The sequence below is a fragment of the Pongo pygmaeus genome, chromosome 10 (genome assembly GCF_028885625.2).
Source record: "Pongo pygmaeus isolate AG05252 chromosome 10, NHGRI_mPonPyg2-v2.0_pri, whole genome shotgun sequence".
Taxonomy (NCBI): domain Eukaryota; kingdom Metazoa; phylum Chordata; class Mammalia; order Primates; family Hominidae; genus Pongo; species Pongo pygmaeus.
The window spans coordinates 56,544,612-56,688,790 of NC_072383.2; the positions used below are offsets into that span (position 1 = coordinate 56,544,612).

Here is a 144,179-nt window from a genome sequence, read left to right on the forward strand (position 1 = left end):
GTGAGTGAATTCTCATCAGATCTGATGGTTTTGTAAGCATCTGGCATTTCCCCTGCTTGCACTTCTCTCTCCTGCCACCATGTGAGGAAGGTGCTTGCTTCCACTTCACCTTCCACTATGATTGCAAGTTTCCTGAGGCCTCCCCAGCCATGTGGAACTTTGAGTCAATTAAAACTCTCTCCTTTATAAATTATCCAGTCTCTTGTATTTCTTTATAGCAAATGTGAAAATGGACTAATACAATACCCAAAGGAATATAAATCACTGTATTATAAAGACACATGAACATATATGTTCATCACAGTACTATTCACAATAGCAAAGACATGGAATCATCCTAAATGCCCATCAACAGTAGACTGGATAAAGAAAATGTGGTACATATATACCATGGAATACTATGCAGCCATAAAAAAAGAATGAGATCATATCTTTCGCAGGAACATGGATGGAGCTGGGGGCCATTAACCTTAGCAAACTAATGCAGGAACAGAAAACTAAGTACTGCAAGTTCTTACTTTAGGTGGAGCTAAACAATGAGAACATATGGACACAAAGAGGGGAATAACAGACACTGGCACCTATTTAAGGATGGAGTGTGAGAGGAATAAAGGCTCAGAAAAAAATACGTAGTGGGTACTATGCTTATTACCTGGGTAATGAAATGATTTGTACACAAAACCCCTATGACATGCAGTTTACCTATAGAACAAAATTGTACATGTACTCCTGAACCTAAAATAGAAGTTAAAAATAAAAACTATTTTGTGAAACTCTAAGAAAAAGTTTCTCAGAGTCTGAATTTGCTGATTGCATCCCATGGCATTCTTGAACATAATTGAAATACATCAAAGACAATTAAGTCTATGCATTCATGATGATAACACAAAATACTTTATTATTACCTTTGGAGGAAAAAAAGGAAATCAACTCACTAAATTGAAGGCTGGCAAATGCAGGGAAATAATTAGCATTTATCTTGAATTTTCTATTCAAACTATACCTTAGAAAAACAAAACAAAACAATTTATGAGGGTAAGTTTATCTTTATAAATATGTTTGAGCTAATAAATGAAGAAATGAGAGAATTAGAATATTACCATTTTGCAATCTTTTATGAATTAATGGTTTCTAACATACCAAAAAGAGAGCCAACCAGAATTATGTACTTCCTGGTAGAAGTACGTACAAAGTAATCTTTCTATTTTAAAAAAGTCAAACTTGAATCTGATTGAGCCTTTAAAATGAACTTATAAATACCTATGGTAATATATAAAGCACATAAAGGAGACTAAAATTTTAATTAGCAAAATATGATGAAAATCATGTATGGAGAATAGAGAAAACATATGAAAGAATGAAAAGTCCTCAGCTTCTCTGATTAAAGGCCATAGATAACATCAAACTATACAAACCATGACTCATTTATCATTTAGAAGCATTGAGAGGAACATTATCCACTAAATGTGTTTAAAGAGCTTGCCCATGTGATGAGGTAAATCATGAAGAGGTAAGAGTATTGTGGAGTTTTTGTTCGTTTTTTGTTTCTGTTATTTGGCTTTATAGCACTATTTTTTTTTGTACCATATATTACTTGAAAACATTTTTTCTTTTTTTTATTTTTTATTTTATGGGTACATAATAGTTGTACATACTATGGGGTACATGTGATATTTTGAAACAAGCATACAATGTGTAATTACCAAATCTGGGTAATTGGGATATCCATCACCTCAAACATTTATCATTGCTTTGTGTTGGAAACATTCCAAATCTTCTTTTAGCTATTTTGAAATATACAATAAATTATTGGTTACTATAGTTGTGCTATTGAACACTGGATCTTATTTCTTCTACCTAACTGTAGTTTTGTACCCATTAACCAAGTCTCTTCATCTCTTCCTCTCCACTACCCTTCCCAGCCTCTGGTAATGACCATTCTACTCACTACCTCTGTGAGATCGTGTATTTTAGCTCCAACATATGAGTGCAAACATGATCATTGTCTGTGACTGGCTTACTCTACTTAATAAAACATCTTCCACTTCCATTCATGTTGTTGTAAGTATCAGGACTTAATTCTTTCTTATGGCTGAATAATATTTCGTTGTGTATATATGCCATATTTATTTTCTTTATTCATATATCCACTGATGAACACTTAGGTTGATTGCATGTCTTGGCTATCATAAATAATGCTGCAATAAACATGGGAGTGCAGAAATCTCTTCAATATACTGTTTTTCTTTCTTTGGAATAAGTCCCAGCAGTGGAATTTCTGGATCATATGGTAGTCCTATTTTTAATTTTTTGAGGAACCGCCATACTGTTTTCCAAAGTGGCTGTACTAATTTACATTTTCATCAACACCGATGAACTTTCCCCTTTCTATACATTTTTGCCAAATTTTGTTTTTTGTTTGTTTACTTGATAGTAGCTCTTTTAATTGTGGTGAGGAGATATCTTGTTATAATTTTTATTTGCATATTACTAATGAGTAGTGATGTTGAGCATTTTTTCATATACCTGTTGGTCATTTGTATGTCTTATTTTGAAAAATGTCTATTTAGATCTTTTACTTATTTTTAAAATCAAATTTTTTTTCTGCTGTTGAGTTGTTTGAGATCCTCAAATATTCTGGTTATTATTCTCTTGTCAGATGAATAGTTTGCAAATATTTTCTCCCATTCTGTAGCTTGTCTCTTCACTTTGTTTATTGTTTCCTTTTGCTGTGCAGAAGCTTTTTAGCTTGATGTAATCCCATTTGTCCATTTCTGCTTTGGTTGCTTGTGCTTTGAGTTCTTACTCAAGAAATCTTTGCCCAGGACAGTGACCTGAAGCATTTCTCCAATGTTTTCTTCTAGTAGTTTTATAGTTTCAGGTCTTACATTTAAGTCTTTAATACATTTGATTTTTTTTATAAGTGAGAGAGTGGGGACTAGTTTTATTTTTCTGCATATGGATATTGAGTTTTCCCAGCACTATTTATTGAAGAGGCACAGGATAGAGAACTCAGAAATAAATCCATGCATTTACAACCAACTTATTTTCAACAAATGAGCCAAGAACATTGGGAAAAAGGCAGTCTCTTCAATACATGAAAACAAATTAAAAATTTTTAAAAAATCTAAATTGCATGTCTTCTCCCAACTGAGTCAACAGCTATTACTTACTATTTATTCTACATAGATTTTATGTGTATTGTTGTTGTTATTTGATAGAAATATTCTTTATGTTTTTGGACGTTTCCAACCATTTGCCTGTAGGGAAGTTCGTCTCCCCATGGTGTTCTATCACTCAGCAGCCCCCTTCACTATCAAGAGTGTTCTGGCTTGGACAATGAATTTTAGAGCCACTCTATAAATAGCTACCACATTTTTTGCAACTTGAAAATTTTCCAAACTTCTCCAGTCCCTCAGACATTTCAGAAAAGAATTGAAAGAAAGCTCTTGACCATCAGTTATTGGAGAGAGTTCATAAGTTATTGAAGAGAAGGTATCTCCATTAAGCTTTTAACTCAAACTGATTAGCATGGAGGTGGTAGAGTGAGAGAAGGTTTCTCTAAGCAAAGATCATATTTCATATCTGATCTTCCCACGCTAGCAGAAAAGCAAACTGGTCATGAAGGTATAAACTATAGATTTATATCTTTCCCTGTTACTTCCTTGTGTCTTCTTTGTAATTAGCAGAAACTCTTGGAAATCAAGTTATTATTTCACACCAATTCCTTTTCAATTGACTTTTTTTTTTTGAGATGGGAGTCTTGCTCTGTCGCCCAGGCTGGAGTGCAGTGGCGTGATCTCGGCTCACTGCAAGCTCCGCCTCCTGGGTTCATGCCATTCTCCTGCCTCAGCTTCCCGAGTAGCTGGGACTACAGGCACCCGCCACCACACCCGGTTAATTTTTGTATTTTTAGTAGAGACGGGGTTTCACTGTGTTAGCCAGGAAGGTCTCGATCTCCTGACCTTGTGATCCACCTGCCTCGGCCTCCCAAAGTGCTGGGATTACAGGCGTGAGCCACCGCACCTGGCCTTCAATTGACTTTTGAATCTCAGAATTACAGTAAATATTTATCTACATAAAGCTGAAATGAATACTCACTTAATAACAAAGCAACTAACAACTCCCTTCATTTTTCTTTTCTTTTCTTTTCTTTTTTTTTTTTGAGACAGAGTCTTGCTCTGTCACCCAGGCTGGAGTACAGTGGCACCATCTCGGCTCACTGTGACCTCTGCCTCCCAGGTACAAGTGATTCTCCTGCTTCAGCCTCCTGAGTAGCTAGGATTACAGGCACATGCCACCACGCCCAGCTAATTTTTGTATTTTTAGCAGAGATGCGGTTTCACCATGTTGGTCAGGCTGGTCTTAAACTCTTGACCTCATGATCCACCTGCCTCGGCCTCCCAAAGTGCTGGGATTACAGGCCTGAGCCACTGCACCCAGCTGCCATTTTTCTTATAGTGATTCCCCTTTTTTCTTTCTAAGCTATAAGACAATAGAACAGTCCCTTTTACTCCCCTAAAAACAGACAATTCTATCAAATAAGAACATGTATAAAAGGTCTTCTGAAACTTGGGAGGCTATAGAGAAATGTTATCATTTCTTTATTCTAAAAATGTTATTATTGTATTATTTCACCTCAAGCATGTATAGTAGATGAGAAGAGAAAAGGCTGATAATTCATTATACATGTGCCATGACCTACACCAAAGGGTTGTAGAAAATTCAGGGAAATCTGCATACTGAAACATTTATTAAAGATTAGACAGTATTTAATCATTTGCTGATATTAATTTTACATTACTTATATAATTTTATATTTTTGATATATTTGAAAAAAACAGTAGAAAAAGATCATTGTCCAAAATGGGGAAAGAAAATATATGTTAATCATAGGCAATGTCATAAATTAATGAGTTAACTTAGTGGAAGTTTGATAAACAGCAGGGTTTTTAGTAGACTATGATTTCAAGAGCATTATTATGATCAAATAGTCAATAACAGTAGTGATAAATACATGGAATGCTTTTACTTGAGTTTCTCTCTTTCTCCCCTCACCCCCACCTGTCTTTATTTCTACCTCCACTCCTTTTGTTGTCATCATGCATATGTCAATTTATTTTCACATACATGGTTTCTACTTACTAGTCACTTAAGAAGCTGAGGGGTAGATTCCGTTCCAAGACGGCCGAATAAAAAGAGCTCCGGTCTGCAGCTCCCAGCATGATCGATGCAGAAGATGGGTGATTTCTGCATTTCCAACTGAGATACCTGGTTCATCTCATTGGGATGGGTTGGACAGTGGGTGCAGCCCACAGAGGGTGAGACAAAGCAGGGCAGGGCATTGCCTCACCCGGGAAGCACAAGGGGTCGAGGCATTTCCCTTTCCTAGCCAAGGGAAGCCATGACAGACTGTACCTGGAAAAATGGTACATTTCCACCCAAATACTGCACTTTTCCAACAATCTTAGCAAATGGCACACCAGGAGATTATATCCTGCTCCTGGCTTGGTGGGTCCCAGACCTATGGAGCCTTGCTCACTGCTAGTACAGCAGTCTGAGATCGATCCGTGAGGCAGCAGGCAGGGGGAGCGGCATCCACCATTGCTGGGGCTTGAGTAGGTAAACAAAGCAGCCAGGGAAGCTCGAACTGGGCAGAGCCCACTGCAGCTCAGCAAGGCCTGCTGCCTCTGTAGATTCCACCTCTGGGGGCAGGGCATAGCTGAACAAAAGACAGCAGAAACTTGTGTGGACTTAAACATTCCTGTATGATGGCTCTGAAGGGAGCAGTGGTTCTCCTAGCATGGCGTTTGAGTTCTGAGAGTGGACAGACTGCCTCCTCAAGTGGGTTGCTGACCCCCGTGTAGCCTAACTGGGAGACACCTCCCAGTAGGGGCCGCCTGACACCTTATACAGGCGGGAGCCCCTCTGGGACTGAAGCTTCCAGAGGAAGGATCAGGCAGTAATATTTGCTGTTCTGCAGCCTCCACTGGTGATACCCAGGCAAACAGGGTCTGGAGTGGACCTCCAGCAAACTCCAACAGACCTGCAGCTGAGGGACCTGACTGTTAGAAGGAAAACTAACAAACAGAAAGGAATAACATGAACATCAACAAAAAGGACATCAACACCAAAACCCCATCTGTAGGTCACCATCATCAAAGACCAAAGGTAGATACAACCACAAAGATGAGGAGAAACCAGAGCAGAAAAGCTGAAAACTCTAAAAACCAGAGCGCCTCTTCTCCTCCAAAGGATCGCAGCTCTGCACCAGCAATGGGACAAAGCAGGACAGAGAATGACTTTGATGAGTTGACAGAAGTAGGCTTCAGAAGGTCGGTAATAACAAACTTCTCTGAGCTAAAGGAAGATGTTTGAACCCATCACAAGGAAACTAAAAACCTTGAAAAAAGATTAGATGAATGGCTAACTACAATAAACAGTGTAGAGAAGATCTTAAATGACCTGATGGAGCTGAAAACCATGGCACGAGAACTATGTGATGCATGCACAAGCTTCAATAGCCGATTCAATCAAGTGGAAGAAAGAGTATTAGTGATTGAAGATCAAATTAATGAAATCAAGCAGAAAGATAAGTTTAGAGTAAAAAGAGACAAAGAAGGCCTCCAAGAAATATGGGACTATGTGAAAAGACCAAATCTACATTTGATTGGTGTACCTGAAAGTGGCGGGGAGAATGGAACCAAGTTGGAAAACGCTCTTCAGGATATTATCCACAAGAACTTCCCCAACCTAGCAAGGCAGGCTAACATTCAAATTCAGGGAATACAGAGATCACCACAAAGACACTCCTCCAGAAGAACAACCCCAAGACACATAATTGTCAGATTCACCAAGGTTGAAATGAAGGAAAAAATGCTAAGGGCAGCCAGAGAGAAAGGTTGGGTTATCCTGTAGCTCCACATAGTTACAAATTATTAATTTCTTTGTATTACATTAATATGTTTAATATTTTATAAGGTGGAATATATGTTACACATACATTAGAAGTTTATGTTCTCCCTGGGAGCAATCCTGAAATATACATAATCACACCCCTATATGCATATTAAAAATACATTTGATTTTCAGCCTTTTTTTTCACCCATCTTGAGAACTTAAACAGGATGTAAAAAATTGACATAGAAAGAATAGACAAAATATGTCTTCATAGTCTGAAGTCAACTACATAATTCTATATTTTTATAATCCCATGAGCATGAAAAGCTCAGCAGCTGTGCATTAGGAAGTTCAAACATCATAGTTTCAGGTTTTAACCTTATAGTGTCTATAAACACACAATATGTGGCCAGTGGAAGTTGTTTATTAAAAAATTCACAACAGTAATATTTAAAATATTTTTAAATATGCTTTTTAAACTGTAATTTGTTTATATTTATAGACCATAAAATTCACTGATCTCATGTAAAATATACTTTGAAGTGACAGAGTCCGAGATATTGATCTGTTTAAGCAAATGTCCTAATAGAAACTATTAGGAAATAACATTTTTTTTTCTCTCTAGCAAGATTCTTCATTCCTCCAACTCTTGCTTCCACTCTTTTTCCTTTTTCTTCTTCCCTCTCATAGAATGTTTTTTTTTTTCTTATTTTTGCTCCATCTTTAACATTAATTTCTTTGCCTCCTCTTCTTTTTTTCCTCCTTGCCATTTCTTCTCTTCTTTGTGCTTCAGGGGTTTGCTTACTTCCCTAACCTTCTTTTCTGGCTGTTTCTCTCTTTCCTATGGTTACATTAAAACTCCTTTTGGCAAAATCTCTCCTTCAGATACATCAGGGCCCTTGAATGAAATGCCTGGAAAATTAATTCCATGTACATTTTATGAAATCTTGCTCACAGCTGCATTTTTCCATTAGAGATGGTTTTAAAAGGCTGCATTTAAGACACACACACACACACACACACACACACACACACAGCCAAATGAGGCAAAGTTTAAGTGAGAAAACATGTGTGGAGCATTAAGCCAAGTGACAGGAGGAGGGTTGCATTTTCAGAGAAGCAGGGAAGTTCTATAAATGCCTTGCAAATAAAACAAGAACACTTTTGAACTTTAAAAATAAAAATCAGATTGCCAACATGGAATTGACTAAAATAAAATTTGCATTTAGATTGAAAGACAATTAAAGCTCAGCTTTTTTAAATTTTATTTTTGGTTTTATTTTTTTAATTGTACGTTAAGTTCTAGGGTACATGTGCACAACGTGCAGGTTTGTTACATATGTATACATGTGCCAGGTTGGTTTGCTGCACCCATTAACTCGTCATTTACATTAGGTATTTCTCCCAATGCTATCCCTCTCCCATTGCCCCACCCCATGACAAGCCCCAGTATGTGATGTTTCCCACCCTGTGTCCAAGCGTTCTCATTGTTCAGTTCCCACCTGTGAGTGAGAACATGCAGTGTTTGGTTTTCTATCCTTGCGATAGTTTGCTCAGAATGATGGTTTCCAGCTTCATCCATGTCGCTACAAAGGACATGAACTCTTCCTTTTTTATGGCTGCATAGTATTTCATGGTGTATATGTGCCACATTTTCTTAATCCATTCTATCACTGATGGACGTTTGGGTTGGTTCCAAGTCTGCTATTGTGAATAGTGCTGCAATAAACATACGTGTGCATGTGTCTTTATAGTAGAATGATTTATAATCATCTGGGTATTTACCCAGTAATGGGATGGCTGGGTCAAATGGTATTTCTAATTCTAGATCCTTGAGGAATCACCACACTGTCTTACACAATGGTTGAACTAGTTTATATTCTCACCAACAGTGTAAAAGCATTTCTGTTACTCCACATCCTCTCCAGCACCTGTTGTTTCCTGACTTTAAAGATCACCATTCTAACTGGTGTGAGATGGTATCTCATTGTGGTTTTGATTTGCATTTCTCTGATAACCAATGATGAGCATTTTTTCATGTGTCTGTTGGCTGCATAAATGTCTTCTTTTGAAAAGTGTCCATTCAAATCCTTTGCCCACTTTTTGATGGGGTTGTTTGATTTTTTTCTCATAAATTTGTTTAAGTTTTTTGTAGATTCTGGATATTAGCCCTTTGTCAGATGGGTAGATTGCAAAAATTTTCTCCCATTCTGTAAGTTGCCTGTTCACTCTGATGGTAGTTTCTTTTTCTGTGTAGAAGCTCTTTAGTTTAATTAGATCCCATTTGTCTATTTAGGCTTTTGTTGCCACTGCTTTTGGTGTTTTAGTCCTGAAGTCCTTACCAATGCCTATGGCCTGAATGGTATTGCCTAGGTTTTCTCCTAGGGTTTTCATGGTTTTAGGTCTAACATTTAAGTCTTTAATCCATCTTGAATTAATTTTTGTATAAGGTGTGAGGAAGGGATCCAGTCTCATCTTTCTACATATGGCTAGCCAGTTTTCCCAGCACCATTTATTAAATAGGGAATCCTTTCCCCATTTCTTGTTTTTCTCAGGTTTGTCAAAGATCAGCTGGTTGTAGATGTGTGGTGTTATTTCTGAGGCCTCTGTTCTGTTCCATTGGTCTAGTTATCTGTTTTGGTACCAGTACCATGCTGTTTTGGTTACTGTCGCCTTGTAGTATAGTTTGAAGTCAGGTAGCATGATGCCTCCAGCTTTGTTCTTTTGGCTTAGGATTATCTTGGCAATGAAGGCTTTTTTTTTTTTTTGGTTCCATATGAACTTTAAAGTAGGTTTTTTCCAATTCTGTGAAGAAAGTCATTGGTAGCTTGATGGGGATGGCATTGAATCTATAAATTACCTTGGGCAGTATGGCCATTTTCACAATATTGATTCTTCCTATCCATGAGCATGGAATGTTCTTCCATTTGTTTGTGTTCTCTTTTATTTTGTTGACCAGTGGTTTGTAGTTCTCCTTGAAGAGGTCCTTCACATCCCTTGTAAGTTGGATTCCTAGGTATTTTGTTCTCTTTGTAGCAATTGTGAATGGGAGTTCACTCATGATTTGGCTCTCTGTTTGTCTGTTATTGGTGTATAAGAAGGCTTGAGATTTTTGCATATTGATTTTACATCCTGAGACTTTGCTGAAGTTGCTTATCAGCTTACGGAGATTTTGGGCTGAGACGATGGGGTTTTCTAAATATACAATCATGTCATCTGCAAACAGGGACAATTTGACTTCCCCTTTTCCTAATTGAATATCCTTTATTTCTTTCTCTTGCCTAATTGCCCTGGCCAGAACTTCCAACACTGTGTTGAATAGAAGTGGTGAGAGAGGGCATCCCTGTCTTGTGCCAGTTTTCAAAAAGAATCCTTCCTGTTTTTGCCCATTCAGTATGATGCTGGCTGTGGGTTTGTCATAAATAGCTCTTATTATTTTGAGATATGTTCCATCAATACCCAGTTTTTTGAGAGTTTTTAACATGATGGGCTGTTAAATTTTGTTGAAGGCCTTTTCTGCGAGATAATCCTGTGGTTTTTGTCATTGGTTCTGTTTATGTGATGGATTACATTTACTGATTTGCATATGTTGAACCAGCTTTGCATCGCAGGGTAAAGCTGACTTGATCTTGGTGGATAAGCTTTTTGATGTGTTGCTGGATTTGGTTCACCAGTATTTTACTGAGGATTTTCACATAGATGTCCATCAGGGATATTGGTCTAAAATTCTCTTTTTTTGTTGTGTCTCTGCTAGGCTTTGGTATCAGGATGATGCTGGCCTCATAAAATGAGTTAGGGAGGATTCCCTCTTCTTCTATTGATTGGAATAGTTTCAGAAGGAATGGTACCAGCTCCTGTTTGTACCTCTGGTAGAATTAGGCTGTGAATCCATCTGGTCCGGGACGTTTTTTGGTTGGTAGGCTATTAATTATTGCCTCAATTTCAGAGCCTGTTATTGGTCTATTCAGGGATTCAACTTCTTCCTGGTTTAGTCTTGGGAAGGTGTAGGTGTGCAGGAATTTATCCATTTTTTCTAGATTTTCTAGTTTATTTGCATAGAGGTGTTTATAGTATTCTCTGATGGTACTTTGTATTTCTGTGGGATCGGTGGTGATATCCTCTTTATCATTTTTTATTGCATCTATTTGATTCTTCTCTCTTTTCTTATTAGTCTTGAGAGCCATCTATCAATTTTGTTGACCATTTCAGAAAACCAGCTCCTGGATTCATTAATTTTTTGAAGGGTTTTTTGTGTCTCTATCTCCTTCAGTTCTGCTCTGATCTTAATTATTTCTTGCCTTCTGCTAGCTTTTGAATTTGTTTCTTCTTGCTTCTCTAGTTCTTTTAATTGTGATGTTAGGGTGTTCATTTTAGATCTTTCCTACTTTCTCTTGTGGGCGTTTAGTGCTATAAATTTCCCTCTACATACTGCTTTGAATGTGTCAGAGAGATTCTGGTACATTGTGTCTTTGTTCTCATTGGTTTCAAAGAACATCTTTATTTCTGCCTTCATTTCGTTATTTACCCAGTAGTCATTCAGGAGCAGGTTGTTCAGTTTCCATGTAGTTTGCGGTTTTGAGTGAGTTTCTTAATCTTGAGTTCTAATTTGATTGCACTGTGGTCTGAGAGACAGTTTGTTATGATTTCTATTCTTTTACATTTGCTGAAGAGTGCTTTACTTCCATCTATGTGGTCAATTTTGGAATAAGTGTGATGTGGTGCTGAGAAGAATGTATTTTCTGTTGATTTGGGGTGGAGAGTTCTGTAGATGTCTATCAGGTCTCTTTGGTGCAGAGCTGAGTTCAAGTCCTGGATATCCTTGTTAATCTGCTGTCTCATTGATCTGTCTAATATTGATAGTGGGGTGTTAAAATCTCCCATTATTATTGTGTGGGAGTCTAAGTCTCTTTGTAGGTCTCTCAGGACTTGCTTTATGAATCTGAGTGCTCCTGTATTGGGTGCAAATATATTTAGTATAGTTAGCTCTTCTTGCTGAATTGATCCCTTTACCATTATGTAATGGCCTTCTTTGTCTCTTTTGATCTTTGTTGGTTTGAAGTCTATTTTATCAGAGAGGAGGATGGCAACCCCTGCTTTTTTTTTTTTGCTTTCCGTTTGCTTGGTAGATCTTCCTCCATCCCTTTATTTTGAGCCTATGTGTGTCTCTGCAAGTGAGATGGGTCTCCTGAATACAGCACACTGATGGGTCTTGATTCTTTATCCAATTTGCCAGTCTGTGTCTTTTAATTGGGGCATTTAGCCCTTTTACGTTTAAGGTTAATATTGTTATGTGTGAAGTTGATCCTGTTATTATGATATTTTGCCCATTAGTTGATGCAGTTTCTTCTTAGCCTTGATGGTCTTTACAATTTGGCATGTTTTTGCAGTGGCTGGTACCAGTTGTTCCTTTCCATGTTTAGTGCTTCCTTCAGGAGCTCTTGTAAGGCAGGCCTGGTGGTGACAAAATCTCTCAGTGTTTGCTTGTCTGTAAAGTATTTTATTTATCCTTCACTTATGAAGCTTAGTTTGGCTGGATATGAAATTCTGGGTTGAAAATTCTTTTCTTTAAGAATGTTGAATACTGGCCCCCACTGTCTTCTGGCTTGTAGGGTTTCTGCCGAGAGATCCACTGTTAGTCTGATGGGATTCCCTTTGTGGGTAACCTAACCTTTCTCTCTGGCTGCCCTTAGCATTTTTTCCTAATTTCAACCTTGGTGAATCTGACATTTATGTGTCTTGGGGTTGCTCTTCTCAGGGAGTATGTTTGAGGTGATCTCTGTATTTCCTGAATTTGAATATTGGCCTGCCTTGCTAGGTTGGGGAAGGTGTCCTGGATAATATCCTGAAGAGTGTTTTCCAACTTGGTTCCATTCTCCCTGTCACTTTCAGGTACACCAATCAAACATAGATTTGTTCTTTTCACATATTCCCATATTTCTTGGAGGCTTTGTTCATTTCTTTTCACTCTTTTTTCTCTAAATTTTTCTTCTCACTTCATTTCATTAATCTGATCTTCAATCACTGATATCCTTTTTTCCACTTGATCGAATTGGCTACTGAAGATTGTGCATGCATCACATAGTTCTTTTGCCATGGTTTTCAGCTCCATCACATCATTTAAGGTCTTCTCTACACTGTTTATTCTAGTTAGCCATTCATCTAATCTTTTTTCAAGTTTTTTAGCTTCCTTGTGATGGGTTCAAACATCTTCCTTTAGCTCGGAGAAGTTTGTTATTACCGACTTTCTGAGGCCTACTTCTGTCAACTCATCAAAGTCATTCTCTGTCCTGCTTTGTTCCATTGCTGGCAGGGAGCTGCGATCCTTTGGAGGAGAAGGGGCATTCTGGTTTTTAGAGTTTTCAGCTTTTCTGCTCTAGTTTCTCCCCATCTTTGTTGTTGTATCTACCTTTGGACTTTGATGATTGTGACCTACAGATGGGTTTTGTTGTGGATATCCTTTTTGTTGATGTTGATACTATTCCTTTCTGTTTGTTAGTTTTCCTTCTAACAGTCAGGTCCCTCAGCTGCAGGTCTGTTGGAGTTTGCTGGAGGTCCACTCTAGACCCTGTTTTCCTGGGTATCACCAGTGGAAGCTGTAGAACAGCAAATATTGCAGAACAGCAAATATTACTGCCTGATCCTTCCTCTGGAAGCTTTTTCTCAGAGGGACACCTGGCTATATGAGGTGTCAGTTGGCCCCTACTGTGAGGTACCTCCAAGTTAGGCTACATGGGGGTCAAGGACCCACTTGAGGAGGCAGTCTGTCCATTCTCAGAGCTCAAACAGCATGCTGGGAGACCTGCTGCTCTCTTCAGAGCTGTCAGACAGGGAGGTTTAAGTCTGCAGAAGTTTCTGCTGCCTTTTGTTCAGCTATGCCCTGCCCCCAGAGGTGGAGACTGCAGAGGTAGGTGGGCCTCATTGAGCTGTGGTGGGCTCCACCCAATTTGAGGTTCTCTGGCTGCTTTGTTTACCTACGCATGCGTCAGCAATGGCAGACACCCCTCCCCCAGCCAGGCTTGCTGCCTTGCAGTTTGATCTCAGACTAGCAGTGCAAAAGGCTCCACAGACATGGGACCTGCTGAGCCAGGCATGGGATATAATCTCTTGGTGTGCCATTTGCTAAGACTGTTGGAAAACTGCAGTGTTTAAGTGGCAGTGTCCTGATTTTTCTGGTACAGTCTGTCACGGCTTCCCTTGGCTAGGAAAGGGAAATCCCCCAACTCCTTGCACTTTCCAATGCCCCGCCCTGCTTTGGCTCACCTTCCATGGGCTGCACCCACTTTCCGACCAGTCTCAGTGAGATGAACCAGGTACCTCAGTTGGAAATGCAGAAATCAACTGTCTTCTGCGTCGATCAAGCTTGAAGCTACAGATGAGAACTGTTCCTATTTGGCCATCTTGGGAAAGCAATCAATACAGCAGTATATTAATGTCAAATGTAAAACTATGGTTCTATTATATATGCATGGCAGGTTCAACATATCTTTAATAAATCTAATATAATTAAGTTACCATAAAGTGTTATATCTCATCACTACATACAGTTTGAAAAAATTTAGAGATTCTGAAATCGGTATGATGATTTCATATAAAACAATAGGCTGAAATATAACATTTCCTCTACTTTCTCTCTTCTGGTTTGCTACCTATCATGTGCTTGAAACTTAACTCTGTTTTCATTTATTCCTTTTGTCTGTGGTTCCTGCTTTTGTTTGTTAGTTTTATTTGGTTATTTGTTTAGAAAACTGTAGTTTTTCTATGGCAAAGTAATCTATATAATTTTATCAAAATGTGTGAAATATTCATGGATGTGACTGAACTTTCTGCAGAATAATATCTGATACTACTGGAACAATTTGTACTGGAGCCTTAGAAAACACCGATGAACTGCAGACTATGTATGGTTAAAAAAATATTTTTACTTGGTACAGAGTGTCAGTGTTAGGGCAGTCATTTCACCACTGTTCTTTATGGCCCTTGGAATCATAAAACTGATTTGTCAGAGATTCTGGATATCTTCAGACAATGTGAGATAATGGAAGAAACTCTTAGCTCAAAGACAGAAGATAAGGCTTTTATCCTACTTCTGCCATGTTAGTTAGTTATTTGTAAGCAAACCAAGAATAGGAGGAGTTGATTACCTTTAAAAATAGTGCACTTATTAAGAAAAAAGAAAATAGAAAAAGTGCTGCTCTTATTAGAATCATATTTAATTTTCACTAGCCATTGGCAAGATGGATGATGGTAAAATGCACTTTTTAATTGCAAAAAGATAATATCTAATATTAAAACAATATTTGAATGCTGACTATAAGCTCTCCTCTGAGCACCATCTGAATTTCTTTATGTAGTAGTTACCGCAAGACATGGTAGAAACTTCATTTATTAACTCATTCAATCATTAACACATTCTCTCATTTAATTTAAAGTCCTTACATTGGCCTATGAGGTTACACATGACCTGTCCCTTATCTCTTCTACTTCTCTCTCCCTTGCTCACTCTGATCCAGGCCCAGGAGGTTATTTGCTGTCATTCAGATGTGCCAGGCACACTCCTGACTTACTTCTTTTGTGCTAGTTGTTTTCTCTTCCTGGGGTTTTTCTCCCCCGAGTGTCTTTTAGGCTGACTTCCTCACCTTCTTTGAGTCCTTGCTCAAATGTCACCTTCTCAAGGACATCTATTCTGGCACTTGAATTAATACTGCTGATTTCCTTCTTTCATCACCCACCTTCTTGATTTTCCCTATTTTCCGTTACTCTGCTCTGCTTTTATCCCCTGTAGTGTATCAGCTTTTAGCACACTGTGCAGTTTATTTCATTATTATCTTTAGATTGTCTTTCCCTCTCTCTTCCAAACTTTGTGAAACACGGATATTTTCGTCTATTTTCTTCCTTGATACAAGCGCCTAGGATAATGTATGATCCATATAAGACACTCACATATTTGTGAAATGATTCAATTTAGCAAATAGGTATTAAGTGTCTGCTCTGTTTCAGGATTTGTGCTTACTACTGGGAATAAAATGAAGAACAAGACACAATCTCTAACCCACAAAAGTTTATGTGGTATAATTCCCAGGACACTCACCACAGATTCTGATTCATTTGATCTTGGATGGAATCTAGTCGTTTGCAACTCTGCCAGACACACCAGAGGTTTCAGATGTACCCTGTCCTCACCACGTCCTCCCAGCAAGCAGGGGAGCTGTCTTGTCATGGGATCTTTGATACTTAATACAAAGCCTGAAACATACTGGGCATTGAATAAATCAAATGAATTGAAGGTACTTTCTATCTTCCAGAAACACATAAAAACATTGACAAAATTTGTACCAGATAATTATTTATTTATTTTTCTAAAAGCACTTCTAACATAACAGAAATGAATTTTCTATACAGAGAACAGTTAACTGAGAAAAGAAAGACATGTGCATATGGAGATTCAGAGGAGGGAACAAACCTTCAAAATATTCCACTAAGATTTCCACTGCTCTGATCTTGAAAGCTATATCTTGAGAGTAATATCAATGTTATCTTTAGGTATTACTTAAAATTCAATAAATGTAATGATTAGTACATGTGGAAAAAATGATGGCTTTTTTGGTAGCATTTCACATTTATGAGGGGGCTGGGGCAGTGCTGGTGATACTGGATTTGCAAGTGATCAATGGGCAAGCTATTGTTATAAAATTCACAGAATACATACATGTCACGACCAGATTCACATCTCTCCAAGATAAATCTGCATATGAAAAACTCACATGGATTGACTGACAGTGAATGCTTAAATTATCATCAGCTGAGTACCCAAAATTTTCTCTCTTGTCATTTGATACCTGGGCCGGGAATTGCATTGATTGGCTCCAAAGGGACTTGGACTACAGTTTGGAAAGGGAAAGGTTTCATGCACCACAATAAAGTTTGAGCATAACACAACTTGTCATAGGATGTAATTCAGAATAAAGCCTGTGTTTATTATTGGGAGTAGCAAAAAAGCCTTGTCATAGAGTGCAGATTCTTTTATAATATGGTTGATAAACATAGTATGCTTCCTGCTAAAGGCCAAGATTCCAGAAGAATGATATTATAAGCCAGACTCTGAGACATATAACCATTCTCAAATAGAGAGTTGAAATAAGTAAAGCCTATTTTTTTGGACCCGACTCTTTTCTTTTTGTATATATATCCTCCTCTATTTATTCTTTTTGTACCTCAGCCATCCAGTACTCTCATTTCGCTCTCCTTTTCTTTTAATAAATCCTTATTTTCTGGAAAGAGGTTTATATCAATAAATTATGCCTGAGAATAAGTTTGTTAATGGTTGCTTATCCCAAGCATAATCTACTTCAAGTGCATTTGACTTGTACTTATCTCTAATTGTGAAATCAGTGTTTTCAAACAAAAATTTCAAGATCGGGGGTTGAGAATGTTGTGTTTTGAAGAGTATGGAGGAGTTGATTATTAAATACCTATCATGTGTCAGGCCTTGTGCTAGATATTTGGTCTTCATTATCCAATTTAATTATCTTGAAGAATTCTATGAGGTGGGTAGGGTAATATGCTTTTTTCTTTTTTCTTTTTTTTTTTAACAGATGAGGAAACTGAGAGTTAAGGAGGTCAATGTACTTGCCAAAGTTCATGGGTTTTAACCCATGAACTGATTTCAGAGACATCTGAGCTCCTGCCTTTCTATATTCCACACCACTACAGAGACACAAATATGTGGGTAGTGTATATTGATAAGACTTGGAAAAGAAAGCAAGAATTAAAGAGGAAAGTAAAAATAAGGAAAGGTGTTACTCAACTGTACCCATCTTAACTAAAGTTATGAAGTCAGTTTTTAGATCATTTGAAAATATTTGCTCTCCATAACACAGTCAAAAGGGTGTCTAGAATTTATGGTGGGAAAATAAATATTTATCATGTATTGAGTGCCAACTCTAAATATTTACCATGTATTAAGTATATGATAGAGCCTGAGTTGGCCCTATCATATACTATCTCTAATCCTGATAACAAGAATTACATTATTATCTCCATTTTGTCATTCCAACTCACTGATTCCTTCTTCAGCTATATCCATCTTACTCTTTACCCCAGCTGTTGTGGACTTTATTTCAACCATTGTATGTGGGATAACTAACATTTCCTCTTTGTTCATTTTTATAGTCACTTGCTTTTCTCATATCGCTAATACTTTCTTTTATTTCTTTCAATACACTTGTTTTTGTTGTTTTAAAGTTTTGGTTGGTTTGTTCCAATACTTGTGTTTCAGATGATATATGCTATTGAGCTGTTGGATTTCCTTCAGGTAATTTTCTTCCTTAGGTGCCATTTACTTTAGTTTATTCCTAGGTTTTTATGCTTCAGCTGTTGAGTTATTATTTAATTCCTTAGGCAAAAATGCATAAAAATACCTGAGGTTCTCAGTTATTGTAGCAGGTAAGGTGTATTGGGGAAGGGCCAAGATTAAGTTCCAAGTCAAGAGTCTCAGTCACTTTTGGTAACTCATATGTACAGTGATAGTTGTTATAGAAAAATTTTGATTAAAACAAAAGCTACCACTACAAAGATATAATTCCTAAAATTAAAACACAAAGCAAAACAAAAATATGACAACACCAAGTGCTGGTAAAAATGCAGGGAATAGGAAATTTTCATAGATTCCTGGATGAAATAAAAGTGGGATAGCCACTTTGTAAAATAGTTTGGCAGTATCTTATCGAGTTAAACATACACTTAACAAATGACCTAATAATCTTACTTTTAGGAATTTACCCAAGAGAACTGAAAATGTATTTCACACAAAAATATGTGTGCAAATAGTTATAGGAGCTTTCTTAATAATTTTCACCAAGCTAGAAATAACCCAGACAACTTTCAACTAGAAAATGGATAAACAAACTCTGTATGTGAATACAAGGGAATGTTACTAAACAGTACAAAGGAATATACTACTGAGACAACATGGACTAACCACAAATAAATTATACCATGTGAAAGAAGCTATATACAAAAGCTACATACTATGTCATTGCATGTATATTTCATTTTTTTGTTTAAAAAAAGGTTAAAGTATGGTGGTTTCCAGGGGTTGAAGGAGGGAGAAGGGGTGGACTACAAAGGGCAGCCTGAGAGAGACGCCAGGTTGATGAAACTGCTCTGGATCTTATCTGTGTTGATAAATACATGAATCTTTGCATTTTTCAAAGTTCGTAGAAATATACATCAAAAAGAGTGAATTTTTCTGTATATAAGTTAAAAATATAATTTTTTAAAAAAGTAAAATCTAACCTTTTTGATTCTTTTTTATGCTCACTTTTGAGACAAAAAGTAAGTGGTTTAAAAATATCATGAAATAGTGTGTGTTTTAAATTTAAGAAACAGTCTTGTGGTTCAGTCACAAAGTCACACCTGAACTAGTTTCCTTTTTTTTAAACTATACTTTAAGTTTTAGGGTACAAGTGCACAACGTGCAGGTTTGTTACGTATGTATACGTGTGCCATGTTGGTGTGCTGCACCCATTAACTCGTCATTTACATTAGGTATATCTCCTAATGCTATCCCTCCTCCCTCCCCCCATCCCACGGCAGGACCTGAACTATTTTCATTAGATTTATTTAAAATATTTAATAAGCAGTGGAGTTTGAAGAAAAATGTTTTCAGCTTTATTATTTTTATGTTGTGCCAAACTTTGCTTCCACCCGGGTGTGTATGTGTTTTAAGATCACTTTGTTTTCTTAACAAGGTCTTTTGGAGGAGAAAAATTTTTAGTTCCATTAATGGATTGCCCCCTTCTCTTAGCTTATTAAACTTGATGGAGATAAATGAGTTCAAATGCAGGTGGCCACCCAAAAAAAAAAAAGAAAAAAAAACACCCACTAAATTGTGAGGTCAATTCCCACCCAGGGTTTACAGGCCCTTTATTCTAAATTATAAGTGGAAAATGCTCAGGTGATCTCATGCTCATAAAGTTGGACCAGTGTTCCCTAACAGGTGTTAAAAAAGAATTCAGACTATCGGAGAACTGATGGAACCACATCTGTTCCCGTTTAGTATGCACAGCTGTTTGAAACTATATTGAGACTCTCAGGCCCCCTTTGCAATAACTTGCTTGAAATGATGGATGTACAAACCAGATTCAGAATTTTGAGTTCTAATAAATGTGTTGGAGTGGCCACTCAAATGCACAAAGCTGATCCCTCCCTCATCTCTGTTGTCCTGGTACTTGCCTAGTTGTTGATAATTATTAGGTGTCAGTAAATAATTGAGAAGCAAATAAAGCTCTCTGGATCTAATAAATACGTGAGTTTTCATGACCTTCTTGTGCATCTTCTGTAGTATAGGTATAATACCTTACATTCCTATTATATCACAGAACATTGAGAGTAAAAAATAAATTAGTTGTCAATATAAAAATGCAATGAAATAATATGGAAGTTTTATAATACTGAATCTGTAGTGAGAATTCTAACATTATAACTGACTCAGTTCTGGGTTGTCTCATTCTCTGAGTCTTCCATTTTACTTAAATGTATTTTCATAGGTTTGCATAAAGGTGTCCTTACTTTGGATTTCAATGCATCCCACAGGAAAATTGTATAGGATCTGTTTGCAGAGCCATATTGTTTTTCAAAGAAAGTGAAATAAAGCATCATCAGATTTGGGGCGCTTTATTTCATAATACTCAAACTTTGCTTGGCAATAGAGTCCTTATTTCAACTTGGGTGGGAGGTAAAGAGAGAGAAAAGTGGTAAACCTAGGAGAATAATTACTTAGAAATGTCTAAGTCAAAGCATTTCTCCTTGTGGTGACTATTTCTCAACATCCTGATCCACCCACTGTCTATCCACTATTTGATTTTTCGTTTTGAGGGTAAATTAGCTTACTGCTTCAAATATCCCTAATGCTACAGGCTTAAAAATAAAAATTAAAACAGCAACCACGGTGTACCTTTGGATGAATCCACTTCAGAGCCATGCTCACAAGATGTGGTTTGTCATGACTTTGTCCTAGGCTAGTATAGATTCTTGGGTGGGAGTGATGGAAGGAGCTGCTACTTATTATTTACAACCTTCAAGTCGTTAGTAAATGCTGTTGCAGCTCTCTTGTTTGCATAATCTTACCTGAAAAATTAGAAAACCAAGAATTTCTAGATTCAGCTGGGAATAATTGGGACTGGCAATTGGAATATTGTCCTTGAAGGTGATGACAATGACAAAAATGATGATGAGGATGATAGAAATAGTAATAATTGTCATAGCTTTCTTGAATACTTATTATATGCCAGGCATTTGCTATTGTAATCTACACACTAGATAATTTACAGCCCAAATCTGTGCGAGTCAGGTATTAGAATAATTCTCTCCAAACTCCATAATGCTAGCTTTAACCAGATCACAGTCACTGTCACCATGGCAGCTATAGGCATTTTTCTCCCCAACTCCACTGCACCCATCCAACCTATACAAATTTAATGTGCCAAGGAACCTATAGCCTCAAAAGCTGAAGCAAACTGGCATGGGAGCCTTCTTTGGGGAGTCATTCATGCTATGGAGACCACGGAAGCATCCAGGTGGTGCTTAGACACTATAGTTATCCAAAATAATTCTGAAAGATTTGTCAGATAAACCACCTGAACCCCTCTACGCTTCACTCCTCCTGATTCCTCCAGCTCCCTCCTTCCAGACAGGGGAAATTCTAGAAAGGAGCCTGATGGAGCCACAGGTTTGTCATTCAATACATATGCTATGTTCTACTTCCTCTGTGTCCTCACTAGGTACACATCAGCAGTGGGGGTACTTATTATTCTACAAGGCAGGTGCCGACCTTCATGTCAGATCTCTCTAGCCCCATAGCAGCCTGTTTTTTCAATCCCCTCTCTTGATGTGAAGCCTAAAGAGACTAAAAGAATATCCAGAATAGGAGAAGGGTTAGGAACTTAGGAAAGAAAAGCAGTGATCATGTTCAAAGTCATTATATTTCTTTAAAATAATGTTCTCTAAAGTAGGAATTCTTACTCTTTTTTATTCTTAGTGTCCGATGAACACTAACGACCTTATTACGTGTTTGTTGAATAAAAGGTGACAGCTCTAAATTAATGGGCCAGTTCTGAAGGTTGTGGGTTTTCTGGATATTGACTTTTTTAAGTTGCCAACTTATAGTTATTGTTCCATTATTTAGTGTCACTCATTGAGTCAAAAAAAAAAAGAGTATTAATCTAACCGGTTTAGGAAATTAATAAAAAATATATTTTCCTACATTATTTGTCTGCTTTGTATTTTGAGGGAAAGAATACACAAATTAATACAGAATTTTTGCTTCAAGTTTTCATTTTCAGAAATACTGCCTTATGTTTGGTCCAAAAAACATTTTTTTAAGTCAGTGCTTAATGTCATGGTCTGGCAAACAAAGAGGAATAGGCCATGGTTTCACCTTCTGTAGGGGTAACTAATCTGATATTGAGTGGGCACCAGTTTGACAGCCGTTTCTGCCCATCTGCCATATTTACACATTTCCTATATCCCTCTTTTAACAAGATGAAAACATGTTGGCCAGGCTGGTCTCGAACTCCTGCCCTCATGGTCAGCCCCCATTGGCCTCCCAAAGTGCTGGGATTACAGGCGTGAACTATCGCACCTGGCCCCAAATTGGGATTATTAACTGGCCTTTCTACCTTTAATTTTGAAGCCAGAGTCATTTTTCTAAAGCAAAAAATAACTTTATTTTGTCTTAGTTAAAACTTTTCAAGTCTTAACTACCATCCTTCAAACCTCTAAGCCTTCAGGGTAAATGTTCTAATAGATTCTAGTCCCTTAAGGAACCTCTGTCTTGGCATCTACCGAAATTTATTATTTGTTTGCCTTTCTGTGCAGATAATACCTTATTGAAGGAAGGAATTACACTTTTTATCTTTGTATTCTCAGCACCTAACTGGCATTTAGAAGGTATTTAATATATGTTTGTTGAATGAGAGATGGAATTAATTAAAAAAAAAACAGATAACATTGTGGACTATGAAAAGTCAGCCAAAGTAGAATACTATTGATATGAGCAGACAATATTGATATATATAAGTGGTAATAGATAAGGCCAAAGTACTTTTATTTTGACAAGCTTTTTGGAAAATATTTGGTAGGATGTAGGACAGTTTGTGAAGACTGTTTTACATACTGAGTTGAAATATCAGTCATCAGGGAATAGACAAATAGTCTGTGGTTAGACTGAGTATATTCATAGGCTATTCAAAATGCATTGTAAGGCACATGTTGTGTTTATTTTCCTTGAAATAAATTCTAGCATTTTTGAGGCAAGAGTATTGATGGCAAGAGTATTGCTGGCAAATCTTAAGTAGGTTATGTCAGTTGCGTTTTGGAAAGTTTTAGCTCATAAACTATTTTACCAAATTTTAAATATATCTTTAAAATAGAATGTATTTTAAAATTTTTCAATTGTTTTAAAACTAACGAACAAATCAAGGAATAGAATGTTACATAAATAGTATGACTTATTAGTTGCTTAAATTGTGACTTTTCAAATGTTTGATTTTATAAAAATTTACTTATCTGTTACTAGACAATATTCATACAACTATTATTATTTCAATGTAATCAAAAGCTCAAAATTCAAATTTAAAAGGATACAAAGAATGTTGAATAAACATTTGTGCTTTTTTTTTTTTTTTTAGTCTTGCAGAAAATTGGAGAAAATCTGTAGTTGTTTGCAAGGTAGTTGTAAAACCAGCAGCTGGTTCAAAGTTATTCTGAATTTTTTAAAGAGTTGGATTAGGGTACTTTTACCACTGAAAACCAACATCAATATACTAAAGCTTACAAAACAAAGAAAATCTAATGAAAAGAGTCATGTTTCAATGCCCAATTTGTGTCACTAAGAATCAGACACTGGTTCTAAAGTAATGGGTCAAAATCATGTCAGTTTGCTATCTTTCAACCATTTTCTCTGATTTATCCAAATGAAATACTCCAGAAGATTTTACTAACTGTAACATAAATTTATGGAGAATTTTCTGGTGAAGATATTTAGTGGAATTTTTCAACTCTGGAAACATTCGAAAGCTGCTAAAAGAAACACAGTATCAAAGTTTCTGAAATTTACAGTGAATCGGAATTTTTATGAATCCCTGCCAAATGTATTATTTCCCATCCATCACTGTCCATTGGTCTCTCTTATGAGTTCAGATCCAATCTTCCCAGAAATAAAAAAGCAGCCCAAGAAAAATTCTTTTATTTTAACTTTATCATCTTCAGTACTGACATAACTTTTTCATTTTGCACATTTGTTCAGTGTGAAACATTCAGAGTGTTACTAGGAGGAAGGAATTTCAGAAGCTGGCTTGAATTGGAAGAAGGCATGCCTCCTGGGGCAAGAAAAAAAGATGTCTATGGTCCTCCTCACTTGGACCTCACTTGGTAAATAAGCTAACGATATTCACTAGGAAGAAGAGTTCCTATCAGCAGGATGTCTCTGGCTAAAAGATTACTTATGATAAATAAACCCCATGTGGATTTAATCCATGAGGCATGACTCCCTAGAGAATTTCACCTAAGCTATATAACACACTCTGGGGTATAACATGGAAATATTATATAGTTAAATGGTCTTTGCAGTGTGAGGAATCCTACCAAACCTCATGGGGACCTCATCTGTTGTGCTTGTGTCCATTGTGGAAAAGCTGGACCCATGGAGACCATAAGAGGTTGCACCCCTCTCTTCTCCAACTGAGCCTCTTGATTGTCTGTATCCTTAAGGCTGTAAAGGTCGATGCTGAGTAAGATCTCTGACTCTTGAGAGTAGAATTTGAAAATTCAATCCCATGCATAAGCTGAGCTGTCAAATAATTCCAACATATTTTGCTCTTTAAATATCCATTACTATTTTTTCTTTGATGTCATTTTTCCAGAAAATGAGTTTTGGAGATAAATATGCAATTAATTCCCCTTCAAAAAGAATAACATATTAAATTTAACAAAATGTTCCTTCAGAATTGGGTTACAATTTGAGAGTGATTCCAGCAACTCCAAAAATTTCCTTTGTTTGTTGATGGCATATTCTCTCTGTGACCACAGAAGAAAAGGTTTCATGTAACTGAAAACATAATTATGTCAAAAAGATGATGTAAAATGTCTCCCCATTTTCCCACTCTTTATTCATTTCCGCATGCTACATTTTATCAACAATTTTTATTGGAGTTTTAGTACCATTGCTGATGTCTTCCATTTTTCTAAGTAGGAAAAATGTTCAGATGTCTCATGTTCAGAGATTTGAGGATTTAATTTTCACTATGTTTTAAGGCTAGTTATAAAGCTGGCTGTTTCACTTTTTGTCTCATTATCTGCAAATGGTCTGCAGCAGAAAGCAAAGCAAACACGTTTTTGATTTTGAAGAAAGCAATTTCTTAACTTTTTGTCTCCTTTTGTTTTGGTAAAGACTTATAAAACCACAACGTTGTCACATGTTGACTATCTCCTCTGCTATTTTTTTCCTTCTCATTGAACTGTAGTGTAAAAAGGTTCACCTTTAATCTGAAGAGGTTTATATCCTCTCTTAATCCAATTAACTCTCAAATCATCTGGAACCAGTACTGGCCATGAAGCAATATCAGAATAAATGAAAAATATCATTGTCTCTTCTGCTTCAAATTCTTGGTCTCAGTCTTTACTATATCTATCTATCTATCTATCTATCTATCTATTATCTATCTATCTATCTATCTATCTATCTATCTATCTATCTATATCTATCCTCATTATCTATCATTATCTATCTTTATCATTGTCATCTGTCTATCATCTATCTATCCTGTTAATGTTGGTTTTTACTCGCATTTTCTTTCTCTTCATTACTGTCAGTGCTTACAGATAATGTTTCAACATTTTCTTTCACTCCTGTGCTATCTGAATTTTGTGTTGTTTCTAGTATAGGTACTTGTGTTTTTTCTAGTATAGATACCCATGCACATTTGCATTTCTAAAGAATGGTTGTTTACTATACCGTATTAGTCAGGGTTCACCAGAGGGACAGAACTAATAGGATAGATGTATATGTGAAAGAGTTTATTAAGGAGAATTGACTCCCATGATCACAAGGTGAAGTCCCATGATAGGCTGTCTGCAAGTTGAGGAGCAAGGAAGCCAGTATGGCTTAGTCTGAGTCCTGAAACCTCAAAAGTAGGGAAGCCAACAGCACAGTCTTCAGTCTGTGGCCAAAGGCCTGAAAGCCCCTGGTAAATCACTGGTGTTAAGTCCAAGAGTCTGAAAGCAGAAGAACCTGGAGTCTGATGTTAACGGGCAAGAAGCATCTAGCATGGGAGAAAGATGAAGGCTGGAAGACTCAGCAAGGCAGCTTATTCCACACTCATCCACCCGCTTTTTCTAGCCATGCTGGCAGCTGATTGGATGGTGCCCACCCAGACTGAAGGTGGGTCTGCCTCTCCCAGTCCACTGACTCAAATGTTAATATCCTTTGGCAACACCCTCACAGTCACATCCAGAAACAATACTTTGTATCCTTCAATCCAATCAAGTTGACACTTAATATTAACCATCACGTATACACAATGCTGAAGGATATAATTATGTTGCAACTATGGTCAGTATTCTCATTGGCATTTAGAAAAATAATAAACAATTCCAAGTTCTTATTTTATTTTATAAATAATCATTCTCTAAATTTCTGCAGAAGTCATTCTAGTGGAAACATTTCTTCAGGTGTGTCATTTTTTAGAACTTTAAGGAAAAATTATTTATTCTTTTTAGGCTCATCTCATTCACTGGAAAATGCTGCAGAATGAAGACATAAGAGTGGAAAGACTTTCCCAGACAAGCTAAAATGCTCATCAGAGAGCTGTGCATGCAGTACAGACACATTTTAAAAGTTAATACCAACTTTGGAAGTACTGTGTGATCTAATAGGAAATATGGATTCAAAAAGATCAGCTTATGTATTACTCTCTGATGAATAGGATTTTTCTTTTATGAGTCCTCTTTTTTATTGTTTGGAATTTTAGATGAAGTTAATCCATCACAAACATCCAGGATCAGACTTGGACAATACACAATGAAATGCCAAGCTTTAGAGTGATTTCTTAAAGATCAGCACCTGGACATCGGGAAGTCATCGATGCAATAAGCAAATGTAAGAAAATGAATGTTTAAATAGAAAAATGAAATCAAATGTGAAAAACAATGCCAGGAAAAATGACAAAAGAGAATGGTCTTTCTTTGTCAGAAGAAATCAAAAGGGCGGCATTTGAATGCCTCAATTGTTTTCACTAAGAATTGGACGCTCATTTCTAAAGCAATAATCACATAATGTGAATGTTCATATGTTTTAACTATTTTCTCTAATTTTTACAGAAAAAATTTTGGAAATAAAACTTCAAAAGATTTTACTAAATATCATAGAAATTTATGACAAATGTGGTCATAAAGATATTTAGCAGGAATTTTTTGAATGTGGAGATATTTGAAAGCTGGTAGGTAGAACTGAAACTTCTGAAGTATACAGTGAAATGGGATTTTTATGGATGGATGCCAAAGTTATCACTATGCTTCAGGCTTTTCCTAAGTCTTAATTGGAAATAAATTTTTAAATTTTGGAATTAATAAAAAGTCTTCTTTGACCACCTATGAGCAAAGAAAGATTGACAAATCTGGCTATGCTTTCTATTAAAAATGAAAATATGATGAGAACTAATGTTGATGAAGTTCTTAACAAATGTGCAGAAATCAAGTCTCTAAAACACAAAAAAGGAAAACGTAACATTCCTATAATGGACCAATAGAAGATTCCCCCCCAATTAAAAAAAATCTATCAGTGTAGTTAAGGAGTATTAATCCATTACTTTTCTGTTTCTTGTAATGTTATTTTTACTTTGTGTTTTTTATTTTATTTCACTAGCATAATAATATATATGAAATTCAACGAAATAAAATTTTCACTATCTGCCTTTTCTGGCCATTAGTTTTCTTTATTTTATTTCATGATTGATTATTATTACTAAAGTTAGGTTTATCAAGTAGAGAGTTAAATAATGTTAAAATAGAATCTGTTCCAAATGTTAAATATGCTAAGTATGACACTGATTTTTAGTTCTTGATCTATTTGAAATTAGATGACACTGTGTGAAGGAAGTGTTGAGATAAGGGTAAGTAAATTTCATCTGATACGAACATAAAGAAAAAAGTAATGAACTCCCCAAAGTGAAGAACTTTGTTGTTGCTGAGTTTTTTCTCCCTTGTATCCCCACTGTCTATACCAAATTCAGACATGATTTTTAAGTATTTGTTGAATGAAGAAACATGGTAGAGTATACTAAATAATTTTAGAGAGAAGAAGTAGCCCAGCTAAAATAGATAATCATGAGATTTTATGCCATGGTGAAAAGTTTAGGATTTGTTCAGAATATTATTGTGCATGAGAGTGTATATACTATAAGCTTATAAAACCAGATGATATCAAATTTGCATTTTAGGGAGCTCACTCTGGTCATGATGTGGTGAAGGAAGTTGATATTAGAGTCAGGTTGCTCAATTAGTAGACCACTAAAATAGCCAGGTAGTAGAGGGCATATATAAAAGAAGGGAGGGAATGGATCTGAGAAATATAGGGGAGCCAGACTCAACTGAACTTAGATGTGGAAAATGAAGGAAGGATCTCTGACAACTCCCACTTCTGACTTGGATGCCCGGATGAATCTTAGACTAATTGTTTTAGTTGGGTACTGAGTATGCAAGCAAGTCAAAGGAGCTACTTGGCCTGTGAGGCTTTTCAGTGGAGTAGTACTCTAGGCAGATAGACCTAAAGTCCTGGAACTTAGGAGAGAGGACCAGGATATTGTTCTGGATAGTGGATCATTGTTGAAAAGAGGAATCTGAAGCTATAAAAATGTATGAATTATTGAGCAGTGAGAAGAACTGGGACATGTGTGAGACCTGAGGAGGGACAACATTTATAGGCTGAGAGGAGCAAGCCATGCAAATAAAGAAGATGTTGAATCAAACACCAAAGGAGGAAGTGATCAAAACTGATCAGGTGTCATAGGCAGGACAGAGAAGGTCACTGGGAAAGTAAATGGGAGATGAGGAGGTGGGGACATAAAGTGGTCACCACTCTTTCAAGAGCTTAGCTTCAAAAAGAGAGAATAATAATTAGGAAGAAACAGAGATTTGGCCAAGGGTAGGTTTGATTATTTTAATAAAAATAACTTTATCCTATTTATTTACTTATTATAAAAGAAAATGTTTATTTTAAGTAATCCCAAAATGCCTACATTAAAATGTGAAAGCCACAGATCAACACCTAGTAAAAAATGTTACAAGGACTAGAAACCACATCTGTCCTCTTAGTTTTCGTTTCTGGTAGCTCTTTGAGATAGCTAGGGTAACTTAATAAGGAGGCAGAAACAAATTTGTTCAAGAGAAGACTTTAACATGGCATCTGTCATATCAGATCTCATGCAGCCTAACTTAAGAGAGGAGAACTTTACAAAGCTTTGCATGCCACTTCTCCATAACTGCTTCCTTCTATCACCCTAAAATTCATAAGTGGGGCAATAGAAAACATTGTCCAGAAGTCTGGTCTCACCCTTTGGATATTCAAAACTTAAGTCTGGATTTGTATTGGAATTTGTTTCTACTTGAAAGATGTAAGAAATTATAATAGAAACCTCAAAACCTCTTTTGTTAGGGCAAAAAGCACACGAAGCCAACGAACAGAAACTGAGAGAACTTCCAATACAACACAACCTGAATTTAATTATGAGGAAACACCAAACCCATATTGAGAAACATTCTACAAAATAACTGAGCAGTACCCTTCAAAAATGTCCATGTCAGCAAAGATTCTGGAACTGTTTAAAATAAAAGAGGCTAAAGGTACATGCCATCTAACTCATAGTGCCATGCAAGGTTTTCTTAGGTGTTAAAGAACATGACTGGGACAAATAGGGACATCTGGTCTGTAGATGAAATAATAAATAGCATACCAATGTTCGTTTTCTGATTTTGATAATTATACTGTGTTTATGCAGGAGGTTCTATTTATGGTTTGCTGTGACCACTCTGCAGGTGCAAAATGTACCCTCACCTAGAATTTGGTTCCCATGTTCAGATTTATGATGCCACACACACCTGAAGAGGGTATGAAAATATTTATTGCTTACATAATTGATGCATCTTGGGAGAGCAGGTCAGGTTTACTGAGGAGGTCCAAGAGAGGAAGGATAGAAGATGGGCTTGAGGTATTCACTCTGGTATGGTTAAGGGATGGGGCCAGACTAGCGCCCTTCATACAGGCAGAGTTGTGCATGGTTTGAATTTCCCAGTGGCACCAAAGGAAAGAACATTGGGCTTTCTTATTAGCTTGTTCAGATGTGGGGCAGAGGAAAAGAGGGATGGGAGAAGTTTAAAAGCTATCAGCTGTCAAACTTCAGAAAATGGAGTCAGATTCCTTATTTCAGGGTTAAAGGAGTATTACATCAGCAACATAGTCTCAAACAGATTAGAAAAAAAATACGTCTATATGGGGGGAAAGGGGGTTGAAAAGATAGAGGAAATGTAAAATGTTAACTACTGGGAAATCTGAATGGAGACAATATGCAGTTCTTTGAACTGTTTCTGCAAATTTTTTAAAGGGAATTATGTACACAAAGAGTTTTTTTTTCCCTGGTTGGGAGGTCTGTTTTTCTTAAGAAATGGAAAAATAAGCCATTTAAAACTTTCTTCTTGAGGAGAAAAATGTCAGATTTCTAATAAAGAGGTGAAACCCTGTATCTGTTAAAAAAAAATACAAAAATTAGCTGAGCATGGTGGTGGGCACCTGTAATCCCAGCTACTCGGGATGCTGAGGCAGGAGAATTGCTTGAACCTGGCAGGCAGAGGTTGCAGTGAGCCAAAATTGTGCCATTGCACTCTAGCCTGAGGAACAACAGCAAAACTTTGTCTCAAAAAAACAAAAACAAAAAAAAGAATTATCATCATCAAGGCAAAGGAAGTAGTCTAGGAAGTTTTCTTTCCTCTCATAAAATTTTCAATTCTATTTTAATGATAGACCTCTTAATGGACATAAATACCATAGTAGTAACCATTGATGGCAATTTAGTATATATCCATCTAGATATTTTCTATGGCCCTATGCACATGTATGTGACATGTAAAATTTGTATATTATTTGACTCAATACCACATATATAAAATTACCACAGTACAAATAATGAGTATTTAAACATATATTACCATGATGTTTATTATAACATTGCTTATAGTAGCAAGGGAAAATGAAAAAGCATAGACATAATCCAAATGTCCTTATAAGAGAAATATAATTAGTTTCTCTGTCTGCATATGAGCTACTAGAAAGTAGGGATTGCAATTAAAATACGTGTACATTTTTAGAATACAGCATGAACTGAGGTGCTCAGTACCTACTTTAGAGGAAGTGAACTCTCTCTCACACACACACGCACACACTTATTTTTAGAGCACATTCATCCAATACTATGGTACCTTAAGAAGAACATCTATCTGTTTTCTTTCCTAGATCACTGAGGAGCCTTTCATTTTGACTTAAAAAAAAAGACTGGGTCATCATTTTTCCTTTGATTTTGTGAGATACCCCATGCTATTTAATAATTCATGTATTTATGTTTTTATTTCTGCTTAGTCACTGTCCATTTCTGTGGATTGCAAACAAAGAAAGCTAACTGATACAGATAATAAACAAGTGAATGAATGAGAACAAACACACCAAAGAGGGGCACAGCTAAATTATTAAAAAGTATGTGATATATTCCAATGTAGTCATAGAGGCAAGCTAAAAGACTAGATAGAGAAAAAAGTGAATTCAGAAATAATAATTTCTAGCCGATAACATTTTTTTTTCCAATCTCTTGACTTGATGAAGTGCTTTTAAAGTTCTTTGGGTTTTATGGAGTTAGAATGAGATTTTTCTGGCAGAAGCTCATTTGCCAATTTAATTAGTAATTAGTAATCCCAAAGGTTAATGTAGAGTTCCTATCAATTTTATTTTAAGCTTAATATTCTTATCTAAAGGACAAAGCCAATTAATATATTCAGAGAGCAACCATTAGCTTAATATTCTGGCCAAGTGAAATATTAAATAACTATAGCATTTTAAAACTTGAAATAATATTTAGATTCTCACATTTATATTATTCTATTCATATTTTATTTCCTCTAAGCAATATGAAATACCCACTTTAAAGATGCCTAAACTTCCTGTAGTCACTAGATTTCCACAAGTGCAATTAAAGCACAATATTTGATGTTCAGAGGAAGAATTGCAAAAACCAGGCAATTGCAGTTGAGGTCCACTCTCATCAATGGGACTTCTTTTGCACACTACGAGTGGCCTATTTTCCTATTTTTTTAATGGTTTGAAGGTAGAGAATCTTCATTGAAAGACTTACATTATATCCAGGTTTACATTAGAATCACAACTTTAAAGAATGTCAGAGCAAAGCGTTTAGAGATAAAATGTATAGGCCAAACACATTCGTGGTGAGCAAATTACTAGTTGGACGTGTGGGCAGAGTAATGGTATCTAACATGCGACATCCTCTAATTATTACATAATTCCTGGTTGGAAGTGTATGGGAAAAGAGGTCCAGATTCAACTGAAGAGACTTGTCATGAGCTGTAATGAGTGATGAAGGAAAAGACCAGTGTGGCACACTGTCCTGTGGGCACCTTCCGAACATGAATAGCAACTTGCTCTTGTCTTCTCTTCATGGCATGTCAGCAGAGGAGTCTCATTTTCACAGTAATTTTTTTTAAGTTAATTTCTTATTTATTTATTTATTTATTATTATTATACTTTAGGTTTTATGGTACATGTGCACAATATGCAGGTTAGTTACATATGTATACATGTGCCATGCTGGTGCACTGCACCCACTAACTCGTCATCTAGCATTAGGTATATCTCCCAATGCGATCCCTCCCCCCTCCCCACACCCCACAACAGTCCCCAAAGTGTGATGTTCCCCTTCCTATGTCCATGTGTTCTCATTGTTCAGTTCCCACCTATGAGTGAGAATATGCGGTGTTTGGTTTTTTGTTCTTGAGATAGTTTACTGAGAATGATGATTTCCAATTTCATCCATGTCCCTACAAAGGACATGAACTCATCATTTTTTATGGCTGCATAGTATTCCATGGTGTATATGTGCCACATTTTCTTAATCCAGTCTATCATTGTTGGACATTTGGGTTGGTTCCAAGTCTTTGCTATTGTGAATAATGCCGCAATAAACATACGTGTGCATGTGTCTTTATAGCAGCATGATTTATAGTCCTTTGGGTATATACCCAGTAATGGGATGGCTGGATCGAATGGAATTTCTAGTTCTAGATCCCTGAGGAATCGCCACACTGACTTCCACAAGGGTTGAACTAGTTTACAGTCCCACCAACAGTGTAAAAGTGTTCCTATTTCTCCACATCCTCTCCAGCACCTGTTGTTTCCTGACTTTTTAATGATTGCCATTCTAACTGGTGTGAGATGGCATCTCATTGTGGTTTTGATTTGCATTTCTCTGATGGCCAGTGATGGTGAGCATTTTTTCATGTGGTTTTTGGCTGCATAAATGTCTTCTTTTGAGAAGTGTCTGTTCATGTCCTTCGCCCACTTTTTGATGGGGTTGTTTGTTTGTTTCTTGTAAATTTGTTTGAGTTCATTGTAGATTCTGGATATTAGCCCTTTGTCAGATGAGTAGGTTGTGAAAATTTTCTCCCATTTTGTAGGTTGCCTGTTCACTCTGATGGTAGTTTCTTTTGCTGTGCAGAAGCTCTTTAGTTTAATTAGATCCCATTTGTCAATTTTGGCTTTTGTTGCCATTGCTTTTGGTGTTTTAGACATGAAGTCCTTGCCCATGCCTATGTCCTGAATGATAATGCCTAGGTTTTCTTCTAGGGTTTTTTTGGTTTTAGGTCTAACGTTTAAGTCTTTAATACATCTTGAATTGATTTTTGTATAAGGTATAAGGAAAGGATCCAGTTTCAGCTTTCTACGTATGGCTAGCCAGTTTTCCCAGCACCATTTATTAAATAGGGAATCCTTTCCCCATTGCTTGTTTTTCTCAGGTTTGTCAAAGATCAGAGACAGTCATTTTTTACTACACTGGCTGCATTTCAACAAGCCCTAGAAAAACAATCCAAGAGTCAAATATCTTGCCTCTTGTAGCTCTAGGCTTCCACTGAGAATTTTCCTAGGAACAAAGTCATTTATTCAGAAGATCAAAATATATTTTGGTGACTACATTCTGCTATCTAATATATTCCAGTTATTACAAAAGCCCAAACTCTTGACTGAAAAAGAATATATACATTTTCTTATTGCTTTGAGTAAGTAAACTTACTTTTTCAGTCTCAAATGATCTTGGATGGCCATATTTATAGTGTGAGCTATGAGGTAGATTTTGAAGAAGGAATTGTCACATGTAATGTGGGAAAAGGCTTTTGTAAGTTCAATTTTAAAAGGTGACTCTCTTGTATTTGGCGTCATTAGTTCTGGTCATAATTTAATTCTTATCAGCCATGGTAAGTGTCTATCTGTCTATCAGATGATTGTGTGAGTGGTGCATGCATGTAATACCATAAGCAGAACACAGATTGGAGAAATTGCCTGATTTTCATTAAAAATACCTTATGGCTATAATTTATTGAATCTTGTTGAGAATATGCTATCTAATTTGATACTCATTTGATATTTACTTTCATCCTGCCCTCTGAGACTTGAGACTGGCACATTTGAGATTCCATGGATTTGTTCTATGATTAGAAAGCTCTATGACTCACTCCAAATATGCTGCTGTCTCTCTATAGACTCCTGACTATCCCTCATAGTCATGATTCTTTGAGTGTAACATTAAGGGATGAAGAAAAAAATCTTAGCAGTATACCAGCGCCTTCAAAATTCACCTGGCTGGGATTTTCAAAGTTCTGTTCATATTTTCCTATATTCCAAGAAGTTAAGGAGAAATTATTACTCCCATAAACTTGTAGTTTTTTAAAAAGTTAAATAAATAAAAAATTAGCACCTTCTCATACTACTAATCTATATATCTTTTAATTTGTTGCCTGTATTCACCAATGCCATCTTAACCCTTACTTATATATATTCACTATTCATTTTCATCTCATATCATTTATTCTTGTGCTGAACACATATTTACTGAGTGCCTACTATGTTTCTAGCACTGCTGTAGATGGAGGGAATTTTTCAGTGAAAAACGAACAGATGAAAAATGATTGTCTTTATGTAGTTTTCATGTGTCGCTTGCCACTTAGCTGAAGAATGCCTAGAAAAGTAAATTTTAATTAAGACCATTCTTAAAGATGTAGTTGGTCTGCAAGTGATAAACAAGTCATTAAGTATATTATGAAAGTTTATCTTTAGATGATAATCAGAATTCATTTTCCCACAAGTGATATTCCCAGATGCATGCCTACACAAACATGTACATACACAATGTAAAATAATAAAAGATGATTCTATTACAATATAATCTATTAAAATGGAAATGGTAAGAAAATTTAATAAGAAAATGTATTTTTCATATATGCATATATTGGATGAAGACATTCCCAAAGTAGGTAAAAAGAGTTACCATCAGGCTGGGAGTGGTGGCTCACACCTGTAATCCCAGTGCTTTGGGAGGATGAGGTGGGAGGATTGCTTGACCCAGGAGTTTGAGACCAGCCTGAGCAATATAAAGAGACTACATCTCTACAAAAAATGAAATAACTAGCCAGGTGTGGTGGCACGTGCCTGTAGTCTTAGCTACTTGGGAGGCTAAGGAGAGAGGATCACTTAAGCCCAGGAAATCAAGGCTGCAGTGAGCCATGTTCATAGCACTGCACTCCAACAGAGTGAGACCTTGTCTCAAACAACAACAAAAAACAGCTACTATCTCATCCCTGTCAGAATGGCTATTTATTAAAAAGTCAAAAAATATCAGATATTGGCAAGGATGTGGAGAAATAGGAACACTTATACAGTGTTGGTGGGAATGTTAAGTAGTACAACCTTTACAGAAAGCAGTATGGAGATTTCTGAAGGAACTAAAAATAGAACTACCATTCAATCCAGCAATCCCACTACTGGGTATGTAACCAAAGGAAAATGACACCTGCACTTGTTTATTTAAGGCAGCATTATTCACAATAAGAAAGATATAGAACCAACTTAAGTGTCCATCAACAGAGGATGAAATACAGAATATACACACACATACCTATATATAAACATACACCTATATATATATACACACCTATATATAAATGTATCTATATATTATATATATTATACAGATGAAAGATATAGATACACACATCCACACACACCATGAAATACTACTCAGCCATGAAAAACAAAATCATGTCTTTTGCAGCAACATGGATGGAACTGGAGGCCATTATTGTAAGTTAAATAACTCAGCAATAGAAAGTCAAATATCACATATCCTCACTTATAAGTGGGAGCTAAATAATGGGTACACATGGGCATACAGAGTGGAATAATAGACATTTGAGAGTACAAAAGGTGGGAGGGTGGGAGACAAGTGAGGGTTGAAAAATTTCCTACTGGAGGCAATGTTCACTGCTTGGGTGATGGGTACACTAAAAGCCCAGATTTCACTGCCACATGATATATGTATGTAAGAAATCTACACATATATTCCCTAAATATATAAAAATATTTAAAAAATTAGAAGTGAGTTATAGGAATCAAAAGGCAGATGACAGTATTTTAATGATTTGAACAAGACTTAGATGCTTATAAGCATGAAAGGCCAAGGAAGCTGGTTTTTCATCATATCCAAGTTCACTTTAAAACATATGTCTCTCTCTTCTTTAGTACTTAAATTGGTTAAGTGACTTTTATCTCACTTCTGGAAAGAGAGGAAGACAAATGAAGGTCGGAAGTAATAAATCATGATAAATAAAAAGCCAATTGGGAGAGTAGATGAAGAAATGCATACATAATGATCTAGAGGGAATGGAAAATGACATGATTCATTAAGTTATGCTCAACACCAGCGAAAGGTAAGCATTATTGGCCAAAAACCCAGGGGCAGGTTATTGTAGTGGGACGGGATTAAGCAGCCTAGAACAGTACCTGAAACATAGTGGGTCCTCAGTAAATATTTGTTGAATATGCAAATGAATGAATTAATTTTTCACTTATTTATTTATTAAATATTTATTGAATACCTAGTATGTGCCAAACACCCTTCTAGACACTGGAGGTATTGAACAAAACAAACAAAAATTCCTGACTTCACAGGGCTTACATCTAGTAAAGAGAAATAGACAATAAAAGTTAATCTTAAAGGATATTAGATGGTTATAAGTTAAGGAAGTTTTATGGGGAGGGTTTGCAATTTTAAGAAGGTCAGGAAAGGTTCATCAGAAGAACTTCAAGGAAGCCAGAGTGGCTAAAGCTGAGTGAACCACAGCAAGAGATGAAGTGGGAGATGAAGTTGGAGAGAGGCCAGATCATGAGGCCCTTAAGCCATTAAACTGACTTTTACTGAGTGAGCTAGGATGCCCTGGGGGGGTCTGAGCATGAATCTTACACTTAGGTGTAACAGGATTATTCTGATTGCTGCATTGGGAATAAACACAAAGGGCTAGAAAAGGTGGAAGTATGAACAGCACCAATAAGGAGGCTTGTCAGAGTGATAGCAGGAGAAGTATAAGTCCTGGTTATATTTTTGAAGCAGAGATCAGAGTATTTGCTGACCTATTGAATATGAAATATGAGAAAAGAATAACTCCAGATTTTTGGTCTGTAAGAATAGGGATGGAGTTGCCATATACTGAATAGGTTTGGTTGGTTAGAAATCAGGGGTTTTGTTCTGGACATGCTAGGTTGGAGATGCTCATTAGACATCTAAGTGGAAATGAACAGTAGGCGGTTGGGTATAAATAACTGGGGTTTTGAGGAGAGGTCTGGGCTGAAGTTACACATTTGTGAGTCTTTAGTAGCGTGTAAAGCCATGAAACACTGATTGAGGTCCTCAAAGACTTGAGTATTAATAGGAGAGAAGAGATCTAGGTAAGGACTGAGTCTTGGGACACTTGAAACAAGAAATCTGGATGATGAGGTGGAATGAGCAAAGGCAAAATAGAAGGGACAGCCAATGAGGTAGGAAAAACCCCGAGAGACTGTGGTGTCCTGAAGGCCAAGTAAAACTCTGATTTTCATTCACTCATTGGGTGTTTGTAGAAGTTGTAAACTTGTAATTTATTCATTTCTCCAACAAACAATTATGAGTAGTTATTTTGGCCAGGGACTGTGCTCGGCACTGGGGATACAGAAAAAATAAGACTTGATCCCCGGTCCCCAGTCAATGAGGAAAAATAAAAATCAACAGTTACAGTGTATGTAAAAAATCCTGTGCTAGAAAAATGCATATACTGCTTTTGGAAATTAGAGGAGGGAAATCTAAATCATATGGGGTGGAACTGAGGCCTTGACTCAAGAGAAAATATCAGCTGAATGAATAAAGTAGAAACAGAAGTTTCTAAACTAAGCACCCCCACTCCCATTGTCTTTCTCTCATTTGTTTCTCACTTGAATATATGTTATTTTACTGGGATTATTTTCTTTTCTTTAATTTGTGATGATTTTCTTCTCCAAAATTTAATGTTTGGCTTTTATTTTGATTATTCTGTTCAAACTTCTTACACAATTTTTTTAATTTCATAACTATGACACGTTCCTTATTTTCACCAAGTTTTATACCTAAAAAATATTTTCGTGTTCTCTTTCCAAACTCACTTTTTTGAATTGCTTCTTCCTCAGAAGCTCCCTTGTAATGTACTCCATTTCAATGGCACAAATAAAAGATAATTCTAAGGTTAAAACTTTGAGGTAATCCCAAGGAATATGAATATGTTAAGGAACCAAATTATAAAAGTTTGGAAATAAAAGCAATGCCAGTGGAGAAAATATCAAATATAGCAGTGTTCTCTTGTCATATTTATTTTCTTAAAATCAACCAGAATCCACTTGCTAGATCTGTAGTGCAGATAAATCAATCAGTTCTATATTTGGTGACTATGTCTCACTCAATCCTAAATTGCTCTGTGATTTTATTTGTTTTTGCTTTTTTAAATATACACTTTGCAAAGAAACCTCCTACAAATAGGTGGCATTTGTGTTCTAGAAAAAAACAAATACAACTTGATTCAGGAAACAGTATGCTGAGTCTTTGAATTTCCACATTTTAATGGAATCTGCCAAGACATTATCTAATATATGACTGTTGCTGCTACTGTTTTTCTTATCAGTCTGCTATGCATTAACATATTTTGCAACAAGAATAAAAAAGGATGCGGTAAATATTGTTTTATCAGCTCCTTCTACTAATAACTAACTTATTCACAATCCTTTTCTAAACAATGTCATTCTCAACAGGGAGCTGGAAAAGAATAACCTAACATTTAGAATTAAAAATAAAAAACAAGCTATTTGAATATGATCTAGGGTGAAGCAATTGAAGAGATCTTCTACTCAACTATAAAAAAGAATAGAGCACTCTAAAAAACCTAAAGTTACTGTATGACCAACTTTGCTCATATATTGAAATTCTCACCAAAAATAGATAATAACTTTTTTGTGAAGTTATCTGTGTTTTACCAGTATTAAAGAAAAATAATGGTATTACAGAGAGTTACAACACTGGTATTTAGAAATGACTGGGAAAACTAAAGAAGATAAATGCAGCTGAGAGTGGCAGTTCATATGGGTAAAAATTAGGTTAGTAAATCAATACTGCACTAATGTTCTTTAAGCAATGCAACCATAAAAATATAAAAATATATAATATAAAAATATAAATTTACTCACTATAACATTTTGCAGGGAACAACAAAATAGTAATGGTTAGCCAATCGAACTGTTTCTTTGATTTGTTTTTGTTTGTTTAACAGAAATATTTTACTGCTTGGAAAAGGCAGTCGATTTATTGTAAAATTATTGAATAAATTGAGGAGTAGATTTTAAGCAACCTCCTTCCATACACTAAAATGTTGCTCTGAGTTAATTTACCAACATCCATATAAACTAAGTGTTTGGAGATGTTTTTGGGGTGACAAATCATCTCTGGCCTTTGACAGGAGAGATTCCAATTCATTTCGCTTTTCCTGTGGGAAAGGCTGGTCACAAAAAGACTTAACTACATTACCTTTTTATATTGTATTATTATCATTACTGAATGTAATATACTGTTTCACAGTTTACAGACTGTTATAAAACATTAATAGTAGGAGGTAGAATTCACTAATAGAACAGGCAACCTTGACATGAGTTTAGATCAATTTGTGTCCCCAGAATATAACTCTTCTGTATTAGCGAGGCCTCCTTTGGTTGCATATAATGAAGATAACTCTAGGTCATTTAATTCAAAGAAAAATTGATTAGAATCAGAACTTATCTGAACTCTACATGCCATACAAATATGGATATGTCTGTTTTATTTTCTAATTAAGCTTTCAGCCCACCTGCTTTTCATGTTAATAGGAAATCCAATCTCTCCTTGAAAGAGTTCTCTACTTCATGAATTGGGCTTCCTCCATCCCAAGGGATCAGACCTGTTTCCAAATCCACCACCGTCTATCATAAAGGTCCTGGTTATCTTAAACCTGAAAAGGGAAGAGACTGTAATCAACCTCTCTCTCATGAGGTGCCTTGCCCCTCAGCCTGCTTCTAGATAGCACTTACCTCTGCATATTAGGATATTAGGAGACAGCCTCTAGAAGGGACAGCATTAATTGGACCACAGGATGCTCTGTATCCTTCTCTAGGGCCTTGGGTGCCTTGTCAATTTTATATTTTCATAACTTAGAAGCAGTACTCAAGTGTTTTGAAAAAAATCAGAAAAAAACTGCTCCTGAGTGACTTTCTGTGTCTACTAGACAAAGGAGGGGTGGCTGGCAGTTTTTCTTATTTAAAAAAAAACAAAAAAGTGTACGTGTTTGCACACATGTGCACGTGTGTGTATGTCTATCTGTTTCTCCAGGTACCCCTCTACCAATGAATGGAAGGTTGGCCTATGAGACCCAGAGTCAGAGATGCAGCCAGGCCCCTGGTATGGCCTGGAACTAGGCACTAGGATGACATCAGACTCTTCACATTTTCCCCACACTCTGCTGTACAGGCTTTTTTGTTTGCTCTTTCTATTCATTCTGTGAAACACGGTAACTGACATCTGGTTTTTAATGTTTCTGGTTCACCTACCGCAAAAGAAAATTCTGTCTTGGTCCTAATGTTACATTTCTATGTGAGGGGCTGTGATTAGCCTGCCTCAGGTCAGTTGTGCATCTGAGTTCCAATCAATTTTGTTCAAGCGGGCAAGAACACATTATATAAAATGTTTCCCTGTCGTTTGCAACTTTTAATTAAGAGGCAGATTCCAATTCATGGAGCCGTTATGTTCAATCGTATAGGTTGCACACTACACCAGAACGTCACATCAGATCACTGTTCACATCACAGATATCTTCTTCATACTGTAACATGTCAGTATTTTTACTATACCTGTTGACTTCAAAGGTGAACTATTTACAATTTATGTTGACAATTTTCTGATAGTGAGGGAGTCTTATTCTAGAAAAATGAACATATTATGGGAATTTTCTGACTAATGGTGGTAAAGTATGTTATCTAAGACGTATTTTATATATATATACATATATACACACATATATACATATATATACACACATGCGCACACACACACATAAAATTCCATACCACATTAACTTATGAAAGAGGAGCAAGTTTGATAATTGAGCAACCTTGTTGATTTGATCATATCTAAAAACACTTTGCCTCCAAATAAGATGCTCTTTTTATGGCTGATATACTTAGTGATTAGTAAATATTTATGGTTTTAATTTCATATTAATATTAGTACATGGGTAAATTAGACATTCTATATTTTAATTCATTTTATCTGCCATTTGTTTACTGTACTGAATGGTATTTCTGAATTATTAGTTTAACTGTACAAATATTTTATTGTGAGATATGAATCACTATGCAAAAACCAATATCTGTAAGTCATTGCTAATCTCCAAAGTACTGCATACATATAAATTATAGATTATAATGTAATAATCCACAAATTAAATAACTATTATTTCTTGTTACAAAAAATTTTGCCAATTGTAATACAAAAAATTAATTTCTAATAAAATTTAGCAAGATAGTACATGAATATATTTAAATTTGATTTAAACAATAAAATGCTAAACAAGTTTAAGATATCAGAAAAGGTTTTTTGCAATGGGTTGCTGTCAGAAAACAATTTTAAAAGAAAATACAGCTATTGTCATCATTGAATAAAGTTTCAGAGAAAATAGATAAAAAGTTAGAAAAAATTAGAAGTACTTTGGAGGTCCAAGCATAGGTAGGATGTAATCACAGTTAGAGTTCAGATGAAGCATGGGTAAATTAACTGTAAATCTACATGAAAACCACTATTAAAAAATTAAAAAAAAAGAAGAAAATCACAAAAGACTTATATAAAACATATTGTCTGCTGATTTAAGTATATAGCCTGGATAAGTAAAAAAATTTAGTTTTTCAAATGACAATACTAATATAAAATTTTCAGAATTTATTTAACATAAATTATTCAAAGTAATTAATATTAACCCATTATATACTGGTCAGTTTATTTTCTTCAGTGCTTTTGTACTTTTTTATTTTGCAAACTTTTGAGGGATTAAAAATCAACAGAAGATGGCAAGTGAGTGTACAAATGGAAGCATTTATAGCACTTTAGCAAAAAGAACAAAGTGAAATACTCATTAACAGTAGTATTGTTTATAAACTGAAAAATTTCATAGATGGAATTAGAAATGTTAAAAAATTATACAATAGTGATAAAAATATTGACATACTGTTTTTGAACTTATAATACATGATTCAGTTTTTGGCAGGTTGAAGTCTACCACCCAGAAAGTCATCCAAGAAGCTTTATGTGTGTGATAATGGACATTTAGAAGAAAACCAAAGCCAAATTTGAGAGCATTGTGGCAGAACTTGTATGCAAAATACAAACATTGAAAATAAGTATATTGCAATACCGCACATTATTTAGGGAATGAAATGCAAAGCCAAATCCTGAGGAAGGATTATGTATATATCGGTTGGTTTATAAAACTATATATAAATAATAAATCTAGACCAAAAAAATTTTTGAAGCCTGGAATCCTAAGGTAACTGAATTTGAAAACATGGAAAACATAATGATTGCTACAAAAGATTCTTGAAAAATATTCGAAGGCATTCTAAATTTCTTGTTCTATATATTCTTTAAACTTGGTAGCAAAAAATGAAGCATAAATCTCTTTTACTATCAGTTTTTCTTTTCTGACATTATTGAAAGGCTGTATAATTACTACTCATTGGCTTCAATGAAATATTGAAATGTTTTGAAAAAATATTTACTAAATGCAAATTTGAACCATTACAGAATACACAATGAGAAAGTCCAGTCATTGCCATTATACCATTAAAACTCAATTAGATGCAGTGTGTGCTCATATAGAAACTGTCGGTGATATTAATAAAGATGTAAATTACAGAATACAAGCCAAAACTATTTCAAAGCTGTATTTATTGAAATGTATTTTCTAAGTTCTAATGTGCCTCCATGTTTTAAGTGAAATGATGTATTAATCAAAATTCTCTATAGGTAATGTTCTTGAAAGCAGCAAAATAATTCAGAATATTAAAAAGATAGACATGATAATATTTATGAAGTCTATATCGTTGATGCCCAAAAACTTGTATTTTTACAATGATGTGAATTTCTCCAGCATGGAAAATCTTAGAAAAGGGAAGACATTTTGGTGTCAAACTCCATTATTTACAATCTAAAACTAAATTTTAAAATAATTTTTTGTACACAACAATATCATCTTAAATAAACAGGTGTATGATCATAAAAAATGTGTGGTCTTTTTAATATCCTTGATGACATTTAACTTAAGAATTATGATTAAACTCAACTAGTAAAACACAATGACATGGAGACTGAACAAGTGCTCTGCCATGGTTTCTGTCTAAGAGGACAGAGAAAATCTGATTTAACTCAGAGACGGCAGGTCTGCAGGAAGATGTGTTTGGATTAACTGTTAAAGAATAACTCCAAACTTAGAAATTACTTAACATTGAGGGTTTATTTATGCAGAAGAAAACGCAAAGACAAGGGCAGAACTCACAAGAGCAAAAGCCAGAAATTTTCACAAGGAAAAATGATTGGTTGGTTAAACGAAATCTTGACATGTGAGTTCTGAATTGGTTGGTTTTAGTGGAGCTTGATGAAGGCCAGTTATTGAACTCCAAATCTCTTTGTACGTTTTGCAAGAAGAATGCCATGAAAGAAGACCTTCAAATGAAATATTTTTTACTGTACATAAAGAGCACAAGTCAGCATTGAAGCAGTCATAAAGAATTTTGTTTCCTATGAAAGTAAGAGTTATAACTATTTTATCATATATCTTGTAATTCTGAGTTCCTAATTATTGTGACTAAAAGTTTCATTATGTGAACATTTTGTGATTTTATGTTTACTATTTTGGTTTGTATAATTTAAAAATTTACAAAAATGATTTTATATTTATTTTACTTCTTATAGATATATTAAACATACACTAACTTTAAAAACTCTTAAGTTTGAGAAAGCCTTCTCCAATTCACATTTAAAGCTTATTTGAGCCTGATGCCGTATCCTCCATAGAAAACAGACTGCATATTTAAAATAGCCAAACTTATACTCAGAGAGTAAAATGGTGTTGGCCAGGGGCAGGGGAAGTGGGAAATGGGAAGTAGCTGTTCAATGGGAGTTTCAGTTATGTCTTAATGGAATAAAGGATAAAAATCAAACAATTATCTCAAAAGATACAAAAAATGCATTTGGCAAAACTCAACACCCTTTCAGTATAGACAAGTTACATATAGAAGGAACTTATTTCAACACAGTAAAGGCTGTATTTAAAAAGCCCACAATTAACACAGCAGTGAAAATCTAAAATCTTTTCTTCTAAGATCTGGAAAAAGGAAAGGATGTTCACTCTTGACATTTCTGTTAAATATTGTACTGGAAGTCCTAGCTAGAGCAATTAAGAAAGAAGAAATAAATAAATGTCTTCTAAATAAAAACAGAAGAATAAAATCATCTCTGTTTGCAGATGACGTGATCTTATATATAGAAAACCCTAAATATTTTACAAAAAAAGGTTAAAAATAATAAACAAATTCAGTAAAGTTGCAGGATACAAAATCAACATACAAAAATCAGTTGCATTTCTAGACACAGCACACTATCTAAAAAGGAAATTAAGAAATGTTACCTTTTACAATAGCATCAAAAAGAATAAAAATCTTAGGAATAAGCTTACTCAGTGAGGTGCACTGAAAACTTGTACATTGAAAGCTGTACAGTACTCATGAAAGAAATTAAAGCAGACACAAATAAATGGAAATAAATCAATGTTCATAGATTAGAAGAATTAATGTTGTTAAAATGTTTATATTACCCAATGTGATTTACAGATTCAGTGCAATCCCTATTAAAAGTTGAATGGCATTTTAAAAAATTTATATTTTTTATTAATTTTAATTTGAAGTTCCAGAATATATGTGCAGGACGTCCAGGTTTGTTACATAGGTAAACATGTGCCATGGTGGTTTGCTGCACCTATCAACCTATCACCTAGGTATAGAGCCCAGCATGCATTAGCTATTTTTCCCAATGCTCTCCCTCCCCCCCCACCACTCTCCAAGAGGTCCCAATGTGTGTTGTTCCCCTCCCTGTGCTGTCCACATGTTCTCATTGTTCAGCTCCCACTTGTAAGTGAGAACATGTTTTCTGTTCCTGCATTAGCTTGCTGAGGATGATTGCTTCCAGCTCCATCCATGTGCCTGCAAAGGACATGATCTCATTCCTTTTCATGGCTACATAGTATTCCATGGTGTATATGTACATTTTCTTTTTTCAGTCTATCATTGATGAGCATTTGGGTTGATTCCATGTCTTTGCTATTGTGAATAGTGTGCTGCAATGAACATATGTGTGCATGTATCTTTGTAGTAGAATTATTTATATTCCTTAGGGTATATACCCAATAATGAGATTGCTGGGTCAAGTGGTACTTCTGGTTCTAGATCTTTGAGGAATTGCCACACTGTCTACCACAATGGTTGAGCTAATTTACATTCCCACCCACCAACAGTGTAAAAGCGTTCCTATTCTACTCAACCTCGCCAGCATCTGCTGTTTCTTGACTTTTTAATAATCGCCATTCAGACTGACGTGAGATGGTATCTCATTGTGGTTTTGATTTGCATTTCTCTAATGTTCAGTGATGCTGAGCTTCTTTTCATGTTTGTTGGCCACATGAACGTCTTTTGAGAAGTGTCTGTTCATATCTTTTGCCCACTTTTTAATGAGGTTGCATGTTTTTATCTTGTAAATTTGTTTAAGTTCCTTGTAGATTCTGGATATTACACCTTTGTCAGATAGGTAGACTGCAAAAATTTTCTTCTGTTCTGTAGGTTGCCTGTTCATTCTGATGATAATTTCTTTTGCCGCACAGAAGCTCCTCAGTTTAATTAGATCCCTTTTGTCAATTTTTATTTTTATTGCAATTGCTTTTGGCAATTTCATCATGAAATTTTTGTCTGTGCCTATGTCCTGAATGGTATCACCTAGATTTTCGTCTAGGGTTTTTATAGCTTTGAGTTTTACCTTTAAGTCTTTAATCCATCTTGAGTTAATTTTTGTACAAGGTGTAAGGAAGGGGTCCAGTTTAAATTTTCTGCATATGGCTAGCCAGTTCTCCCAGCACCATTTATTATATGGGAATCTAAAATTTATGTGGAACCACAAAAGACCCTGAATCACCAAAGCAATTTTGAGCAAGAAGAAATCTGGAGGCCAGGCTCTATGTCTCAGGCCTATAATCCCAGCAATTTTTGTGGCTGAGATGGTATAATTGCTTGAGTCCAGGAGTTCACAACCAGCCTGGGCAAAATAATGAGGTCCTGTCTCTACAAAAATAAAACATAAAAAATATGCTGGGTGTGGTGGTACACACCTATAGTCCCAGCTGAGGCGGGAGGATCACTTGAGCCCAGGGGTGGAGGCTGCAGTGAGCTAAGATCATGCCACTCTACTCCAGCCTGGGTGACAGAACAGGACTCTGTTTCTAAAAGAAAAAAAATCTGGAGACAGTATGTTTGCTTATATAAAAATATGTTACAAAGCTAGACTAATCAAAACAGTATGTGATATGGTTTGGTTGTGTCCTGACCCAAATCTCATCTTGAATTGTTCCCATAATCCCCATATATCATGGGAGAGACCTGGTGGGAGGTAACTTAATCATGGGTGCAGTTACCCTTATGCTGTTCTCATGATAGTGAGTGAGTTATCATGAGATCTGATGGTTTTATAAGGGGCATTCCCCCGGCTTCTTCTGCACTTCTCTTTGGTGCCACCATGTGAAGAAGGACATATTTGCATCCTCTTCTGCTATGATTTTAAGTTTGCTGAGGCCTGTCAGCCCTGCAGAACTGTGAGTCAATTAAACATCTTTCCTTTATAAATTATGCAGTCTTGGGTATTTCTTCACAGCAGCATGAGAATAGACTAATACAGTGAATTGCTACCACAGAGAGTGGGGCACTGCCATAAAGCTACCCAAAAATATGGAAGGGACTTTGGAACTGGGTAACAGGCAGAGGTTGGAACAGTTTGGAGAGCTCAGAATAATACAGGAAAATGTGGGAAAGTTTGGAACGTCCTAGATACCCGTTGAATGGCTTTGGCCAAAATGCTGATAGTGATATGGACAATAAAGTCTAGGCTGAGGTGATATCAGATGGAGATGAGGAACTTGTTGGAAACAAGTCCCACAGAACTATGAGTTAATTAAACTTCTTTCCTTTACAAATTACCCTGTCTTGGGTATTTCTTCATAGCAGCATGAGAATGGATTAATACAGTATGGTACTGTCATAAAAACAGACATATAGACCACTGAAACAGAATAAAGAGCCCAGGAATAATTCCGTTCATATATGATCAAACCTTGTATATTGTTGGTGGGTATGTAAGTTTGTGTAGCCCTTATGGAGGGCAGTATGGAACTTCCTCAAAAAATTAAAAGTGAAACTACAATATGATCCAGGCATCCCATTTTTAGGTATATATCCAAAGGCATCGAAATCAGAATCTCAAAGAGATATCTGCACCTCCATGTTCACCTTCATGCATCATCTTCATGCATCTGCACCTTCATGCAGCATTATTCATAATAGTGAAAGCATAGTAGCAACCTAAATATTCGTAAATGGATGAAATGATAAAGAAAATGTGGTATATACATACAACGAAATATTATTCAGTCTTAAGAAAAGGGAAATCCTGCCATTTGCTACAACATGGTGCACCTGGAAGAATTATACTAAGTAAAATAAGCCAGATACAGAAGGACAAACACCACATGATACCACTTATATCAAGAATCAAAAATAGACAAACTCACAGAAGCAGAGAGCAGGATGGTGATTACCAAGGCTTGAGAGAAGATGAAATGGGGGGATTAGTCAAAGTGTGCAAGATTTCAGTTATGCAAGTCCTAGAGATCTCCTGCCCAGCATAGTGCCTAGAGTTAACAATGCTGTATTGTACACATAAAAATTTGCTAAGAGTGTAGATCTTAAGTGTGGACACACATGAATAATAATAATAATTAACAAAAAGTGTGGGAGGAAAATTTTGGAGGTTAGGGATATGTTTATGGCATATATTGTTAGGATAATGTCATGGGTGTATAAGTATCTGCAAACTCATCAAGTTGTGTGCATTAACTATGCACAGATTTCTGAATGTTAATCATGCCTAAAGTGGTTTAAGAAAAGGAAGTTCATAAGAGCAAGTAAGTTTACAAGAAAACATTTTAACTCTTAAACTTTATTTCGCTTAAAAACAGTGCATTAAACGAGTCGCAATAGCATTTTAAACATCTTGACGTGAATAATAATAGATATTATGAAATTAATTTCCAATTGCCTTTAACCCTAAGACACTACTGTTGCCTTAGTTACTGTGGTGGTCATAAAGATGAGAAGAGAAAAAAATTTCAAAGGCTCATGGGTTGTCATAGAGAGAAGTCTTGGTCCCTTTCATGTGTGTGTTCTATTAGGCTTATTGCCTACAAAGCTCATTCAAATGTCTTTTCACAGTGCTTTGAGTTGTGTTGGAATTATTTTCTCCACCCTTTTTGTTAAAGAAAAACAAAACAAAAATATAAATGATTTTGGTCAAAGTCCAACTGCATATCTTCCTAATATTGTAGCAAATCATCTAGCAACTAACAGCCGTGTGCCTAGCACAGGGTAGGTACTCAATAAATATTTGTTGCATAAATTCAACAATAAAATTTTATTCATGGAGAGAGATCAGTATTTACTGTGACATCCTTAAGTTTCAAAGGTTAGACCAAAAACATTGTTGCTTGAAACAAAAAATATTTGTTTCATGTTTGCAAATATTTTGATACTTTTCTGCTTTATTGGAAGATGCAATTGACTCCTTGAGATTAACTTGCCTTGTGTCCAAAAGATAAAACCTAGTGTCTGAAAATGTCAGTTACTCAATGTCATTTACTTCTTCAATCAAACATTTTGTGACATTAGAAACTTTTTTCATCTGTGAGGATAAAATCTGAAAAATCAGGTGGAATGAAAAGTCATTCCAAAGTTTTAATGAGACATATCAAGGGTGAATTATTTCATTTCTTCTATTCACTTTTATTCCTGTTAACATGCAAGTAATTTTGCAGCTGTTCTGTGTTTTCTCTGATGCAAGTTGGGACTGAGTTTGCATCTGGGGTGGTAGCCCTAGAATGCTGGGATGCATTCTGGGAACAGCTGCGTTAAGCACAGGTATGCGGGAACAGTTCTGGTTCTATTTCCCTGCTGGGCTATGTCACCTGTGACAAACACTCCTGTGGGCAAGTCTTTGCTGCTTGTCCCTGCAACTACCCCAACAAAGGGCTGCTCTCCACCTCCCATCCCTCCTCTGCCAGATGTGGCTGCTTCAGCCCTTTGCCAACCCAGGGCTTCTTTTAGCCCTAATCATTCAGAGTACATGGAGTTCACAGCTTCTGATTTAGAGGAGATCTCATGTGACACTAATCGTTGCTGAAACCACCATGTCTGCTTCCAATACTTTATTCTTCAAAAGCAAAGTGAGAGAGAAAAAAAGAGAAATGGAAAGGGAGGGAGATGAAAGAAAGGAAGAAGGAGAAGAAAGAGTGAGATTCGTCTCTTCACTTTCTAGCTAAAGCAGAGAAACAGCATAAGCTCCATCAAACCTAGTGAAAAACAACAGGAGTGACTCACTAAATCTCAGTGTGCTTCACTTTTGTACAAGGAGAATTCACCACAGGGGAAGGATTACTCTAGGTCTTTGTGATTGCTATGGCTCTGACACAATTGTTCCCACATAGCAATTGTCAAATATTTGCGGATTAGCCAGCAGGCAGGTAGAGCAGCTCTCCTCCAAATCAGCATTCATAGGAATCGCAGTTCCATTCGCACTTCTCATGTTTACTAAATACACATTTCAATAGAGTATTGTACTCAGAGCTGATTTTATAGTGTGGTTTTCAGATAATTTTAATCTTTTTTGATTCAGGATACTAAAATGCATACCCAGAAAGCAATGTTGGAAAATATGGGAGATAAATTCGTGAGTATGGAGTGAAAGGAAGGGAAGGTGGGTGCACCTGGAAAATACCATTGGATCTCATGGCAAGAAGAAGTCTAATTCTAGCTGTCAGTTTCATGTTCATGTTCACCCATCACCAGTTTCAATAGCTTAGAAAAATTAAGGCTCTTTAAATGAGCAGTCGGAAAAAATCACTTTGAAAGGAGATGGCAAAAATTTTTGATAAACTTTTTTTATCATATGAAAGTTTGTATCTCCTATGTAAATGCTCAAAGGCAGGTGGTAGTTTATCAAAATTGCAAGCGTTAATTTATATTGTCTAAGATAATCTGCTTTATCATTTCTTTATCTAAAGGAAACAATAGTGATTTAAGTTTTGCTTTTAAGTCATCAGTGTTGGCAAAAGCCTAGTAAGACACAGATCTAACCCCTTTTCTTCTTGCTTCCACCCCACACACATATCCCCAGGCAGAATTTGGCAGAAGCAGGCTGGAAACTCTATCTAAAAATTCAATTCTAAGGTCTAAAGCATTCCAACTAACTCGAACACACACACACACACACACACACACACACAGTCTAAATTAGAGGTCTGCATTTGTATCTAAAGTGTTTTAAGTGTTAGAAAAATGGAAAAATACTTCTCTTTCTACATCTCTGAAGTTATCAAAGAATTAATTCTTGCAGTTTCCTTGATTACTTGAGCACACTGTCCCTGCCTTAGGGTTCTGTTCTAGAGTGACTCATTCATTCATTCACTCATTCATTGCCTTTGTCTTTTCTCTCAGTTCTTCCAGAAAGCAGAGACCAAGATAAGAATTTATGTGCAGATAAGTTGTTTGGAAAGTGAGCTCAGGAAACAGAACAGGAAGACCAGGAAGGAGGCAAAGCCAATACAAGAGTGTCTTCTCAGATGGTTCACCACTGTGGGAAACTGGACTCAACCCCACAGGGTCTTTCTGATAAGCCACATAGAGTGTGCCCCAGAATTGTCCACTGGAGAAAGGGATCACTTATTTACCAGCTCCGTCTCTCATTGGTCCAGGGCTGTCCTTTTGAGTACTGACTGTCCTGTGTTTTCATATTGTTCATGAGTGAATAGAAGACAGAGTCCCACATCACAGTATTATAGAAGCCCAGAGGCTGATATCAAGAGACACATAATATAACAGAAGCAAGTTGCTGCCAGGTTATACCTGTGCAAAAATGGCTGCCACAGAAATGGTCAGAGTAAATGGTGAGCTGAAAGATGTCCAATACATTCATTTAGTATCTATTGAGAGCGACACTACAAAGAAACTATGGGGAAACTAAACACAAATAGATCATTCCGATAATAAGTAATGTGTTAGGGACACAACAGGGATAAGAGAGGAAACAACCTTCGGCATACGATTGTGTCTGCCATGTATGCTGTTGGACTTTGGGTAATTACCAGGGTAATGATGGGAAGGAATTAGAGAGGAGCACAAACCAGTGGGAAGAATGTTTGCTGACAGCAAATAGAGTACCCAGTGGAGAAGCCTGGAATAGATCTGCAAAGAGGGAAGATGAGACCACAGCAGCAGGGCTGGGTTTGAATCACTGATGGGAGTCAGGAGAGGAAATTAGAAGCAGTCCACATTCATAGGAGATATTAAAGAAAAACATGGGGAAAAGGGATTTTAAGAGATTCTGCTGTATATTAATTGAAATCACATTTGGTGTTTTCAAGAAACCATGGGAGAGATACCATTTGGGTTTATTTTTATTCAGTTTTAATTTCACAACTTTTTTTGGAGTGATTTTTTTTTATTATACCTTAAGTTCTGGGGTTCATGTGCACAACGTGCAGGTTTGTTACGTAGGTATACATGTGCCATGTTGGTTTGCTGCACCCATCAACTCGTCATTTACATTAGATATTTATCCTAATGCTATCCCTCCCCCAGCCCCCCACCCCCCAACAGGCCCCTCCCTGTGTCCATGTGTTCTCATTGTTCAACTCCCACTTATGAGTGAGAACATGCAGTGTTTGGTTTTCTGTTCCTGTGTAAGTTTGCTGAGAATGATGGTTTCCAGCTTCATCCATGTCCCTGCAAAGGACATGAACTCATCCTTTTTTATGGCTGCAGAGTATTCCATGGTGTATATGTGCCATATTTTCTTTATCCAGTCTATTATTGATGGACATTTGGGTTGGTTCCAAGTCTTTGCTGTTGTGAATAGTGCCACAATAAACATACATGTGCATGTGTCTTTATAGTAGCATGATTTATAATCCTCTGGGTATACACCCAGTAATGGGATTGCTGGGTCAAATGGTATTTCTAGTTCTAGATTCTTGAGGAATTGCCACGCTGTCTTCCACAATGATTGAACTAATTTACACTTCCACCAACAGTGTAAAAGCATTCCTATTTCCCCACATCCTCTCCAGCATCTGTTTCCTGACTTTTTAATGATTGCCACTCAAACTGGTGTGAGATGGTGTCTCATTGTGGTTTTGATTTGCATTTCTCTAATGACCAGTGATGATGAGCATTTTTTCATATGCCTGTTGACTGCATAAATGTCTTCTTTTGAGAAGTGTCTGTTCATATTCTTTGCCCACTTTTTGATGGGGTTGTTTTTTTCTTGCAAATTTGTTTAAGTTCTTTGTAGATTCTGGATATTAGCCCTTTGTCAGATGGGTAGATTGCAAAAATTTTCTCCCATTCTGTAGGTTGCCTGTTTACTCTGCTGATAGTTTCTTTTGCTCTGCAGAAGCTCTTTTTGTATAAATTTCTTTTTCCCATAATAATGCTGTACAAGGAAGAGTCTTAAATTAAGGATAGGAAGAATGGGAGTGAAATAATTAGAAAAAGTCACCATTGTCATATTCTACATTTGTCTCCTTTAAAAGTGTTGTATTGACAACTGCAGTGGATGCTGTGCTGCATTGTCCAAATCCTCCTCTGGAAATGGAGCTTTTATTCCCCTAGGTGTCTGGATTGCTGTCAGAAGGTGGCCCTCAGCCCTCAGCTCCTTCTAGGGACTGGCTTGGCTCAGGGAGCCACCTCACACAGTCACAATTCATGGTCACAATGGCCTACATCCAGTGATTTTCAATGTGGGATATAAAGTCCCAGGCCCATCACCCAACTAGGAACAATTCTCAAGGGTCATCCAGCTTCCAAACTCTGTAGGATTGGCTGAGTCCTCAGAGGAGATGGCATCACAACTCCACTTCTTCCACTGTTCATAACATCATAATTTGCTATTTGTAGTACTAATGCATAAAATACATATTAATCTTCCTTAAAAATATTTTTTGATATTCTGCCTCAATGTGCTAAAATAAATGTTCATTTTTTGTAAAAGAAATAAAACTTTCTTCCTGTCTATCTTCCTTTCTATTTAGAATCACTTCATAGCTGAATGGATCTTCATTTGCTTTCAAAAGAGGCCCTACTTCAACAAGTCTTCCACTTCACTACCTCCCATGCAGGCCACACTCACCGCTGCTTTCAAGCTCTTGTCCACTCAGTGCCTTTCCTTCAACCCAAATTTCATTCTCAGTTTATTGAAATTCTGTTCATTCTTTATGGCTCACTTCACTTTCATTCCCCTTTGTAATTCCTTTTCTGACATCTATTTTCTTTGCTCTTTCTCTTCTCTGAAATTATAAGTAGCCATTTCCTATGGTGTGCAATAAGACTTCCTCAACGTGTTTTTGGATTTTACTTTCTTATGTGTATATCGGCCTATTCAAATAGACGGCAAAGTCTTGGAGCAGAAGCCAAGGTTGGTTCTTCTTTGTACTCACTATGGTATGCCACCATAGTACTGGGTAGTAACTATCATCTATCATTTATTAAGCATTTAGTTTTTGCCAGATACAGCGCTTAGCACTCTCCACATATTAACCCATTTAATTTTTACAAATACCTAGTGAGACATATGCTATTATTATCCTTGTTTGGCAGTTGAGAAAACTGAGTCTTAGAGAGATCAAGAAATTGTTTAAGATGACAGAGATGGAAATGGCAAAGATTGGTCTATCTCACTGCCAAGCCATGGTTCTGAATTACTCTACCACATGCTCCCTATGCATTCAATAAGGTGTCATGAATCAACTGATCTAAGCCTAAATCACAAAGCATGGGATTTGTTTGTGAGGGTCTAAAGAATAAGATAAACCTTTAGTCCCATGGGGTATATCATTTATTTTTTCAATGTTTAGTAGCACCAAAATCAGCTGTGAACAGCATAATAGCTAATACATGACTTCTCGCAATTGCTTCTTTGTACTAAAGTTGGCATCAAGTCATTCATTTACTCCCCAGATGTAATTTGGCATCACTACGTAGAGTTTAGTCATCATGGAGACATCAAAATATTAGTCATGTCCCCCAAGAAGCTCACATTATAAATAAAGACACGATGGAGCTCACAGGCATCTGTGCTCTGCGGTGCTAAGATTTCCTAGGAGAGACATGATACTGAAATCATGACTCATGCATTTAGAAATCACAAATGTAATTAAATTAATCAGCACTCTTTCACATTTGCTGTTTTTGAGTATCAAACAGAGCTTACCAGAGAAGAAAATACAACAATCTGAAAAGAGAATTCAGAAACACATCATGCTCAAATTTTCATACATCAGTGGATCACATGTGATCATGGGATTTGTGTCACTTCAGCCTATAAAACAGATCTTGCCCAGATCTTGCCCCAGCTTAAAGTAGCTATGGCCAGAAAAGATCAAGATCTCCATTTTATCATAAACATTTATGTGAATTTGGCTCTCTCTGCATATTTTATTTTTAAAAAATTTAAATTATTACCAAAACCAAATAAATAGTCCCTAAAGTGAAATCATGCTCATGTCATTGTCTAATGGGTAATTTACTGTACTAAAGGTTTAGAGGGGGAAAAAAAAACAACAACAACTAAAGAATTGAAGACAGCTCATGCTGCTTATCAGGTTCAATGTCCATGCAAATATTCTCTTTACCATGGTGTCACAATATTTTTAAATACATATGGATGTAAGTAGCAACATGCTTTCTGGTTTCTAAAAAAATTTTTCTTCTTGTTATCCATGCCAACTATCAATGAAGAGAGAGTCCAAGGGTTTCACAAATAAGTGGTAAGGTACAATACATAGGACTACTCTGTGGAACTTTTGAAAATTGTGTCTGTTTGCTAGAAGGTCACATCTCTTGTCCAAATCAAGAATTGAAAGAATAGCTGGTCCACTGATCTATCTTTTGCTGTATCAGGGAAATATTCTTTAAATAACTACTTTAGTGAAGAAAGATGTCTGATATTTTTGTCCTTCACTTTATCTCTAACACTGTAATTTTCATCATAAGTAAATGAATTGAGAATTTCAGATAACTTATGGCTTCCACAATCAAGTCTTTTCAGCTGACTCGCTTGTTTCATTTACCTCACCATGATCCTGTCATGACTGTGAAAACATTTTCAATTTTGCCTTCCAGTTGTTGATTGAGAGTGTTACACCTTGGGGGGAAAATGCCAAATAATACAACTTTGTGAACTAACCTTTATTATTAGCATAAACAATATATCACACATCCAGATTTTTGGCCCTTTTCTTGGTGTCATATCATGGAGAAGGCTAGGATAGTTCTCTCAGCTAATGCAGTAAACATGTCTACTCTGGAGTAAACTTCCAAAATCATTTCTGTTTTAGTTTACATTTATCACAGGAGATATAGACAACTGTTTGATTGTTTTATGTTACCTTCTTCCCATTAATTTACCATTTACCAACCTGTTTAATGCAAGAGCTCAGACTTGACTGATGCAAATCAATGACTTTTTAAAAACTTTGTCCCTCTGGTGTTTTGTGTGTAGTGGAGCAGGAGTATTAGGATATTTCCATATTGAAGAATCAAAAACTATGTTACCTTTCTAATCAAATAAAAGAAAAGTGTACTTTTAGAATAAAAAATAGTTAACTTTTTTTAAAGAATGAAAGAAAAAATGCATACTTGCACCCTATTTAATGTTTATCCCCAACAGAATTGCCTTCACAGACAGGTATTTTGATGCTTCGAGACAGTCTTGTTACTGGAAGCTGACTCTACCAAAAAGGCATGTATTTGACATTATGGAAGACTCACCCAGATTAAAAAGACTAAAGAATCAGATTTGGAGAAGTTCCAAAAAAGCCTTGGTAGCAGCAATTGATAAACTGATTAACACTCTCAGACACTGCAGTGAATTAGCTCTAACCATTTTTTGGTTGTGTTATCACCATGCATGCCTCAGAGAGGGAGAGTCTAATTGGTTTATCTTAGGTTAACTTGCGTTCACCCCCTTGATGTGGCAGAGGGTAAAAACTTTCCCCAAACATGTATTTTGTCTCTCTTCCTTTCTAAAACAGAACTCCAGAGGTTTAGCTGTATACAGGCTCTGCACCTAGAGACTATATTTCCTTTGCAACCAGGTGTGAGCATGTGACTTAGTTCTAGTCAATAGGATGTGAACAAAAAAATGTTCACAACTGTCAGGTTCTCATAAACATAAAGTCACCTTCCCAGGACTTGTTTTTCCCTGTCCCACATACAGAAACATGAACATGTGGAACAGATTAGCAGTGTCCAGTGTTGTTACAGCAAGTGAAAACAGTAGCCTGGGGATGGCAGAGCAACAATATGGAAGGATCAGGATCCTAGAATGACTTTCTGTAGCAAAGCTGATCTGCCAACTTGAAATGGCAAGTACTATGAGAGAGAGAAATTAACTCCTACCTCATTTACTTTGAAGTTTCTTTGTTACATCTGGTTACCTTAACTACTATACCCCACATAAGGAGGATAAGGACACCAGATTTGCTGACTGTTCTTAACAGGAGACAATCATTTCTTCAAAAGAATTAGAAACCAAGAACCACTCCCTAAAATGGAATTCACTTTGGGCAACTGAAACAATGAATCCAGTACAGCTTTCACAGGGTAATAAATATATTGTGCAGTTTTCATAGAAATAGGCAAGTCAAACCGATGACTGTGTTTGCCTGCAGATTATTTTGAGGACTTTATCCATGACACCACTCACTTTTCCCTAAAGTGACCCTTACAACATTTTGTTTGCAATGAAATGCTCAGAGAAGTTTTTATTCACCTGAGAAAGTGATCTGATTTTGATTTTGACCAAAAAACTATGTGCATGAAAATGTTTCCCTGTTCATTTTGTACCAAGAAGTTTAGAGTTGAATTTACAGTTCAGGTAACTCTTATATTGTTTCTTATGGTATGCAAAGTAGTGTCCTTTTTAAGTTTTGGTCTTGGATTCTTAACCTAATTTTTATTATTCTGGATTTTGACTTTTAAACTTTTATATTTTAGCATTTTATTTTATATGCTTTTATTGCCCCCAGATTCAACTACTAAAAAAGATTGTTGGACTATAAATAAATGAGAAAATAATTCAACAAACAGAATGTTCATAATTTTAAAAGATATACATTCAACTTTTTCTAATTTTTCATGGAACTTATGTGTATTTTATTAATCACTACCAAGTTCCCATTCTCCTTCCAAAGTTTCTATATGTTTTCTTGATTCTCCTCTCCCTCAATCTTTAATTACAGTCATTTAGCGTTATGTTAGGAGCAAAGTGGGATCCAGGTTTTGTGGGGCCTAAAGCTTATACAATGTTGGAGACTCTACTAAATGCACAACTAGGACTAAGTGAATATTTATGTAGAATGAGATATGAAATTATAACCACAAATAAGTTAAAAAGAAATTAAAAAGAAATTAAAAAGAAACCGCAACCAGGGGAGGAGCCAAGATGGCCGAATAGGAACAGCTCCGGTCTACAGCTCCCAGCGCGAGCGACGCAGAAGACGGGTGATTTCTGCATTTCCATCTGAGGTACCGTGTTCATCTCACTAGGGAGTGCCAGACAGTGGGCGCAGGTCAGTGGGTGAGTGCACCGTGCGCCAGCCGAAGCAGGGGCGAGGCATTGCCTCACTCGGGAAGCGCAAGGGGTCAGGGAGTTCCCTTTCCAGGGGTGACAGACGGCACCTGGAAAATCGGGCCACTCCCACCCGAATACTGTGCTTTTCCGACGGGCTTAGGAAACGGTGCCCCAGGAGAGTATAGCCCGCAGCTGGCTCAGAGGGTCCTACGCCCACAGAGTCTCGCTGATTGCTAGCACAGCAGTCTGAGATCAAACAGCAAGTCGGCAGCGAGGCTGGGGGAGGGGCGCCCGCCATTGCCCAGGCTCGCTTAGGTAAACAAAGCAGCCTGGAAGCTTGAACTGGGTGGAGCCCACCACAGCTCAAGGAGGCCTGCCTGCCTCTGTAGGCTCCACCTCTGGGGGCAGGGCACAGACAAACAAAAAGACAGCAGTAACCTCTGCAGACTTAAATGTCCCTGTCTGACAGCTGTGAGGAGAGCAGTGGTTCTCCCAGCATGCAGCTGGAGATCTGAGAAAGGGCAGACTGCCTCCTCAAGTGGGTCCCTGACCCCTGACCCCCGAGCAGCCTAACTGGGAGGCACCCCCCAGCAGGGGCAGACTGACACCTCACACGGCCGGCCAGGTACTCCAACAGACCTGCAGCTGAGGGTTCTGTTAGAAGGAAAACTAACAGAAAGGACATCCACACCAAAAACCCATCTGTACATCACCATCATCAAAGACCAAAAGTAGATAAAACCACAAAGATGGGGAAAAAACAGAGCAGAAAAACTGGAAACTCTAAAAAGCAGAGTACCTCTCCTCCTCCAAAGGAACGCAGTTCCTCACCAGCAACGGAACAAAGCTGGACGGAGAATGACTTTGACGAGCTGAGAGAAGAAGGCTTCAGACGATCAAATTACTCTGAGCTACGGGAGGATATTCAAACCAAAGGCAAAGAAGTTGAAAACTTTGAAAAAAATTTAGAAGAATGTATAACTAGAATAACCAATACAGAGAAGTGCTTAAAGGAGCTGATGGAGCTGAAAACCAAGGCTCGAGAACTACGTGAAGAATGCAGAAGCCTCAGGAGCCGATGCGATCAAATGGAAGAAAGGGTATCAGCCCTGGAAGATGAAATGAATGAAATGAAGTGAGAAGGGAAGTTTAGAGAAAAAAGAATAAAAAGAAATGAGCAAAGCCTCCAAGAAATATGGGACTATGTGAAAAGACCAAATCTACGTCTGATTGGTGTACCTGAAAGTGACGGGGAGAATGGAAACAAGTTGGAAAACACTCTGCAGGATATTATCCAGGAGAACTTCCCCAATCTAGCAAGGCAGGCCAACATTCAGATTCAGGAAATACAGAGAACGCCACAAAGATACTCCTCGAGAAGAGCAACTCCAAGACACATAATTGTCAGATTCACCAAAGTTGAAATGAAGGAAAAAATGTTAAGGGCAGCCAGAGAGAAAGGTCAGGTTACCATCAAAGGGAAGCCCATCAGACTAACAGCGGATCTCTTGGCAGAAACCCTACAAGCCAGAAGAGAGTGGGGGCCAATATTCAACATTCTTAAAGAAAAGAATTTTCAACCCAGAATTTCATATCCTGCCAAACTAAGCTTCATAAGTGAAGGAGAAATAAAATACTTTATGGACAAGCAAATGCTGAGAGATTTTGTCACCACCAGGCCTGCCCTAAAAGAGCTCCTGAAGGAAGCGCTAAACATGGAAAGGCACAACCAGTACCAGCCACTGCAAAATCATACCGAAATGTAAAGACCATCGAGACTAGGAAGAGACTGCATCAACTAACGAGCAAAATAACCAGCTAACATCATAATGACAGGATCAGATTCACACATAACAATATTAACTTTAAATGTAAATGGACTAAATGCTCCAATTAAAAGACACAGACTGGCAAATTGGATAAAGACTCAAGACCCATCAGTGTGCTGTATTCAGGAAACCCATCTCATGTGCAGAGACACACATAGGCTCAAAATAAAAGGATGGAGGAAGATCTACCAAGCAAATGGAAAACAAAAAAAGGCAAGGGTTGCAATCCTAGTCTCTGATAAAACAGACTTTAAACCAACAAAGATCAAAAGAGACAAAGAAGGCCATTACATAATGGTAAAGGGATTAATTCAACAAGAAGAGCTAACTATCCTAAATACATATGCACCCAATACAGGAGCACCCAGATTCATAAAGCAAGTCCTGAGTGACCCACAAAGAGACTTAGACTCCCACACATTAATAATGGGAGACTTTAACACCCCACTGTCAACATTAGACAGATCAACGAGACAGAAAGTCAACAAGGATACCCAGGAATTGAACTCAGCTCTGCACCAAGCGGACCTAATAGACATCTACAGAACTCTCCACCCCAAATCAACAGAATATACATTTTTTTCAGCACCACACCACACCTATTCCAAAATTGACCATATACTTGGAAGTAAAGCTCTCCTCAATAAATGTAAAAGAACAGAAATTGTAACAAACTGTCTCTCAGATCACAGTGCAATCAAGCTAGAACTCAGGATTAAGAATCTCACTCAAAACCGCTCAACTACATGGAAACTGAACAACCTGCTCCTGAATGACTACTGGGTACATAACGAAATGAAGGCAGAAATAAAGATGTTCTTTGAAACCAACGAGAACCAAGACACAACATACCAGAATCTCTGGGATGCATTCAAAGCAGTGTGTAGAGGGAAATTTATAGCACTAAATGCCCACAAGAGAAAGCAGGAAAGATCCAAAATTGACACCCTAACATCACAATTAAAAGAACTAGAAAAGCAAGAGCAAACACATTCAAAAGCTAGCAGAAGGCAAGAAATAACTAAAATCAGAGCAGAACTGAAGGAAATAGAGACACAAAAAACCCTTCAAAAAATGAATGAATCCAGGAGCTGGTTTTTTGAAAGGATCAACAAAATTGATAGACCGCTAGCAAGATTAATAAAGAAAAAAAGAGAGAAGAATCAAATAGATGCAATAAAAAATGATAAAGGGGATATCACCACCGATCCCACAGAAATACAAACTACCATCAGAGAATATTACAAACACCTCTATGCAAATAAACTAGAAAATCTAGAAGAAATGGATAAATTCCTCAACACATACACCCTCCCAAGACTAAACCAGGAAGAAGTTGAATCTCTGAATAGACCAATAACAGGAGCTGAAATTGTGGCAATAATCAATAGCTTACCAACCAAAAAAAGTCCAGGACCAGATGGGTTCACAGCCGAATTCTACCAGAGGTACAAGGAGGAGCTGGTACCATTCCTTCTGAAACTATTCCAATCAATAGAAAAAGAGGGAATCCTCCCTAACTCATTTTATGAGGCCAGCATCATCCTGATACCAAAGCCTGGCAGAGACACAACAAAAAAAGAGAATTTTAGACCAATATCCTTGATGAACATTGATGCAAAAATCCTCAATAAAATACTGGCAAACAGAATCCAGCAGCACATCAAAAAGCTTATCCACCATGATCAAGTGGGCTTCATCCCTGGGATGCAAGGCTGGTTCAATATATGCAAATCAATAAATGTAATCCAGCATATAAACAGAACCAAAGACAAAAACCACATGATTATCTCAATAGATGCAGAAAAGGCCTTTGGCAAAATTCAACAACCCTTCATGCTAAAAACTCTCAATAAATTAGGAATTGATGGGATGTATCTCAAAATAATAAGAGCTATTTATGACAAACCCACAGCCAATATCATACTGAATGGGCAAAAACTGGAAGCATTCCCTTTGAAAACTGGCACAAGACAGGGATGCCCTCTCTCACCACTTCTATTCAACATAGTGTTGGAAGTTCTGGCCAGGGCAATTAGGCAGGAGAAGGAAATCAAGGGTATTCAATTAGGAAAAGAGGAAGTCAAATTGTCCCTGTTTGCAGATGACATGATTGTATATCTAGAAAACCCCATTGTCTCAGCCCAAAATCTCCTTAAGCTGATAAGCAACTTCAGCAAAGTCTGAGGATACAAAATCAATGTGCAAAAATCACAAGCATTCTTATACATCAATAACAGACAGACAGAGAGCCAAATCATGAGTGAACTCCCATTCACAATTGCTTCAAAGAGAATAAAATACCTAGGAATCCAACTTACAAGGGATATGAAAGACCTTTTCAAGGAGAACTACAAACCACTGCTCAAGGAAATAAAAGAGGATACAAACAAATGGAAGAACATTCCATGCTCATGGGTAGGAAGAATCAATATCATGAAAATGGCCATCCTTCCCAAGGTAATTTACAGATTCAATGCCATCCCCATCAAGCTACCAATGACTTTCTTCACAGAATTGGAAAAAACTACTTTAAAGTTCATATGGAACCAAAAAAGAGCCCGCATCGCCAAGTCAATCCTAAGCCAAAAGAACAAAGCTGGAGGCATCACACTACCTGACTTCAAACTACACTACAAGGCTACAGTAACCAAAACAGCATGGTACTGGTACCAAAACAGAGATATAGATCAATGGAACAGAACAGAGCCGTCAGAAATAATGTCACATATCTAGAACTATCTGATCTTTGACAAACCTGAGAAAAACAAGAAATGGGGAAAGGATTCCCTATTTAATAAATGGTGCTGGGAAAACTGACTAGCCATATGTAGAAAGCTGAAACTGGATCCCTTCCTTACACCTTATACAAAAATCAATTCAAGATGGATTAAAGACTTAAATGTTAGACCTGAAACCATAAAAACCCTAGAAGAAAACCTAGGCATTACCATTCAGGACATAGGCATGGGCAAGGACTTCATGTCTAAAACACCAAAAGCAATGGCAACAAAAGCCAAAATTGACAAATGGGATCTAACTAAACTCAAGAGCTGCTGCACAGCAAAAGAAACTACCATCAGAGTGAACAGGCAACCTACAAAATGGGAGAAAATTTTCGCAACCTACTCATCTGACAAAGGGCTAATATCCAGAATCTACAATGAACTCCAACAAATTTACAAGAAAAAAACAAACAACCCCATCAAAAAGTGGGCGAAGGACATGAACAGACACTTCTCAAAAGAAGACATTTATGCAGCCAAAAAACACATGAAAAAATGCTCACCATCACTGGCCATCAGAGAAATGCAAATCAAAACCACAATGAGATACCATCTCACACCAGTTAGAATGGCAATCATTAAAAAGTCAGGAAACAACAGGTGCTGGAGAGGATGTGGAGAAATAGGAACACTTTTACACTGTTGGTGGGACTGTAAACTAGTTCAACCCTTGTGGAAGTCAGTGTGGCGATTCCTCAGGGATCTAGAACTAGAAATTCCATTTGACCCAGCCATCCCATTACTGGGTATATACCCAAAGGACTATAAATCATGCTGCTATAAAGACACATGCACACGTATGTTTATTGCCGCATTATTCACAATAGCAAAGACTTGGAACCAACCCAAATGTCCAACAATGATAGACTGGATTAAGAAAATGTGGCACATATACACCATGGAATACTATGCAGCCATAAAAAATGATGAGTTCATGTCCTTTGTAGGGACATGGATGAAATTGGAAATCATCATTCTCAGTAAACTATCGCAAGAACAAAAAACCAAACACCGCATATTCTCACTCATAGGTGGGAATTGAACAATGAGAACACATGGACACAGGAAGGGGAACATCACACTTCGGGGACTGTTGTGGGGTGGGGGGAGGGGGGAGGGATAGCATTGAGAGATATACCTAATGCTAGATGACGAGTTGGTGGGTGCAGCGCACTAGCATGGCCCATGTATACATATGTAACTTACCTGCACATTGCGCACATGTACCATAAAACCTAAAGTATAATAATAATAATAATAATAATAATAAAAAAAAGAAACCGCAACCACAAACACAATGAAATCTGCAGAAAATATTATTAAACTGCCTACACTATGTTCATGCAAGTATATTTTCAAATTGTTGATAGCTATAAACAATATTGTGCTTGTTTTTTTCTCATTTAATACTCCATCATTATTTTCCTATGACATTTAGGATTTATTTTTAAATAGAAATAATTTACTCTTAAAAGATTTGAAATAAAAACTCCCAAAACAAAACAGATGCTTGCAAGGATAAGGGGAAAAGAAAACGCTTGTACACTGTTGGTGGGAATGTAAATCAGTATGACCTCTAAGGAAAATGATATGAAAAGCTTTCAAAGAACTAAAAATAGAGCTACCATAGGATGCAGCAATCCCACTACTGGGTATCTATTCAAAGAAAAAGAAATCAATTTATCAAAGGAATACCTGCATTCACATGTTTATTGCAACATTATTCACAATAGCAAAGATATGGAATTAAGTGCCCAGCAACAGACTAATAGATAAAGAAAATGTGGTACATATACAAAATTGAATACTCTTTGGTCATAAAAAGGAATAAAATCATGTTATTTGCAGCAATGTGGATGAAACTGGAAGCCATTATGTTAAGTGAAATAAGCCAGCCACAGAAAGACAAATACCTCATGTTCTCGTAAGTGGGAGCGAAAAAACTTGATCTCAGGGACATAAAGAAAGAATAATAGATAACAAAGACTGAGAATCATGGATGGGTGGGAGTGGGAACTGAAAAGATGCTGGTCATGGGTACAAACATACAGTTAAATAGAAGAAATAAGTTCTAATGTTTGATAGCAGACTAGGGCACCTATAGTTAGCAACAATATTATGTATATTTCTCAAAGTAACTAAAAAAGACCACTTTGAAATGATGCTAACACATAAAAATGATAAATACTCAAGTTGATGGATACCCCAATTACCCAATTACATGCAAAGAATGTGTGATTGACTATCAGACACTCACATGCATTCCATAAATATGTAAATTATTATATGCCAATAAAAGAAAAAAGATTTGAAAATAAAATACAATTTTTATTTGTTTAAAAATGAAATTCAATTTAAAAACTCATTAAAATTGAAAACAAACTGAAATGAATACATCTGTGGATCAAATTTGTGATATAACTACATGCTAAAGACAAGTAGAGCTATTGCAATCCCTACTAAATGGAACCAGAATTCCTTGAGAAAATGGCTAATTCTAGGTCTGGGGCAGAAAACATACAACATGAGTCTAGGATGTGCCCCAAAAGAGAAAAATTTCAAGGACTGATGGAGTTGTATCAATTGGTCATGGAAGCAAACATATAGGATCTGCATTGATCAAAGATGAGAAAAATTGAATAAAAATTAATGGAAGTAATTGAAAGCAATTAAATAAAGCAAATTTTCTATGTTCATAATGATGGAGAGAGGAAGAGAGAAATGGAGAGAGAGAAAGGTCAAAATTTAAAACTCAGTAAACATCATTGGAAATAACTAGAGTACCAAGTACTAGTTACAGAATGGATAATTTAACATAAAGAACTGACCATTTATTTTGCCTTGAATATAAACTATATTTCAAGAAAAATAGTCATAGTTGATGAAAGAATGATATTCTTTATAAAGTAATTCCATCTAAAAAAATTTAAGAAGTATAATAGAATTAGAAAATTACCCCCAATGAAGAAATTAAATTGGGAAGCTATCATAAAGGACTATAAACATCATATCAAAGATTGATATAAAATATTAAAATACAGGGACCAGATTGTCACCACCCGAAATCACTGATCAATCTCAGCATCACTAAACTGGGAACAACCAAATATTTCAGGCCTTTGATGTGATACCAGTTGAAGCATACAACACCACCTCTAAACATTCTTGGCAAAAATGTTGAGCCTAAATCTAATAAAAACTCTGGAAGTAATTTCCATTTAGAGAAAATATGGGAGGTGGAGGCACATATTAACTCCACGAGGAATCAAGCAGACAAATTCAGAGTGTGGAACATTCTACAGGGCAACTATTTTGTTTCTGTAACAAGTAAATTGTACAAAAGAGGAAAAAAAAGATGAGTGGAAAGTGGGCTAAATTTAAGTTGGTGTAAGGGCTGCGTCAAATGTAATATGTAATCTTATTTGGATACTGTTTCAAGCAAACTAACTGTTAAAAAGGCACTTTTTATAATTGAGAAAATTTACTTATGGACATTATGTTATCTCAAATAATTATTTTTACTTTCCTATAAATGATCATTGCATTGTCATTGTATAAGAATGCAACTTTTTTACTTGTATAATGGTTGATGTAGGGATAAAAGAACATGATGTATAGAATTCGCTTTTAAATACTTCAGTAGAGAAGAAAAGGAGACTAGATGAAGCAAATTAATTGTTAAATTTGGTTGATAAGTATATGAAAGTTCATTGATTATATATGAAAAATTTATATGTTATAAGTCTGGCTTAAAATGCCATGAGACCAAATGTTTTAAAATAAATGGTTATTTTGATATTCAAACAATACATTTTTACTGTATATAATATTAAAGTAAAAATAAAATTTAAATCACCTGAAATCTGTTCATGGAGAAATTACTGTTGTTGACAACTGGATTTAATATTTACATAAATAAAATATTACAAAATAAAAATAAAATGAAGTTTTTAATTTGCTAGTATCCATTAAATCAATATCATCGTATATATACAATATGAAATTATCACCCCAAAAAGAACTATTAAGAAAAAGCTTATTTAAAATGCTGAATTACCATTACATATATATTATGCTATGATAATTTCTATTGTTATGGTTTCTTTCTAATTGGTCTTGAAGCCTAGAGAGGCCTAAAGGCAAGATAAACATTTGCGAGGAGAGCCCTGACAGAGGAAAGTTAAGTTCAAGTGTGTGTTTCAGGTGACGCACAATGAAGAAGTAAAACCAAAATGCATGAAACAGATCAAATCTCTTACTCACTGGCCCCAGAGTAATTCAGTGTGCCAACAAGAGGCTGACTGGGAGATTTGGAGGTGGCAGGGAGCTGGAGCTGTGGAAGTAGAGGAAGACATGTTGAGAGAGAGAGAGAGACCTGGGAACTATGCCTTTATTAAGGTCCAGGGTGTTACCCCTTAGGCTTTCCCATGGGAATTGCGGATTGGCTAGTTTAAGGAAAATATTTATTTATTTATTTTTGAGATAGCATCTTGCTCTGTTGCCCAGGCTGGAGTGCAGTGGCGCGATCTCAGTTCACCGTGACCTCCATCTCCTGGGTTCAAGTGATTCTCCTACCTCAGCCTCCCGCGTAGCTGGGATTACAAGCGCGCGCCACCGCACCCTGCTAATTTTTGTATTTTTAGTAGAGACAGGGTTTCACCATGTTGGCCAGGCTGGTCTCGAAGTCCTGACCTCAGATGATCCGCCTGCCTCAGCCTCCCAAAGTGTTGGGATTACAGGTGTGAGCCACTGTATGCTGCCGGGGAGAACTTATCGACATGACTCTAGAGTTGACCATTAGGTTTTATCGTGGTCAGGAGCTGTGAAATGTTTTCGGTTTTGGATCACTGAGATGAGGAACAATGGGCTATATCACAAACAGCTGCACAGGAAGGAAGAAGTTTTAACTAAGCCAAAGGCGACAGGGCACAACTGGGTTCAAACAACTTAGATCAACCCTAAAAATAGATACTGAGGCAGCAAGTATATGAAACAACAAATTTATGACACATCACTTAGTGGTTAATAGAATAAACCCTCTCTGCAATGTCTGTTTTTGAATTTATCTTTAGCATATACTTTAGTTTGCCTTACTCATATGTTCTTGATTATTTTTCTTTGTCCACTATTGTAACTTTTGATAGAAATGGCTTTCAAATAAAAATGAATTCAATAAACATTTATTGAACGCTTACTGTGTGCCAGGTATAAGGGTGGCAGGATGCACTGATAAATTAGATATGGTTGCAGTCCACAAGGAGTGAGAGTCTATTAAAGCATGTGGATATAATGAGTTTAAAATCTACGATAAAATATGACATGAGCTCTAGCAGATGTTTACTGAAGGTGATACAGGGCATAGAAGAGGGAGCAATTGACTTTCCTTGGCAAAGTAAAACAAAAACAAAATCCTTCAATTTCTAGGGATGTTTTATGCTGCATTTTAAAAGATGATTGAGGTTTGGGGTGGGAATCATAGTGAAATGTCGCCCAAATCAAAGTGAAGACGGTAGAGGCAACAAAGGTAGGTTGACATAAAGTCAAGTTGCAAGGTAAGCACAGCGCCAGGCAGTTCATGATGACTGTAGGGTAGTGAAGGGAATGAGGGGAGTGGGCTCGGAAAAGGAGGTTATGGGACATTTATAGAAGCAAGACTAGCAGATAGGCACAGCCAGATCTAGAATAGAACACAAAGGTTAGACTAAAACTTTTTATTGTTACAAGTTTACACATGATAGTAAGACACAAAAAGGCTAACTCACTATTTTCTCAGGCTCTTCATGTATATTTTATTTTTTCCCATCTTTAAAATTTAGACACTAGAGGATTTTACTTTCAATCCTCAGTAAGAAGGCAGTAATAGATTTAAAAAGGCATTCAAGTAAAGGGAGTACATTTGGACAACCCAGTAAACGCATGCATGAGATTGCCTGTATGAACATGTAATGAGAGTTCTGGAGGCTTTCAGGGCTGTGTCTGTTGGCAGCAACTAAGGAAATAGTAGCACTGTTACAAGCAAAGCAAGCTTGAAGGAACTCACTTCTAAGTCTCATGACCATTTTGGACATGTTGATTTTGATATAAAACTGAATAGTTTTATTACTTTTTCAAAATATTTTTAAGTTCAGGGGTACATATGGAGGTTTGCTATATAGGTAAATTTCAGGTCATGGGTAAATTGCATGTCATGTTTAGTGTACAGATTATTTTGTCACCCAGGTAATAAGCATAATATCTGATAGGCAGTTTTTCCATCCTCCCCCTCCCCCCACCTGCCACCCTCAAGTAGGCCCCAGTGTCTGTTTTTCCCTTCTTTATGTCTGTGTGTACCCATTGTGTAGCTCCCACTTATAAGTGAGAACAAGCAATATTTGATATTCTTTTTCTGCCTAATTTCACTTAGGATAGTGGCCCTCAGCTCCTTCTATGGTGCTACAGAGAATGTAATTTTATTTTTTTTATGGCTGCCTGCTTAGTATTCCATGGACAGGCACACACACACACACACACACCCCATGGAATATGTGTGTGTGTGTGTGTGTGTGTGTGTGTGTGTGTATAATCTAATTGGTCTTGAGGTATCTCTATTGAGAGAAGACTAAAGCCAAGATAAACACACACACACCACAGAATACTAAGCAGCCATAACATGTGGCTTTATTTTCTTTATCCAACCAATTTGTTGATGGCCACTAGGTCGGTTCTATGACTTTGTTATTATGAATAATGCTGCTCTAAACATACTAGTGGAGATGTCTTTTTGACAGATGTCTCTATTTTTAGTGGGGGTAAATACCCAGTAGTGAGGCTGCTGGGGTGAAGGGTAGTTCTATTTTTAGTTCTTTGAAAAATCTCCATACTGTTTTCCATGTGGTTTGAACTAATTTAATTCCCACCAACAGTGTATATGCATTCCCTTTTCTCTGCCACCTTGCTAGCATCTGTATATTTTGACTTTTTAATAATAGCCATTCTGACTGGTGGGAGTTGGTATCTCATTGTGGTTTTGATTTGCATTTCTCTAATGATCAGTGATGTTGAGCTTTTTTGCATATGCTTGTTGACCATGTGTACGTCTTCTTTTGAGAAGTGTCTGTTAATGTCCTTTGCCAGTTTTTAATGGGGTTGTTTGCTTTTGCTTGTAAATTTGTTTAAACGCCTTATAGATTCTGGATGTTAGACCTTTGTCAGATGCATAGTTTGCAAATATTTGCTCCCATTATGTAGGTTGTCTATTTACTCTGTTGATAGTTTCTTTTGCTGTGCAGAAGCTTTTTAGCTTAATTAGGTCCCAATTGTCAATTTTTGTTTTTGTAAAACTGTTACTCTAACAGTCTAAAATCAGTTATTTGAAGAAAGAATTAGAGTACATCAAAAAGTATAATTCACTTGACAAGTCCAAAATTACAAAATGTTTGCCTTTTATTTTATTGTTTATTGTTTCTACACTGTTTTCTTCTTTGACAAATGAGATGGTCTATTATTTACTTGGTAAAGCATTCCAAAGGCTCAAAGATGCACACTGGGCATTAGATCAACTTCAATTTCTCTTTATGTTTCTAAAAGGTCAATTTCTTAGTCTCATAACAAATCATCTCAGTGAATCCTGGCATTTTCTCTACCTCCATTTTTGGAATTAGGGGTGGTATGTTAAACATCTAGAAATTTTGTTTATTTAGCACATAATTTTTTACTGTTTCAACTTTATAGAATATTTTCTATCTGTCACTCTTTGAAAGAAGAAATATTTTTGTTCCAAGTTGATAAAATGTTAGCTCTAGTTTTTCCTTTGTTTCAGCTTATGAAAAATATCAACAAATTTCATAGGTCATCCATTTTGATGACATATAGATGTCTCATTGCTAGAGATGGAACAAAATTCCCGTAAAACTAAAGCATATATTATAGAAAAAATGTAAGGCAAAGTTTCTTGGCCTCAAATACTTAGAAGTATAGCTTTACGTTGGAACTGCTCCATGCTTTTAGATGTGTATGATTATGCTGTCACATAAACAATCCATATGGATTCTTTTGTACCAGCAATTGCAAAATAAATTGTCAAATATTTTCATATGCCCTCTTAATATGAAAAATAATCAGAGATCACATATTTCTGAAATGGTAACATTGGAGAAGGTAAGCTATGTGAAGGAAAACAAGTGGAAAAATATACTAAAAAGCAATTTTCATAGAGCAAAGAAGTCTTCAACTATATTCAGTTATATATATGAGTGAAATTTCTCCCTTATAGAAGTTTCATAGGAGTTTCCAAAGTTCTAGAACTTTAAGTATAGAAAATGCTTTTTTTAACCTTTAAAGACAGTTGAATCTGCAGGCAAGACTGAACATTATGAAAAAACCAAGGACAATTGAAATTTTTAGACTATCCTTTTGTGAACCTGGCACTCAGAAAATAGAGAAATTTGTCAAACCTTCAGCACACTATTTGAAGAGGCACCTATACAATAATTAGAAATAAACACAAGAATGAGTGGCAGCTGTGACAGACACTCTGAAACTTTGTCTCACAAAATATATCTCAAAGTCTGAGTACAGCATCTATCTGGAAAATCATAACATTTTAAATAAAGACAACGATATTGATGCTGTGTCCTTTGTGACATGCACATGTTCATGTGTACACATGCCTGTGTGCACAGACACATAAAGATGTTCTCCTTACCATTTCTCATGCTGCTTTTCTGTACCAGCCAGTGAGCTTGGCTCAACATTATGGGAAGCATTCCAAAGGAAAACTCTAAGAACTGATGCATGAAAAGGAAAACCCACCTGTTACTAGGATACCAAAGTTCTTTAACTTCTGACATTCAACAGTAAATTGGAGCAAGTCAAAGACTCACTCATAATGCAAGAAAGCAGCCTGAAAGACAAGCTGCTTCCATAGACATTTTATTACACACTGGCTTAAAGAACATTGCCCACATTTAATGCATTGGTAGACCTTGCCATAAAGTAAGAGAGTCACTAAGACCCGGATTAGAAACAATAGAGAAATTTAATTTGAAAGAACTGCATAAGGATTGTGTCATACTGCCAAAGCAAAATAGATCTGTGCCTGCACTTACACGGTGCAAGGCTTAAGCTGAGTTAAATGAGAAAAATATTTGAATATGTTCAAAAGTTTGGAAGTGATTTTCATACTTTACATGTGCACTGTTACTGTACCTATCAGGAGGAGACATACTATAGGAATATAGTTATTCAATTACCCTTCAGACTTGTCTTCCCTGTCCTAAATAATACTATTTCCTTTAACATTCCCACAGTTCTCATTTTCCCCCATTTCTGAATACTTTATTTTTATTTCCTAGACTTTTCCATCTTCTCTACCTCGACTTGCTGCATTGAAATAATTTGGTCAAATGGCTTTGTAACATAGCAATTGGTATTTAAATTTGTGGAAGTTGTACAGATCTGTCATACCAATTTTCATATAATGTATTGACATATACATACATTTTAATATTTTCTACTGATGGTAGCATTTATGTGAGGCATCTAGAGAATTTCTATATGATTAATTAGAGCCTCCGTATAGTTATTTGAGATTCACTGAGACTTAGATTTAGTAGTTGTCTTGTTACTGTAGTAAGGTGTTATAATATGTAAGAGCAATTTAAGTATACATTTTCTGCAATACTTCAAAGATAGTTATCACATGCACTGAAACTGAATCACTTAGTGTTCTTTTCTTTTCAGAGAAATAAGAAAATCCATTGTCGGTGATTTTAGCCATAAGAGTATATTCAGTTATCTTTGCACAGCAGCTTTCTCTCTGTTCCCAGCCTCATGCTCTGAGCAGTGTAGTACCAACAGACTGACATTTAAAAGAACTCTTGAGACTAGGTCATTTATGCCAGCAGGGTATTTTGTGAAATTAATACATTGTGCTCATCAAAGGGCCATTGTAATAGAAATCTGTTCTTCTGCAGTTGAATCCAGAGACCACAGATCATTTGGCATACCCGGATACATGTTTTTAAGAAAGAAGCCAAGAGATGATTTTAGGTTGTTAGGGAGGTGACATTGCTGACAAAGACAAGCTAAAATATATGAAACAGAACCATAGTCAAACTTATCTTACTTCTAAAATGTGATGGCTACAATCATTAAAAAGAGACTGTGATAAAAGGAATTTTTTAAAAAATCCTCTAAGATCTTGACTTTTTCATACTCTTTGCCTCAGAACATTTTGAAGAATAAGCCATAGGACTTTGGATCTTACAGGAAGAATCTTTTGGTGTCTGGGGTCTTTTCCAGCAGCTATGATGCAGTGTTATGAAAAGAGCCCTTTTCCAGGAGACCTATGTTTGAGTCCAGTTAGGCCACTAGTTGACCATGTAACAACTTGGCCACTTAATCATTACAAGTTTCAAGTTCTTTATTTGTAAAATGAAGGGATTAGACCAATATTTCCATCATACCATAAGAAATCTGTTCTGTTACATAATTTGCTGGTTTCTACTCATTATTGTTAGAATGTATTTAGATTAGTTCAAGAGAATAAAAAGGTACACATCTCACATCCTGTGAGACAAAATAGGGAGTTGCCCACGCATCTGAGAGATTCCCCGTATCACAGGTCTTGTATAAACTTCATGAGCACCTTCTCAACCTGATTCAAGAATGTGACACCCTGGACTGTTAACAAGTAAGCAAGTGATCCTGCTTTATTTCCACAAACTCAGTTTGTAAAAACTCTAAAAATTAAATGCATTTTCCATTACTTGTAGCGGGAGAGGTAATATTTTGAGGCATATTTCATCAACAACCCTTTGTGAATTAGCCATTATTATGTCTGTATTTAGGAAAAATAAACATATTTAACATATCAGGTAAAATATAGACAACATTATCAGGCAAGGGTAGTTACTGCAATCTGCATTCTTATGAATTTACATCACTGAGTGATGGTCAGCTTAGGTGGATAAAAAGGAACTCAACTATGCTTTGCCCTCATACAATCTACACACAACATTGCTTGTTCCCATTATTGCCAGTTATCAGACCTCATAAGTGAAGGAATAATGGATGTTGTAATTTATAAGCAATATAGATTAATTATGAGAAGTCAATTGTTGTTATTAACTAATAATAATGTTAGGCTTACTCAAAAGTTGTCTATGAACAGCAGACAGTTTGAATTGGGTTGTGCAAAAAGGCACATGTGGATAACTTTGGAAGACTACAGTTTGTGTCTTACAAAGGTGGCTTTTATGTAGGGCTTTGCCCTCTTCATTCCTGTCTCTGCTTAATCATTATCCCAGGATAACAACCAAAGGACAATTGCCAGCTTATTCTAGTCTATTCACCTAGGCAGCTTAATCTATTTTTCTTACTATAAATTAGTATCTTATTTTTCTGATTATTAATACATTCCTATAAAACAGTCAAATAATGTAGAAATGAATAAAACATCAGTTGTAAGTCTCCCATAATTGGCAGGAAGGTTAGGATGAGTTGAAATTCAGGGATGTCTGTTGCATGCATATTACTTATACTGTGTCCAACAAAAGAATGAAACATTTTGTTAAAAAGAAAATTGAAACTAGGAGGAAGAGTTTGTACTGTGTCTATTTTCCATATATGGTCATTCAAACAGTAAAGAAGCATTTCTGAAATATAAAGACAACCATGAAAAGATTGAGCCATAGTACATCAAATATTTTGTGAATGATCCTAGTTTTCCATTTCATTTTGTAACAGAACACAATATTTAACCTGTCCTTTCGTGGTCAAAACAACAGAATGCAACACAGCGAGACAGTCTGTCTAGTACTCTGAAACCAGATTTAATAATCAATAGAAGCAATAGAACATGAATCAAACATGCATGTGAATAAGACAAAGACATAACTAAAGACTGATTTTTCTTTGGGAGGCAAAGGTGGGAGGATAGCCTGAGGCCAGGAGGTCAAGACCAGCCTGGTCAGTGTAGCAAGATCCTGTCTCTACAAAAGAAAAAAAAAATTAGCCAGGCATGACACAGAACTGTAGTCTCAGGTACTCAGGAGGCTGAAGTGGAAGAATCCCTTGAGCCCAGGAAGTTGAAGCTGCAGTGAACCATGATCACACCACTGCACTCCAGCTTGGGTAACAGAGCAAGACCCTGTCACATACACACACAAAGACAGACTTTTTAGCACTTTTACATGAAAGAAGTGTGAATAATTGATGACAACAATGTCTTTTTTTCTTCTAAAATAAATGATCTTATAAGCAGAGAATGAAAAGTTGAAGTAAATATCATAATTAATCGTGAAACACTAGAGGCACTATTATTGCAATCTCTTAAATAATAAAACAAAGATCAGGCTGCTGAATAGGAAGTAAGAATATAAAGTAAACACTAAATTCATGTTAATCCTGGCTTCTTTTATCTTCATTCAGTAACAATCAACATTTAAGAAATATTTATTAGGCTCCATTGATGTGCCAGGAAATTGGTGAGGCCTTGAGAATTTTAGTGATGAGTAAGCATGGTTGTTATATTTAAGGAGTTCCTATTCTAGAGGGGATATAGATAAATAGACAAGCAATATTAGATGGTTATGACACCTACAGTGATAAAGGTAAAGAACTGGTTGCTAGGGAACCATTTAAGAAGGGAACACACTGCAAGAAGGAGTGGCCTCTCTACTAAATCTTAACAAGCTAGTAGGAATCACACAGGAGAGTAGATTGAAGAGGAGGTGCAGCCTATAAATAAAAGGAGAGGGACGTGTAAAACACTGGCATACAAGGCAGCAAAATATATTTAAAGAACTGCAAATATTTAGGGTAATTTTCAAGAAAGTAATTTCAGCAGTTCCTAATAAGTCAAGTTCCACTAACTTTTGGATTTTTATATATTTTGAAAACCAAAATATTATATTATTGCATCTCCTACAGATATGAGTTGGCATTAATTATTATTGCAGGAAAGCCTTTCTTTATCACTAATTTGACTTGATTCCTAGTTGTAGGAGAGACTTCATATATGCCAATTTGCGAATTGTTCATTGCTTTTATAATTCATTTACTCAAACATCAATGTCTAATCTCTGAGTTTATATTTAATATCTGCCCCAAGAAAGTCCATAATAGTCCCAGGTTTCTCAAAACCATGGGGCTAGCCACATAGGATTGTATTGGGAAACCTTAGACAATTCATTATTTGTAGAAGAAGTACTTATTTAGGTCATGGCTGGAAGCCAGATAAGACTCACATCAATCTGGAAATTATCTTCATAAAGTTGTAACTTTTTCCCACATTTTTACATCTTTCAAGTCTTTAAAACTCTTAGGAATTTTCTATGTGTTCTACTAAGATGAAACCTTGTGTCTATAAATAAGTTCTCACATTTCATTTCAGAAAGATATCTTTGTTGACCTTTGGAATGAGCTTCATCTTTTGTTTGCAGTTTGAAATCCATTTTCAGTGAGAGTAGAGTTTCCATTGCAGCTGGAAAGCTTGCAATCTTTGTCTATTGACTTTAGCAACTAACCCCTGTAGCCTGGCAACTATGTCTAGGACACATTGAGCAGTCAATAAATACACACTAAATAAATAAAGGAATGTTCATGGATCTGCATTCACACTCTGACTAGGTAGTCTTTAAAGGCCACTTTAGCTCTAAATTTTTAGGATTCTATAGAAAAAGAACAATATGTAAGGAAGAACATATCTTCTTAGAAATGTTCAGAAGAGGAAGAATAAGAAAGAGGAGGTGGCAGAGGCAGGGAAAGAGAAGGTGGGGAGGATGAGAGAAAACATGCAGGTGGGAAATATAACACAGAGTGTGGAGTCTTTTCAGATGGTCTGGAGGGTCCATGTCATGCAGATTCAGTCAGCACTGTTCAAATCATCTGCTCCCTCAGGCAGGAATTTGATCCATAACAAGTAGAGTAATGTTAAAGTCTGTTTAATCCATTTGGAGTACACATCCCTGGGAATACAAGTATCTTGAGCAGCCGAAAAGAGGTTTTGAAAATTCCAAAGCTGCTTTATTTAGTTGAGCAACAGTATATACCATTGGCAGAAGCAGCTTGGGAAATTCATTAAAAGGTAAATATTTCTTTTAATGAAATACAGTAGCTTGGCAGTTAAACAAAAATTGATATACACCTTGGGAACTTTTACTTCCTTGGTATGCCCTTCATAGCACATGCACAGAGAACAGTGATGCTAGTTTCCCAAGAAACATCATAAAACTGAGATCATGCCTATATTTAAACAGAGTTGCTATTGTTCCACTGAGGTTGTACTCAAAGTTTAGGTGGGTGACATAACGAAGGATGCAATAATTAAAGCCCTAAACTGATAGAGCCAGAGGAAATGTCTAATAGCATTATACCGGTGAGAGAAAGGCACTCATGGTCTCCAAATTAAGGTGGCTTTTTTTGTCCTTAGGAACCAATTTGAAATGACTTACCCCCTCTGAAAACATTGCATTATAAAACCATACTCTCCATATTACAGTAGAGCAGAGGCAAAAAATAAGAACATCTAATTAATAAAATAATTCTTAGATTAGAGAAGGGAGGGGAGAGAGGAGAGGGAAAGAAAGAAGGAACAAGACAACTCCATTCATTCATTCATTCATGTCAAGAATTTGGGTGCTTACTATGTGCCAACTGCTGTTCTAGGCCCTTAGAATAGAGCAGTGAGTGAGACAGACAAACTTTCCCTGCCCACTTTGATTTTACATTCTAGTAGAAGATAGTAAAAATAAGTAAAAAGAAATATGAATAAAACAAACTGTCAGAACATGATAAATGTTATATGTAAATTAATCAGAAAAGAAATGATTGGAATTGGAGAGTTGGAAGAAAAGGGCAGATGTTACAATTTTAAATGGTCAGGTTTGGAAAGGGCTCCCTGAGATTAATTTAAGCAAAATCTGAAGCAGGTGCAAGAAAGCAAGCATTAAGGATAACTGGGGAAGAAATGCTGGCAGATGAAGAACCTCTTTTCTATGTAACAAGAAATTGGCTTCAATATTTTATTTAGCATATTGAAGAAAAGCCAATGTTCTTTAGAAATATACATGGTGAGGACTCTCGGGCCTAAACTCTGAGCGGTTTCAGAAACAACTGGTTGAGAAAGACTACTATGAACTTAGAGGAGCGTGGAGCCCATGCATCATGCAGGCAGTTTCTTGTAAAAGGTGACGTGGAATGAATTCCTTTAGTTGCATCTGGCTCAGAACTTCATCATGCTTTTGTGGAGGGATTGTAAGTTAATATCAAAAAGACCTGCTAAAGAATTTGTAGTTGGGACTAATATTTACTGAATGTTCCTTATGTGTCATTCGATATACAACACACATTCCAAGCAGTTTCTCATTTAATCCTCACAATAATCTTAAATGATAGGTAGGATTATTATCCTTATTTTATAAACAAATAAAAGTTTAGAGTGGTTAAATAATTTGGCCACACAGCTAGTAAGTTGTGGAGCCAAAACTTGAATCCAGGCAATTTGTTTTCTAAGTTAACTAGAGAAAAATGTATTTATGTTTAACTATATAAAAATAACACATGATTCTCATTCTTTCTATTGCTTTTAATTACATATTTTTAAAAATTTTTAAAAATTTAAATGATTAAACAATTGTTTAAAGAAGCACATGAAGAAAAATAATTTAAGGTGTCTTCAGACATTAGTACAAATATAGATAAACAGGGTGGAAGCCCCAACTATCATCTCTTATGAAGATAAACATCCTCCTCCTCATAGGAAGCTGTCCCTGAACACAGCATGTTCTTGCATGTGCTTCCCAGTACATTTGAACGTGGATGCTTAACCCTGACGAAGAAAACTGAGTGGGGAAGGGGAAGCTGCAGGATGGCAACATACAAAGTAATTACATGTAAAACAAATAAGATTAATGACTTTTGAAGAAGGGGCAGTAGGCTTTGGTTAACTTACCATGAATTTTCAGGAAGCAAGTTGCTCTTTTCTGTTTTCCATTTGCTTGGTCGATTTTTCTCCATCCCTTTATTTTGAGCCTATAAGCAGATGTTGCAATCCTAGTTTGTAACAAAACAGGCTTCAAATCAACAAAGATCCAAAAAGGCAAAAAAGGACATTATATAATGGTAAAGGGTTCAATTTAACAAGCAGAGAGAACTTTTCTAAATATATATGCACCCAACACTGTTGTACCCAGATTCATAAAGCAAGTTCTTACAGAGGTTGAAAGAAACTTACACTCCCACACAATAATCGTTGGAGACTTTAACACTCCACTGACAATATTAGAAAGATCATCAAGACAGAAAATTAACAAAGATATTCAGGACCTAAACTCAGCACTGGAGCAAATGGACCTGATAGATATCTACAGAACTCTCCACCCAAAAACAACAGAATGTACATTCTTATCACTACACAGCACATATTCTAAAATCAATCATAAAATCAGAAGTAAAACACTCCTCAGCAAATGCAAAAAACCTGAAATCATAACAGAGTCTCTTGAACCATAGCACAATCAAATTCAAAATCAAGACTAAAAAATTCACTCAAACCCTACAATTACATAAAAATGAAATAACCTGCTCCTCAATGTCTTCTGAGTAAATAATGAAATTGAAGCAGAAATCAAGAAGTTCTTTGAAACTAATGAGAACAAAGACATAACATACCAGAATCTTTGGAACACAGCTAAGGCAATGTTAAGAGGGAAATTCATAGCACTAAATGCTCACATCAAAAAGTTAGAAAGATCTCAAGTTAATAATCTAACATCACAACTAAAAGAACTAGAGAACCAAGAGCAAAGAAATCCCAAAGCTATCAGAAAACAAACAAACAAAAAAACAAAATCAGAGCCAAATTGAAGGAAATTCACACACACACACACACACAAACACAAATTCAAAAGATCAATGAAACTAGGAGCTGTTTTTTTTTTTTGAATTAATAAAATAGATAGATCACTAGCTAGAGTAATAAAGAAGAAAAGAGAGAAGATTCAGGTAAACCCAAGTGGAAATGACAAGGGGGCTATTACCACTGACCCCATAGAAATACAAACACTTTTAAAGAATATTATGAATGCTTCTATGCAGATAAATAGAAAATCTAGAAGAAATGGATAAATTCCTGGACACATAAAACCTCTCAAGATTGAACACGGAAGAAACTGGATTCCTGAACAGACCAATAATGAGCTCTGAAATTGAGGCAGTAATAGCCTACCAACCCAAAAAACCCCAGGACCAGACAGATTCACAGCTGAATTCTATGAGATGTACAAAGAAGAGCTGGTACCATTCCTACTGAAACTGTTCCAAAAAATTGAGGAGGAGGAATTCCTCCCTAACTCATTCTGTCAAGCCAGCATAATCCTGATACCAAAACCAGGCAGAGATATAACAAAAAAGAAAACTTTAGGCCAATATCCTTGATGAACATTAATGCAAAAATCTTCAACAAAATACTGGCAAACTGAATCCAGCAACATATCAAAAAGCTTATCCACTATGTCAAGTAGACTTTATCCCTGGGATGCAAGGTTGGTTTGACATACATAAATCAATAAATGTGATTCATCACATAAACAGAACTAAAGACAAAACCAAAAGGCTTTCGATAAAATTCAACATCTATTTATGTTAAAAACTCTCAATAAACTAGGTATTGAAGGAACATACCTCAAAATATAAGAGTTGTTTATGACAAACCCAATGCCAACATCATACTGAATGAGAAAAAGCTGAAAGCATTCCCCTTGAAGACTGACACAAGACAAGGATGCCCTCTCTCTGCACTTCTATTCAACACAGTACTTGAATTCTTAGGGCAATCATGCAAGAAAAAGAAAAAAGGGCATCCAAATAGGAAGAGAGGAAGTCAAACTATCACTGTTTGCAGGTGACATGATCCTATATCTAGAAAACCAACAGCCTCAGCCCAATAGCTTCTTAAACTGGTAATCCTCAGCAGTCTCAGGATACAAAATTAATGTGAAAAATCATGAACATTTCTATACACCAACAACAGTTAAGCAGAGAGCCAAATCAGAAGCAAACTCCCATTCGCAATTGCAACAATAACAAAAATACCTAGGAATACTAGGGAGGTGAAAGATCTCTACGAAGAGAACTACAAACCACTGCTCAAAGAAATAGAGATGACACAAACAAATGGAAAAACATTTCATGCTCATGGATAGGGAGACTCAATATTAAAATGGCCATACTGCTCAAAGCAATTTGTTGAAATAATCTGTACAACAAACCCCCATGAAAGAAACATTGAATAAATTCAATACTATTTCTATTAAACTACCATTGGCATTCTTCACAGAATTAGAAAAAACTATTTTAAAATTCATATAGAACCAAAAAAAAGTCCAAATAGCCAAGCAATCCTCAGCAAAAAGAACAAAGCTGGAGGCATCACCTCACCAGACTTCAAACTATGCCACGGGGTATAGTAACCAAAATAGCATGCTACTGGCACAAAAAGAGACACACAGACCAATGGAACAGAATAGAGAGCCCAGAAATAAAACCACACACCTATGACTATCTGGTTTTCAAGAGACCTGACAAAACAACTCCATTAAAAAGTGGACAAAGGACATGAACAGACACTTTTCAAAAGAAGACATACATGTGGCCAACAATCATATGAAAAAAAATTCAAAATCACTGATTGTTAGAGAAATGCAAATCAAAACAACAATGGATTACCATTTCACACCAGTCAAAATGACTATTATTAAAATTAAAAAGTCAAAAAATAATGGATACTGGTGAGGTTGCAGAGAAAAATGAACACTTACACACTGTTGGTGGGGATGTAAATTAGTTCAGCCATTGTGGAAGATGGTGTGGCAATTCCTCAAAGACCAAAAGACAGAATTACTATTCAACCCAGCAATCCCATTACAGGGTATATACCCAAAGGAATATAAATTGGTCTATTATAAAGACACATGAACATGTATGTTTATTGCAGCACTATTCACAATAGCAAAGACATATAATCTTCAATCTAAATGCCCGTCAATGATAGACTGGATAAAGAAAATGTGATATCTATCTATCTAGCTATCATCTATCATCTATCTATATAAAGGAAATGTTCTATGCATACAGACACACACACACACCATGGAATACTACGCAGCTATAAAAAAGAACGAGATCCTGTCCTTTGCAGGGACATGAATGGAGCTAGAGGCCATTATCTTTACCAAACTAAAGCAGAAACAACAAACCAAATACCAAATGTTTTCACTTACAAGTGGAAGCTAAATGATGAGAACACATGGACACATAGAAAGGAACAACACACACTGAGACCTTTTGGAGGGTTGAGGGTGGGAGGAAGGAGAGGATCAGGAAAAATAACTAATGGGTATGAGGCTTAACACTTGGGTGATGAAATAATCTGTGCAACAAACTCTCATGACACAAGTTTACCTATGTAACAAACCTGCATATGTACTCCTGTACTTAAAAGGTTTTTTTTTTAAAAGAAAGCGCATGCAAACACAGCTATTTACCAGTGCCATACTCCTTTAATAAGCTTCATCTGATTTTTCTTCTCACCTTTATCCTCTTTGATGCACCATTATTTTCAGAAAAACAACTGAATAAAATCTGGAAACAATGCTGAGACTTTGAAAGAATAAAAACAATTTTCTCATCTCACTGAAAGTCTAACAAAAGTGCTTTCTTTTCCAAAGAGATATAAATGGTAAAAGATAACTTTTTTAGAAACTATTTTTCAAGTATTAATATAAGATCATTAGACTATTTGCTAGGAAAATCTTTATATAAAGGTCATTTTGTTATTAACAAATAATAAAATTAATGTCATTATTTTTTGTCTTTGTATTTCTTCCAAAGCTGTCATAATGCACTTTTTAAACTAATTCACCATGTACATGTTTTCTCCTGAATTACCTTGTCAGTTGTCTCTAATTTTTATCTTAATCTACAAAATAAAGGTTTGGTACTTTAGTTACTTCAATATGTACACATTTATTAAAGCTACTAATTGTTTGATTTTGTTTATTGTTTTTATACTTAATTAGTGAATCTTAGTTATTTAGGTCAACTAACTAGGTATTTTCTCACAGGCATAATATCTATATCTATATCTATGAATCTTAACTGGCAGTTGTCTCAGCAAAAATCATAGTTTTGAAATGGCTTTGATGTTTGCATCCCTTACCATTTCCAGGAAGCTAACCCTTCTGGGTAAGAGAATACCAAAAAGAAAAAGATCCAGCATTTTCAGGCTAAAGCTTACCTCTCTTTAGTGACAGGATAAAATCACTAAGGTACACAAATGCTATGATATGAATGTCCCCTTTAAAACTCATGTTGAAATTTAATTGCCATTGTAATAGTATTAAGAATTGGCACCATTAAGAGGTGATTATGCCATGAAGGCTTTGCTTTTGTGAATGAATTAATGCAAAGTGAATTAGTTATCATGGGAGTGGACTCCTGATAGAAAGAATGAGTTTCTCTCAATTTTCTTTCCTCGTCTTGTGTGCTCTCTTGCCATGTGATGCCTTCTGCCATGTTATAACACAGCATGAAGGCGCTTACCAGATACAACCTTTTCGATCTTCCCAGCCTCCAGAACTCCAGGAAATAAATCTCTTTTATTAAGTTGCTCAGTCTGTGGTATTCTGCTATAGCAGCAGAAAACAGACTAAAACAAGAACCTTCAATTCCTTACTCAAGTTGACTCTTTCAAATGACTTAAGTGTATCAACCTCTGGTTCTTCAGAATCATCACTGATTTTATGGAAAATAGCATGAAAGCAGGTATATACAAGGGTTATAAAGATGTAACCTTATAGATGGAGCTCTGTCTTTTTTCAGAATGAGAAGCTACATGCAGTTGCCCTTCTTAACACACTGTATTATGAGATTTCATTTTTGTACCATAATTAAATAATTTAGACTGGTCCCTCTGATGAACTGTTTTAACAGCATATTTTTATGTTCCTGAGGCACGTGTCAATGGTTCTTTGTATTTACTGGAATACTGAGTGATGACCTAGTATTCAATTTTTAAGTATATTTGCATAGCAGTTTTCCAGCTATAATATTCAGAAATTCAAATGTCCTAAGTTCACCATTACAATTACATTGTTAATCTTTTCTTTTATGATGAAAAGGTGCATTTGACTGATGACAAAAGAGCTTATTAATTTTTCTGCATGTGAAAGCTTTGACTTCCTATTAGAAAGCTTAATATCTTGGCTCTTCCAAACTTGTTGGTAGTCATCATCCTTGTTCAGGCTTATTTTTGGAGTTGGATAAGATATGCTTCATTACAAACTGTAGCAGCAATGTCTGCCTTTTAACTTCAAGAAAATTGCAACCAACATCATTCCAACAGTTAAACCCAAACTTATCTTTTTGCTGTTTGTTTAACTTTGTTGTCGAAGGCAACATTTGCTCAAATTGGCAGGAATTCTGTTCAACTCATTTTTCTTGGCCAAATATGTCAGCAGTTCTCCATTTTGTCCTTCAATTATTCTCCATACTTGAAAGAGATAAAGCCAACTGGCAGTTGTGTGTCTGGTTATTTTCCCACTGCAAGGCTTAGTAGCCTCTCACAAAAATAGAAACCCAGACAGCAACTTTTAACATCTCATTCATATGTCAGTATGGAAACTGAAGGTTTTACCTTAAACTACCAGAAAGCAAGCACTATGGTTATATTTACACATGTAATACTCAAACACCAGGTTGATTTTTGAAAATTTGATCAACTAGTCAGTTATTTAGTTTATACCCTGTCAGACAGATAATCATTACAAATGTTATTTATCCAACTAATTGAACTCTAAATTGACTACATAGACAGGTTCTTTTCATAATATAGATAGCCAGAATATTGTATTAAACTGACAATAGAATACTACAATGTAAGAATAGTAAAGATAGGCTAACTGATATAAAAAACAATTCCAAAATCTCAGTGACTTAGCACAGTGAAAATATTTCACTCAGTCATATTTCAATGAGAGTGGATTGTTGGAGAAAGGAGAGTCACATGTCGCTCCATTCAGTTATTGGGGGACCTGGGCTCCTTTCCTCTTGGGCCCTCCCTTTTTCTGGATCCATGGAGCCCTCTCTGTTAAGCTAAAGATAGGAAAAAAGCTCAAGAGTTATAAAGGGGAGTATTTTTAAGTTCAGATCTGAATTGCATTACATCACTTTCGCACACATTCTATTGTTCAGAATTTGGCCACATGGATCTCCTAATTGCCAGGCAAGCTGGAAACTGTGGTTTTAGCTATGTGCCCAAGAAGAATGAAAACTAGTTTGGTAAATGCTTAGCACTATTTGCTACAAATGGCACCATATAAAGATGGGACTTTCTTAAATATTATTTGTTTACATTGTTGGGATGGTGGTAGAAATAATGGTAGTGAAAATGACCAGTGCCAAGAAAGTCTATCAGGTTGGAATATGAAGAAAATGATACCCACACTTCAGATTCACTGACAAACTATTGAGAAAAGTGTATTAAACCAATTAATTTATTTGGCTTATAATATACCCTCATCTGTCTGGAATCTTGTTCTCTAAGTTTTTAGCATAGTTGCTAAAAACCTTATTTCTCCTTCTCAGCTTTTAATGCATTTCTTTCTTTTGTAGCACAAACGAGTATTATCTACAATATATTATCTGCAATAATGCTTCATGTGTATATAGCATTTTAACCTTCACATTTTCTAAAATCTATATAAAATTTGGGAAATAGATATCATCATCCTTGTTTAAAGGAAGATTCAATCACAGATCAGCATTACAGAATCTAACAGAGTAGGAAGACAAGCTTGGAACTCACTAAGGTACAGTTTCTAGAATTGTTTGTCTTTTTTTTTTTTTTTAAATATGGCTCCTCTTATCAGTGTTTATACTGTAAGAACAGGGAAATAAAAGGAAGTAAACATCAAATTCACTAGTCCATTATACCCCTATTTTCTATATCTAGTAAGTAAACATGAGGAATTTTTATTGGCTAAATTAAGATTGGAGGCTTATTTGTATTTTTTTCCTTCTGTAAACAGTCTTATAACGGTAGTGATACAGTGATTATAAGATGACACTATTCCCCTCAAAATCTTCTTGTTCAAGGTATGCAAAAAGAAGGTAATTTTCCAGAAGCATAAAGGAAAAAATCATTTTAAATATTTTGTTCAATTCAGTCTTTAAGACCCCCAAAACCTAAGTAAATAGTTTGGATCAGCATTTACATTTAATATTCCACTTTACTCCTTTGAGGATCACCTAGTTATGGTTTGGAAGAGAACACTTAAGGAGCATTCAATTCTAATACTGCATGAAACATTTTCTGAAAGTAAGTCTACTCACCAGATCTCTCACGGAAACGTAACATTTTTGTAGATGTAAAAGTATTTATCATTTTAATTTTGGGGGGACCAAATTCTCATCTTGCAACAAAAGACTTGCAAATCAATTCTTACTTGGGTGGAAATAAAGATGCTTACCATCAATAGGGGAATTAGATTAGAAAGGATATAGGGAGAAATTGTCTTCAGGCCTACTCAATGTGAAATGGGTTTCAGCTGCACCCAACAGCAGTAGTCTACAACCAACATGATAAGAAACAGAAAAAGGAAGGAAAACTTGGACTACATTACTGCCCACACACGGAACTGCAATGGAAAGAATCACCAGACTCATTGGCATCTGACAGCTGGGAATCAGCAAATGCTTTCTTGTTCATGTTTTCTTTAAAGACTGTTTTTCTTATCCCACATTCTAAAATTATGAACATATTAATCAAAAGAATTTGTGTTATTTGCATTCATAAAGAGATAGTATGGAAAGAAATAAAAGCAGTAAATAAACATTAGAAGGAAGGTTACATTTCTTTTGTCATTGTTATTAAAAATTATGTATAGTGTATTATAAAATAAAAGCTATAATGCAGGAAATCTTTTTTATCAATTAGTAATATGTCATATCTGTTTCTTCTTTAAGTAAAATGGGAATCTGATTTATTCACTTATCTATAATAATAAATTTTATATGTTTAAATATTGGTGACTGATAACTACAGTGATTAATAATGTAATGGAATTTTTTGTATTAAATTGCAAATATAGATTTCTTCTGCTTTGTATTTCTCCCAGAAAATAGCATTGAACATTTCACATAGCAAAACTCAATACATAGTTGTTATAATCAATAATAATCAACATAAGAATAATAACAGTGACTGTGCCTTGGACAATCATTCTCTTTTCAATCTAATGGTTTCAAGGCCAATTCATCATTTGGAGACTCGTATAGATCAAGATGTTATATCTAAAAGTTTAAAACTCATTTGGATTCTATTAACTGTCAAAAGCTTTGTTTTTAGGAAATTTTTAATTTCAACAAATATTTGTCTTAGAAAAAAATAAATAAAAATACAATTTTATTATAAAAATATTGGTTATGTTAATATATACTACTGACTATAACTTGTTTCAGTCAAAAACCCCTGGAAAACAAGAAGAAGAATGCCATCTCAAGAAATGCTGCTACATGTCATTGAGAATGGCAGAGTAAGGACATACAAAAACATCTTCATAAAAGCAACAAGAACTCTGACAAAAACAGTTAAATTTTACTCTTTCAGAACTCTAGAAATTAACCAAAGGCTTCCAACAATCTCAAGATCATTTACTCAAGTAAAACAGCTAAGTCTCAGTAAGAACAGTGAACTCTGTGGTATTTATTTTGTCCTAGTCCCATCCCAGTTCCCCAGTCCTTTGAGAGCCTTAAAAACCAAGCCCCCTGCAGTCATGGTGAAAGCCCGCAGCCTTGTAGACATGGGACAGTAAAAAAAAAAAAAAAAAAAAGGGGCTGGAAGGTGTTCTTCTTCCCAGAAAACTGTCATTTCATCTATTGGTAGTTCCCTGAATAATCCCACTCAAAATCTTGTCTTTTTTTGTCCTTTTATATAATTAACGCACAAGCACGGAAATATTCAAAAGTCTTATCTTTATTTGACCCAACTCAGAACTCTACCAGTGTGAACAGCCTTTTTCCTGCGGCATTTGTCAAAAACAATCAGTAGCAGTAGTTTAACATTATAACTACTTGAAGTTTTGATAACACATGGGGCAAAACAAAGAAAACCTGGAGAATGAAATGTCCATGGGAGGTTTTAAACAGTTCTGAAATATTTCCCAGAATCCAGAAAGCCACTTATAAATTGGTTTACGTACATGCCCAGGAAAGACCTGAGAAGGCCCTATGTTCTCACTTCTGGGTGAGTTTGAGGCCTTGTGTAATCAGGAAGTTGGAACTAAGCGAGTTGTAAACTGCCTGCCTGACATTGAAGGCAAGCCCCACCACACACACTGAGTCCCTCAGCAAAGACTAGGAGACTTATTGGTTTCAGGCATTTAAGTAAATCTCCATCTAATTATTAGTTGATCACTAATGAGTAAAGATTTTAGTGGCCACACATGACAAAGAATACAGATTTTACAGAATTAGTTCAGAAATGAATTAAACAAATAAAACATAGAACAACAGCAACAGAAACAAACCCTAGGGATAGGAGAAATCTGATTTCCAGAGATTCCACATTATACCATCTCAAATGTCCAGTTCTCAATAATTATTACAGGACATGCTAAGAAACAAGAAAATATAGGCTATATACAAGAGTGAAATGATAAGATAGAAACTCTATGTGAAGAATATCAGATGTTGGATATACTAGAAACGATGTTGTCTATAAATAGCTATTTTAAATATTTTCAGAAAACTACCTGAAAAAAACAACGTCTCATCAAATAGAAATTATCAATAGAGAGACAGGATTTTTAAAAAAGAAACAGAGAAAGTTCTGAGTTGGAGAATACAATAACTGAAATGAAAAGTTTAGTAGGGGGACTCAATAGAAGGTTCAACTGGCAGAAGGATCAGTAAACTTGAAGGGAGATTAATCAAGATTATCCAGCCTGAAGAACAGGAAGAAAGAAGAGTGAAGAAAAATTAATAGAGCTTCAGAGTCCTATGGAACACTATCAAATATATCAATATATGTACAATGAGAGTCATAACAGAGACGTGATAGAGAAAAGACATAAATAAAATTTGAAAAATTAAGCCAAGTCTTCCACATTTGATGCCAAACATTAGTCTACACATCCAAGAAGCACAGGTAAATCAAAGTAGAATAAACTCCAAGAGATCTACACTTAAAAATCTCAGAAGCAAACTGCCAAAAGCCAAAGCCAAAGCAATAATCTTGAAAGCAACAAGAGAGAAAAAGCTCAACACATACAAATAATCCTCAATAGTGTTGCTATGATTTGAAAGTTTGTGTCCACTCCAAAATTCATACTCGAACTTAATCTCCAGTGCAACAGTATTAAAAGATGAAGTAAAAGGTGGAGTCTTTTAGGAGGTGATATTGGCCATTAAGGCTTTGTCCTCATTGTGGAATTAGTGCCTTATGTAAAAACTGGAGGCAACTAGCTTGTCCTTTTATGCCCTTTCATTTTTTTCACCAGATGAGGATGTAGCAACAAGCCCTCACCAGACATCAAATGCCAGCACTTTGATCTTGGACTTCTCAGCCTCCAGAGCTGTAAGAAATACATTTCTATTTTTTACAAATTACCCAATATCAGATATCTTATTAGAGCAGCATTAGCAGAGTAAGATAAGATAATTAAAATGAGAAATTAAGTTAATTTCTGATAAAAAAAATCATGGAGGCCTAAAGGTAATGAAATGACATTCTCAAAGTGAATAAAGAAAAAACTGTCAACCAAGTATTCTCCATATGGTAATACTGTCCTTCAAAAAAAGAGGGAAAAATTAAGACATTCCCATATAATCAAACACTGAGAGACTTTGTCATTAGAAGACATACCCTATAAGAAATACTAAAGGTAGTTCTTTTTTTGTTTTTATATACTTTAAGTTCTAGGGTACATGTGCAGAATGTGCAGTTTTGTTACATAGGTATACACGTGCTATGGTGGTTTGCTGCACCCATCAACCCATCACCTACTTTAGGTATTTCCCCTAATGCTATCCCTCCCCTAGTCCCCCAGCCTCCCACAGGCCCAGTGTGTGATGTTCCCCTCCCTGTGTCCATGTGTTCTCATTGTTCAACTCCCACTTGTGAGTGAGAACATGCAGTGTTTGGTTTTCTGTTATTGTGTTAGTTTGCTGAGAATGATGGTTTCCAGCTTCATCCATGTACTTGCAAAGGACATGAACTTATCCTTTTTTATAGCTGCACAGTATTCCATGGTGTATGTGTGCCACATTTTCTTTATCTAGTCTATCAATGCTTTTACACTGTTGGTGGGAGTGTAAATTAGTTCAACCATTGTGGAAGACAGTATGGTGATTCCTCAAGGATCTAGAACTAGAAATACCATTTGACCCAGCAACCCTCTTACAGGGTATATATCCAAAGGAATAAAAATAATTCTACTACAAAGACACATGCACATGTATGTTTATTGTGGCACTATTCACAATAGCAAAGACTTGGAACCAACCTAAAAGTAGTTCTTAAGGCTAAAATGAAATTCTTCTAAGAAGTAACTCATATCCATATGCAGAGATAAAGAGAACCAAACAGATTGCATAAGTAGGTATAAAAGACAGTATAGATGAATTTTTTGTTTCTAATATTTTTCCTGTTTGATTTAAAAGACAATGGTATAAAAAAGCAATAATTATAAACCTGTGCTGATGGGCATACTGTGTATAAAGATACAATTTGCACAGCAATAATAGATAAAGAAAGAAGAGGAAATGGGACTGTATAAGAGAAAAGTCTTTATAAAATATTGAGATTAAGTAGACATTAAACTAGGTTATTATAAATTTAGGTATTAATAATCCTACAAAAATAGATAGCAAAAGAAACTACACAGGAATTAAAATAGTACATTAGAAAAATCCTATTTAACACAAAAGAAAGCAGTAATAGAGTAATAAATGAACAGAAATTACATAAGACATATATAAAAAATTAAAAAATAGCAGCCATATATCCTACTTTATCAGTAATTACATTAAGTTTAAATAGATTAAACCTCTACTTACAAGCAGAGACCATTAGAATGAATAAAAAACATGATTCAACTACATGCTGACTACAACAGACATATTTTAAAATTCAAAGACAGAGTAGATTGAAAGTAAAAGGATAGAAAAAGATATATCATACAAGCAGTAACTAAAAAAGAACTGGAATAACTATACTACTATCAGATAAAATAGACTTAAAACTATTATTTTAGAAAGGATTAATTAAATAATTATAATTTAACTTTAATAATTAAAAATTATTTACAAAAAGAATATTTTATGAAAAAAGGGTCAATCCATAAAGAAGATGTGATTATTATAAATATGTATGCAATCATAAAGATCAAGAGCCTCAAAATACATGAAGCAAAACTGATAGAACTGAAGGAGAAATATACAATTCAACAATAATAGGTGAAGACTCCAATACCTCATTTTCAATAATGAATAGAACAACTAGACATAATATTAATGAAACAGAAGACTTGAACAACACTATAAATCAGATGCACCTAAATTATATTTATAGAACACTCCACAGAACAACAGCAGAATATACATTCTTCACAAGTCCTATGGACCAGGTTCACCATGAGCCATTTACCAATTCCAGAGAACTCCTACTATATGGAGAATAACAAAGATCATCACAATGCCAACCACCAGAACTAAAAGTTGAAACACTTCTGTACACTACATCTTGGGCTGCAATTTTTACCACTTGCAGAAGTCCAGTGAGATAGAACACTCATAAAAATTAAGAAAAGCAATTCAGTTACTCACAGGTATGTAGCAAGGGACAGCAGAAGCTATGAATTATGGCAAGCCAGTCCCTACATCTTGGAAAAGCTGCCCAGGGTAGTGGACTGAGTCTCTGCAAGTGCCTAACATCTCACTGCAACTGAGGAACCCCAAAAGCACTCTGCTCTGTGTTTTATACTACAGAGACAACTTAGATTACTGTGCTAAAACATTGTAGGACATCCTGTTCTAGGAGGAACAGAAATAGAGCCCAGATTGTTCCGAACAGTTTCTCCTTATCTCAGGGTGCTGTGTTCTCGGCACATTCTATAGCTATTCTGGAAATTGCAAGTGAGATGGCAGAAAGAGCTGAGCCAGCCAAGGTTACCCAGAGCCCTGTCCTACAAATCAACATGAGGCATTCTCCAGGACAGACTACATATTAGTCCACAAAACCAATCTCAATAACTTTAAAATAACTGAAATTAAACGAAGTATGTTTTATGACCACAATGGAATGAAATTAGAAATTAATAGTAGAAGGAAAGTAAGCAAATTCATTAACAAGCAAAAATGAAACAACGTAATCCTAAACAACCAATTGATCAGAGAAGACACCACAAGGGAAATTAGAATGTACATTGAGATTAAAAACTAGTATGCACACAAGATACCAAAGTGTATGGAATGCAACCAAAGCAGTGTTTAGAAGGAAATTTATAGTTCTAGACCCTTGAGGAATCACCACACTGTCTTCCACAATGGTTGAACTAGTTTACGGTCCCACCAACAGTGTAAAAGTGTTCCTATTTCTCCACATCCTCTCCAGCACCTGTTGTTTCCTGACTTTTTAATGATCGCCATTCTAACTGGTGTGAGATGGTATCTCACTGTGGTTTTGATTTGCATTTCTCTGATGGCCAGTGATGTGAGAACTTAAAGTATAATAAAAAAGAAGGAAATTTATCACTATAAACATATATTTTTAAAATACAAAACCCCAAATTAACAACCTATTAACATATGCAAGTCAATAAACGTGATACACCACGTAAACAGAATTAAAAACAAAAAATCACATGATCATCTCCATAGACACAGAAAAAGCATTTGACAAAATCCAGGATCCCTTTATGATTAAAACCCTCAGCAAAACTGGCATAGAAGGTGTGATGGTTAATACTGAATGTCAACTTGATGGGATTGAAGGATGCAAAGTATTGATCCTGGGTGTGTCTGTGAGAGTGTTGCCAAAGGAGATGAACATTTGAGTCAGTGGACTGGGAGAGACAGGTCTACCCTCAACCTGTGTGGGCACCATCTAATCAGCTGCTATCACAGCTAGAATAAGGGAGGCAAAAGGATGTGGAAGGACTAGACTTGCTGAGTCTTCCGGTCTTCATCTTTCTCCCATGCTGGATGCTCCCTGCCCTCGAACATCAGACTCCAAGTTCTTCGGCTTTTGGACTCATGGACTTACACCAGTGGCTTGCCAGGGACTCTTGGGCCTGTGGCCACAGACTGAAGCCTGAACTGTCAACTTCTCTACTTTTGAGGTTTTGGGACTTGGACTGATCCACCACTAGCTTCCTTGCTCCTCGTCTTGCAGATGGCCTATCATGGGACTTCACCTTGTGATTGTGTGAGTCAATTCTCCTTAATAAACTCCTTTTCCTATATATATTAATCTATTGCTTAATGCTGGAATTTGCTTTCACCTGGCTCCTGGGTCCATAAAACTGAAAGAAGCTTTTGTTCCGGGTTCTCTCAATATTGAGATCATCTTGACATCTGTGCAGATCCATCTGACAACTGACCAGTGCCATTCGGTGGGAGGAAATAAACTGGGGCTAGGTAAGGGGGTCAGGAATCAGTGCTTTCTCTGGTTTAGTGTCTTGATCAATACTATTGCAGTAAGTGATTAAAGGCTTAACTATTAATATTACATTTATTTTGCCTATTGTCTTAATTGGCTACTCTAGCAGCTCACTTCTCTGCAGCTCATCTGTGTTCCTAAGAAAAAGCACATCAAAACTGAAAACACTTTAGCTAGACTGACCAAGAAAAAAAAGAGAGTACTCAGTTTATTAAAATCAGGTATGAAAGAGGGACCATTACTACCGACATTATACAATTTTTTTAAAAGGATGATAGTAGAATACAATCAATAATTGTATATCAACAAATTGGATAACCTAGGTGAAATGGACAAATTCCTGGAAAGGTACAAGCTACTAAAAATGACTCAAGAAGAAATTAAAAATATGAACAGACCTATAACAAATAAGAAATTAAATCCACAATAAAAAAATTTCCCACAAAGAAAAGCTCAGAATCAGAAGGCTTCACCAGTGAATTCTACCTAAAATGTTTAAAGGAGAATTAACAGCAATATTTCACAAAATCTTCCAAAAAACGTAAGAGGAAAGAACACTTTCCAACTCCTTTCACAAGGCCCGTATTAAACTGATATCAAAAACAAAGACATCATAGGAAAAGCAAACTGCAGACAACATTCTTTATGAATATAGACACAAACTCTCAACAAAATAATAGAAAATGAATCTACCAACACATGAAAAGGATTATACAATATGACTAAGTAGGATTTATCCCAGGAATGCAAGTTTGGTTCAACATATGAAAATCAATCAATGTAATATACCAATTAGTAGATTGTTATAATCATAATATATACCTTAAAAAGCATTTGACAGGATTCAACTCCAATTTATAATAAAAAATAGTCAACACACTAGAAATAGAAGGAAATTTTCTCAACCTGATAAAGAAATTGTATAAACCTATAGCAAAATGTCATATTTAACGGTGAAATAGTGAATACTTTCTCCTAGGATTAAAAACAAGGCAAAGATATCCACTCTCACCACTTCTATTTAGTATTTTACTGGAAGTTTTAGCCAGGGTAATTAATCAAGAAAAAGGAAAGGAAGTCTTCCATAGTGGAAAGGAAGAAGTAAAAGTACAGATTGGGCATCTCTAAGGCAAAAATCCAAAATCCAAATGCACTAAAATCCAAAACTTTTTCAGTAGCAACACGATGCCACAAGTGGAAGTATTCACACCTGATCTCCTGTGATGGATCACAGTCAAGATGCAGGCACATAACACACTGTTTATTTAGCATCCCCAAGGGACGCTCCCAGCCCTCTTCCATTGTAATATGTCTTTTACAGGCATGCTCAGATTTCCTCATGCAAGCATACCCACAAAGGGTAATACAATGGCAGAAGTGTCGGTTAGAAGTACCAAGAGTAGGTTCCTTATAATGGCCTGCATGGAGCTAAAACCTACATACATTAATCACTGTGTTTTTGTTGTTGTTGCTTTGCTTATTCTCTGCTCTGTGATGAAAAGATAATACTGAAAATGTCCAAAAGGCCTGTCGATACCCATATGGGTAACAATAATAAGAAAAAGAGAAAGTCCCATTTGTCTATGTTTGTTTTTGTTGCATTTTCTTTTGAGGTCTTAGTCAGAAATTATTTGCATAGGCCAATGTCCAAAAGTTTTTCCTAGGTTTTCTTCTAGGACTTTAATAGTTTCATGTCTTACATTGTAAGTCTGTAGTCCATTTTGAGTTAATTTTTGTATATGGTGAAACATGAGTCCAGTTTCATTCTTTTGCATATGGCTAGCTAGTTTTCCCAGCACCATTTAATTAAACTAACGAGTTTCTGCATAGCAAAAGAAATAATCAACAGAGCAAAAAGACAAACCTATAGAAAGAGAGAAAGTATGTGCAAACTACGCATCTGACAAAGGTCTAATATCCAGAATCTATAAAGAACTTAAACAAATCAACAAGAAAACAACAAAGAACCTCATTAAAATGTGGGCAAAGGACATAAATAGACACTCATTAAAAGAAGAGATACAAGCGCCAACAAACATGAAAAAATGTTCGACATCACTAATTATCAGAGAAATGCAAATTAAAACCACAATGAAATACCATCTCACACCAGTCAGAATGGCTATTATTAGAGTCAAAAAATAACAGATGTTGCCAAGGGGGTGGAAAAAAGGGAATATTTCCACACTGTTCGTGGAAATATTAAATTAGTTCAAACCCTAGGGAAAACAGTATGAAGATTTCTCAAAGAACGAAAAATAGAACTACCATTCAATGTGGCAATTCCACTACTGGGTACCTACCCAAAGGAAAAGAAATCATTCTATCAAGAAGATACCTGCACTTGTATGTTCGCTCTGTTGCCCAGGCTGGAGTGCAGTGGTGCAATCTCAGCTAACTGCAAGCTCCACTTCCGGGGTTCACGCCATTATCCTGCCTCAGCCTCACGAGTATCTGGGACTACAGGCGCCTGCCACCACGCCCGGCTAATTTTTTGTATTTTTAGCAGAGACGGGGTGCATTGGTATGTTTAAGGCAGAATTATTCACAATAGCAAAGTCATGGAATCAACCTAAGTGTCAATCAACAGTTGACACTTAGGTTTATTCCATGGTACATATGGATATACCACATTTTTAATCCAAACAGCTGTTACAGATTGTATTCCGTGGTATATGTGTGCATACACATTGGTATATGTTGATTGACACTTAGGTTGGTTCCATGGTATATATACCTACCACATTTTTAATCCAATCAACTGTTATGGACTGTATTTCATGGTATATGCATTTATCATGGAACACTACACAGCCATAAAAAAGAAGGAGATTATGTCCTTTGCAGCAACATGGATGGAGCTGGAGGCCACTATCCTAAGTGACATTACTCAGATAAAAAAATCAAATATTGCTTGTTCTCACTTATAAGTAGGAGCTGGCCGGGCACGGTGGCTCACACCTGTAATCCCAGCACTTTGGGAAGCTGAGGCGGGCGGATCACGAGGTCAGGAGATGGAGACCATCCTGGCTGACACAGTGAAACCCCGTCTCTACTAAAAATACAAAAAATTAGGTGGGCGTGGTGGCGGGCACCTGTAGTCCCAGCTACTCGGGAGGCTGAGGCAGGAGAATGGCTTGAACCCGGGAGGTGGAGCTTGCAGTGAGCCGAGATCGTGCCATTGCACTCCAGCCTGGGCGACAGAGCGAGACTCCATCTCAAAAAAAAAAAATAAATAAGTAGGAGCTACACAATGGATACACATGGACATAAACATGAAAATAGATGCTGGAGATTCCAAATGTGGGGAGGATGCGAGGGAGATGAGGGTTAAAAATTACCTATCAGATACAATGTTTACTATTTGGGTGATGGCTTCACTAGAAGCCCAGACCTCACCATTATGCAATGTATCTGTCCAACAAACCGGCACATGTACTCCTTGAGTCTACAGTAAAACAAAATAACGAAAAAGGAAAAGCCCAAATCAGTGTATGTATAGATCTTAATGTTACAATAAGTCCCTATTGACTGATTTATATAAACCTGACTAGTAACATCCAGAATTTTTTTTTTAAAAAAGAGAGCGAGAAAGCATTTTTGTATATAGCACAGGAAATCAGGCTATTGGTGAAACTGGGCAGTGGTGTAAATGTGAAATGCCTTATAGAAGTATGGTGTCACAATGACCACCATATATGACCTGAAGAAACAGAAGGATAAACTGTCAAAATTCTATGCTGAAAGGGTTGAACAGAAGAAAAATAGGAAAACACTGCATAAAGCTAAAAATGAAGATTTTGTTTACGTACTGAAGGGGTGGATCTATCAGCATTTCAGTGAACACATGACACTCAATACTATGTTGATGAGGAAACTAAGATCTATCACAATGAACTGAAAATTGAAGGGAATTGTAAATATTCAACAGGCTAGTTGCAGAACATTAAGAAAAGTCACAGCATTAAATTTTTAAACTTTTATGGTGATAAAGCATCTGCTGATCATGAAACAGCCAAGAAATTCAGTGACAAGTTTGCCAAGGTCATTGCTTGTGCAAATCTGATGCCAGAATAAGTGACTTCAGAAAGACACTGGTTACAATTTCCCGTAAGTTTGGTATGTTGTGTGTCTATTTTTGTTTGTTTCCAAGAATTTTTAAATTTCTCTTTATATTTCTTCTTTTAATCATTGGTTGTGCAGAAGTGTGTTATTTAATTTCCATGTACTTGTGAATTTCTCAATTTTCCTCCTGTTATAAATTTCTACTTTCATACCTTTATGATTGGAAAAATACTTGATATGATTTCAGTCTTCTCAAATTTGTTAAGATTTTTTTGTGGCCTAACATATGATCTGTCCTGGAGAATGCTCCATTTGCATTTGAGAAGAATGTGTATTCTGCTGCTGGGTGGTATGTTCTGTGTATGCCTATTAGGTCTATATGGTCTATAGTTTTGTTTGAACCCACTGTTTCCTTACAGATTTTCTGTCTGTATCTCCATTATTGAGAGTGGAGCAATAAAGTTCCACACTATTTCTGTTTATTTCTCCTTTCGGTTCTGTTAGTATTTGCTCTATATGCTTAGATATTCATGTGTGGTACATAAATATTTACAATTGTTCTATCTTCTTGATTTCTTGACCCCTTTATCATTAAATAATAACCTTCATTGTCTCTTGTGATTATTTTAGACTTAAAGTCTATTGTTCTAATATAAGTACAATCTACCAAGACTGAATTATGAAGAAATAAAAATCTGAACAGAAAAATTTCAGCAAGAAGATTGAATCAGTAATCAAAAACTTCCCAGCACAGAAAAGCCCAGGTGCAGATGCCTTTACTGGTGACTTCCTTTAAATATTTAATGAATTAACACCGATCCTTCTCAAGTGTTTCAAAAAAAATTGAAAAAGTGAGAACACTTGCTTCCAAATTTATTTTATGAAGCCATCTTCACCCTGACACCAAAGCCAGATAAGAGCACTGTGAGAAAAGAAAATTACAAGCCAATATCCCTGATGAACTTAGATACAAAAATTCTCAACAAAATGCTAGCAAACCAAATTCAACAGCACATTAAAATATTGTACATGATGATTCAGTAGGATTTATCCTTAGGCTTCAAAGATGGTTCAATGTGCACAAATCAATAAATGTCATACACTGTAGCAACAGAAAGAATGATAAAAATCATATGATCATCTCGATTAATGCAAAAAGTTGACAAAATCCAACATCATTTCAGGATAAAAACTCTTAACAATGTGACATAAAAGAAATGTACCTCAACATAATAAAGGCCTTATATTACAAGCCCAAAGCTAACACCATACTAAATGGTGAAAAGCTGAAAGCTTTTCTTCTAAGATCAGGACAAGACAAGGATGTTTACTCTCAATGCTTCTCTTAAACATGATACTGAAAATCTTGGCCAGGGCAATTAGGCATAAAAATAAATAATAGGCACCAGAATTAGAAGGAAAGAAGCAAAACTGTTCCTGTTTGCAGACATGATGTTACATGTAGAAAACCCTAAAGACTCTACCATAAAACTGTTAGAATAAAGAAATTCATTAAAGTTAAAGGATACAAAATCAACATACAAAAATCAGTTGTGTTTCTCTACAGTAATAATGAACTAACTGAAAAAGAAATCAAGAAAACAATTCCATTTACAATAGCATTAACGACAATAAAATACTTAGGAATGAAGTTAATCTAAAAGGGTAAAAAATCTGTATGCTAGAAAACGATACTGCATTAATGAAAAAAAATTGAAGACAAACAATGGAAAGATATCCTGTGTTCATGGATTGATATAATTAATATTGTTAAAATGTTCATACTACTCAAAGTGATTTATAGATTCAATGCAATCCCTATTAAAATCACAATGGCATCTCTAACAGGAAAAAAAAATTCTTTAAATTCATTTCTAATAGCCAAAGCATCTTGTGGAAGAAGAAAGAAGCTGAAGATATCATACTTCCTGATTTTAAACAATATTACAAAGTTATAATAATAAAAATAGTGTGGTATTAGCATGAAAACAGACATTACACCAATTGAACAGAATAGAGAGTTCAGAAATAAAACCCATGCATATATAGCTGAATAATCTTTTACAAGGGCATCAAGAATACACAATGAGGAAAGGTCTCTGTAATAAATAGTGTTGGGCAAATTTAATGTTCACATCTGCAGGAATAAAGCTAGACCCCTACCATATACCATGTACAAAAATTAACTCAAAATAAATAAAACTGAGAGCTAAAATTATACAACTCTTAAAGGAAACATAGGCACAAATCTTTGTCTTACATATCACATCAAAAGCATAATCAGTAAAAGAAAAATTAAAACTTTCTATTGAAATTTAAAGCTTTTATGCTTGAAAGGGCACTATCAGGAAAGTGAAATGATAACCCACACAATGAGATAAATGTTTTCAAATAATATATCTGATAAGGGGCTTTTATCCAAAATATATAAAGTGTTCTTACATTTTAATAATTTTAGAAAGCCCAAATAATCCAATTAAAAAATTTGAAGATATACAAATAGCCAATGAGCAAGTAAAAAGATGTTAAACATTATTGATAGTTAGGGAACTGTAAAATAAAATCAAAATAAGATATTCCTTCACATCTGTTAGGATGATTATAATTTAAAAGAAAAGCAGAAAATAATAAGGATTTTCAAGGATGTGGAGAAACTGGGATCCTCCTACATTGCTAGTAGAAATGCAAAATGGTACAGAAACTGTGGAAAACAATTTGGTAGTTTCTCAAAAATGTAAACACAGAATTACCATATGACCCAGCAATTTTACCCCTAGATATATATCCAAAAAAATTAAAAGGATATGTCCCACAAAAACTTGTACATGAATGTTCATAGAAACATTATTCACAATAGTCAAAAAGTAGAAACATTCTAAATGTTTATCAAATTATGAATGGCTAAAACAACATATATCCATACAATGAAACAGTATTTGGCCATAAAAATGAATAAATTTCTGTAACATGCTACAACAAGCAGTAACCTTGAAATATTATGCGAAGAGAAAGAATACAGACACGCAAATGTTATATATTATATGATTCTATTGAAGTGAAATGGTCATATAGGTAAAAGAGACAGAAAGTAGACAAGTGGCTACCAAAGGCTGAAGGAAGGGAGAAATGGGAAATGATAGCTTATAGGCATAGGGGTTATTTTGTGGATGATAAAAATGTTTTGAAGTTAGACGATGGTAATGGTTGTACACTTTTGTGAGTACACTGAAAACCACTGAATTGTTCACTTTAAAAGGGAAAATTTTTTATGTGTGAATTATATCGCAATAAAAAAAGAATTAGTGCTGGTTTTTCATAATGTTGCCAGAGTGTATTTGAGATACAGCTAACGAATTCTTTATTTTATATAATTTGCATAGTAGTCATATTTCCCATGCTCTGTGTTTTGCTTTTTATAAGAAAACATACTTCACGTAATCATTGGCATCATTATTCTATAATTGTCTACATAAAAGAGATATAAGAAAACTATTGACAATCATAAACAGACAAAATTGATTTACAAGGTAAATAAAACAAGGTAGAATAGCTAATTGGAAATTCTCAAAGATATACAGCAAAAATATTTACAGGTTTGGTAGCATTTTTGTGTAGGACTCTATGTCTATATATTTATGGGTATGCATGTGTCAGGGAATAGTCATAAGTAAAAGGTATATTTCTCGTTAATGTATACATCCAGAGATCTAAAGTGTCAGTAGCATGGTAACTGGTAGATGACTTACAAAGTGAAAGTGTGCTGATGGTGTTAAAAAAAAAATCTACTGTGATCAATCAGTTTCCCATTATGTGCCACAGTCATAAAGAGTCCTGGGCTCGCCAAAAATGAAAGATAAAGAGTAATAACTGCTATAATTTTCTGTTGAATCACCTAGTTGTATAAGGGAAATATTTTTTTCATTTTGCTTGAAGGATTTGTCTCCAGCAGTGCTGAATTAATATATTCATTTATTTCTATAACTTTCTACCTATTTTTTAAAAATCAAGTAACTTTAGTTAAGATTCTTTCATTTTAATAATCACAGTTTTAATTTCAGCATTAAAACTTAAAGAAACAGGACTCATTCTTACAGTAATTTTAATTCTAAAACATTTATCAGTTAAAGTAAAATTTCAATGCTATCACAAAGATTTCTGAATAATTTATTATTAAAAAATTTTAAACTTTTTTCCTATTAGACTCAGATTATATATTATGCTCCATTCTTAATTATTTCTACATATTCATGTTAAAACTTTGGTAGTAAGTTTTTTGAGTTTCTGATTTGTGGAGATTTTTAAAATTGTTATATTCTTACACATAATTCAACCATGTGATTATTTCAGCTGTTGTCTCTTTTGAAAGCCATGTTTTTCTATTTCAATGCTCTGGGATGCCTACATTTGTTCTTAAGAGTTTTCTGTTTAAAACTATTATAGTACATTATTTTTCTCAGAGAAGAAATGAACTGTAAGTTGCATAATTGACTTTAGTTACTGCCCATGTTACTATTTTTTTTACTATATTACACTTGCCTTTGATTCCTACATTCTTTGTGATTAGGTATAATATTAATGAGAAATAAATGACCATTATTTGGAGACAGAAAAGCAGGGGAAAAGAAACAGTAGATAAGTTAGTTAAGGAGGTAAAAAGAGAAAGGGCAATTGAGAGTCTAACTAGGTTTTACTTACATTCATTTAAAAAATAAAAAACTCATAATTGTAGCTTTGATTTAAAAATAAAAAATTTTACACAGGACATGGAATATATTAGTGTATTCTTATGGTATTACCACACATCCTTGGTAGCTCAAAAGAATTCTCTCTGCCCAACATTTTCACCAGAATATGTAAAGATGAGGCTGGGTCAGTATGGGTTGGTTGCATAAACCTTTTCAGGTTACTTGACCAAGATCTTGAGGTCTTGAATTATGGATATTTAACTTCATATTTTTATAATTGTACAACAGTTAAAGTTTTCAAAAGTAAAAGACAATTCACACGGAAAGCAAATTTTTGCTGTAAGTTGTTTTTTAATAGAAAAACATACAAATCAACTGTGTCATTAATTAGCTCAATATTTACACAATAATCTATATATGCATGTCTGTTTTGCAATCTCTACAAAATCATAAAGTTGTTATAGATCGGGAGCGCCAAAGGCAAGTTTTTTCAAATGTATGTTGGTTATCTTTTGCTGCATAACAAATTATCCCAAACTTAGCAAGTTAAAATGGCAAACAGCTTAGCCGGGTCAAAGTCTCTAATAAGGTAGCTGTCAAGCTGTCAGCTGGGGCTGTAGTCATCTCAAACCATAACTGAGCTGAAGAATTCACTTTCAACCTCACTCACATGGTTGTTGGCAGGGTGTGATTCCTCACATGCCATCTGCAACTGAAACCTTTGGTTTCTTGGGATGTGAGCCTCTCTATGGGTTTTCTGAATGACCTCATGATATGGAAGCTTGCTTCTCTCAGTACACTTGGTGAGAGAAAGAGAACGCACATGTACGAGAGAGTGCACACACCCAAGATGGAGGCCAGTCTTTTTAAAACTTAATCTGGAAGTGGTATCACATTACTTCTGTCACATTCCATTTGTTGCAAGTGAATCACTAAATGTAATCTACGCTTAAGGGAAGAGGATTCACAAAAGGGTGAACATCAGGTGGCAGAGTCATTGACGGCCATCTTAGAGGCTAGCTAACACAATATACAAAAGTTACCCTCAGTTCCTAGAAAATCGGCCACATGGAACTGTATTCTTTTATGTAGACAAAATAGTGACTTCTGAGTTTTCATTTTGGGCAACTGGATAAATAGTAACACCATTTATTAAGAGAGCACTTGTGGAAGGCTGGGTTTGAGAAAGGAGGTCATGAGTTCAGGTACGCACATATTAAATGTGTTAGGTTTGTAGTTTTTCTAAGATTTCCAGTTGGAGATTTTATGTAGGCAATTTGCTACTTGAGTCTGGAGCTCAGAGGAAAACTTTGGAATGAAGATACTCACTTGAAAGTATGCATAATATAGATGGTAATTAATAATGTGGGCATGGATAAAATCATGAATTCGAGAATACAGAGTAAGAAGAGGAAGAGACCAATGACAAAACCTCTAAGAACTCAAGATCAAAAACCAGATAAAGGAAAGTGATCTAGCAAGAAAATCTGAGAATTAGTCCCAGAAGTAAATGAAAATGAGGGAATTTGGTGATAAGGAGCCTAGTGTTGAGATTGTGTCAGGAAGACATAGTACTCTACACTCTCGAATGATGCTGAGAGAGTCAAACAGCAGAAGTCTGTCTAGAAAAATGCTGACTGGCTTAGTTTGATTGTTGCAGGAGCCATGTGCATGAAGGCGTGGGAGAGGGCCACAGCCTGGAGTGAGTTGAGGACTAAGTGGCTGGTTAGTGAATCGGTGAGCTTGGGTGACTTTCTCAAAGCTTTGTAAAAGAGAGAAAAAATACAGCAACAGTAGAAAAGGGAAGTAGAGTCCAAAGATGGTATTTTCTTTAAAATATGAAAATGAATCGCATATGTTTAAATGATGGGAAAAGTGAAATAGAAAGAAGTTAAAAGAACAAGAAAGAAAATTGTAATGAATAATGTGAGTTTCTGTGGAAGGTTGGGATGTGGATCCTATAACACAGATGGAGGATTATCTCCAGGACTATAATAAGATGGAAAGAAAACAGAAGATGTGAGAAATAAGGATGGAGGCAGGTTTCTAGGTTTGATGGCAGAAAAGTGAAGGCATCTTTTTCTGATGGTTTCATTTTCTCTGTGAAGTAGGAGAAGAGGTCATGTGCATATTAATGCTGTTATTACCCATGCTGTATTTCTGCTAATTAAAGAAACTTTCTCTGAAATAATGGTATGTAAGTAACCACCTATTAGGGGAGGAAACAATTTACTCATTCATTAAACAGATGTTCCAAGTGCCTGTCTGCCTGCCCAAACTCACAGTCAACTTGAGAGGGCAGGAATGCACATATTCACAGCAGAATATGCCAAGTGTGACACTAGAGATAAAAACAACATTCTGTGAGCGCATAGAGGAAGACAAACTAGGAGAATTATAGGAAACTTCACAAAGATGGAAAGCTGAAGATGGGTTTTGAAGAATGAGTAAGAGTTTGCTAGAAACAAAAGTTAGCAACAGTGTGGACATAGGACCCTTAATCAAGAAAAATTATACTTATGCAATTTTAAATCCTCCAGGGTTTGGGGGACTTCAGGCTAGGAGTAAATACCTCATAAATATTGCTTCAGATCTAGAAATTGGACTGGTAGCCTGGGAAATGGTTGTGCAATGAAAGAAACTCATTTTAGCAGGAAATAATGGACAAATATCTGTTACCCTGAAATTAAGTGCAGCGATACAGAAAGACACATGAAAATCCAGTTTTGACTTCATGAGTTACCAACAAGCAAAACAAAATTATTTCATACAAATGTGTTTATCTTGGTAGAGTTATGAGGATAATATATTAGTACACATGAAGAACATCAAAGTCAGCTCTGGTAAAGGCTGTTTGATGCCCTCAGTCTCTCCTCTTCTATATAATAAAATTCTCGATTTTAGTTAAGTAGATTACCTGAACACAGACTATACATCTCAATTTTTTCTGCTACTAGTTGTGGTAAAATGACTAAGTGCTGGTCAATAATAAGTGTAAAAAAGTGGTGTGGCAATTACTGAAATGTGTCCTTAAAGGGGAAGTGTATTTCCTTCTTCTTTTTGCTTCTTGATTGCTGAAGCTCTATCTGGAACTCTAAGGCCCCTGATAGCTCACTTTAAGGATGGTGGAATGAAAAGCTGGAAACAGCCTGGGCTCCCAAGGATTGCAGTGCAACAGGGCCAATTCCTAATTGCCTATATCCACAAAATCAAATTATATTTTATTTTGTTGTATTACTTAAGCAACTGCTTTTTAAAAAAAAAATATTGTCACCAAACCTCTTATACACTCGTAACCAGACACATCAACTAGCAAACAAAACTACTTCTTTTGCAAAGTTTTAGATCTGTCATATTTTTCTCTGTTTTTATTTCTACTCAAAGGGGTATTTTTGTTAGTTGGTGGATTTTTTTCCCTTCTAAAGGACACAGTGGTAATTATTTTCTAAAAACAAATAAATAGAAAGAGAGCCTATTTGGAATCCACATGAAAAATTAAATATGTGTTTCCTACCAGGGACCTCTCAAAAAGTGTAATGACTTCCCTGGCTATACTCACTCTGATCCTTCCAGTATCTGGGTTAAGTACTTCCCATGGATTAACATATTCAATTCTCCCAACACCCCTATGAAGTAGTTACTATTTTCAGCCCTATTTTCTTATCATATTTAACACTTTATTTTGTTTAATTTTTAATTTTTATTTTACATTAAGTTCTGGGATACATGTGTAGAATGTGGAGATTTATTGCATAGGTATACATGTGCCATGGTGGTTTGCTGCACCTATCAATCCGTCATCTAGGTTTTAAGCCCCGCATGCATTAGGTATTTGTCCTAATGCTCTGCCTACCTTTGTCCCCCAACCTGCAACAGGCCCCAGTGTGTGATGTTCCCTTCCCTGTGTCCATGCGTTCTCATTGTTCAGCTCCTACTTATGAATGAGAACATGTGGTGTTTGTTTTCTGTTCCTGTGTTATTTTGCTGAGAAAGATGGCTCCCAGCTTCATCCGTGTCCCTGCAGAGGACATGATCTTATTCTTTTTCATGGCTGCATAGTATTCTATGGTGTATATGTGCCAAAATTTCTTTATCCAGTCTATCATTAATGGGCATTTGGGTTGATTCCAAGTCTTTGCTATTGTGAATAGTGCCACCATAAACATATGTGTGCATGTGTCTTTATAGTAGATTGATTTATAATCCTTTGGGTATATACCCAGTAACGGGATTGCTGGGTCAAATGGTATTTCTGGTTCTAGATCTTGAGGAATCACCACACCGTCTTCCACAAAATTTACACTCCCACCAACAGAGTAAAAGTGTTCCTATTTCTCCATAGCCTCACCAGCATCTATTGTTTCCTGACTTTTTAATAATCGCCATTCTAACTGACATGAGATGGTATCTCATTGTGGTTTTGATTTGCATTTCTCTAATGACCAGTGATGATGAGCTTTTTTTCATATGCTTTTTTTTTTTGGCTGCATAAATGTATTCTTTTGAGAAGTGTCTCTTCATATCCTTTGCCCACTTTTTGATGGGGGTGTTTGTTTTTTTCTTGTAAATTTGTTTAAGTTCCTTGTAGATTCTGGATATTAGACCTTTGTCAGATGGGTAGATTGCAAAAATGTTCTCCCATTCTGTAGGTTGCCTGTTCACTCTGATGGTAGTTTCTTTTGCTGTACAGAAGCTCTTTAGTTTAATTAAATCCCATTTGTCAGTTTTGGCTTTTGTGGCAACCACTTTTGGTGTTCTAGTCATGAAGTCTTTGCCCATATCAATGTCCCGAATGGTATTGCCTAGGTTTTCTTCTAGAGTTTTTACAGTTTGAGTTTGACATTTAAGTCTTTAATCCATCTTGAATTAATTTTTGTATAAGGTGTAAGGAAGGGGTCCAGCTCAGTTTTCTGCATATGACTAGCCAGTTTTCCCAGTATCATTTATTAAATAGGGAATCCTTTCCCCATTGCTTGTTTTTGTCAGATTTGTCAAAGATGAGATGATTGTAGATGTGTGGTGTTATTTCTGAGGGCTTTGTTCCATTCCATTGGTCTATATATCTGTTTTGGTACCAGTACCATGCTGTTTTGGTTACTGTAGCCTTATAGTATAGTTTGAAGTCAGGTAGTGTGATGCTTCCAGCTTTATTCTTTTTGCTTAGGATTGTCTTGGCTATATGGGGTCTTTTTGGTTCCATATGAAATTTAAAGTAGTTTTTTTTCTAATTCTGCAAAGAAACTCAATGGTATCTTGATGGGAAGAACACTGAATCTATAAATTACTTTGGACAGTATGGCCATTTTGACAATATTCATTCTTCCTATCCATGAGGATGGAATGTTTTTCCATTTATTTGTGTCCTCTCTTGTTTCTTTGGGCAGTGGTTTATAGCTCTCCTTGAAGAGGTCCTTCACATCCCTTGTAAGTTGTATTCCTAGGTATTTTATTCTCTTTGTAGCAATTGTGAATGGGAGTTCATTCATGATTTGGCTGTCTGCTCGTCCATTATTGGTGTATAGAAATGCTTGTGATTTTTTCACATTGATTTTGTTTTCTGAGACTTTGTTGAAGTTGCTTATCAGCTTAAGGAGTTTTTGGGCTGAGACTATGGGGTTTTCTACATATAGAATCATGTCATCTGCAAACAGAGACAATTTGACTTCCTGTCTTCCTAACTGAATACATTTTATTTCTTTCTCTTGCCTGATTGCCCTGGCCAGAACTTCTAATACTATAGGAGTGGTGAGAGAGGGCATCCTTGTCTTGTGCCAGTTTTCAAAGGGAATGCTTCCAGCTTTTGCTTATTCTGTATGATATTGACTGTGGGTTTGTCATAAATAGCTCTTATTATTTTGAGATATGTTCCATCAACACTTGAATTTTTAAGAGTTTTTAACATGAAGGGATGTTGAATTTTATCGAAGACTTTTCTGCATTTATCTATTGAGATAATCATGTGGTTTTTGTCACAGGTTCTGTTTATGTGATGGATTATGTTTACTGATTTGTGTATGTTGAACCAGCCTTGCATCCTAGGGATGAAGCCAACTCGATCATGGTGGATAAACTTTTTGATGTGCTGCTGGATTCGGTTTGCCAGTATTTTATTAGGGATTTTTGCTTCGATGTTTATCAGGGATATTGGCCTGAATTTTTCTTTTTTTGTTGTGTCTCTGCCAGGTTTTGGTATCAGGATGATGCTGGCCTCATAAAATGAGTTAGGGAAGAGTCCCTCTTTTTTTTATTGTTTGGAATAGTTTCAGAAGGAATGGTACCGGCTCCTTTTTGTACCTCTGGTGCAATTCTTTCAGCCCTGTTTTACAGCTCACAGAGGTTAATTAATTGACCAGTGCCTCTGATCTGGAAAGTGATGGACTCAGGCTGATAGCACAGGCAGCCTGACTCCACAGCTCAACTATTAAACACTACTCTCATCACCCCACATGTATGGATAGGCTTTCTTGAAAATTGTTGACTAGGACTCATCCATGGCCATATATATATACACATATGTGTATATGTATATGTGTATATATTATATATGTGTATATATTATTATATATTATATATGTGTATATATTATACATATATTATACATATATACATATATACATTATACATATATACATATATACATATATTATACATATATTATATGTATAATATATACATATATTATACATATATTATATGTATAATATATACATATATTATACATATATTATACATATATTATATGTATAATGTATACATATATTATACATATATTATATGAATAATGTATACATATATTATACATATATTATACATATATTATATGTATAATATATACATATATTACATATAATATACATATATCACATATAATATACATATATCATATGTATATATTTTATATGTATATACATATGGCCATGGACAAGTCCTAGTTTATCATATACATATAATATATATGTGTATATATGTGTATATATATATTATATATATATATGCAAGTAAATGACTTGGTATGAGACATTCTTGTTGATCCATCTTACTTGTTCCTGAGATACTTGCCAACTGGTTTTCCATTTTGTCCTCAGGGCCTGAATTTTCTGCTCCTGAATTCAAAGTAAGTTTCCATAACCCTGCTCTGCATAGTCAGGCATCTGGGACCTGAACATGGTTGGGACAATTTGCTGTCCATCATTATCTTTCTCTTTCAATTCTCCTTGAGCTGCTGCACCATTTTCAGTCCTAACTTCGTATTTGTGTTCCCCCCAACACCCGCCACCCCCGCCACTTTGGAAAAGCCAAATTTGAACCTTTGTTCAAATTCCATACTTAGCCTACTGCCTTTTAGATATGTCTAGATATCATTCCTCTTGGCCTTATTTCCAACCTCAAGTTTTGAACATTTAGGACTGAGAGCATTGAATTCAGTGGACAGTTTGATTCTATAATAAAAGTATGATTAACTTTGGCATTGCTGGTCACAATCTAGACATCCATTGGATAGATTCATTCCCTCTTTTATTCTTCAAACATTTGTTAAGCACCTGTCAGGTGCTAGGCATTGTGCTGTGTGCAGAGATAAGCCCATGAACAAGTTATTTCCTCCCCTTGCAGAATAGTTACAATAGTAAACAGTAGTTATAACAGTAAATAATAGATACAATAATAAACAAAAAGTTACAAAATGTATATTGAGTATTAAAACAGGGAAGTAACCAACAAGGCCAATGGGAGCTTGAACAGAGTTTTGAAAGCTATATGGTTCATCAGGTTGACTAGGAAGGCAGGATACTACAACCAAGGGAGTGGAATGTTAAAAGGTATAACAGCATGGCCCAGCATAGCCTAAAACTTAGGATAGGACAAAGCGAATAGTCAGAGATGATGTAGGAGAGGGGTTTGGGGTTACATCAGGAAATGCCTCATATGCCATGCAAAGGAATTTGGGCTTTGAAGGGATTTAGGCCAGCCTACAAAATGATGAGATTTGCCAGGTTTACCCAGTCCTTTAAGCTTCTGCATGTCAACGTGCCACCAGGCTAGTGAACACACAGAAGTGATTAATGAGCTCTGTGACCACCCAGAAAACACTCCTGGCAGCTGCAAGCCCCAAGATACATCAGGAGTCTGCTTCTCTGGCAACATTTAGGTCAGAAATAAGTCTATTTTTGAGAGTTCTGCTGCTGCCTTAGTTGCTTGTCTCTTCATCTGCCCCACTACTGTAGTATATACAGGTGATTTTTTTTCCTACGGATTATTTTCAAGGGTTGATACAAACATTAATTGATTGAAAGAAGGTTTTTATTTACTCAGTTTTGAAGTAAGCTGAGATTAATTGTGCAAAAGCAAAAATAATTTGGTAGAACACACCAATTCTTACTAGCAACAAGTATAGGAACTGATTATTCCCTGTGAAATAACAGTACTTTTGAAAATGGAAAATGACAATATGTATTTGAGAAGGGCAGGCTGATAGCCTCCTCATTGCTTCAGCCCAGTCCTTACTTTTTGATGATGCCAACAAAAGACATTTGTAGGGAGGTCCTGTAGTTATCCTCCCTGACTCCAAACCTCAGAAGGTTGATGGATAAAGTTGAACACACTCAATAAACCCAACAGCTCTGTTTCCATGAGTATTTAACTATCATTTTGTAACTTCTGACCGCATTAAAATGTGTGGTATATCAGTACTGGGATTTATGAGGACAATGTGATTAATTTAAATGCCTTTTGGAGCAAATAGGAAGTATCTTATTCCAATTTTTTGAAGATAGAGAAAGTGCATGGTCCTGAACACAACAGATAACTGTCTAATATTCTGTTCATCTGGGGCTTTCTAACCTGGCCTACAGGAGCTGCTTCATATTTTCATGGTTTTTAACATGAGAACAACATTTTCCTCCAATTTTACAGTGATTGAAATTTCCAATACCTCAACTTAGCCAAATAAAAAAAGTAAAGGCAAGAAAATACTGTCCCAGGGATAGCATGCACATTTTTGTTTATGCAGTAATAGCAAGAACTGAGTATGAAGACAAGAGTCATCTGCCTGGATTTTTTTTTCCTTTTTAATAAATGCAGAGGTGGTTACAAGAAGAAATAAAATGTTGGCTGGCAGAAGCAGCAGGGAGGAAGATTTCATATTGAAGACTAACTAGTTCTGAGACGTTTTGGATGTCTTCTTGCAAACAAGTAATTGAAAATTAAATATTCTCTGTATAAAAAATAGGCACCTGCTTGCAAGCTTTGTGTTCTATTATTTCTGCTTTTCTCCTTTGATGCTGGATTTCCACGTGCTTGGAATAATTCATGAGAATTACTTTAAAATTTCAGGAAAAGGCAGTGGATAGAAGCTTTCTACCTAGAAAAATAACTATATAGTTGATATCTGAGTTTAAAAATAAATGGGAATGTTTTCCTTTGCACTATCTACCATAAACTTGGTGCCATAAAAAAGCAATAGTTTTAGACCGAGGAGCCCAGGTCACAAGACCCCACTTCCATTGATAACTAACTGTATCCTTGGGCAAATGCATTCATCTTCTTGAAACTCAGTTATATGGTCTGTAAAGTGATGCAGGTGGGGGTGCAGGGTATGCTCAATAATCATTAAGGACTCTATTAGCTTTAATGTTCTATGATCATTTATTATATTTTAGGTTAAACACCAATGAATTGTGAAAAACAAAGGCAGAAATGTAGGGCACTGCCATTAATGCAATTGGGGGTAAGTGGAGTTGCTCTTTCCTCACACCCTAGGCTGAAATAAACGAGCACACATTTAAAAGTGAAACTTGGGAATACAGCAAAGCAAATACATAGAATTGACCAAACCAAAGCTTTGCAGGCAGTGGAGGTTCTGAAACGAGCTATACCCTGCAGTTCATGCATATCACTTGAAGAGTGAGATTATGACTCACAAGTGGGACTCTTGCCTCATCCCTCAAACCTCAGTTCTCACAAATATTCCAGATCAGTGGGAGCCTGCTTTGTCTGCCTTGGAGAGCCAAGTCATTTTGGGCTGGGAAGTAATAGGTATCTAAAATGAATGCTTGAGCAATTAGAGAAAAATAGATCCTCCAATGTCCTGGAACGCAAACCTCCATCGAGGTCCAAGGATAGAATCAGGGTTGTTCTAAATTAATTTTCCTTCATTTTGTTTTATCACACTAAAAACTATCTTTTCGGACAATTTTTTCTGTCAAATGAATAACTTATTAAGGCAACTATACAGTAGCTTGAGGCATTTCTATAGATAATTAAGTTATATATCCTTACCATTGTTGTCATGTTATGATGTCTAGAATAATTTTTCTTTGATAAACATTAGGAATAAAGTATTCCACCCTATGACTGTAAATATCTCATTAAAGATTGCTCATTTAAGGCACAGACTGAGTTAGCTTAAGCATCAAAAAGAAATTATACCATGATACCAGATTCTCCCTTGGAACCTAAGGATTAAACTGGACCCCAGAAAGAAACTGCAACAAGAGAGATTAACACTAAACTCATTTTATTTTACTGGGCTCATTTCTATCCATCTACTTCATTCCATTGTCTCTGCAAATCAACTTCCAACATTTTTCTGGTCTATGGAGTATATAATAGAAAATACAGCCCCCAACATTTCCAGGTTTTTCATAATATGAATACATTTAGCCACCCAGAAAGAACCTGATTTCTCTCATAGTACCAGCTCAAAAATTCCCAGGCAGGGATTTGATTAACTCAGCTTGGGGAAGGTGTATACCCACAGTGGGATTAACTGTGTCCAAGGTTTGGGGAACAGTAGCTGTTCCTGCTGCCACCAATGGATGAATGGGGTAATGCAAGTTCTTAGAAAGATACTGTCATTACTGGGTATTAATGTATAGAAATGTACAGTGCATCCCTGGTCCCCCAGTAAACATGTATATAACATTCTTTTCATACACACAACTCCAAAATGTCCTGCTTAAAATTCCCCAACTTTCCCAGGTGAACCCCCAAACAGTAGCTTTCTGGCCTAAAATCATACTAGCCCTGTATTCTGTGATATAATTACCTGAGCAATATTTCTCTGTGACTAGGCTTTCTGAGGACTATCTATTCCTATTCCACTCAAGTTCAATAATATATTTATATGCTTCCTTACAATATGTAATACATTTAATAAACAATAATAGAGAAAAATCAATATCATTAAAATAAAACTTATTTTTTGTTAAAAAATGAAAAATGCTGTGGTATAATTTGGTCACTGGTTCAGAGAATATCCTGATTATTAAATTATAAGATGAACAAACATCTTGGGCTTCCATTTGTTAACTCCCTCTGAAAGTGAAGTAAAGTTTTTGGTTAATCCATTTATTGATTGGGAGGGTTTCCTGTAATAGGTTTTCTTTAGGAGCAACATTTGAGCCTGGGATTTTGGAGGATTTCTCTATAGGAGGCTAAGCCAACTTTGTAGTTCGTTTCTTATCAGTGCCTGTATCAGTGTCTTGCCTTCCTGTGTTTTCTGGAGATACAACTTCTACAAAAGATTGGTCAGTTGTCTGTCAATTTCATTTGAGAAAATTCTATTTTTAAATAACCTATGAAAGAAATACTGAGCTGTATTCTTTGAATCCCTATCCTGACCTGGGTCTTGTTGAATGTGCTTTACGAAAGGGTCTTTGTATGGGGTCATCAATGTGTCTACCCCTGCAGTATTGGTGCTTCAGAGGGGTGCCTTAACTTACCTGGGACCCCACAGATATTCTCATTCTGATTTGTAGAATCCAATTTATATGCCCTAATTTCCAAACAGAATGCAACTGAGGAAATGGCTGTTGCAATTCAGCAAGGTAAAAGATTATCTTACCCCCAGCTGGTTAAAGGCAGAAGCTATGAATTTGTGCTATTGTCTGTGGGCTCCTTTCAGGTGAGCCATCTTGAACTGAAGATTATTCCTTTCGTGAAAAACTCATAATGAAGCCTGAATAAATCAGCCAACATACTAAAATATTTTGACATTTTGCCACCAAGTCTCCTAAAAATCTTGGATACTAGATATAACAGAAGATAAATAACCAACTGTTCTGCTACCACAGGCATAATCCTCCTCCTGGTCCCAAATAAAGAATTCTTGGGGTCCTTACCCCACCTTCATTCAACTAGTGTGCAAATTCTGCATTCAAAATTCTTTCTGGGATAAACAAGTTGCATACATTCATACAATGGAATTTTACTCATCTATAAAAAGAAAGCAACTTAATGAGGCCTTGACTCAGTGATACAAAAATATGGATGTCAAAAACATGCTGAATCAAAGATGTAAGACATGAAAACACATATGGTATAATTTTGTTTATATTAAACAAAATCAGAAAAAAAAACTGTTCTACAGTAATAGAAGTCAGAAGGTGATTGCCTCTGCATCTGGGATTGGAGGACTGTCTGGAAAGGAACACAAGTAAATATTCTGGAGTAATGAAAGTGTTCAACCTCTTGCTTTGGGTAGTTGTTACATAGATGCTTAAAATTGTGAAAACTTATCAAATTGAACATTTAAGATATGTGCATTTTGTGTTTAAATTATATCTTAATTAAACATAAAACTATTTTTTATCATTAAAGATTACAGAAATCTTACTCAAATTAGCTTCAGAAAAAAAAAAGCAATAGATTATGGGGATTTGAGATTATCTCATGGAAGGCAAGAGGGATGCATATGGGCCTAAGCAGTGAACTAGAGCCGGGGATTTGAATGTGTTTGGGACTCTCGTTCTCCCACTAAAGCTAATATTAGCATATCTGCTAATATTAGCGTAATATAGCATATTTGTTTTCCTTGCCTCTCTATATCTTCCTTTACTTCTCAGTTCCAAATAATGGAAAACAAAGATGACGACAGTTCCTGAGTATGGTATATTATAGGATTATTTGATTCTTCATCGATTCAGCAAATATTTGTTGGTATTAATTGCTGATTCCTGCGCATGCCAGGTATTCTTCCAGGTCTTGAGGCTGTATCAGTGAACCAGTCAGGCAAATTAATTAGAAGGGCATATTCTAATTTAGGGAAAAGAGTTAAGTAAACAAATACATCAAAATATGATTTTAGGTAATAATTAGGATGTTAGAAAAGGGAGCATGCCATATTGAGAGGCCAAGGCGGGTGGACTGCCAGAGGTCAAGAGTTCGAGACCAGCCTGACCAACATAGTGAAACCCCATATCTACTAAAAATACAAAAAATTAGCCAGGCATGGTGGCAGGGGCCTCTAATCCCAGCAATTCAGGAGACTGACGTAGGAGAATTGCTTAAACCCGGGAGGCAGAAGTTGCAGTGAGCTGAGATAGCACCACTGCACACCAGCCTGGGCAACAAGAGCAAAACTCCATCTCAAATAAATAAATAAATAAAAGGGAAAATTCAAATCAAAGAGACCTGAGGAGGGAGTATTTCAAATGAGGTCATGAAGGCAGGCTGAAACTTGGATGATGAGGAGGAGCCTGTCATAGGAAAATTAGAGGACATTAATTTTAATTTTTAGGAAGAGCAAATGTAAGGTCTTTGAGACTGGAATGAGTTTGCCATATATAAAAAATAGAAATATTAGTGAGGCTGAATGAGGGGTAGAGTGATAAAAAGTAAAGTCAAAAAGGTAGGCAGAAGCTGTCCTGTAGTACAGTGCAGATATAGAGACAGAGTTGATCTTTATCTTAAAAATAATGGACAACCATTGTGTGATTTTAATCAGGGGAGAAATCAAATCTGATTTATATTTTTAAACCTAAGATATTAGACTCTTATCAGGTGGCTCTGATATTCCTTTCTTAAGTTTAGCCTCTTAAAAAAAGTTCTTAATAGTAGATCCAAATTCTCCAGAGAAAAGATGTATTTGTCCCATCTGGGTCAGGTGTCCATTGCTGAATTCAGTGGCTGTGGCCACTGAATGGATCATTTTACAGCAACATGGTAGCTCCTATCCAACTATACATTTGGAAGAAAGACGAGTTTTCAGAAAATGTGAAATAGATAGACAAACCCGAAAATGCTCACTCGAAATTCAATGCAAAAACTGGTTTTCTGTGAGTTTTTTTTACTGCACTGCCAAATAGAAGGTATGACATAAATTGGAGAGCCTTCAAGGATCCATATGCTTTGGAAATAGGAGAAGTGGTTTGTGGCTTGGTTTGTAGTTTGTGCCTCTGTCTACATCATCTACTACAGAAATGCTGATATTCACTTAATATTTTGAAGCAAGTCTTAGAGCAATTGGCAGATGTGCCATTTTCCTTCAGCATAAACTAGATGGAATTGCTGATATCTCCAAGTGCAGTTAGTTACAGTTACTAGCTTCCTTCCTTCAAAGTTTACTAGTGGGCATGGGACTAGGTCTATATTGTTTACTCCTGCATCTACAGTGAGTGAATAAGTAAATCATTACGCTATCAGAAATACCCTTATATTTTGTCTGTTCTGGAAACTTTCAGAAAATTAGTATCTTCAGATTTTTAAGAAGAAAAACATACTATATTTGATTGGAAGAAAAATTGGGACAAAAAATTGGGACATTATGGTTAGGTAGAGCATTTGAAGTGTTTGGCAGAACATCTGGGGTTTTTTTGTTCGCTGAAGATAGAAGCTTCACATATCATCATGGCTTATTGGCAGTTAATTATCTTTCCTATTTCCTGCTGTATCCCTCATGCCTAATAAAGGTCCTGATATATAGTTGGTGCTTCATAAATATTTGCTAGATTAAGTATTATAAATACATCAGAATGTGTTGAGATCAAGGACTTTTGCCAATTATCTTGAAATAAGTCTTGTCTACTGCTGTGAAATCATCACCTTCATGAAAAACAGAGTTTCTTCAAAAAGTTTGTAAGAAATGGAAAGAGAATATAAGTTTCTTCTCCACTGTGTAGAAAAATCTTTTAGAAGATAAGTTGACTTTTGGAAGAGAAGTTTCAAAGGCCTGGATTGAACCTGAGGAATAATCCCCTTTTCACTTTTATTGAGGATTAAAGAAAGCCCCATTCTGAGCAGTTTGACAAGGAGGGGCTCACTACCAGTCTGAATTGGTGAATAATTTTAGCCATGCTAATCAGGCAGCTTTCTGTTTCAATGTTCTGCAGTAACCAACATGGTTTTACTGAAGGCCTGTAATCTCTTGGCGGAGCTGCTCCGCTAAAAGAAAATGGAGGCAGTGTGCTCTGTGAGCTATCTCACTACAAAATAAATGCTTCTGTAAAGTGCATGTGCTGGAGCAACAACATAAACAGTGGCAAAATGTTCTGTACATGAGTCTTACACATTTCAGGGGAGGCCGCCCACAGCTTTCAAAGGATTCTCAATGAGCCTTTGACTTCAGAATGTTAAGGACCACTGTTACCTCAACATTTAATTCACAGATGAAACCACACCGAGGTTAAAAAGCACTCTGTGATAGCTTCGGTTGATAGTGGTTATTTTTCTGTCATGTGAGAGGATTTAATGAGGGTAAAAGGCGAAGAAAAGTAGGCAGGCCAGTCAGGTCCCCTTCTCAAACAGCTGATTCAGACTATACCCCAACCATCTGTCTTAAACTCCCATACTCCAGGCCACTCTGTACCAGCCCTAATCGTCCTGGGGCCAGGTACCAGACAACCTGGACAGGTTCCAGGAATAGACCTATTCCCTGAAGCCTGAAAAGTTATTCTATAGCCAATCTACGGAAAGTCTGTGAAACCTAGCTAACCCCGTCTTACTTCCCATCCATGAGTTGGCCGCTACAGCTCCAGCTTGCTGTTATCTTGTCCCCAGCACAACTCCCTGTGCTCTCTTTGGGAGCAGAAAGTAATAGAGTTCTGCCTTTCACCTATCCAAATGTCACTGCATGTGTCCCACCATCGAAAGAATCTTTAAATCTTATAGCACATCTTCGTGGTAATTCCATGAAATAAACTGAATGGTTGCAGATGAGGAAACTGAACCTCAAAGGGGTTAGTAAAGTGGCCAAAATTTAACAATCTGTTAATTGGTAGAGCTGGTATTACAACCCACATCTATTATATATGCACTGAGTACCAGTTTTAAGTTTATAAATTTAAGGATCTTTTAAATAGTATATATAATCCAATGATTGTCCTCAGTCTTTAAACACAAATGAGACACAGAGAAACATTACATAATATTTGGTTAAGATAAGTGACTGGGCCAGTCGTGGTGGCTCATGCCTGTAATCCCAGCACTGTGGGAGGCTGAGGTGGGTGGATCAGCTGAGGTCAGGAATTCGAGACCACCCTGGCCAACATGGCAAAACCCCATCTCTACTAAAAATACAAAAATTTGCTGGGCGTGGTGGCGGCACCTGTAATCCCAGCTACTCAGGAGGCTGAGGTGGGAGAATTGCTTGAACTTGGGAGGCAGAGGTTTCAGTGAGCTGAGATCGGACCACTGCACTCTAGCCTGGGTGACAGAGTGACACTCTGTCTCAAAAAAAAAAAAAAGGTAAGTGACTGAAAAATATGTAAATATTAATGATCATCACAGAAGTAATGACTGCTCACTAACAATGAAATAAGCTTCATTCATCCCTCCAGTATTTATTATTAGTAAATAATTTTTCATGCGATTTTCTCTTTATGGAGTCAAAAACAGAGAAATAAAAAATATGACAAAGGTTTAGCTTCAAGAATATACACTCTAGCCATGTAGAAATATGCTGCAGACAACACTTACAAACTTGTAACCTACTGTTTAACTTTTAGAAAATTTTCAAGCTGGTTGTTAAACATTTGGAAACTTAGAATTGGTCCTGGTGGAAATCCTTGCACCACAGAAATTATCAATATTACGGACTAGGGCTTTCTTTTTTAACCAGACAGAAATATCAGCATATCACTGCTGCCATGTACATATTGGCAGAAAAAATATTAATACCTAAGAATTAGAAATTGCTTAAACAAAATAATATAAATAAAATATTTAACAAATTAAAGTACATTTATATAACAAAAATATTTTAACCTTAATATCATACTATAGGGAAATATCAATATGGGGTAATGTATGATATATATATATATATGTACACACACACATATATGTAGCATATATATAGAGAGAGAGAGCGCTAATTTTAAGCTGCAGTTTGCAAAATAGAAGTTCAATGTAATCTCTTTTTGTGAAATAATAATAATAAAGACGCAAGGAAAAAAGACTGGGAGGATATATATGTAAATCTTAAAACTGGTTATATTTGGCTGATGGAATTATGGGTGAGTTTTGTTGTCTCTCTAGATTTTCTAGACTCTCTGCATTTGACATAAATTACTTTTGCAAAACTTCTGAATTTCTGAACTTCCCTCTAAGAGTAGGGTCTTGATGTGAACTTGATTGCTTTTGACCTGTCAGTGATCTTGGATTGCCTTGGAGCTGTCAAACACATTTAGAGATGACAGGTGAAGAGAAATGTGTTGTCATGTAGCCGTAGAACTCATAATAGACTGGAAACCAGAAGGCCTGGGTCTGAGTCCCAACATTGTTCATTGTTAGTTGGGTAACATTAGGCAAGACTTGAACTTCCCCGTAAAACCAGGAGGGTCATACTTCCCCTTATTACCCCTGCAGGCTCATTGTGAGGACAAAGTAACCTAATGGATGAGAAACATTATAAATACCAAAAAAAAAAAAAGGCATTGTTATGAGGCATTTTAAAGAGTTCCTTATGTGATTATAGACTAATTCACCTCTTAGGTATCTGTTTTCTAATTTGAAAACCTTACCTCCTCTGTCCTATCATCTTAATTGCTTAATTTCTCATCACTTATTTACTCTTTTTCAGCTTTCTGTTTTTCTCATGCATGAGAAAAATGCATTTCAGCTGAAAACAGTATTATGAAGGAGAAGTACTTCAAAATAAAACACTTTACTCAACCCAAAAGACTTACTATAAGGTGCATTAATTTATTGCTGTGATTACAATTCACATTTTAATTTGTAATTTCTCACTTAATGTCTAAGTTTCTTGCGATAGACTGTAAGCTTTCTGATATCAGGCAGCGAGTTTCCCCACAGCGTGTGTCACCTCATGCAGTGACACATTGTAGCCATTCAATAAATACCTCTTAATTGAAGGAAGGAATGCATACTCGGCAGCTCAGAAAGGATTCATAGATATATAGAAATGAATAAATGTATAATGTCCCTCACAATATTGAGCACATAACTGCTGTTTCCTTTCAAAGAGGGAAGGGATAAGGTTTGACCTGGAACACGAGGGATTAGTGGACATAGTACATGCCTGATTAACTTGGCAAATGTTTATTTATTGCAGTTCTCAAACAGTAGCTGCCACTTCCAGCTGGGAGAGAAATGAGAGCTCTGTTCATGGTGATTCAGTATCTCCAGAATCCATCACCACTGCTGACCTCCCACTCCATGTCTCCAAGTGCTCTGCTATACCTGCCACCAGCAGCTGCCACGTCCAGACTTTGGAAGGTTATAATAAAACCTCTGTTCTACGATCTGCCTTCTGCTTCGACATCCTCACTCCCCACAAACAATTCTAATAAACAGCAATTAATCTGAAAGTGTTTTTGCAATTTTAATGTATGAGATATGGTTTCTCTCAAAAGCTACACTGCTCTTGTGTCCTTACAAGGTATTTTCTTAGCAAGAATAATCTGTTTACATGGGTGTTAATGACTAAATCCCTTTCTTGTAAAGTTATGACCATCTGTCACACAAGAAGAATAGTACCCTTTAGAGAGCGCTGAAATGTAGGGAAATGTAGGGAAAATGAGCAGCTATTCAAAAAGGTAAAATGCTGCCACAGAGCCTAACTGATAAGAGCAATTAATTAAACATTAAGCGTAGAATAGGGAATATATGGCATGGGATAAATTATAGTCACAATTCACGTTTCTTTTGTCTCCAGAAGTTCACACACAAAAACCCATGCCTTTACAAAACAATAAATTCAGCACTGTTGATGATGCTCGTTTTCTTGTGAATGTTGCAGAGGTGTCTCCAAGTGACTCAGTTGCATGGAAAAAGTTGTGTCACAAAGAACCAAGGTGAGCTGAAGCAGAAAGTGGGAGAAATGAGGTGCAAGGGTATAGAGGAATAGGATTTGGACAATTGAGAGTGAAGAAAGGAGGTTATACATTTAAAGCAACCGTGTCTTGCTTCTGTAAAGCACCTCAAAGTTTATCAGCAAAAACTGTCTGTCTGTCTTCTCTTTCACATAGCAATTATAGCAATTTCTTAATCTCAGAAGGATGCTACTATCTTCTAAGGCAATAAAACCTGTTCTAGAATTATGTTACTAGCTTGCAAAATGCTTTTGCTAAGCCTTCCTAACAATGTCATCTAAAGAAGTTCCCTTTTTAGAGATGATATATCCCACATATTTGAAATATTTAAGGAGAGCAGAGATTTAAAGTACAATTTATTTCTGGTGAAGACAAAATGGAAAGTGTGTTACATACTGATTGAAAGGCAGCCACGAAAATAGGCTTATTTCAGTACTTTCTATTGTTATTAGAATCCATAAAGCTCTGAAAAAAGATGTATGATCTTAAATCTGAGTGCGATAGAACCAATGTGATGGTTTTCTCTAAGCAAGAGGTGAGGAGTTGGCATAGAAACCTGTTTTGTGTGATGGTGGTGAGATAGATCACACCATTTTAATTGGTATCAAGATTGAAATGGTTGCACAAAATTATCCCTCTGGGGTTGTTTTACTGCTGAGGTATTATAGATTTACACTCAGCTTGGTAAAACTTCTTAGAAAAGGTAATTTCTATCCTGAATACAAAGTCTAAACAGTTAGGAGAGAAAGAATACATGCAAACTTACAATTGTCAGTTTAAAAACCACATCTACAATTACAGAGTATAAAGTGGCCCTTGCTAATCAGATACAAATTCTGTAAATCTCTCATGCATGAATCCCATCTCAATCAACTACTAAAATGCAAGTGTATATTTAAAAACACACACACAGAGAAAAGAGATCTTAAAGGAATTGCATTCCCTCAGATAGTTTGATGAGTCTCTGAAGGTAAACCAGGTCTGTTGCTATGCAGAAGATCAACAGAATCTAGGGAAGGAATGTGAAAGATTCATGACATTGTAATTCAGCATTACAGGGTTTGCCAACCACATTTCATTCTCATCCACTAAATTAGGAATGTAAGGCACTGCCAGCAAGCAACAAGACAATGCAAAAGGAGATAAAAGCCCAAGCAATGTTACTTGTTCACTAATCACCCAAAAAAGAAACCTGTCACTGCACAGCTCGATACAAACATTGGAGTGAGATACTTTGCAAAAGAGCCCTAAAAAGAGTTAGGACACAAAACATTTTTATGAAGCACTATTTCACATAGAAACTGCAGAGATGTTTTCTTTAATCATGTACAGAACAGCTACAGCAGTCCAACCTGCCTGGAAGTGTTCTTTCTACACAGAGAAACAGTTAATCACCAATTCTTTTTTCATTTTACCCCCACAGTAGCCTTCCAAGGTATGAATTATTGCCCTCAACTAAAAGATGAGAACATGAAGTCTCCAAGAGTTAAATGACTTACACACAGTCCTCAGTCACTTTGGTGGGGAGGTCAATCCCAAGTCCTCTTGAGGTCCAGGGTCCCTGTAACAGGTGCTCTAAAGCAGTGCTTCTCAAACTTTCTATGGCAAAGGACTTCTTAAAATTACAATTTGTCACTTTTGTAATGATGCTTAAAAAAGAAAGATTTACTATCAAAATAAAATTTTAAAAAACAAGAAGAGATACTGACTCAGATATTTCAAGAATATGTTTGAAACATATAAAATTACACTTTGAAATTGCTATAAAAATAAATGCTTACCTTCAATTACCACCACAGACTGGTAACAAATGATTCCTGGGCAAACATCAGTCTATATTCCACACTTTGAGCAACTTTGTGTTGATCTACTGGTTCAATGAATATGTATTTGATGGTCCCCAAACCACACACACACAAATGAAAAATTCTTCCTGGCTTCGAAATAAGCAGAATGACTAGCTGAGCCACTCTCAGTCACCCGGTCTTTCCCTGGACCATCCTCCAAAGAACATTTTCAGAAAACATCAACACTTGGCCCCTACATTTTTGGTGTAGAAGAATGATCTAAGCCTACCCTTGCTCTCCAGACAATTGCTCTGCCTAACTATGTGTGGATTCTGTTCTTGCACTGGGGTGAAATGAAGCTTGACAAGGAGTGGGGAACAGAGGGCAGCTGGGTTTGCATTATTCTCCTTGGATCTTTCTCACCTTTATTCTTACCTAGGATGGCTCAAAGCTCTGTCTAGGGCTGCATGGCAGATCCTGTGTTAGAGCTGTGTTTGCACTGCAAACAATGGCTTTTACCCAGCTTATTCGTTAGAGATCAATAAAAGCAGTGGTTTTTCTGAAGCTGTTTTTACTTACACTTTACATAACATTATAAAAACTATCTATATCAAAATTTTATATCCTCACTTTTAGTTAGGCTGGCTTGAGAGAACTGAGGGAGATGGGCTGCACGCGGTGGCTCATGCCTGTAATCCCAGCACTTTGGGAGGCCAAGGCGGGCAGATCACCTGAGGTCGGGAGTTAGAGACCAGCCTGACCAACATGGAGAAACCCCGTCTCTACTAAAATTAAAAAAAAAAAGAAAAAAAAAATTAGCCGGGTGTGGTGGTGCATGCATGTAATTCCAGCTACTCGTGAGGCTGAGGTAAGAGAATGGTTTGAACCTGGGATGTGGAGGTTGCAGTGAGCCAAGATCACGCCATTGCACTCCATCCTGGGCAACAAGAGCAAAACTCCATCTCAAAAAAAAAAGAGGAGAGAGCTAAGGGAGATGACTAGGAATGGGGTCTCTAAGTAAAAACATATGTTCCCTCAACTTTCTTCCTTTCCTTGCTACCATCTGTTTATTGTTCCTCATCAAAGTCACATTTTTTTGAAAGAAATACTTATACTGTGGAAGCACCATTACTATGATTCTTATTCCTACTATGGTTTTCTGTCATACTTGAGATAGGCTGTTTTAATTACCTGGTTTTACATAGGAAAGAAGAAATATTAAGGTTTAAAGTCTGTAATGATCAACGGCTCATAATTCATTAAATCTTTTCATACAAGGAAAATTAACAACAAAAAAAGAAATACTTATACTGCCTATCACCTTCCATTACTCCCAAACTTACTAGATTTTCTGTTGTTTTTTTCTTTAAATAAAAATCATCATATTTCTGAAATGGCTATGGCTAAAATTGCCAATTACCTTCTTACAATAAATACAGTGGATACATCTTAGACATTCTCTTATTTAATATATCTGAAGTAGTTCGCATTGTTGACCAGCATCACTTTAAAAAAAAAAATGTATGGAATAGAAAGAACTTGAATGAAAGCAAAAACCTTGACCCACCTCCCATAAACAATTTCTCTCTTTAGTTCTTCTTACAGTTACCACCAAATCTAATTTACAAACACTTTTGAAGTGTTTATAAATGTAAGACAATGCTGAGTACTTTACATATGTTAATTTACTTAGTGACCTCAGTAACCTAATGACCTTATAAAGTAGGTACTACTATTAGAGTCATTTGGGGTTGAAGAAGTTGAGGCTGAAGGCTAATTATTTTTTTCTATGGAAACTTTTTTTTTTTCCTAGCTCCAATCTAGACTGATTATCTAGACCTGCCAAGCAGCTTCCATCCCAGAATTCTCTACCCTGCTTTCCTGTGTTGAATCTACTCTATACAGAATCTGGTGTTATCCTCTTTCTTGATTTTTTTAAATCTCCTTTAACTCTGTTTTTTATATGATAGTGGTTTTATAGAAATAAAGTTGATAATACATAATGTTTCACCTAATTTCAGATAACTAGTTTATATTCACATTGAGAATAAAGTGACATTTGTTCTCTCTTACACAAAAAGTTTATTTTTTAACTTTTATTTTTAAATTCAGGGATACATGTGTAGATTTCTTACATAGGTAAACTTGTGTCAAGGGGATTGGTGTAAAGCTTATTTAGTCCCCAGGTATCAAACCTAATGCCCACTAGTTATTTTTCCTGATTTTCTCAAGAAAGGGTGCATAGTATTATGGTCTGCTTGTGCCTCCCTTAAAATTCATATGTTAAAATCCTAACCGACAAGATGATGGTATGAAAAGTTGGGGCCTTTAGCAGGTGATTACATCATGATAGCAGAGCCCTCGTGAATGGGATGACTGCCTTTATAAAAGAGACTGCAGAGAGCTTGCTCTCCCCTTCTACCATGTGAGCACATGGCAAGAAGGTGCCATCTATGAACCAGATACAAAACCTTCTAACACCTTCATCTTGGACTTTCCAGCTTCCAGAGCTGTGAGAAATAAATTTCTGTTGTTTATAAACCACACATTTTATGCTATTTTATTATAGAAGCCCAAATGGACTAAGACACATGGGAAATAAAAGTTTTATGACTCCTTCCATATCTAAAAATATCTGCACTCTGCTCATGTACTTAAGTGATAATTTGGATAGAAATGGAATTCTGCATTGAAAAGAAGATTTCCCTTGGAAAGTTAAAAGTATTGTTTTACTGCATTGCAATAGCCATTGTTACTGGTGAAATAAGTCTAATACTAGTCAATTGTAATTACATAGTATATGGAATGTGATATGCTGATATGCTTTTTCTACTTTAAAATCTTTTTAACCCTTTGATGTTTTGAAATTTTGTATGTAAGCTCCAGTTGTAGGTGTGTGGTAGACAGAATTCTAAGATGTTTCCCAGGATTTTCCATTCCTCCAGTCTACCACATGTTATACACAATCCCAGGGTCTGTGAATGTGATAGGTTTTACTCCTAGGACTAGGTTATGGTTATGGCACAATTGACCTTAAAATAGGAAGATTATCAGTGAGTCTGAACTAGTTGCAAAAGCCCTTTAAAAAAACCAGTGTTTTTGGCTGGCTGCAGAAAAGGAAGTCAGACATTGGAAGCACAAAAATGATTTAACATGTCATTCCTGGCTTGAAGATGGACAGAGTCACATGGTAAGAAGTGTAAGTGGCTCCTCAATGCTGAGATGAATCTCACTGGTGTAATTACTGGCAGAGTAAAAGAGATTAGTTTGAGCAGAGAGCTTTTCCTGAAAGGAACTCTCAAATATACTTTTCTTACTAGTCCTGGGAAAGAAGGGGCAAATGAGTATTTGACTTTTCCAGTTCCTCTTCTTAGTGAACAAAAACAGAAAAAAGTTAGGTTGAGCAGGAGGCTCAGATGTCACCAAAAATCTCTAAATTATTAATCTAAGGATCTTGGACATGACCCTGGAATAAAAGAAGAGAAACATTTTTGTACCCTGATAGGTTTTGCATGTATTTCAGTACCCTAGTACCCACTAGTTATTTTTCCTGATCCTCTCAAGAAAGGGTGCATGGTATTATGGTCTGAATGTGCCTCCCCTAAAAGTCATATGTTGAAATCCTATAAAAGATAAATCCCAATTGGTCTAAAGAAGAAGTCACCAAACTATGGCCCATAGGCAGAATCTGTACTCCCAACTTTTGGAATAAAATGTAGTTGGAACACAGCCACGCTCATTTGTTTATGCACCATGGTATGTGGCTACTTTTGCACCACAACAGCAAAAGTGAATAGTTGTGACTGAGACAGTATGGCCCATAAAGCCTAACACTTACTACCTGGCTCCTTAAAGGGAAAGGTTGCCTACCCATGGTCTAAGGCAAAAAGGGTAATCCCATTCCCCTTGTTAATAACTGGCTTAGGAAAGTGCATATTGATACAGACAGGAGGCAGAGAAACTCTAGGCAGACAGAGGCAAGCCCCTGATGAAGCCCCACCTTCAAGCCGAAAAGCCTGAGACCCATGGCTCAAAATGAGAACTTCTATCCCTGTTTGCCCACTCTCTCCCAATTGGTTCTTTCTAAATAATGTCTTTTTACCAATTGAATATTGCCTTTTCCAAACCTGCCTATGGACTACCCCAACCCCAACCTGTGCCTATAAAGACCCCAGACTCAGCTGGTAGAAGGGAGAAGTGGCTGGACACTGAGGAGAGGCGACTTGACTTCAGAGACAATGGCTGGACAGCAGAGAGAGGCAGAGAGGCAACTTGACTTCAAGGGAAAGTGACCTGCCTTTCCCATCCTCTTTCCAGCTTCTCTCTCAGCTGACAGCCACTTTCATCGCTCGATAAAATTCTCTGCATCCACTATCCTTCAATTGCTCTGCGTGACCTCATTCTTCCAGGACATTGAGCAAGAATTCAGGACCTACCAAGTGCAGGTACCCAAAAATGCTGTCACACTGGCCCTTTGCCCTCACTGGCAGAGGACAGCCACCCCACGTGATGAGGCAAAGGGCCCACTGAGCTGATAACACACTTCTGTCTGCAGATGGCAGAGCTAAGAGAGCACTGTAACATGCCTTCTGGGGCCTTGAGGTCAGGCACCCCCACCTGGATGCTGCCGCAGGGCCTGCACGGAGTTTGCTTCTGTGGGTGCCAAAGCAGCTGGCTGGTTCCTACACTAGCTCGCTTACATACTCCCTCCCACGAGGGATTGAGCACTGTGGGCTAAGTAAACAGGGCACCCCTGTCACAGTCCCATGAAGGGGTCAAGAAAATACCCTTCATCAGTAGGATCCATAATTGCCTGTGACATATGAAGGGAAGATAGCTGTGGAGCTTTGGAGAAAGGTTTCCACACTTTTAAGGAAACATGCTATTTTTCTTCTGCTGTGTGTTGGGTCTGGAGGTGAGAATGACGGAAAGGAAGTGTGGAAAGGGCCTGGTTCCTAGATAGTGTGTTTGAGCCATTAAATTAATCCAATGTAGGAGCTGCTTTTCCTCAGAACTTCTAATGTTGTGAGATAATAAATGCCCATTGTTATTTAAATCATTTTGAGATGAGTTTTTCTTATATACTCCTGAAAGTTTCCTACTTGTAACACAATCCCGCTTCTAACACAAAGCTCTTCAGGAGAAGAGGTAATAAAAACTAGGCCTCTGTTTTCATTTTCTGCCACACTGTCTTGAGGACTGTGCTGCCCTGGTTACAGCTCAACCTCTTAAGGAAGGAGGCCAATTCTGTGAATCAAATGTTCCTTTGAACTGAAAAATCATGTTTATTCCAACTTCTGTTTGGGGCCTTCTGTCTGCTGGAGGCTTCTAGAACATTTGTGTCATGGAGGAAAATTCTCATTTTAGAAGTAAAAAATGTGTCTGTCTGGATTTTTTTTAAAGGTGCATCTAAGTTGCTTTCTTTACTTGAAGATTTTTTAAAGACAGTATTTAAATGTGAATATCAAATTTATTAGGTTTTCAAACTTCCATACATTTTTAACACAGTTAGATTTCAATTCGTATATATATGTATGTATCTTCACAGGTTTTAAATATTTTACTTTTTTCTCCAGGTGATGGTATGAAATCACGATAGTTTCTAGAAGCATAAAGTGATTATTTCATTTTGTCTTACTAATAAATACTTTCTAAGTAAAGCATTTTATGTGATATCCCAAAGTAGTACCTTAAATTGAATTTAGTAAATCCAGTAACTTAAACTCCTTTGATTCATCACCTAATCTACATAAATCAAGGTTCTTCAGAGAAGTAATTGAAGCTATTTTCCCATTTGTAGTTGAAACAAGTATTTTTGCAATGCAGCCCCATTTCATAATAAAATTCTTGCTGGCAAATTCTGTTCTAGTGTGTAATTGTGATAGTCTTAAAGGCACTTTTAATTTTGTTAGAGGCAAATTGTTCATGCTACTAGGTGCAAAACTATAAAATAAAGGGGAAATTCCCAATACACACAGAAAAATTTGGATCTCATTATTTATATCTCTGTATTTTGTCTGTTTAATCTTTTATAAAGTTTCTTTTCCCTTCAAGGGAAAAAACAGTGACACACTTTTAAGAGAGGATTTTGAAGCACATAGTAAATGCAAGTTAATGAATATTTTTAGAAATATGTTCTTACTTGAAAATGTTCTTTTTTGCATCATTTCACTTACATACTAATTTTATCTATTCCTCAGTCTGATTTTGGCACTGTATTTGTAACAGTTATAATAATACAATATTATAACCTCTCCCTGAGATTAAATACATAAGTTCATTTAAACTTGATAATAACACATTACATTATATCACTATTATCTTGCAGGAAAAGACACTGAAGCTTGTAGAGTAAGTTGACCAAGGTAACCCACTTCATAAGAGGTAGAATTATCCTACAAAGTCTCGTCTGGTTGATCAGAGAGCTACCCTGAAATATTCACAAATCATTCAAGTTAAACAAACAAAAAAATCATTGACAAAAATGTGTTGTCAGGAAGAATTGTTGTAATAAGCAATAATTTTGTCATAAATATGTCTATAAAATGTGTAGATAAGTCAGTCTCAAGAGAGACTTTAGTTACTGGTTGACAGAGTTCCCACCCAATCCTCTTGTTTTTTAATTAAAAATAAGAATAATAGTGAAATAATGGCATATATTTATTTAGAACATCATAATAAACTAAGCTCTTTGACCTCCATAAACTCAGCTTCTCCAAAAGGGATTCCTAGATATTCCCCATCAAGACAGTCTGTGCTCTCCATCTCACGGAAACGAGTACAGCGACAAACCCAGAAACATAAGCTATTTGTGTGATGGGAAAAAAACTCTCTCTTTTCTTCCCCTTAATACTCCCAGTAAGAATGGCTTTAATTGGTTCATTAAATCTCCATTAATCTAAACTATTTCTTTTTTTTCTTTTCATTTTTTTTTTTGAGACAGAGTCTCGCTCTGTCACCAGCTGGAGTGCAGTGGTCCGATCTCGGCTCACTGCAATCTCTGCCTCCCAGGTTCAAGCAATTCTCCTGCCTCAGCCTCCCAAGTAGCTGGGACTACAGGTGCGCACCATCACGCCCAGCTAATTTTTGTATATTTAGTACAGACAGGGTTTCACCATGTTGACCAGGACGGTCTCGATCTCTTGACCTCATGATCCACTCACCTCAGCCTCCCAAAGTTCTGGGATTACAGGCGTGGGTCACTGCGCCCAGCCTAAACTATTTCTTATCTCTATGGTATACAAACCATTCTCCCCAAATCTACCCTTCTACTCCTGAGCCCACATATACTTTTATACTTTTTATGCTTTTTTCCTTCCTAGTCTAAACTTCACAGTACAGCCAAGGGATTATTTTAACATATAAGCTGGACTTTCTCACTATCCAGTGTGAAACTACTTGATGCTTTGCATTGCTCTTACGATCAAGACAAAAATCCCCAGCAAGACCAATGAGGCCTGCATCGCTTGATTTATGCCTTCATTCAGCCTTGCCTCGAGTCACTTTCTCTTACTCTAGGTTCTCCACTTGCAATGACCTTCTTCAGGTTCCTCAAAAATTATGAAGCTCTTTCCTGCATTTATAGATGCATATTTCAGCACATTTGTAGATGTTCTTCCTTTGCCTGTAATTTTTTATGAACTTTTCCTACCCCAGCCCCATGGTCTAATTTCTACTCACCTTTCAGGCTTCACATCAATATCACTATGAAGACTCATTTTCTGACCCAATTACACGACAGCTGGTCTCATTGCTATATCCTCACTTAACACTGTAGATTTTTATACCGTGTATGATAACTTAAATCATTATTTCATTCATGTGTGTTGTACCTACTGGTTTGTAAGTTGTATTAAGATAAATATCTATTCTTTTTAAAGTGATTTTCCCAATTCAAAACGGGTAATCAATATGTGTTGGATAAATGGATAGATGGATAGATAGATGAATAGATGGATGGATGGATGGATCCATGAATAAAAGAGAAAAATTGGGCCAGGCATGGTGGCTCACGCCTGTAATCCCAGCCCTGTGGGAGGTGAGGTGGGCAGATCACGAGGTCAGGAGTTCGAGACCAGTGTGGCCAACATGGTGAAACCCTGTCTCTACTAAAAATACAAAAATTAGCCAGGCACCTGTAATCCCAGCTACTTGGGAGGCTGAGACAGGAGAATCGCTTGAGCCCAGGAGGTGGAGGTTGCAGTGAGCCGAGGTCACGCCATCGCACTCCAGCCTGGGGTACAAGAGCGAGACTTCATTTCAAAAAAAAAAAAGAAAAATTAGGGGGAGGAGCCAAGATGGCCGAATAGGAACAGCTCCAGTCTACAGCTCCCAGCGTGAGCGACGCAGAAGACGGGTGATTTCTGCATTTCCATCTGAGGTACCGTGTTCATCTCACTAGAGAGTGCCAGACAGTGGGCGCAGGTCAGTGGGTGAGTGCACTGTGCACCAGCCAAAGCAGGGGCAAGGCATTGCCTCACTCGGGAAGTGCAAAGCGTCAGGGAGTTCCCTTTCCAGGGGTGACAGATGGCACCTGGAAAATCGGGCCACTCCCACCCGAATACTGTGCTTTTCCGACGGGCTTAGGAAACGGTGCCCCAGGAGAGTATAGCCCGCACCTGGCTCAGAGGGTCCTACGCCCACGGAGTCTCGCCGATTGCTAGCACAGCAGTCTGAGATCAAACAGCAAGTCGGCAGCGAGGCTGGGGGAGGGGCGCCCGCCATTGCCCAGGCTCGCTTAGGTAAACAAAGCAGCCTGGAAGCTTGAACTGGGTGGAGCCCACCACAGCTCAAGGAGGCCTGCCTGCCTCTGTAGACTCCACTTCTGGGGGCAGGGCACAGACAAACAAAAAGACAGCAGTAACCTCTGCAGACTTAAATGTCCCTGTCTGACAGCTTTGAAAAGAGCAGTGGTTCTCCCAGCACGCAACTGGAGATCTGAGAACGGGCAGACTGCCTCCTCAAGTGGGTCCCTGACCCCTGACCCCCGAGCAGCCTAACTGGGAGGCACCCCCCAGCAGGGGCAGACTGACACCTCACACGGCCAGCAAGGTAGTCCAACAGACCTGCAGCTGAGGGTCCTGTCTGTTAGAAGGAAAACTAACAGAAAGGACATCCACACCAAAAACCCATCTGTACATCACCATCATCAAAGACCAAAAGTAGATAAAACCACAAAGATGGGGAAAAAACAGAGCAGAAAAACTGGAAACTCTAAAAAGCAGAGTACCTCTCCTCCTCCAAAGGAACGCAGCTCCTCACCAGCAACGGAACAAAGCTGGACGGAGAATGACTTTGACGAGCTGAGAGAAGAAGGCTTCAGACGATCAAATTACTCCGAGCTACGGGAGGATATTGAAACCAAAGGCAAAGAAGTTGAAAATTTTGAAAAAAATTTAGAAGAATGTATAACTAGAATAACCAATACAGAGAAGTGCTTAAAGGAGCTGACCGAGCTGAAAACCAAGGCTCAAGAACTACGTGAAGAATGCAGAAGCCTCAGGAGCCGATGCGATCAAATGGAAGAAAGGGTATCAGCCCTGGAAGATGAAATGAATGAAATGAAGCGAGAAGGGAAGTTTAGAGAAAAAAGAATAAAAAGAAATGAGCAAAGCCTCCAAGAAATATGGGACTATGTGAAAAGACCAAATCTACGTCTGATTGGTGTACCTGAAAGTGACGGGGAGAATGGAACCAAGTTGGAAAACACTCTGCAGGATATCATCCAGGAGAACTTCCCCAATCTAGCAAGGCAGGCCAACATTCAGATTCAGGAAATACAGAGAACGCCACAAAGATACTCCTCGAGAAGAGCAACTCCAAGACACATAATTGTCAGATTCACCAAAGTTGAAATGAAGGAAAAAATGTTAAGGGCAGCCAGAGAGAAAGGTCGGGTTACCATCAAAGGGAAGCCCATCAGACTAACAGCGGATCTCTCAGCAGAAACCCTACAAGCCAGAAGAGAGTGGGGGCAATATTCAACATTCTTAAAGAAAAGAATTTTCAACCCAGAATTTCATATCCTGCCAAACTAAGCTTCATAAGTGAAGGAGAAATAAAATACTTTACAGACAAGCAAATGCTGAGAGATTTTGTCACCACCAGGCCTGCCCTAAAAGAGCTCCTGAAGGAAGCGCTAAACATGGAAAGGCACAACCGGTACCAGCCACTGCAAAATCATACCGAAATGTAAAGACCATCGAGATTAGGAAGAGACTGCATCAACTAACGAGCAAAATAACCAGCTAACATCATAATGACAGGATCAAATTCACACATAACAATATTAACTTTAAATGTAAATGGACTAAATGCTCCAATTAAAAGACACAGACTGGCAAATTGGATAAAGACTCAAGACCCAATCAGTGTGCTGTATTCAGGAAACCCATCTCACGTGCAGAGACACACATAGGCTCAAAATAAAAGGATGGAGGAAGATCTACCAAGCAAATGGAAAACAAAAAAAGGCAGGGGTTGCAATCCTAGTCTCTGATAAAACAGACTTTAAACCAACAAAGATCAAAAGAGACAAAGACGGCCATTACATAATGGTAAAGGGATTAATTCAACAAGAAGAGCTAACTATCCTAAATATATATGCACCCAATACAGGAGCACCCAGATTCATAAAGCAAGTCCTGAGTGACCTACAAAGAGACTTAGACTCCCACACATTAATAATGGGAGACTTTAACACCCCACTGTCAACATTAGACAGATCAATGAGACAGAAAGTCAACAAGGATACCCAGGAATTGAACTCAGCTCTGCACCAAGCGGACCTAATAGACATCTACAGAACTCTCCACCCCAAATCAACAGAATATACATTTTTTTCAGCACCACACCACACCACACCTATTCCGAAATTGACCATATACTTGGAAGTAAAACACTCCTCAATAAATGTAAAAGAACAGAAATTATAACAAACTATCTCTCAGATCACAGTGCAATCAAGCTAGAACTCAGGATTAAGAATCTCACTTGAAACTGCTCAACTACATGGAAACTGAACAACCTGCTCCTGAATGACTATTGGGTACATAACGAAATGAAGGCAGAAATAAAGATGTTCTTTGAAACCAATGAGAACCAAGACACAACATACCAGAATCTCTGGGATGCATTCAAAGCAGTGTGTAGAGGGAAATTTATAGCACTAAATGCCCACAAGAGAAAGCAGGAAAGATCCAAAATTGACACCCTAACATCACAATTAAAAGAACTAGAAAAGCAAGAGCAAACACATTCAAAAGCTAGCAGAAGGCAAGAAATAACTAAAATCAGAGCAGAACTGAAGGAAATAGAGACACAAAAAACCCTTCAAAAAATAAATGAATCCAGGAGCTGGTTCTTTGAAAGGATCAACAAAATTGATAGACCGCTAGCAAGATTAATAAAGAAAAAAAGAGAGAAGAATCAAATAGATGCAATAAGAAATGATAAAGGGAATATCACCACCGATCCCACAGAAATACAAACTACCATCAGAGAATATTACAAACACCTCTATGCAAATAAACTAGAAAATCTAGAAGAAATGGATAAATTCCTCAACACATACACCCTCCCAAGACTAAACCAGGAAGAAGTTGAATCTCTGAATAGACCAATAACAAGAGCTGAAATTGTGGCAATAATCAGTAGCTAACCAACCAAAAAAAGTCCAGGACCAGATGGGTTCACAGCCAAATTCTACCAGAGGTACAAGGAGGAGCTGGTACCATTCCTTCTGAAACTATTCCAATCAATAGAAAAAGAGGGAATCCTCCCTAACTCATTTTATGAGGCCAGCATCATCCTGATACCAAAGCCTGGCAGAGACACAACAAAAAAAGAGAATTTTAGACCAATATCCTTGATGAACATTGATGCAAAAATCCTCAATAAAATACTTGCAAACAGAATCCAGCAGCACATCAAAAAGCTTATCCACCATGATCAAGTGGGCTTCATCCCTGGGATGCAAGGCTGGTTCAATATACACAAATCAATAAATGTAATCCAGCATATAAACAGAACCAAAGACAAAGACCACATGATTATCTCAATAGATGCAGAAAAGGCCTTTGACAAAATTCAACAACCCTTCATGCTAAAAACTCTCAATAAATTAGGTATTGATGGGACGTATCTCAAAATAATAAGAGCTATTTATGACAAACCCACAGCCAATATCATACTGAATGGGCAAAAACTGGAAGCATTCCCTTTGAAAACTGGCACAAGACAGGGATGCCCTCTCTCACCACTTCTATTCAACATAGTGTTGGAAGTTCTGGCCAGGGCAATTAGGCAAGAGAAGGAAATCAAGGGTATTCAATTAGGAAAAGAGGAAGTCAAATTGTCCCTGTTTGCAGATGACATGATAGTATATCTAGTAAACCCCATTGTCTCAGCCCAAAATCTCCTTCAGCTGATAAGCAACTTCAGCAAAGTCTCAGGATACAAAATCAATGTGCAAAAATCACAAGCATTCTTATACACCAACAACAGACAAACAGAGAGCCAAATCATGAGTGAACTCCCATTCACAATTGCTTCAAAGAGAATAAAATACCTAAGAATCCAACTTACAAGGGATGTGAAGGACCTCTTCAAGGAGAACTACAAACCACTGCTCAAGGAAATAAAAGAGGATACAAACAAATGGAAGAACATTCCATGCTCATGGGTAGGAAGAATCAATATCATGAAAATGGCCATCCTTCCCAAGGTAATTTACAGATTCAATGCCATCCCCATCAAGTTACCAATTACTTTCTTCATAGAATTGGAAAAAACTATTTTAAAGTTCATATGGAACCAAAAAAGAGCCCGCATCGCCAAGTCAATCCTAAGCCAAAAGAACAAAGCTGGAGGCATCACACTACCTGACTTCAAACTATATTACAAGGCTACAGTAACCAAAACAGCATGGTACTGGTACCAAAACAGAGATATAGATCAATGGAACAGAACAGAGCCGTCAGAAATAATGCCACATATCTACAACTATCTGATCTTTGACAAACCTGACAAAAACAAGAAATGGGGAAAGGATTCCCTATTTAATAAATGGTGCTGGGAAAACTGGCTAGCCATATGCAGAAAGCTGAAACTGGATCCCTTCCTTACACCTTATACAAAAATCAATTCAAGATGGATTAAAGACTTACATGTTAGACCTAAAACCATAAAAACCCTAGAAGAAAACCTAGGCATTACCATTCAGGACATAGGCATGGGCAAGGACTTCATGTCTAAAACACCAAAAGCAATGGCAACAAAAGCCAAAATTGACAAATGGGATCTAATTAAACTCAAGAGCTTCTGCACAGCAAAGGAAACTACCATCAGAGTGAACAGGCAACCTACAAAATGGGAGAAAATTTTTGCAACCTACTCATCTGACAAAGGGCTAATATCCAGAATCTACAATGAACTCCAACAAATTTACAAGAAAAAAACAACCCCATCAAAAAGTGGGCAAAGGACATGAACAGACACTTCTCAAAAGAAGACATTTATGCAGCCAAAAAAACACATGAAAAAATGCTCACCATCACTGGCCATCAGAGAAATGCAAATCAAAACCACAATGAGATACCATCTCACACCAGTTAGAATGGCAATCATTAAAAAGTCAGGAAACAACAGGTGCTGGAGAGGATGTGGAGAAATAGGAACACTTTTACACTGTTGGTGGGACTGTAAACTAGTTCAACCCTTGTGGAAGTCAGTGTGGCGATTCCTCAGGGATCTAGAACTAGAAATTCCATTTGACCCAGCCATCCCATTACTGGGTATATACCCAAAGGACTATAAATCATGCTGCTATAAAGACACATACACACGTATGTTTATTGCGGCATTATTCAGAATAGCAAAGACTTGGAACCAACCCAAATGTCCAACAATGATAGACTGGATTAAGAAAATGTGGCACATATACACCATGGAATACCACGCAGCCATAAAAAATGATGAGTTCATGTCCTTTGTAGGGACATGGATGAAATTGGAAATCATCATTCTCAGTAAACTATTGCAAGAACAAAAAACCAAACACCGCATATTCTCACTCATAGGTGGGAATTGAGCAATGAGAACACATGGACACAGGAAGGAGAACATCACACTTCGGGGACTGTTGTGGGGTGGGGGGAGGGGGGAGGGATAGCATTGGGAGATATACCTAATGCTATATGACAAGTTGGTGGGTGCAGTGCACCAGAATGGCACATGTATACATATGTAACTTACCTGCACGTTGCGCGCATGTACCATAGAGCCTAAAGTATAGGCTCTATGAGCCTAAAGTATATAATAATAATAATAATAATAATAATAAAAAGAAAAAAAATTCTACAGGAACAATGTAAAAAAAAAAAAAAGAAAAATTAATAGAATGACCTAGTCAGACTCAACCCCAGGAAGAGAAACAGGCCACATATAAAGGAAATCAGGCTATAGGGAAATATAGAATTATTCAAAAAATTAAAAACATGACCCATTTTACAGTTCTCCTCATGCTATAAATACACATTGCCTCCTCAGATCTCTGTCATATGCAAAGATCAAGCCAAGTTGAACCACTTAGGGCTAGACACATTAAAAAAAACCCTTTTTTAAAGGTAGGAATTACACAAGTTAAATGAACTCCAGTATATAATAACAATAAATCAGGTATAAGATATTAAGTAAAGTTACTATATCTGGTAGATCTTTTATCATTCAGTTTAATTTCACTGAAGTTTAAAGATGACATGATTCTTAATCTTGTAATGTGAATGTGGCATATGTAATTTATATAGACATGCTTTACTTACCACTCATTCATTCTTTCATCTTTCCTGGAAAATAAAATAATGAGAGCATTATTTGGTTACTTCTTCCTTGCTAAAACTTTCATGATTCTCTCTCTCACACACACACACACACAGAGAGAGAGAGAGAGAGAGAGTCAGCTTTCCTGAGCAATGATTCAGAAAAAAAGGATGTTTCTGATGAACAAGTTTAAGAATAGCATTTTAATTCTTCAGCCATTTTTTGTTGAAGTGTTACACATACATAAAAGTGTGCAAATCATAAGTACACAGTTCAATGAAATTTCACTATGTGAATATCTCTGTAATCAGTACCTTCTATTCAGTGCTATTCGATATAGCCAGATGTGACTATTTAAATTTAAATCAATTGAAATTAAATACAGTTAAAAATTCCACGTTTTATTTTCAGACGAGATGAAGTAAAAGGCATCGATTTATTATTTTAACGGGAACAACTAAAAAACTATAATGATGTATGAAATAAATGGTTTTAATGATACTGAACCTCAGGCAGCAAAAGAGAAAAACCAATAAGGTGAGCTCTACTATTGCCTTAGCTTACTGCTTGGAGGAGATGTTTAGGAAGCAACAAGCAAAGTGAGAGGAAACTCAAGCAGAGCCTGTCTCCTTGAGTTGATGAGATGGACGTGGGTTTCTCAGAATTCAAGGCTGAGTAGAGTTCACAGGGCAAAATATCAGAGAAGAGAGATCTGCGAGAGAAAGAACCCTGGAAATTTACAGAGGGTCTTTCTCAGAGTATTCTGTTGAGTATTTATCCATACTTATGTGTGAGAAAATTACCTAAGGCCAGAGAAAGAACCACTTGAAAGAATTAGAAGGAAACATGCTCAACACTCTCCTAGGAATAGTGCTGGCCTTTAACGGCTAGACTAGAAACATTATAACTGATAGGGAATGGGTTAGAGTAGTAAGAAATGTATTGATTCAGTATTGGGAAAAAATTGTCTGTACTTAAAAGAGAATGTCACCAAATGATATGCAAGCAAAAATGTAAAAGCAGTCCTTTAAGCAGAAGAAAAATGATTTCAGATAGACACTCGAACCTCCACAGAGGAATAAAGAGTGTCATAAGTAATCACTACATAGGTTAATATAATGTATTTTATTCTTATTATTTAAACCTATATAAAAGATAGTCAACTGTTTAAAAAAATAGTAACAATGTAATGTGGGGTTATACCATATGTAGTAGCAAACTGAATTAATAACACAAGGGCAGGAAGCAGAGAAATGGAAGTTTCTATTGTATGCTACATATGAAGTAAAGATTCTTACTTGAAGGGAGACTGGCAAGTCAAAAATATATATTATAAACTCCAAGGCAACCACTGAAGTAACATAACAAAGTGTTATAACTAATAATCCAACAACAAAGACAAAATGGGATCATAAAAAAGAAAAAGAAGAAAAATAACATAAACAAATGTGACAATGACAAAATAAAGAGAAAGATGGCAGGTTTAAACACAACCATATACATATTCACCTTAAATGATAATGGTCTAAATACCTAAAAAGTAGAATTTTTAACATTGAATAAGAAAGGAAGGCCCTACAACATGCCACTTACAAGGAACTCACCGTAAGTATAAAGATACATGTAGGTTAAAATAAAATGATGTTTAAAATGAAGTATAAAGATACAAATAGGTTAAAAGCAAAATGATGTTAAAATATACTGTTGACAGTAAACAGACGATAGCTAGAATGGGTTTATTAATATCAAAAAAAGTAAATTTCAGACAAGTAAATTACCAGGGGAAGAAAGGTAATTTCCTAATAATAAACTGGTTCATTCATCAAGAGGGCATAACAGTTCTAAATGTTTTGCACCATATAAATGAGTTCAAAATATATGAAGCAAAACCAACAGAAATGCAAAGAGATATAAACAAACACAAAAGTATATTTGGAGATTTCAACACTCTTTCCCAGTTGTTGGTAGAACAAGTAACAAAATATAGAAGACCTGAACAATACAAATAATCACCTTGATCTAATAGACAAGTATAAAACATTCCATCCCAAAAAATGAGAACATACATTCTTTTTAAGTGCCCACACTGCATTTTCAAGTGAGACCATATTCTGACCCAGAAAACAAGTCTCAAATAGAAAACCTGAACAGACCAATATCAAGTAATGAGGTTAAATCAATAATAAAAAGTCTCCCAAAAAAGAAAAGCCCAGGATTAGATGGCTTTACTGACAAATTCCACCAGATTTACAAAGAAGATCTCACATCAGTTCTCCTCAACCTATTCCAAAAAATTGAAGAGGATAGAATTTTCCCTAACTCATCCTATGAGGCAAGCATTACCATGATACCAAAACCAGGCAAGATGAAACAAATAAACAAGAAAAACTACAGAACAATATCCCTGCTAAACATAAATCCAAACATCCTCAACAAAATAGTAGAAAACTGAGTCCAACAACACATCCAAAGGATGGCACACCATAATCAAGGGAGATATATCCAAAGCAGCAAGGATGGTTCAACATATGCAAATCAATAAACGTGATATCTTACATTAACCCAATGCAGGAAAAACTATAATCATCTCAATAGATGCAGAAAAAACATTTGATAAAATTCAGCACCCCTTCATAATAAAAACTCTCAACAAAGTGGGCATAGAGGGAACATACCTCAACATTATAATGGCTATATATGACAAACCCACAGCTAACACCATACCAAATGAGAGAAACCTGAAAGCCTTTGCTCCGAAAACTAAAATAAGACACAAGGAACTCCACTTTTGCCATCCCTATTCATCATAGTACTTGAAGTGCTAGCCAGAGCAATCAGGCAAGAGAAAGAAATAAAAGGCATTGAAATTGGAAAAGAGGAACTCAAAATGGCCCTTTTTGCAGATAATCTTATATCTAGAAAAACGTAAACACTTTACCAAAAACTCTTAGATCTAATAAATAAATTTAGTAAAGTTGCAGAATACAAAATCCCATTTGTAATAGCCACAAAAAGTACCTAGTAATAAATGTAACCAAGGAGGTGAAAGACCTCTACAAGCAAAACTGCAAGGCACTGATGAAATTGAAGACAACACAAAAAAATGGAAGGACATTCCATGCTCATGAACCAAAATAATTACTATTGTTAAAATGACCATACTCCCCAAGGCAATTTACAGATTCAACGCAATCCCTGTCAAAATACCAATGTCATTTTTTTACAGAAATGGAAAAACAATCCTAAAGCTTACATGAAACCAAAAAAGAGCCTGACTAACCAAAGCAATCTTAGCCAAAAAGAGAAAGCTGGAGGGATCACACTACCTGACTTCAAAATATATTGCAAGTCTAGAGCAACCAAACAGCAAGGTATTAGTATAATAACAGAAACATAGACCAAAGGGATGGAATAGAGAACCCAGAAATAAATCCACCTGTTTAAAGCCAACTGATTTTCAACAAAGTTGACAGGAACATACATTGGGGAAAGGACACCTTCTTCAATAAATGGTGCTGGGAAAACTGGATGTCAATATGCAGAAGACTGAAACTGGATCCCTATCTCAGCAAATACAAAAAATCAACTCAAGATGGATTAAAGACTTAACAGTAAGAGCCAAAACTCTAAAACTACTGGAAGAAAACATAAACACTTCAGAACATTGGTCTAGGCAAAGATTTTATAGCCAAGACTTCAAATGCACAGGCAAAATCAAACAATGATAAATAAATGGGACTGTAGCAAACTATAAATCTTCTTCTTAGTGGAGAAGACAATCAACAGAGTGAAGAGACAACCTGTTAAATGGGATAAAATATTTGTAAACTAATTACCTGGCATTGGACTGATCTCAAATATATAAAGGAGTCAATTCAATAGTAATAATAATAATAATCTGATTTAAAACTGGGAAAAGGACATGAATGGACATTCCCCAAAAGAAGACATACAAATGGCCAATGGGTATATGAAAAATGCTCAGTATCACCAGTCATCAGGGGAATGCAAATAAAAACCACAATAAGATGTCATTTTACCAATGTTAAAATGATTACTATTAAAAAAACAAAAAAAGAGATTCTGACGAAGATATGGAGAAAAGGGAACTCTCATATACTTATGGTGAGAATGGTGACTAGTACAGCCACTATGGAAAACAGTATGGAGATTTCTTAAAAAACTAAGAACAGAAATACCACATGATTCTGCAATCCCACTACTGGATATTTATCCAAAGGAAAGGAATCATTATATTGAGAGACTTTTGTACCCCCATGTTTATTACAGCAGTATTCACAATAGTAATGATATGGAATCAACATAAATATCCATCAACATATGAATAGATTTTTTAAAATGTGGTATAATTTGACCCAGCAATCCCACTACTAGATATATACCCAAAGGAATATAAATAGTTCTATTATAAAGACACATGCAAGTGTATGTGCATTGCAGCACTATTCACAATAGCATAGACATGGAATCAACCTAAATGCCCATCAATGATAGATTGATTAAATAAAGTGTGGTACATATACACCATGGAATACTATGTAGCCATTCAAAAGAATGAGATTATGTCCTTTGCAGGAACATGGATGGAGTTGGAGGTCTTTATCCTTAGCAAACTATTGCAGGAACAGGAAACCAAATACTGCATGTTCTCACTTATAAGAAGGAGCTAAATCATGAGAATACATGGACACATAGAGGAGAACAACACACACTGGGGTGTATTGGAGGGTGGAAGGCAGGAGGAGGAAGAGGACCAGGTAAAATAACTAATGGATACTAGGCTTAATACTTGGGTGATGAAATAATTGGTACAACAAACCCCCATGATACACATTTACCTATGTAACAAACCTGCACAATACTGCACATGTACTCCTGAACTCAAAATAAAAGTTACAAAATAAAAAATTAAAAAATTATAAAGTGGTACATATACACAATGGAATACAATTCAGCCACAATAAAGAATGAAATCCTGTCACTTTGCTGCAACATAGATGGAACAGGAGATCATTATGTTAAGTGAAATAAACCAGGTACAGAAAGACAAATATCACATGTTTTCACTTCCATGTGGGAGCTTAAAAAGTTAATCTCATGGAGGTAGAGAGTAAAATGATAGATAGCAGAGACTGGCAAGGATGTGGGCAACGAGGCAGGGGGTGGTTGGTTAACAGGTACAGATATACAGTTAGATAGAAGGAAAAAGTTCTCATCTTCGAATAGGGTGACTATAGTTAACAACAATGTACTATTTTTTTCAAAATGGCTAGAAGAGAGGATTTGAAATGTTTCCAATACATAGAAATGAGAAATACTTGAGGTAATGAATATCCTAAATACCCTGATTTGATTATTACACATTCCATGCATGTAACAAAATATAACACGTACCCCATAAATATGTACAAGTATTATGTATCAATAAAAATTTTTCAAATAATAAAGTGGATAATTTAATATCCCTACAGTTATTCAAATAATTCCATTTGTACTTTAAAAACTTCTCACAAAACAAACAAATAAACCAAAACTCCAGGCCTGTATGACTTCAGTGGTGAATTCTACCAAACATTTAAGTGAGAAATAGTGCTGATTCTACACAAACACTTCCAGAAATTTGAAGACAGACTTCCTAACTCATTCTATCAGGCCAGCATCACTCCAATATCAAAATCAGAGAAGGTCACTGCAAGAATAAGACAATGAACATATATCCCTTATGTTCATATATGCAAAAATTCTAAAATAAATTTTTAGCAAGGTGAATCCAACAGTATATTAAAGTGATTATACATAATGACCAAATGAGGTT

The 144,179-nt window shown here is 36.3% G+C and overlaps 1 long non-coding RNA gene across 3 annotated transcripts; it reads right to left on the reverse strand.

Annotated features, from left to right (window-relative positions):
* Window positions 1-7,227: 7,227 nt before the first annotated feature.
* On the reverse strand, window positions 7,228-92,233 carry LOC129010406 (uncharacterized). Of its 3 annotated transcripts, none has more exons than XR_008492992.2 (6): window positions 92,107-92,233; window positions 79,175-79,254; window positions 40,453-40,593; window positions 15,989-16,153; window positions 14,161-14,297; window positions 7,228-13,493 (listed from the first exon to the last, which is right to left on the reverse strand). It is a non-coding gene; the product is annotated as an uncharacterized LOC129010406 (long non-coding RNA). The 3 variants fall into 3 exon arrangements; XR_008492991.2 differs by having other exon boundaries at window positions 79,175-79,275; window positions 92,107-92,217; XR_008492993.2 differs by lacking the exon at window positions 79,175-79,254 and having other exon boundaries at window positions 92,107-92,217.
* Between the last annotated feature and the right edge of the window lie 51,946 nt (window positions 92,234-144,179).